Genomic DNA, 144,179 nt, shown 5'->3' with positions numbered 1-144,179 from the left:
ATCGAACTCGGGTCAGCCATGTTGGCTGCATGCAAGGCAAACACCCTACCGCTGTGCTATCGCTCCAGCCTCGCCTTGAGGTGTATTTAAACTATTCTTTCTCCTTTTGGCCAGAAAACAATCAAAAGGAAACACATAGGGAAAGAGGAAAGATGCCCCCACATACACAACTAAATATTCTCTAGACCACTTAGGAAACAGGAGTTTTTTCTATGGCCACGTTGTATACACGTTGTAGCCACAGGAAAGGGAATAGTGTAGACATAGAACGAATAGGCAGTGTTCAAAAGGAAGTCCCCTGTAGGATAACATTGATTTGTCCTTCCTGCATAGCCTCAGGTAGTTTCGGTTTATTGGGTTGCTCCCATCACAGTGCTCCCATTCCTCTGTGTTTATTTGTAACTTCTTTCTTTGTGCTCTGTTGACTTGTAAATATTGTTTTTCTCTTCTCCCTAAGTCCTTTGCATAGTTTATTCAGAGCAATGTCCTTTTTGTATTGACACAAGAAGACAGTAAATGTTATGCTTTTGTAATGTGGGAGTTTATTGACTCTCAGTGTTACTTTCCTCCTGGGCACCTGTTCTCTTGACCGAAGACTCAGCTGCCCTTATTTTCTAGCAACCCCAAAAGCAGGGTCCCAACGAGGGACTGGATAGAACCAGGGCAAGCAGTAAACTATGTGCTACCCTGGCATCAAGACGGGCCTGGCCAAAGTGCCATAATGCTTAACTATAAGTTAAGAGTGTAGTCATGGACAAATGTTGTCATGATCCAAAAATTAATAACTAGATTCGGACCCTGCTAGGGTTAGGAAAGATTAATCTGGCCTGAGCACTATAGTCTGAGTCTGTGACAAGATGTTCCCAGGAGAGCTGCCCTACAAGCCTCAATATTATCTCTTACTGTGTCCATACAAAAATAAACAGTATTAAGATGCTGATAGAGTTATTGGACTGAGGAAAGAAGAAAAAAACCTTAAGAGGTATTTTGCCCTTGGGCAGTCAGGAAGGGCTTTGGAATATCTCCTATGTGGTGTTTCCTTTGAACCTGGTGTGCCCTCAGGAAGGGCTTTCTTATGTTGATTTTGCTACCAGACTGGGTGTAGTAGCATGGGCCCAGAGGTCAAGGAGGAGTTGGAGTGACAAGTGAGCTCCAGAGAAGGAGAGAGCTGGAGAGAGTGAGAAAGAGTAGGGCAGCCTGATGGAGTTCAGAGAGATTAGCAAGGGGGAATAGAGAGAGAAGAATGTAGAATACAGGAGCAGGTACATGTAGAGAAAGAGCCCAGGTTGCAAGATGGCGCACAGAGAGACGAGTGGGAGAGACAGGAAGAAGAATGAAGGGCAATGTGAGACTAGAATGAAGGGCTCAGAGAGACTGGGGCAGGCTCATGGGGAGAATGAAATAAACGGCAACTGCTCAATCTACTGGCTTGGCCCTCATTTCCTCTGTTGTCTGCTCCATGACCCGGGCTGCCCCAGCTAGGTGAGCAGCCCAGGGCCCCCCAGAACCTAGGGAGCTAGGGGAAGGGAAGAGTCGTCGGGGCCTCCCCCTGGCTACCCCCAAAGATATTATACATGCCCCGGTAACCTTTCTATATTTGTATTGCAAACCACAATGCCCAAAGACAGACAGACAGACAGACAACTGAGACAGAGAAGAAAAGTGCCTCCCATAGAGGCAGGCTGGCGGGGGGTCAGGGAGGGGACAACACTGGTGCTGAGAAATGTATACTGGTGGAGGGATGGGTTGTTGGAACACTGTATGACTGAAACCTAATCATGAATAGCTTTGTTAAGAGTCTATTTCACAATGATTCAATTTTTAAAAATTTTTAAAGAAATAAAAATTTAAAAATTAAAATAAATAAATAAATAATTAACAAAACAAAAGGAAAGCCTCACAAGTGTGACTTTCACAAAGGTGGATGCCATAAACTAAAGAAACTAAGGACAAGAGAGCTAATTCATGTTCATAGCTAGCATGATAACCACCTTAAGAGTCAAGATGGCTTCCCAAAACTTGTGAAGGAAAATTATTAAATAAATAAATAAATAAATAAATGGAAACCAAAGAGAAAAAAGCACCAGCCTGCTCCTCCCAGAGGGTCATTATGTAAGAACTAATGGGAAAGAGGCTGAGCTGCTGGAAGCCATTGCTTATGAATACATGCATGAGAGATGGTTTTTGATCATACAGCAGACAGGGTACTTGCCTTCCACCCAGCAGCCTGACACTACATTATGGTTCTGCTTGGAATAATCCCAAAGTATAGAGCTAGGATAAAGATCTGAGCACTACTGGGTGTTGTCCAAAAACAAAATAACAACATAATAACAAAGAGGAAAAAAATCTATACTAGAAAACTAGTACTGAGTTCCTTTCTTTTCCCCAGAATAGACGTCAAAATCAGCTCTACCCAAACTGTGCACCAAGAAGGGGAAAAGGAGCATCCCTACAAGAAAAGCAGAATTCTAAAACCACCAAAAAGAACAATACTACACAGACTCAATTTAGAAACTCCTCCTCCTAACTTAATACCAATATACCCCAGACTCGTGTGTGTACAGCTTTCTCCCCCTGTGTAAAGAATTGAAGCAATTCTTTGATGGTTCTTAAATTCACATGTCAGTGTGACAGTGTATCTCCCTAAGATCCTGTTACAACATCAGAACAATTTCCACCAGACATGAAGAAAAAATGTTCTGTTAAATTTTTTAAAATAAATGAAAAGTGAAATAGAGCATCTGGAGTGATAGTACCATGGTTGTGGTGCTTGCTTTGCAAGTGGCCAACCCAGGTTTGGTTCCTGACACCTCTATATGGCATGTGAGCCCCATCACATGATACCTGAGTTCAGAGCCAGGAGAGCTAGCAGAGCCTGAACTCCAATGTGTGTGCAGAAAGGACAGGGAGAAGCAGGAAGTGAAGGGGCGGAAATGTAAGGGAAGGAAGAAAGATTAACTGGTGCAGCCACTTCTTGGGAAGCACATCCATTGGTCCTCTAACCTGTAATTACAAGTATTAGTTTCTTGAAGCTTGCATCAATAATTCAGAGCTGCCTCCATATTGGGGCCCACCATTCAAAAGTATCTCAGCCCAGGCTGACACCCCCAAATCCCCCTGTCCCCCACCCCGCTCTCCCAATCCCCCACCCCCCCACACACACAGTTATCACTTGAGAAATAGAAAGGGAAGAAGGGAGCAAGAGAGGAAAGTGGAGCAACATTGCATTATGATATTATGTAAGTTTCAAGTGTGCATCATTGAAAATTAACGTGTAAATATTACATTAAATTTCTATCCTTCGTTATACCCTCTTTTCCCTATTCCCTAGTCCTTTCATTTTCCAGTGACCACAAACTTGGATAGTTTATCATGATTTTACTGAGTTCATTCGTTTGTGCCCTCAGCATACCACCAGTATCATATATCTCAGTTTAACTATAAACTCAGATTAGACACTTTCACCATCCTTTAGCATCTGTTCTAGTATGAATAATGCCATATATCAATATAGATCCATTGAATAAGAATATTCCTTGACAAAAAGGATGAAAAGCCTGTTGTAGACTTCCAAGCTTCTTTAGAGTTGTTCGCCTCCACAAACTGGAGGAAATTCCTATCATTAGGGCCAATCAGCAGTTTCTGCAAGGTCCACAGGTCTCAGATACTTCTGATTCCCAAATCAGAAGCTCCTCCTGCTGTGAGAAAAATTCCACATGCTCTACTTCATTTTTGATGACACTAGAGCAGGAATCAGTCAACATTTCCTGTAATGGGTCTTGTAACCCATATTTTAGGTATTATAGGCCAGATGGTCTCCACTGCAGCTATTCAACTTTGCTGTTGTTGTGACATTCAGCTATAAACAATGCATTAAATGAATGTGCATGACTGAGTTCCAGTAAAACCTTATTTATGTGCATTTAATTAAATTCACATATTTTTCATGTGCCAGAAAATATTATTCTCTTTTTCTATTCTTTCGACATTTTAAAATGGAAAAATTTATTCTTAACTTGCAGGTGGCCAGATTTAGTCTGTGTTTTTTCAAAGGCCCTTTCTATAACATGACTGGAATAAGAAAAAATCATTAATCAGATTTTGGCAAATTTAAATGTTTTGACTTTAGGGTTAACTTTTTGAAAATTGATAAACAGTTGAGGTTTTAGTGGGATGATACTTAAGGGTACTAAAGTCTCAAATCAATGTCAGAGTGACAGCCTACACAAATTATGGAAGTATAGTTTTCAAGAATCAGAAGCAGAAAGACTTGATAGCAGGGAAAGCCTTTTGCAGATTTAAAAGCATTCTTGCAGTTTACTGAGTATAGGTTCTCAGTGAACATATGGTTAATCAGAATATCAGTTACATTCTCAGGCATTACTCCCAAATTAATCAACTTCCAAGTTTGTCCAGATGAGCTGTTCTGAATTCATGTAGTGACTCTGTCACCATTCAACTGTTCATTATATTCCAGACACTGGTTAACAATGGCAATGAATATTTTACTTATTTCACAAAGGAAATGGAATACATAAGAACATTTATATGCTGTTCTAAAATTTTTCTAATAGTTTCAAGAAGGATTTTGTCACTTGTATATCATTATGTCACTTAATTAACCTCCAAGATAGGCAAGTGAGTTGGGAAATATTATATAATTATGGACAGCCAATTTTGCACAAGGGAAAACAGTTAAAAAAATGAAGGAACTTGAAATTTGTAAATTATACCTACCTCTAAATATTTTCTTTCTTAGATACATATAAGTCATAAGTTGTATCTTACTGTACTTGTAAGTTGTACCTAGCTCTAGATATTTTCTTTCTGTGATACATGCTCAAAGACAGAAATTTTGTATATAAAGGCCCTTTATCATTATCAAGCATCTATAGAATGCCTGAAATTTTTAAATACACACAAAGGCAAATACAGAACAATGAAACTGCTGTCAAGAACAGAATTTTAAAATGAAAATCCTGCCTTGTGAGGCAAACAATTTTAAGAACAGAAGATAACCTTATATGTTGGACCTCTGAAAAACTCTAACAGTGGAAAAATACATTGTTCTGGAAAAATATACAAATACCTAGTTCCCTTAACGGAAATTGGCCCTAAAATAACAGTTGGTGTCATCTCTGTATCAGTTGACCAAGAATACCTGTGTTCTTACACACACATACAAACCTGCCCATATTTTTATTTTTGTTTGTTTGGATTTGGGGTCACACCCAGTGTTACTCCCAACTCAGTATTCAGAGATCCATTGCAAAAGTTCTGTGGAGATGGTGCATGAGGTGCTAGAGGTGGAACTGAGTCTTCCACATGCAAAGCACACACTCAACTATTGTATTAGCTCTCTGGGGTGCCCCCATTTCTTTCCCTTCTGTATTATTATCTTCCCTATAAAGCAAGAGGTATTTGAGGAATAGTAGCAGCCTAGAAGGATTCTCAAAACAAAGCAAACTTTGCTAAGGAACATGAAACACCCCAGATGTTTTCAGGATAGGATGAACCACTACAGTACTTAACAACCCTTGAGTCACACAACCCACTGACTTCCAGTGGGATAAATGGAATAAAGAAATTCTGACCTTCAAATACCTACATCCTATATACACATCCATAACCTTGCCTGAATACTCCATTGTTTCATTTCATTTTCACATATTTGACACTTTTAGAAGACCGTTAGCCTTAACTCACTCTTATTTCAAAGAAACAATAAGGGGCTGAGGAGATAGCACAGAGGGTAGGATACCTGCCTTACATGCGGCCGACCTGAGTTCGAGTCCCAGCATCCCATATGGTCCCCTGAGCACCACCAGGAGTAATTCCTGAATGCAGAGCCAGGAGTAATCCCTGAGCATCTCCAGGTGTGACCCAAAAAGAAAAAAAAAGGAAAAAAAAAGAAACAATAAATATATATAAATATATTCATCATCTCACCCCACTAGAATGTGAACTTTGGAGATTAAGTTTCACTTTAGTGTACTTCCACTCATTTAGTCAACTTCTATCAGAGAAGTAGCTGTTGAAATTTCTTTGTTTCTGTGGTCCCTACTTAGCCACAATTCCCAATATTCACAAACCTGTGTTTCTCTCCTCATTTAATGTCATTATCCTTAGTCAAAAAGTTCAATGACATTACACTCAGTCCCAGCAAAACCTTGAGGAAAACCCAGAACTTGTGCTTCGGAGCCATGAGAGTTCTGAGTAAATCTGTACAGTTGCTCAGGCTCAGGTATTCTGCTAAAGAGGAATTTTATCAACCCAGTGTTCCATCTTAGCACTGACCCAGCTAATTCAGACTGAATAAGCCAAGGTCATGACCATAAGAAAGATCACAGAACTCTCCAGCTGAACCTTATTTCAAAACAATAAAAAATAAACTTTTATTATTTTAAGCTACTAAATCTGATGTGTTTTTTTTTTTGGTAATCGATAAGTCTTTATTACCAAACTATCCCAGCAACAAATGTGACATTAAAATTTAAGGAGGCTGGAAAACAGTACAGAGATGAAGGTCCTTGCCTTGCACACAGCCAATCCCAGTTTTAGCCTTAATATCACAAGTGGTCTCCTGAGCACAAGGAGAGGAAAAAGCTCTAGAACCCCTGAATGTGCTCCCCCAAAATGAAAAAACAAACAAAAGTACAAACAAAAACAACTCATTGAGTGAATTGTGAAAGAGAGAGAAACTAACATTTAATAAGCTTCCCCATGGTTTTCCATGGTATTTTGAGCTGCTTCTCTGATCCCACACACTCAAGTTTTGACTCTTTGTGCTGCCTACTCTGCTGAGTGCCCGGCAAACTACCGAGAGTATCTCACCCACACAGCAAAGCCTGGAAAGCTACCCATGACGTATCCCCGATATGCCAAACACAGTAACAACAAGTCTCAGGATGGAGATGTTACTGGGCCCACTCCAGCAAATCGATGAACAATGGGAGGACAGTACTACAGTGCTACAGTGCTACTCTGCTGATACTGCCCTACTTTCCAAGTAACAATCTTATTTGAAAGACAATGACTTGTTCTCTAAGATAGTCTGTTACAAGAAGCTCCTGAGACCAGGAGACTGAACATAAGTCCAGACCCATTGATTCCTCTGTCCAACAAATTTCTAAGGGTCAATGTCCCAGGAGCATAAAAAAGTTGTGAGAGTCAGAGAGACCATGTAGGAGTTTAGACACTTGCCTTGATGCAGTCAATTCTTGCTCAATTTCCAGCCTTACATATAGTCATTCCCCTGAGCAGTGCCAGGATTGACCCCATACACAGAGCCAGGAGTAGTCCCTAAGCTCTGCCATATGTGATCCCAAAACAAAACTGTCTAAAAGCAGCTGGAAAAGTCATGTGACCCACCCAAAGCATTAAAATTCCCTAATGGTGTTGAGGTGAGGTGAGGCAGGAAAAAAAGGGGGGAAAAAAGATGTACCCCATGTCCTGTGCACCCATGGATGTGCTGTCTCTATAAACCTGAGTGTAACACTGAATATACATACAATTTTTTTAGACTGGCCCTCCCCACAACTGATGTTGATACATAAGCAGAGCTTCTGCTTGAAACCTCTGCTCTAGTCAGTAAATACAACTAATCTAGGTGGGGGAATGTTGGTTTTTACTCCTCAGAGCATGTGTCATACTAATGGTATGTGAAAGAGACATTTTTAGTTATGTGAACTATATATTATAATATCTTTATATTTTACCAGATGATAGCATCGATCATGTTCTTTATGCTAACGTTAAAAAAATTTTTTTCTTGCTTTTTGGGTCACACCTGACGATGCACAGGGGTTACTCCTGGCTAATGCACTCAGGAATTACTCCTTGCGGTGCTCAGAGGACCATATGGGATGCTGGGAATCAAACCCAAGTCATCCATGTGCAAGGCAAAAGCCCTGCCCACTGTGCTATCACTTCAGTCCATTAAAAAAATTAATCTCAAAGAAAGAAATTTTTTCTTTTTCTTTTTAAAGAAGATCTTTATTTGGGGGGGTCATACCTGGAAATGCACAGGGCTCACTCCTGGCTTTGCACCCAGGAATTACTCCTGGCGGTGCTCAAGGGACCATATGGGATGCTGGGATTCAGACCTGGGTCGGCCACATGCAAGGCAAATGCCCTATCTGCTGTGCTATCGTTCCAGCCCCTTTTTTTAAATCCCCATGATCAACCTAAAACTAGTACCATTGCCTCATAAAAATTCAAGGTAGATTTAGATTTGGTTCTTTGAACAAATACTCATGCATATTTACTATAATATTTTCATCTGCTTTAGTTTATTAGATTTAAGAATGTACACTTTGTTTGCATGCTTCTTCATTTTGTTAATTAGATGCAATATGTTGTGATTTCCAGATTAAAGAAGAATCTGGTTAACATCTTCTCATAAAGCTGTTCCTTATATTTGCACTTAAGTATCCATAAAAATATAAGATAAAGCCAGATAAATAAGTAAGTGGTTAATAATCTCTTGTAAGAATCTTAGTAGAATCAAGGAAAACCCAAGGTATTTGAAAATACTCTCATTACAAAACATATTCACTGTTCCTCATACTACATTCTCTGGTTCACTTCATAAAACAGAAGCTATTATGAGTAATGGTAGGGGTGGGGAGAATACAGGCTCAAAAGGCTTTTTTTGTTGTAAAAAAAAAATAAGGTTGACATACTTACATCAGGCAACAAAGACTTTAAATTTTGAAGTCTCTGAAGAACAGGAATGATCATTTCTCAATGATCAAGAGATCTATACATCAGAAAGAGCTCACCCTCCTACATTTATATGGGCTAATTATGGACCATCAAAATTTTTAAAACAGGGGCTGGAGCAATAGTACAACAGGTAGGGCGTTTGCCTTGCATGGGGCCAACCCGGGTTTGATTCCCAGCATCCCATATGGTCCCCTGAGCTCCGCCAGGACGGCAGAAGTAATTCCTGAGTGCATGAGCCAGGAGTAACCCCTGTGCATCACCAGGTATTACCTAAAAAGCAAATATATATATATGTAAAAAATATATATAATATATATAAAATTATATATATATATTTAAAACAACTAGTAAAAGACCCGAAGAAAGACAATAGTAGCACAATCATCATAGTAAACTACTACTCCTCTATCACAGTGGAAAATCAATTAGGCAAATCTCAACAAGGAAACACTAGCCTTAAAGGAACAAATGTACATAGGCTCCTTTATTCTCTAAACTTTGAGCACACATTCTTCTCTAGTGCACAGGTAACATTCTCCAAGATAGACTACACGGTGAATAAAAAAATATATATGCGTAGAGTCAAGAAGCTAGAAATTATATTAACTATCTGTTAAAACCATAGTGCTTTGAAAATGAAAATTATTCACAAACAAATCAGAAAAAATTTTAAACATTTCTAAATTTAAAATCAATGAATAAAAATGGATTTTTAATCAAAAATAAACCCACTGAAAAATAGAATCTCTGAAAAAAATAATAAACATAGTTAAATACCAGGCTGGAGCTATACCACAGTGGGTAAGGCATTTGCCTTGCACGTGACTGACCTGGCCAACCCAGGTTTGATTCCGCCCCTCTCGGAGAGCCCTGCAAGCTACCGAGAGTATCTTGCCTGAATGGCAAAGCCTGACAAGCTCCCTGTGACATATTTGGATATGCCAAACACAGTAACAACAAGTCTCACAATGGAGACGTTACTGGGCCTACTTGAGCAAATCGATGAACAACAGGAGGACAGTGCTACAGTGCTACAGTTAAATACCAACAAATAACCAAAGACAGTAGAACTGGAGAGTTGGTCTACATAACTGAGTTCATACTGGGTAAAGGACTAATGGGAGGGGGATGGGGAACTCTTGGAGGAGGGGGAGGGAAACAAGCACTTGGTGGTTGTAGTGTTGAAAAATTATATGCATGAAATTATCATTAACAGTTTTGTAAATCCTGATACTTCAATAAAAATGGGAGAGAAAAATAATTTTAATTGACAGGAATGTATTAAAGAACACTTTATTGAAATATACTTTAGATTCAGAAAACTCATGCATCAGCTATATAAAGCTCATTGAAATCTTACAAAGTTTTGGGTAATTAGCAATCAGATTAACAGACACAGTATCACCCACCACCCACCACTCAGGTGCCCCCAGACTCCCTCCTAACTACACCTCTTCCCTTTGGGATCACAGCTTTAAAATTCAAAAGATAGGTTCAAAATTTGTCAACAAAGTTTCAAGCTATCAACAGACATTTCTCTTCTTCCACCTTCAGCCCAAAGCACTCCACCCCAAAGCACTCAACCATCAGAGACAAAGGCCTTCTGCTCCCTTGGTGCTTCTCCTGGTCCCACGGTACCTCACCAGACTACCTTCTCTACCCTACTCCTCCAATCTCTTCATACAGGAGCCAGAAAGAAGACTAAAACCACATTTAACCACATATTCATTGCACCTTTCTTTATAATTCAAAAACTGGTTTATAACTTTTTGTTGTATAATCATCACATGGTAGAACTGTTCATCACACTGCTTAAAAGAGCAACAACGTCATCATCAGTAGCATAAGGGTATAGGTTTGTCTTCTGGTGCACTGTGAACCCTGAACCCAGAGTTCTCAGTACACACTATTGTGGGTGTATTATTGAAATCTGACTTATATGGTTTGTTTCAAGTGCTACAGTTTTGTTGCAGGGTAGGCAAGAGAAGGTGCTATATGTCACATGATACAGTAACTCTCCCATCTTCCCCTGCTGGTTAAACACTACAGTTGTCTACCAGTGCTCCATTGAAGCAGCAGGCTGTGCTCTTTTTAGAAAGTTTATGAGATCACACTGTAAATGAAGTGAGGTAACATTATGTGAAAATATAAGATGCAGCAGGTATTTATTCCTGGTGGCTTACCATTGATCTTGCAGCCCCTAGCTGCTTGTGTGAATCAACCCTTTACGGACTGCTTGCATGCTTTAACATGTGGATGATGGACAGTGATTACCAATGGAGGCCTCTTGGAATTGTTAGGCACGCGATCAACTAATAGATGGAACCTTACATCACATCCAACAGTCATCAAAGACTTTCCCATCTCAACAGATGACACTCTGGGGCTGGGTGACAAAGTAAAGACCTTTAAATGAGTGCTGCTGAGGAAGGTTTATCAGACACTGAAATCAATGACAGTGGCACAGTCATCAAATACAAACTAAATTTTTAAGTGTATTCTTTGCAACGCTGTAGCAAATCTTCTCAAGTGTAATATTTCAACTATCATGCAAAAATCAATAAAAACAAATGTGCCAACCTTTTTCTTAGATCCAAAAAAATGTTCTCTATACTGTCTATACTGTCACTGGTTGTGTGTGTGTGTCTGTGTATCTGTGTGTGTCTTTGTGTGTGTCTGGGTATCTGTGTGTGTGTCTGTGTGTGTCTGTGTCTGCGTGTCTGTGTGTGTCTGTGTGTCTCTGTGTGTGTCTGCGTGTCTCTGTGTATCTGTGTGTGTGTCTGTGTGTGTGTCTGCATGTGTGTCTGTGTATGTGTGTCTGTGTGTATATGTGTCTGTGTTTCTGTGTTTCTGTGTGTGTCTGTGTGTGTATCTGTGTGTGTGTCTGCATTTGTGTCTATGTATGTGTGTCTGCATTTGTGTCTATGTATGTGTGTCTGTGTGTGTCTGCACGTGTCTGTGTATCTTTGTGTGTCTCTGTGTATGTGTGTGTCTGTGTGTGTATGTCTGCATGTGTATCTGTGTGTGTGTGTGTGTGTGCGCACACACGCGCACACACAAATACTTCTGGCAGCCCAACCTTGTCTTTGGGGTGGGGAGAGTATTTTCATCAGTCTTGGTTACTCGTACCCCTTCCCCTGGTCTTTGCTTCGCTCAGAGAAGCCCCCCTTCTCCCCGAGGTCATCCATGACCCCTGCTGGTATTTTCTCCCTCCGAGAGTTGTTTCCAGTATTTAGTCCTTGAGGATGGAGCTGAGAGGTTATGAAGGGCTGCCCAGTGCTGAAGAGACCCGCACTTGAAAAACCAAGTTAATAGTCAACCACTGGGAGAACCTTGAGACCTTGGACTCCAGGCTTGGCGGACCCAGGGACAGAGCTTCTCTGCTTGCTCCCACCAACCACAGGTGACAAAGGGATTCTAATCCGGAGCCCCACCCTACCCTGCCCTGTCTGCTTCCATCAACCACCCAGGGATCGAATTGCGCACAGGAGACCCACTCTACCCAGATAAATACCCCACTGGCAGACTTCCACTATCCACACTACTTCCACTACCCAGCCGTCGCCACACTCCAGGACACTTTCCGGACCCGCGCGGCTGATTTGCAACACATCATAATGCACATCTTCCGGAATTGTCATACCATATTTGATAGGGTTCAAATATGGTAACACCTACAAGGGTGATTAGAGATCGCCCCAAAAGCCTCTATCCCTCTCCGAAAGACTGGCAAGCTACCGAGAGTATTCCGCCCGCACGGAAGAGCCAGGCAAGCTATCCGTTGTGTATTCGATATGCCAAAACCAGTAACTACAACTGGTCTCATTCACCTGACCCTGAAGGCTTCACCGACATGGCAGCACTGAGAAGGATGAGAAAGGAGAGGCCGAAAAAATCTCAAGGCCTACCTAGGCTACCACAACGAAGGAAGACAAAAATGATCGTCTGTACTTTCTATGCACGTACGCTAGCATCAGATGCATCCATCGAGGACCTGATGGTACAAGCGCGAATGATCAAGTACGACATCATTGGTCTGACCGAGACAAGAAGGCACGAATCTCACCATGCCGTTTTCGACACTGGAGAAGAATTGTTCCTCGGAACATGCGATAAAAGAGGTGTTGGAGGCGTCGGTGTCCTTGTCAACACAAACTTGGCCAAGAGCATTGATTCATTCGAATGCCTAACAACCCGAATCGGACGTTTACATTTGAATAGATGTGGCTCACTGCCTGAAGTTTCTATCTTCGTTGTCTATGCACCAACATCTCATTATGATGAAAGAGAAATCGAGAAGTTCTACATGGAGCTAGAGAAGTTCTATAAAGACCACACCTTCTACAAGATCATTGTGGGTGATTTTAATGCCAAGATAGGACCGAGAAGATCAGCTGAAGAACTTCACATTGGGACCCATGGCCTAGAATGGAATGAACAGGGTGAGAGACTGTCTGAGTTCATCATGTCGACCAAGACCATTCATGGTAACTCACAGTTCCAGAAGGCAGAATCTAAACGTTGGACATGGGAGTCTCCCAGTGGACGATTCCACAACGAAATAGACCACATCATATTCAATCGATGGTTTTGCCTGACTGATGTCGCTGCTGTCCCAAAATTTCGAACGGGATCGGACCACCATCTCCTTCGTGCAAAATTCTACTTCACAGAGTGGGGAGAAAGGGTTGCAAAGTTCAAAAAGAGAATTCCCAGAATGACCACCAACTGGGAACTCTTTGGTACTATTGAGGCAACATGGGAAGATGCCATTGTTGACAACATTGATGAGGAATACGATCGACTGGTTCAGTACCTCCATGAATGTGCGAGGAACGCCAAGAGAGAGATAGCCACAAAAAATCGCCTATCTTCGAAAACTCTTGAGCTAATTTGCCAGCGTGGTTTGGCACATGCCTCAGGCAACTGCAAGCTAACGTCCAAGCTCGCAAAGCAGTGCAGAGATACGATCAAGGAAGACCTCAAAGAGAGAAGACCAGAAGTACTGGTAGATGCGGCAGAAGCCGGGAAAAGTATTCGTAACACCCGCCTGTCCTCCGCCAACTACAAGACCAAGATGACTGCCCTCCGATGTCCTGATGGATCCATCACATCCTCCAGAACGGCAATGGAGAAGATTATCCATGACTTCTACTCAAATCTCTTCAATAGCCATGTCCACTTGCCGACATACCAAATTCCACAGGATGGATATGTCGTTCCCAACGTTCTCCCTTCCGAAATCCGACACGCCATTTCGTCGGTAAAGAAACAAACAGCACCCGGCCCAGACAAGGTCAGACCTGAACACCTGAAGAACCTGCCGTAAGTACTCATCAATACACTGGCTCGGCTCTTCACTCGCTACCTGTCTGAATGCAAGGTTCCATCCCAATGGAAAACCAGCAGGACCGTACTACTGTTCAAAAAGGGAGACATCCATAACATTGGCAACTATCGCCCAATATGCCTATTGTCTGTCATCTACAAGTTGTTCACTCGAGTCATCCTAGATAGGATTGGCAGAACACTAGATGAAGGACAACCATGCGAGCAAGCCAGGTTCCGCAAAGGATTCAGCACCATGGACCATATCCACACAATAACCAAGCTCATTGAGGTTTCTCGGGAGTTCAAGATGCCGCTCTGTTTAACGTTCATTGATTTAAAGAAGGCCTTTGATTCTGTTGAGACGGAAGTGGTCATTGAAGCCCTAGCCAATCAGGGCATTCAAGCCCAATACATCAGGATCCTCCATGAGCTGTATTGCGGATTCACTACCAGGATCTCACCATTCTCAAAGAAGTGATCGTTGATGTCAAGAGAGGGGTGTGGCAGGGTGATACCATTTCACCAAAACTCTTCAGTGCCACCCTCGAGAACATCATGCGACCACTGGAATGGGAAGGAATGGGAGTGAAGATAGATGGTTGGCAACTACACCACCTCCGCTTAGCTGATGACATTGTTTTAATAACACCAAACATCAGCCAAGCAGCACAAATGCTGGCCGACTTTGACCGTGAGTGTGGAAAGGTAGGACTACAGCTGAATCTTACGAAGACAATGTTTATGAGAAACAGCCTTGTTCCTGACGCCCCATTTGCTCTCAACGGAACGACCATCTCCGAATGCAACAGCTATGTGTACTTAGGTCGAGAGGTCAACATGACAAATGACCTGGCACCCGAGCTGTGCAGGAGGAAGAAAGCGGCTTGGAACACCTTCAAGAACGTCGAAAAAATAGCTAAGAGGACGAAGAACGTTGAAGAAATAGCTAAGAGGACGAAGAACCTCCGGCTCCGGGCACATCTCTTTGATTCCACTGTTCTTCCTGCATTAACATATGCCTCAGAGACCTGGGCCCTATGCAAACAAGATGGGAACGCTATTCAGGTCTCCCAAAGAAGAATAGAAAGAGCTATGCTTGGAATATCACGTTTCATTCAAATGAGAGAAAGAAGCCGGAGTTCCAACATCCGTCGACGATCAAGAATCAGGGATGCTGTCTCGTTTGCCAACGTGTCGAAAATCAGATGGGCTGGTCACATAATGAGATTTAAAGACGACCGCTGGACTAGAGCTGTTACCGACTGGATTCCATGGGATGTCAAAAGACCGCGTGGCCGCCCACCTACCAGATGGTCAGACTTCTTCGTCAAGATCATGAACTATCGGTTTGAGGCCCTTCATGTTCCCGGAGTGAACAGATGCCATTGGGCTACACTAGCACGCGACAGGGACAAATGGAGACGTTACTGGCACCCGCTCGAGCAAATCGACGACTAATGGGAAGTTAAATGATTAAGTGATTAAGTGATACTGTCACAAAGAAACAATGTGTGTCAATTTGGACTATTTTATTTTATTTATTATTTTTTGGGCAGTACTGGGAAATGAATTCAGTATCTCACATGGCCCCGACAAGTGTTCTAACATGGAGTCAAATCCCTGATGCTGGACTGTTGAATTCTAACATGCATCCACAAGTATTTCATGCATCCTAATCTTGTACCAAGACAGACTAGCAATAAATGATTTTTACACAATATCGACATACTTGAAAAAATTTTGAGGGGGCCCCAGAGATGAGAACTCAATAAGGTCACCTCTAATCCCTGGCTCCATACACCATCTCCTGAGTCCAGTGCTCAGAAATAGCCCCTGAACACCATAATGTATGACTTAAAAGAAATAAAATTTTTTAAAAAGAAAAAGTTTCAAATAACATTCATACTCCACTTTTCTACAAAACAAAAACTAACAATAATAATTGACACAAAATCTGTAACGATTATGAGATGAGATGTGATATGTAGAAGAGACGCAAGAAGGAATGATGGCAGCTGGTAGCATCTGCCATGGGAACAATGACAGGATTAAACATTTTGTGCATTATGATAGGCATCACATCACAGAATTCAGCACTAGAAAAGACAGCAAATCAGTTGAACAAAGATTTACTTAGAAATTGAAAAGAGGGCTAAAACAGTGCACTGATGGCCAAAGAGACAGTATAGCAGGTTAGGCCCTCACCTAACATGTGGCCAACTCAGTTTGATCCTCAGCATCCCATTTGGTCCACTGGGAACCACTAAGAATAATTCCTGAGTGTAGAGCCAGGACTAACCTCTGAGCATTGCCAGGAATGGCCTAAAATTTTAAAAAAAGCAAAAGTTTTTAAATGTTTTGCATCAACTTTCCCTGACATCTCTGTAAAAGAGGCCATATCAAAGTACTTTGGGGCCATATTCAAATGTCAATATATGTCTGTGAAACATTGGTGAGCAAAGAAATCAAATCTGATGACTAGCATGCAAATGGACTCATTTAACATTATTCAAGTAAAAAAAGAAAAAAGCCAACATTAGACTATGGGAGGAAATGATAAGATAAAGTAAAAGAGAATAATAAGACACCTGGGGAAAAAAAACAAATCTCAAAAAAACAAACTCTTTTCATATTCCAGAAGAAATTTTCCAAGCACTAATTATTTTTCTAAGAGCAGCATTATAGGACACAGACTCTAACAAAGAGAACTAGGACAAAAAAGGAACAGGTGAGATGAAGGGATAAAATGATGAATGATTTTAAGAAAATTAGAAACATTTGGGAACTTAGTACTGGGGGAATAGCTATGAAAACTGATTGTATATAGACATGTATGTATATGTATGCACATATATGTTTAATTTCCTTTTTGTAAGTATGATATTTACTCTAAAAAATCACATGGAGCACAACTATGCAAATTTCAGGTTAGTAATACTTATACTGCACTGAAACATGGCCAGAGATAGGCACCACTAGGATTGATCTCTAATGACAAAGCCAGGATTAACTCCTGAGCACTTTCAGGTATCATGCAAACAACCTCTCCCCCCTAAAAAATAAAAAAAAAAAATACAGAGGACAAAGAAATAGTCCAGGGGTAAGGCTCTTGTCTTGCATAGAGTAGAGCCTGGTTTGATTTCCACACCACATATGGTTCCCCAAGCATTGCCAGGGGTGATCCTTGAGCACAGAGCCAGGAATACCCAATAAGCACCATTGGGTTTAACCCAAAAACACCAACCAAAAAAGTCTAAAATAAAATTAAAGGGAAAATCAAATAAATAAAAATCAAGTAATACGACAGATACCTACTCAAGCAATATGTATAAATTAACTCACTGCATATTTACAGTAACCCTCTGAGATTAACTATCATCACAACTTCCTTCTTACTCTAATGAAAAACAAGTTCTAATTTTCCCAAGGCCATAGGAATAGGTTAACTGGCAGGTAAGATAGAAATCTTAAACCTCTCTCAGTGGAATTCTAAGTAAGCCTTCTAAACCACTGTATGGGAATAATCCCCCCACTTTTTTTTCTCATGCTCTGGATTCAGAAACAATAACAGTTTGTTCTGTAATGCTAAAAGCTAAGGAGCAACTTTTAAAGGCTATTAAATATATAAAGGAAAACTCATTTTGATACAAGAATGTTATATGTAGCCAACTTGTCTCACACTCGCTAAAGTAGTCAAATTTGTGTTTTAGAAAAACATACACACTCGTGTAAAAACACTTAAAATATTAATTTGGACACCAATGTTAACTGGCTTAGAGAATAAGACTAGAAACATGTTTAAATGAAGTTTAACATAACATGAAAGGATTCAGAGTTCTGAAAATGGCAGGGAAAAATATTTTAATATTGTAAGGATGTTGTATAATTTAAATTTTTTATTTTAAAAAGAAAACTAAAACAATGTTAAAATATTCTTGGTAGGCTGTGCCCGGTCTTCTTCCTCCCCCAGGTCAGTCAGTATTCCAACCCAGTACTTGGCTTTTGCCATGTATGTGGCCCAGGCATCCTCTAGAAACCTGGGATGCTCACCATCCCTGAGCTTCCTCCTGTTTGTCCCCAACACTGTGCCTGGTCTTCTTCCTACCCCAGGTCAGTCAGTGCTCAAACCCGGGACATGGGTTTCACCACATAGGTGCCCCAGGCGTCCTCTAGAACCCTGGGATACTCACCATCCCTGAGCCTCTTCCTGTTCATCCCCAACGCTGTGCCTGGTCTTCTTCCTCCCCCAGGTTGTACCCCCCCAAACACACTAGGTACCCGTAGGGGGACGTGGCCTCTTTAGAAGTGGGCTAGGCCTCTGTAGAAGTGGGTGTGGCCTGATTTTGGGCCTGTGGATGCTCACCCGCCCACAGGAAATTTACTCATACCCAACAATCTCGTGTAACATCTCTGTCTCTATACCTCCACACCAACATGAAGAAACAATGCATATCCCACCATGAGGGGAGGATGATGAAAAGAGTCCAGAAGCCTCAGTAGATGCTACTCACCTAAGGGACCTCTCTGAGAAAGAATTCAGATTTGAAATAATGAAAATGTTCAATGAACTCAATGAAACAGTGAGACAGATATCCAGTAAATTAAAGGAAGACATGAAAGAAACAATCGAGAAATTACAGGAAGAAATGAGAGCAGAAATTGAAAAAAAATCGGCAGATGAAATTTAAAAAAATCAGTCTGAAAAAAAAAACTCAGTCTGTGCCTGAACAGTAGAATGGTCACAGTGGAAGACAGAATCATGAGCTGGAAGATCAGCTTCACAAGCCAACAGGCAACAACAATGGCAAGAGATCTCAAAATAGTTCTAGAGCGAATCAGACTCCTAGGAGATGATTCCAAGAGGAACAACATTAGAATTATTGGAGTACCAGAAGGTCAGGGAAACAATTCCAATGAAAAAGCCATGGTTAAACAAATCATTGCTGAAAAGTTCCCAGAGCTGGACAATGCAGCCATTCAGATTCAAGGAGCCTGAAGGGTGCCAGCTAAAAGAGACCCTATTGTGGATAGAGACACAATACTGCAAGCAGCAAGGTCAAAGAAGGAAATCACATACAAAGGAGCACCCCTTAGATTCACAACAGATCTATCAGAGAAAACCCTCCAAGCCTGAAGGCAATAGTGGGATATAGTGAAAAAACTCACTGAAATGAATGCTTCACCAAGAATACTCTATCCAGCTAAACTCTCACTCAAACTCAAAGGAAAGGTACACTATTTTATGGATAAACAGCAGCTCAGGAACCTCATAGACTCAACCCAAACTTAAAACAAGGGCTAAAGGGGCTACTATAAAACAAGACAAACCTTGAAAGTACAACAGATCTTTACAGAAAGATGACACAAAACCCCATAACAATAATCTCTCTCAACGTCAATGGTCTAAATTAACCAATTAAGAGAAACAGAGTGGCAAAGTGTATTCCGAGACAGAACCCAACATTCTGCTCCCTACAAAAAACTCATCTCAACAGTCAGAGCAAACACAGACTCAACGTTAAAGGATAGAAAACAATCCTGCAAAAGCAAACAGCTCCCTCAAAATAGCTGGGGTGGCCACACTAGTATCCGACAACATAAAATTCAGGTTGAAAAAGATTAGAAGGGACAGAACAGGTCATTTTCTATTCATCAAGGGATATGTACAACAGGAAGAAATTACACTCATAAATGTATGTGCACCTAATGAGGGAACAGCTAAATATTTAAAACAACTGCTAACAGAGTTTAAGGAGGACAATTGTTAGCAATACAACAGTAGCCAGAAACTTCAACATCACCTTACCACCTCTGGATGGATCAACAAGAACAAAACTCAGCAAGGAAACATTGGCTTTGAAGAAATAAATAGAAGAAAGAGGACTTATAAACCTATATAGGGCGTTACACCCTAAAAAGAAAAAATACACATTCTTCTCCAGTGCACGTGGAATATTTTCCAAAATAGACCATGTACTAGTCCACAAAACATATCTCAATAGAATCAGGAAGATAGAAATAGTATCAGCAAAATTTTCAAACAATAATGCACTGAAGATAGAAGTGAATCCCACACAGACACGGAGATTCAAATCAAACACCTGGAAATTAAACAACTCAATGTTGAACAACGAGTAGGTAAGGAAGGAAGTTAAGGAAAAAATCAAAAGATACCTGGAAACAAATGAGAATGAAGACACGAGCTACCAGAACCTATGGGATGCAGCTAAAGCCATGTTAAGGGGGGAAAATTTATAGCTCTGCAAGCATTTCTCAGGAGGAAGAAAGGGCCCACATAAACAATTTAACTTCACAGCTCAGGATCTTAGAAGTAGACCAACAAAAGGAGCCCAAAATAGGCAGAAGGAAGAAGATCATAAAACTTAGAGCAGAAATCAATGACACAGAAACCCAAAAAAAATCTGAAAGATCAATGAAACCAAGAGCTGATTCTTTGAGAAAATAAAAAAGATAGATAAACCACTAGCAAGACTCACGAAGAAAGAGAGAGAGAGAACCCTAATAAACTTAATCAGAAATGAGAAGGGGGATATCACAACATAAACCAAAGAAATTCAAAAGACCATTTGAGACTACTTTGAAAGTCTGTATGCCATGAAACAAGAGAACCTAGAAGAAATGGATAAATTCCTGGATTCCTATAATCTCCCAAGGCTGAATCAAGAAAATCTAGAGTACCTGACTAGACCTATTAACATCAAGGAAATTGAACTGTAGTCAAAAGTCTTCCCAAAAACAAAAGCCCAGGCCCAAATGAATTCACTAGCAAATATTTCCAAACATTCCAAACAGAGGACCTACTGCCAGTTCTTCTCAAGCTTTTCCAGGAAATTGAAGAAACAGAAACTCACCCAAACCATTTCTATGAACCCCGTATATCTCTAATATCAAAAGGAAACAAAGACACCACAAGAAGAGAAATCCCTGATGAACACGGATGCAAAGATTCTCAACAAAATACTAGCAAATAGAATTCAACAACTCATAAAAAGATCATACACCATGACCAACTGGGATTCATCCCAGGGGTGCAAGGATGGTTTACCATTCAGAAATCAATCAACATAATCCATCATATCAACAAAGGAAAAGATAAAAAAAACCATACGATTATATCAATAGATGCAAAGAAAGCATTTGACAAGATCCAGCATCCGTTTATGATGAAAACCCTCGCCAAATGGGTATAGAGGGGACTTTCCTCAATATAATTAAAGCCATCTACCACAAGCCTACAGCAAGCATCATCCTCAATGGGGAAAAACTGAGAGCCTTCCCTCTAAGATCAGGGACGAGACAAGGATGCCCACTCTCTCCATTGCTGTTCAATATAGTCCTGGAAGTACTTGCAATAGCGATTAGGCAAGAAAAAGATATTAAGGGCATTCAGGTAGGAAAGGAAGAAATCAAGCTCTCACTATTCGCAGATGATATGATACTATACTTAGAGAACCCAATAACCTCCACCAAAAAACTCCTAGAAACAATAGATTCGTATAGTAAAGTTGCAGGCTATAAAATCAATACCTCAAAGTCCATGGCTTTCTTATACACAAATAGTGAGAGAGAAGAAAGTGTCATGAAAAAAACAATCCTGAAATGGAGCAAACACTCCTGAAATTAATATGGAACAATAAGCCCTCACGAATAGCTAAAGCAATTCTTGGGAAAAAGAAAATGGGAAGAATCAACCTCCCCAACCTCAAACTCTCTACAAAGCAGTAATAATTAAAACATCATGGTACTGGAACAAAGGCAGAACTGCAGACCAATGAAACAGGGTTGAATATACTGATATCTCCCCACAAATATATAATCATCTTATTTTTGACAAGGGAGCAAGAAACGTGAAGTGGAGCAAGGAAAGCCTCTTTAACAAATTGTGCTGGCAAAACTGGATGGCTACATGCAAAAAATGGGCTTAGATCTCTACCTAACATCATGTACAAAAGTAAGATCAAAATGGATTAAAGACTTCAACATCAGACCAGAATCTATAAGGTACATTGAAGAAAGGTTGTCAAAACCCTCCACAACATTGAAGCGAATAGTATCTTCAAAGATGTCATGCCACTGGCCAAGCAAGTGAAAACAGAGATAGACAAATAGGACTATCTTAAACTAAGAAGCTTCTGCACCTCAAAAGAAACAGTGACTAAAATACAAAGACAGTCTAAAGAATGGGAATGGATATTTTCCCAATACACATATGACAAGGGGTTGATATCAAGGATATACAAAAAACTGGTTGAACTCCATAAGAAGAAAACATTCAACCCCATCAAAAAATGGGGCAATAAAATGAACAGAAACTTTCTCAAAGAAGAAATCCGAATGGCAAAAAAGACACATGAGAAAATGCTCTATATCATTAATCATCAGGGAGATGCAGATCAAAACAACAATAAGATATCATCTCATGCCACAGAGACTGGCTCACATCCAAAAGAACAAAAGTAACCCATGTTGGCATGGATGTGGCGAGAAAGGGACCCTCCTTCACTGCTAGTGGGAATGCCAACTGGTTCAGCCCTTTTGGAAAACAGTATGGACAATTCTCAAAAAATTAGAAATTGAGCTCCTATTTGACCCATCTATACCACTCCTGGGAATATACCTCATAGAGGCAAAAAAGTACAGTCGAAGTGACATCTGAAATTGTCTGTTCATTGCAGCACTCTTTACAATAGCCAGAATGGAAAAAACCTGAGTGCCCGAGTAGAAATGACTGGTTAAAGAAACTTTGGTACATCTACATAGTAGTGTACTATGTAGCTGTTAGAAAAGATCAAGTCATGAAATTTACATACAAGTGGTCACAATCACGACATCTTATCATCTCATTCCTACTTTGGACAAACTGGCAGGCTATCGAATGTAACCTGCCCACACGGCAGAGTCTGGCAAACTCCCCGTGGTATACCCAATATGCCAAATACAAGTGGTACTACATGGAAAGTATCATGCTAAGCGAAATGAATCAGAAAGAGAGAGACAGACAGAAATATTGCATTCATCTGGGGAACATAAAGTAACAAAATAGGAGACTAACAACCAAGAATAGCTGAGATAAGTACCAGAAGGTTCACTCCATGGCTTGGAGGCCAGCCACACATGCTAGGGGAAAAGGTAGGGAAGGGAACACCAAATAAAGGGTGTTGGGAGGATCGTCCCAGGATGGGAGATGCATACTGAAAGTAGACTATAGACTGAACATGATTGCCACTCAATGCCTCTTTTGCAAACCGCAGCACCCAAAAGGAGAAAGAGAACAAAAGGGAATGCCCTGCCTCACAGGCAGGGTTGGATGGGGGTGATGGGTGGTGGGAGGGATACTGGGATCATTGGTGGTGGAGAATGGGCACTGATGGAGGGATGGGTACTCGATCATTGTATAATTGAAACCCAAGCACAAAAATTTGTAAGTCTATAACTGTACTTCATGTTGTTTCACTAATAAAAATTAAAAAATCACGATCACGATCACGACCATCCTGTTGTTCATCGATTGCCTCAAGCAGGCACCAGTAATGTCTCCTTCGTCATAGCCCTGAGATTCTAGAAAGTGCCACATTCAAGGCGCTTTCAGGGTTAGGAGAATGAGACCCATCATTGTTACTGGTATTTGGCATACTGGGTATGCCACAGGAGTTTACCAGACTCTGTCGTGTGGGCAGGTTACATTCAGTAGCCTGCCAGGTTGTCCAAAGCAAGAATGAGATAATATATTGCACGGCCTCAAATGTGGCTGCACGCTTCCGGGAGCTGGGTTTTATAGTCTCTGGGTCTTGGCCATTGATGGGATTACATGGCACCGGGGGGCATAGGTGGGTGTGACCCCTGCCTACTGGAAGATGGAGGATCTGGGTGGAGGATGCTCAGCCCCAATCCGAGCAGGCTTGGAGATCTCAGCCCCAGGACCCGCATGCCTAAACTTTAAAATAAATAAATAAAAATAAAAGTCAAAGAGTGAAAAACTGTGTAAACACAAAAAAAATTCTTGGCATATCTTTAATTCTTTTTTACTATAATCTAGATTTTAAAACTCTGATGACATTAACAAAACTGAGTGAGGTTAGGCAGGAGGCAGTTTAAACTGCTCTGAAATGGTCATCAAAGACAGGGTTCTTACTTGTCCGTGGTAGTGAAATGTAATTTAAAGAATGCTTTTGAAAATCAAGTGCCACTAGCAGAATTTAAATATTTCCAAAGGAAGATAAAAGCAAAGAAAATGAGATCCACAGTTCAACAATAATGGAATTGCAAAGAAATAGGAAAACAAACATGAAACAGGATGACAAGACCAAATGTATTGAACTCTAAGAGTTCTATTGAATTCTACTCTTAGAACTTAGTGTAGTCCCAACTGCTGCATTTAGGACCCTCATCTGACATAAAGTGACAGAAATAGGATTAAAGTAACAAGAAAGAGATATGTTCAAAAGACAAGGGCAAACAAAAAAGAAGCCAGGGTGAAAATACACCAAATTAAGGAGAATTTGAAGCCAAAAAAAAAGCAATACATATATTAATAAATGAGTACCAGAGAAACTGACAAATTTTTATATGCTGATTGAACTCTACTGAAACACACACAAACACAGGAAACACATTCTCAGAAATGCAAGAAGAGGGACGGGAAGTGGTGCCAGTGATTGAATAAGGTACCAGGTTTTGGGCTCCATTCACAGGACCCCAGAGAAAATCTGGATATGAGGGTCACTGCTGACCCCCTCAGCACACTGAAGTGCACAGCAACAATAAAAGAGCAACAAAAATTATTTATCCAATATCTATCAGATAAGGGGTTAATATCCACGATATCAAAGACACTGGTAGAACTTTACAAGAAAAAATCCTCCAACCCCATCAGAAAATAGGGAGAAGAAATGAACAAAATCTTCCTCATAAAAATGGTCAAAAGGCACATAAAAAAATACTCCACAGTAGAAATGACATCAGAAATCATCAGAGAGATGCAAATCAAAACAACAATGAGATATTGTCTCACACCACAGAGACTGGCACACGTCAAAAAGAAGAAGAACAACTAGTGTTGGCACAAGTGTGGGGAGAAAGGGACTCTCTTTCATTGTTAATGGGAATGCCAACTGGTCCAGTCTTTCTGGAAAACAATATGGGCATTTCTCAAAAAAAACAAATTGAGCTTCTATATGACCCAGCAATACCACTTCTGGAAATATATCCCAAAGATGTAAAAAAGCAGAGTAGAAATGACATCTGCACCTTTATGTTCATTGCAGCACTGTTCACAATAGCCAGAATTTGGAAACAACCAAAGTGCCCAAGGACAAATGACTGGTAAAGAAACTTTGGTGTATCTATACAATAGAATACTATGCAGCTGTTAAAGAGAGGGACAAACATAGAATGATTGCAATTATTTGTGGAATATAAAATAACACAGTATGAGACTAACACCAAAGGCAGTAGAGACAAAATCCAGGAGGACTCCTCCATGGGTGGAAGCCTGCCTCATGAGCTGGAGGAGAAGGCAAATGTGATATAGAAGGGACCACTAAGTGAATGATGGTTGGAGGGATCACTTGGGATGAGAGATGTGTGCTGAAAGTAGACAAAGGACCAAACATGATGGCCTCTCACTAACTGTATTTCAAACCATAATGCCCAAAAAGAGAGACAGAAAGAAGGAAATTGTCTGCCATAGAAGCAGGGGGTAGGATTGGGTGGGAATGGTGGGAAGGATACTGGGGACATTGGTGGTGGGAAAAGTACACTAGTGGAGGGATGGGTGTTCAATCACTGTATGAGTGATGCTCAATAATGAAACCTTTGTAACTATATTTCACAGTGATTTAATTTCAAATGTAGGATAACACTGTTTTGTCCTTCCTCAGGTAGCTTAGGTTTATCGGATCACACCCATCCCAGTGCTCCCAGATCACACCCATCCCAGTGCTCCCGAGTCACTCCCATTCTTTTGTTTATTTGTAACTGCTTCTCTATGCTTTCTTCACCAAACAGTTAATCAGCTTATTCCCCTAATCAGATTCTGTTAATTTGTAAGGTCAGATCTTTCTAGGACACTGAACTTGTATTATAAGTTAATATTGCCTTTCTCCTCTCCTTATGTCTTTTGAATAGTTTGCCTTAAAACAATGCCATTTCTGTATGGACACAGGAAGGCAGTTAATATCATGCTTTGTAACTTGGGAGTTGATTGGTTCCAAATAATATTTACTCCTGTGCATCTGCTTTCTTTACTCAGTTGCCCTTAGTTCCTAGCATCCCAAAAGCAGGGTCTCAATAAGGGACTGAATGGACCCAGGGCAAGCTGTGAGCTACCCTGGCATGAAAATGGGCCAGACCAAAGCACCACGATACTCAACTATAATTTGAGGGCATGATCATGGACAAATGCTGTCATGATCCAAAAGTAAGTAACGACGAGACTAGGACCCTGCTGGGACTAGGAAGACTAACCTGGCCTGAAGGACTGTGGAATATATAGTGAGATGTCGTCAGGAAGAACCAAACTGTAAGTTTATATCTCTTACTGTGCTCATACAGAATGACATTGCTAGAAATATTATAAGTAGATTTACTACAACTATTTAAGTTGATTATTAGCTGAGGAAAGAACATACCCTTGTTGGAATCCCACCCTTGAGTGGATCTCCTAGTAATCTGGAGAGATCTCTTTAGAAGAGATTTTATCCTTGAGTTAATCTTCTGGAGAAGTGTTCTTACCTCTCTTTGTTGATCTGTTGATGTTCAACCCACCTTTGTGTCACCACCCTACATTGCTATATAAACTAAGACTGTAAGATTGGAAGGGGCTTGGGCTCCAGAGATCCAGAGTCAGAGTGAGAGAGGCTCAGGCTTGAGAGAGAGAAGCAGAGGGGAGTGAAGATTGGAATAAACTACATTTGATATCGACCAGCCTGACCCTCTTTTCTTACTTCATCTGCCCTTGGCCAACAGCTGTCCTGATCCAGGCCACACACAGCAGCTCAAGAACAACGAATGCAGGCGGTGATGTAGAGCCCTCCAGAGAGCTGCAAACACACAACCTTCAGCATGCTTAGATTTTACAGATTTTGGTGGAAAATGTACACTAGTGGAGGGATGGGTGTTCAATCACTCTAAGAGTGATGCTCAATCATGAAAGCTTTGTAACTATATTTCACAGTGATTTAATTTTAAAAAGCAACAAAAATAAACACCAGGAGCTATCTTCAAAATTTTAATAGTTGTCAGGGACTTTGACACTAGGATCAGGTTAAAAATGAGCCAAATGAAAATACTACAACTAAAAGGATATGGTATCTCCTAAGAGACACTCAGAATAAATCATTCACAAGCACTTAAAATATTAAGCAAGAAAACATCAAAATTAATGAACTGAGTGCAACTGAGAAGACAATAAAGCAAGTAAGGTAAGCAGTAAATAGGAATTAATAAAAGAATATAATAATAAAGAAGGAAAATATTAAAATTGATAAACCAAAAGATGGTCCTTTGAAATACTATTAAATAGACAAATTTCTGTTGAAACTAATAAGAAAACTAAGACAGACAGGAAGTACTCATAGAGAGTCAAAAACCCAGATGGTGGAATACTTTAAAAATGAGATAAAAATTTGGTGGCCAGAGCAATGATACAGAGGGTAGGGTGGTGGCCTTGCAAGAAGACTACTCTGGTTTGATCTCCAGCATCTCATATGGTCCCCTGAGTACCACAAGGAGTAGTTCCTGAATGCAGATCCAGGAGTAACCGCCGAGCACCACTAGGTATGACCAAAATAAGACAGATTTTTTAAAAATTTTATTCTAGATAAAGAAACAAAATATGGATTCACAGCTGCTATTACAGAAAAATTCACAAAAATTTAACAAGTGTGGTGTGAGTTATGGTGGACACACTGGAGGCGTCAAGCAGATCAAAGCTGTGTTTATCTGAGCTGATTCCAGCACAGCAAATTGCACAAAGGGCATAAAAGTTCCAAGCACATGAAGGTAGCTCCTGAGCACCTTCTTTGCACTTCATGGCAGCACCCTGGAATTTCAGTCCACCAGTTCTGAGTACCACAAAATGGAAAGCTGCCTGATTTTTCTAACTCCCAGACACATTATATAATCCAGAAATAGGGGCAAAAAGAAAGAGAGTTCAGAGGTCAGGGCACATGCTTTGCCTGAAGAGGATCCTGAATCCAGTCCTCAGCACTGCTAGGTAGCACCCTACACCCACCCCCTTTCCCCCCACCAGAACCACTCCTAATGGCCCGAGATTTTGAAAAATGGATAGGGGCCAAAGAGATAGTACAGAGAGGACAGGGCACTGGGTCTATCTGGGTTGGATCCCTGGCACCACATAAGATCCTGTGTGCCCTGTTAGGATTGATCCCTGAGCACAGTAAGTTCTGATCACTGCTGAGTGCAGTCCAAAAGCAAAACAATCACACACCAAAAAGAAATAAATGTTAAAAAGATAAGTCTGCAGTATTTTGTCTTTCTGTGTTGTTCATTTCACTTAGCACACTGCCCTCTAAGTTTATGAATAAAAAAATATTCCCTCTCATGGAGAGGGTGTTGCCCCATTTGCCCTCTCTTCTCTGGAAAGAAGGATGGCGGCCACATGGGAACCTTGTGGACAGCAGGTATGAGCCGGGGGAGTGGGGGCGACTAAAACCTCATGGGAAGGGGGGCGTTCCGGTCCGCCCTTCACGCCCTACCGAGGTCACCAGTTGCCCCCTGCGAGCGGCTCTCCAGCACGGCCACGGCCCCAGAAGCACAAGGACTTAATGCAGAACCCGACAGCTTGGAGAAGAAAAATGAACGGACTATGCGTTAATCCAGGCCATCAGGTCTGTCCGGAGGGGAAAGGGTGTTGCCCCAGTCGCCTTCTCCTCTCTGGAAAGAAAGATGGCGGCCGCATGGGAGCCTTGTGGACAGCAGGTATGAGCCGGGGGACTGGGGGCGACTAAAACCTCATGGGAAGGGGGGCGTTTCGGTCCGCCCTTCACGCCCTACCGAGGTCACCAGTTGCCCCCCATGAGGGGCTCTCCAGCACGGCCACAGCCCCAGAAGCACAAGGACTTTATGCAGAACCCAGCAGCTTGGAGCAGAAAAGTGAAAGGACTATGCGTTAATTCAGGCAATCATGTCTGCCCGGAGGGGAAAGGGTGTTGGTCCCTTTCGCCCTCCTCCCTCTGGAAAGAAAGATGGTGGCCACATGGGAGCCTTGTGGACAGCAGGTATGAGCCGGGGGTGTGGGGGCGACTAAAACCTCATGGGAAGGGGGGCGTTCCAGTCCGTCCTTCACGCCTTACCGAGGTCACCAGTTGCCCCCCATGAGCGGCTCTCCAGCATGGCCACAGCCCCAGAAGCACAAGGACTTAATGCAGAACCCAGCAGCTTGTAGCAGAAAAGTGAAAGGACTATGCGTTAATCCAGGCCATCATGTCTGCCCGGAGGGGAAAGGGTGTTGGTCCCTTCCGCCCTCCTCCCTCTGGAAAGAAAGATGGTGGCCACATGGGAGCCTTGTGGACAGCAGGTATGAGCTGGGGGTGTGGGGGCGACTAAAACCTCATGGGAAGGGGGGCATTCCGGTCTGTCCTTCACGCCCTACCGAGGTCACCAGTTGCCCCTCACAAGCGGCTCTTCAGCACGGCCACGGCCCCAGAAGCACAAGGACTTAATGCAGAACCCAGCAGCTTGGAGCAGAAAAGTGAACGGACTATGCGTTAATCCAGGCCATCAGGTCTGTCCGGAGGGGAAAGGGTGTTGCCCCAGTCGCCTTCTCCTCTCTGGAAAGAAAGATGGCGGCCGCATGGGAGCCTTGCGGACAGCAGGTATGAGCCGGGGGAGTGGGGGCGACTAAAACCTCATGGGAAGGGGGGCGTTTCGGTCCGCCCTTCACGCCCTACCAAGGCCACCAGTTGCCCCCCACTAGCGGCTATCCAGCATGGCCACAACTCCAGAGCACAGAAACCAATTTCTTAACTATCTGACTTTCAGTAGAAATACTTCCAGGGTCAATAAGTAAAATAGCAGAAATCCAAAACCAACATTTAATTCTTGAACCCAGCTGTAGAAAGCAAATCACTTCACAATGCTTTTTCAGCATGTCTGATTGGGGGGGGGGGGGGGGGAGGTAAACTCTAAATAATAGCGGTGAATCTTTTATTGAAACAATGAATCTAATCAAAGCAGATAGAGTGTTAACTAGAATTCATCTGCCCCACAGGGACTGGGAGGGGTGGGGGGTGGGGTTTTATTGGGGTTCTTCATGGTAAAAAATAAGTATTGGTAAAGGGAAATGTGTTTGATATTTGCATGACTGAGACCTAAACCTGAAAGCTTTGTAACCTTTCCCACGGTGATTCAATAAATAAATAAATAAATAATAAATAAAAAAATATTCCCTCTCCTTTATAATTATCTTCCTTTGTAAGAGTGAAAAATATTCCCTCTCCATGTTTGTGTTTGTATGTGTTCCTAAGAAATCTTGTGTAAGACAAATGGAAGAAAGCAAAAAAGTAATCACTACTTATTTGCAGAAAAACACATTTGAGCACTCCCAACACTCCAGACCAGACCAAACACTCAATGGTTCAAATAACACTCATACCTAGTAAAAGCAGAAAAGACATGATTCATAGCAGATTGCAACAAATAGTTCCCAGCAAAGGAGCTCAGTGTTCTGGCTGGAGCTGCTTAAGGTTCCTTGAGATCCCTCTTACATTGTCACAAAGCAAACTAGCATCGACAGATTCTGTGTTTCGTAGTAAAAGTGGAAATCTTTCTACTTCAGTTAGTAAAAGCAGGGGCTGGAGTATATGCTTGTATAAAATTATTGTGTACAGCACAAACTTTTGAAAATCAGTGGACACTTCCTCTTCTTCCTCCTCCTATGTGTGTATGTGATTGTTGCACTTATAAACACAATGAAATACTATAGCATACAGTTACCATTTCCAAGAGGCTAGATCACCATTTAAATCTTAGCACACACACAGGCACAGACAATGGCATCTACAACAAATAGGTGATGGAAAATTTATGTAACTGACTATGGTAATCTTATCACAATATATAAAATATGTCAAAATACTAAGTTGTACACCTTAAGTGTGTACATTTTTGTATAACAAAGATATCAAAAGAAATCTGCTAGGGGTAGGGGCATTAAGACAGTGGCTAGAACATTTACCATGGATACAGTGGACCCAGGTTCTATACCCAACACCCAGTATGATCCCATAAGCCTTGCCAGGAGTGAACCCTGAGTCAAGAATAAGCCTGGAGCACGGCTGGGTGTGACCTCCCTCAAAAAAAGTTGTTAGAAATAAAGACTATATCACAAATGAATGGAGTCATCCTATATCTTCCCCTCTCCTGATCCATTTCATTCAGCATGATACTTTCCATGTCCATCCATTTATAGGCAAATTTCATGATTTCATTGTTCCTAAAAGCTGCATAGTATTCCATTGTGTAGATGTACCTTAGTTTCTTCATCCAGTTGTCTATTCTTGGGCACTCAGGTTGTTTCCAGATTGTTGCTATTGTGTATAGTGCTGCAATGAATATAGAAGTGCAGATATTGTTTCTGCTGTGTGTTTAAGAAAAGAAAAAAAAACAGTGCCAAGGCCAAGGCAAAAAGGGTCCACAAGGACTGGTCAATGGTTGGAGTCTACCACAAGTGTGGTTGGGGTGAGGGGTAGCAGAGGGTAGAAAAGATAGAGAAGGGACTAGTACGGTATTAATAGTAGGAAATTATTATGCTGGATAAAAACTGAGTGTTGAAAGTAGGGAAAGGGATATATATGATAACCTTTCATTATCTGTATTGCAAACCATAATGCCCAAAAGGAGAGATAGAGACAGAGAAGAAAAGTGCCTGCCATAGAGGCAGGCTTGTTGGGGGGTGGGGGGGGACATCGGTGCTGGGAAATGTACACTGATGGAGGGATGGGTGCTGGAATACTGTATCACTGGAACCCAATTATGAACAGTGTTGTAATGGTCTATCTCACAGTGATTCAATTTTTAAAAATAAATAAATAAATAAAGTCTAACTTTGAATTTTTTACTTAAGAGCAGTAGTTGCTGACTGCTATTGCTTCCACTCTCCCTTCCATGCATCCTTCCTTGGTCCTAAGTGACCACAAGTGTTTCCTATAACTCTCTTTGCATATTCAGCCAGCCCCCACCCTTTAAACTATTGACTATCACCATATACTGCCCTACTTAAATTTGCTGGGCTCCTCACTGCTTTTGAGATAAGATTAAACTTATTAACCAGCTTTTCCTGGCTCCTCCTGATTCAGTCAATGTTTGTTTCACCAGTTTCTTCAGTTCTCTCAGCGTTTTCATTGGTAGAAGCAGAAATGATACAACATTCTCCCAGCAATGTATACCTAGATAGAGTTTGGGTCTGGGAATGATCTAGTTCAAGGAATGACGATGGTAACGATGGTAATTACACTGTAGGAAATTATTATATTTAGAATGAAAATAAGGCAATTAGGACTGGGGTTGTGGTTCAGCTGTAGAGGAATTGACTTTCATGTGTGAGCCCCTGGGTTGGATCCCAGCACTGCAAATTAAATAAATAAAATAAAGAAACAAAAGGCCTATAAGAGAGTAAAAAGAAAGTAATAAGTGAGGGGGTAGTGACACAGGGAGATTTCAGACAGGAGATTGAGGGCTCAGCCCTCAGCCAAACATCTGAATGCTTGGTGAAGGAGATGAGTGGAGAGTGCAGGGAGGTATGAATTCCTCTACCAGGTCACACTTGAGTCTTTTTTCTGACTGGAGCTCTGTTTTAACAGCAACTGCAGAAAAAAATAAAGAGCAGTGCAGAACCCAGCCCAATTCAGATGTCAGGTGGAGGCAGGACATCATAGCGCTCCACAAATGGCTTCAGAACCCTGGGTATGGAAATACCTGGAAATCAGCACATGAATAAGAGTGCACCTAAGCTTGGTGTTTGGTGTGATGAACAGGCCCAAGACAGTGACCATACTGAGGGCTGGCATGGGAGTTTGATAGCAGTCGGACATGACTTGGTTTTCCTGCAGCATAAACACATATTATTAGATAAAAGAATGTGAAGGAATGACTGATACCCAAAGGCAAAGGCAATAGCCTTTTGGCCAGAAGCCAGTGATGACTAAATGACCCTTCCTGGACCTCAGGACCACATTCCAGCTCCATGGGAATTTTGATGATTCTCAAAAGAGCTGGGGAAAGAGTGGGGTCAGAAAAGGAGCATGGGTTCTGGAGCAAACCTCTGTGATTACAGTGCAAGTCTACCACTGAGTAGCTAAGTGATCAGGAGTAAGTTATTGATTTACCCATTCTATGTCTTAGTTTCCCGTTGGTAAAGAGGGTATAAAAAATGGTGCCTCTCAGAGGCTATGCATAGAGCAGTGCCTCTGTACTGGAAAAGTACTGGAACAGAGCAGGTGCTCAATTCATGGTACCAATTACTATTAAATGCAGTATTTGTTTGCACTTCATGATACATCTGTGTACAGTTTGATCTCTTTGGTCTGATCTGGGCTTTACTGCTTACCAACTATGCAAGCTTCTGTAAAACCCGTATGTCTATTTCTTCACCTGAAAAAGGCAGATAATAATGGGGAAGAGGGATTAATAGGGGAGAATCAGAGAGAAGTAAAGCCTCCACAGACAATGAGGACAGCCAACACATATGGGACAATGAATGCCAGACAGTGTTCAAAGCCCATTACAGTGATTTGTCATTTCATCTTCACACAGCCCTCTGGGGCTGTTCTGACTGTCTCCATTTACAGCTGAGAAAACCTAATCAGCCATCTCAGAAAATTGCCCAAAGTGATTCATCGCACAAGTAGCAAAGCAGGATATGAATACATACTGTGTCCCCAAGTCTTTGCTCCCAAATGCCATGCTCTGCACTCCTTTGGCTCTCACGGCTGTGATTAAAGTTAAACCTGACAGGTACTCTTCCCTTAAAAGGTAAAAACTCCCCCCACTTCTTGCTCCATGAAAATATACATTAGAAAGAGAGAGAAGAAAATCTATGAGTTTAAATTTTATTGAAATAACTTGGCTGGAGATCACTAATTCTCAAACTTTCATGTTTAGAAATAGCGAAACCACCACTCTAACATTTACCAAAACTGTCTCCACAAAAGAAGTTCAACAATATGATAATTCACGATAGCACAGGCATGGAACATGAGTGAGAAAATTATTGACATTAGCATCTTCCACTTAATATAATTTTCAAGCACAAGTTCCTTTGGTTAAGGTTATTGTGATATACTAAATAAAGAGTATCTCCATACTTTTAATATTTATGTCAAGACCAAAATGAAAATGAGACTAAACTATAAAATATTCTACAAGAAATTATGGATGAGAACTGTGGTCACATTGGACATGTTAGAATAAGCTGAACTCAAAAGTCACAACCTGATTTCTCTAACTGTATTAGAGTCCACAGTACTTATTTTATTTTTGGCTTGGAGGCTACATCCAGCAGTGCTCAGATGTTATTTTCGCATCTTCAGGAATTACTCCTGTCAGGGCTCAAGGGAACATATGGGATGCCAGTGGATATTGAGCTCAGGTTGGTCATGTGCAAAACAAACACCTACCTGCTATGCTATCATTCTGGCCCCCACAAGTACTTATTTTAGAAGAATTGATTTACAGGAAAAAATAAAAATTTTCACGTATCTATAATTTTCTTCACAGAACCCTGATTTTGCAAGTCTTTTTATACATGATGTGGAGGTAGTCATACTTTACAGTTTTGTCTCCTTTTCATAAACTTTTATGTTGGTGGGGGGATGGCGTTCAATGACTTCCAATAGAGGTAGGTGTTAAATTTCAAAAAACAATAAATTTCAAAAAGTAATAAAGCATGGGTGTTGATGGGAAAAACCACACAAGGAATTAGAGAAATTCTGAATTTATAGTGCAAGAGAAAGATAACATATGAGTTATGGGTTATGTAGTAACTACTGCCCTCCTGAGGGGAAAAGGTGTCAGTTCCTTTAAGGTACACTGAATACATTTATCCTGAGAATATTTCTACTCTAACCTGTTTCAATGAAATACTGTCCTTGTTATTTTTTATTATGTCATTCTTTACATTCTTTTATCATTCTCTCCATCACTCACTGAAATATTCATAATACAAAAAAACTGTAGACTAAAATGTTCACTACTTATAGAAGCTGGTTTAGCATTCTATAAGTCACAAATCACAAATCACAAATCATCCTGTTATTCTTCGATTGCCTCGAGCAGGCCCCAGTAACGTCTCTTTCATCCTAGCCCTGAGATTATATTCAAGGCTCTTTAGGAGAATGAGACCCATCATTGTTACTGGTATTTGGCATATTGGGTACGCCACGGGGAGTTTGCCAGACTCTGCCATGTGGGCAGGCTACATTCGATAGCCTGCAAGTTTGTCCAAAGTAGGAATGAGATAATAAGATGTCATAATAAGATGTCGCGCGGCCGCGAATGCGGTTCAGCATTCTATAAGTAGAAAGTAATAATAATAGGGGTCTTGGGAGTAAAAAAAAAAGTGGGGAGAAAAATAATATAGAAAAATTCAATGACACAACAGAATTAAAGAAAACAGGAAAACTTGTTTCTTGATACTTTTTAATTCTTTCTCAAATTTAATGGTAGGGCTAGAGCAATAGTACAATGTGTGGAACGCTTTCCTTGCATATGCCCAAGCTGGGATCAATCCCTGGCATCTCCACATGTTCACCCAAGCCCTCCAATAGTGATACCTGAGTTCAGAGCCAGGAGCAAACTCGGAGCTTCACTGAGTGTGTCCTCAAAACCAAACTAATAATAATAGTAATAGTTACAATTATTACTATAATAGTAATTATTTTATTTATAATCAAGTATTTTACCATTAATTTTCTAATAGCACTATAGCACTTTCGTCCCATTGTTCATTGATTTGCTTGAGTGGACACCAGTAACATCTCCATTGTGAGACTTGGTGTTACTGTTTTTGGCATATCGAATACGCCAGGGGTAGCTTGCCAGGCTCTGCCGTGCGGGCGGGATATTCTCAATAGCTTGCTGGACTCTCTGAGAGGGGACTTTTTTCTAATAATAAATAAGACTTGATCATAAATAAAATTATAACAACACGAGTCTTAGATATAAAGGACGAATATAGTCTAATGTATGAGTTACTAACACAAAATCTTTCATTGATTATTTGAAAGAAAATTAGAGTTTTGTTTCCAGAGAAGATAAATTATCAAATGCTTTATGCCTCTCTCCCTGTATATATCTGATGGGGAATTTAGGTCTATTTCTAACTTTGGAGAATCAGTAGCAGCTGATATTTTTAGCGTGAGGCACTGCTCTAAATCATTCCTATCTCTTTTCTATCAGCACTTACTGCTTATAGCCTAGACACCATTGCATATAAAGTAATTGAAAGAGACACTTCTGTGATTTTTTTTATCTACAACTACAAAGAAACACTGATGTTGCACAAATTATGCAAAAGACAAAGAAATGATTCTTATTGATAAATTACTCCTCCCCTGGCTATAAACCAACCCACAAATGATCCCCACCACCTGGAGCAAACCCAAGGAACAGAGGATAGTTGCATGCCATTCTGCAGAAAACTCTGTGATATGCCTCCCTTTCCATAAACAATAGCAGATGGATGACCTTGTTCAGTACATTACATTGGTTTATGAAGATTCGATTCACAGGAGCCAAAGTAATAGTACAGCAAGTAGGGTGTTTGCCTTGCATGTAGCAACCCCCCCATTCTATCCCCAGCACTGCATATGGTTTCTTGAGCAGTACCAGGAGTATCACTGAGCACAGAGTCAGGAGTAAGTCCTGAGTACTACCAGGTATGGAGAAAAAATAAACCAAAAAAAATTGATTCATAAGGTTTACTTGGAGCAATTTACTTTATAAGCAATTCCTGTAATTTGGAACAAAAGTCCTATAGGCACTATAGAGCTAGTGGACCAGGGACCTTGGATATTTTTAACACCATTTTCTCTTCATACACTACAGGCTGACTGACCAGAAGCATACTTGTCTCTCTCTGGTCATGTACCACCAAATGCCTGTGAGCTAGATAAGTTCGCCATCCCCGCCCCAGCATAAGAACTGTGTGTTACAGGGCAAATGATGTGAAACAAGAGTTGGGGGGGGGGAGGGGGGTTGTTAATATACAGTAGAGATAAGGGCCAGGAAAATTGCTCCACAGTTGGAAGCCTGTCTCATGAGCTGGGGAGAAGGCAACTGGGATAGAGAAGGGATTACTAATGATGGTTGGAGGGATCACTTGGGATGAGATGTGTGCTGAAAGTAGTAAGGACCAAACATGATGGCCTCTCAGTATCTGTACTGCAAACCATAATGCCCCAAAGTAGAGAGAGAGTAAGAAGAAAATTGTCTGCCATAGAAGCAAGGGTTGGGGTCAGGTGGGGATAGTGGAAGGGATACTGGAGACATTGTTGGTAGAAAACGTATACTGGTGGAAAGATGGGTGTTTGATCATTGTATGAATGAAATTCAATCATGAAAGCTCTGTAACTATCTCACAGTGATACCAATAAAAAAAGAAAAGAAAAATTTCACTACAAAAAAAAAAAAAGAGTTGTGTGGTTGGAACCCAGGAGAAAGTATCCAGCTACTGGGCAAAGATTATATCAAAGAACAGAGCTATTCCTGAAACAGACTGATTGAAAAACTAAAGGTTTCTGCTGTCTAAAACCCTAGTATTTTCATTAAACCTAGGGACGGGAAAAGGGGCTGGTTCCCTTTGCAAAACTTTGAATGCAGAAGACCCGGGTGGATTCCCAGCATCTTGGGATCTTCTTCCCAAGCACCACAGGAAAACCTCTAAGCACCAAGGTGTGAGTAGCTATGATGCCCCAAATAAAACAAACTAAATTAACACACATGTTGTAAAAGCAGAATTCACATGATGAATTGGTTCCCATGTAAAGGAGTTATTAGGGAAAGACTTTGAGATTGCCATTTTGGGTTTTCATTGCTTCTCCAACCAACTGCTGTGATACAAACGCTAAATAACAATTCTATGATAATAATTTTGATTTTAATAATAATTCTATGATAATTTTGATAATAATTTTGATTTTTATATTATGATAATAATTTTAAATTATTATTTGATAATAATTTGTCATAATAGGGAAAATGCTCTGGACTTCTTTGGCTTAGCATGACAGATACTGGGATAGAGCTTTGGTAACATCAAACCAGGATTAAAGAACCTTCAAAAATAGTGAATACTTGTATCCCTACTGACAGAGATTGTACAGTGGGGAAGGTACTTGCCTTGCACAAAGTCAACCTGGATTTAATCCTGGCACCACATATGGTGCTCCGAGCCCTGCCAGAAGTAAGCCCTAAGCATTGCCAGGTATGGCTCAAAATCCAAAAAAAGAATAAGAGACTGACAGTGGAATTTTGTTTGTATATCACGTTATATTCTTCTTGTGCCGACCCGAGTTTGATTCCTCTGCCCCTCTCAGAGAGCCCGGCAAGCTACCAAGAGTATCTTGCCTGCATGGCAAAGCCTGGCAAGTTTCCCGTGACATATTTGATATGCCAAACACAGTAACAAGTCTCACAATGGAGACATTACTGGGCCCGCTCGAGCAATTGATGAACAACGGGAGGACCGTGACCGTGATTCTTCTTGTGGAGAAGTACGTAATACATGGCTTGGACTAAGATGCCAAGATGAAGTTCCAGGAGATGGCTCAGCAGAATTTCGGAGCCCAGGTTCTACCCGCAATGTTTCTGGCTGTGGTCACATCCTCCCCCACTCCCACATACACACATAAGGATGACAGCAGTCCTTCACAGGAGTCCACTCTCATGACCCACCAACATAGTGTCTTTTCTACTCCTTGTCTCCTCTCTTATCTTTGTCCTTTCATTATAATATGGCTGCTGCTGTCTGATTTTTCCTATTGAACTTCTAGAGAAGAGTATATTAGTCTAGTTGATTACCATTATCCTTAAAGGGCAAACTTTTTCTCAGTCAATAATTACAGCAACCAGTCCATGAGCTAGATGCTGTTAGGAAATTTGATCCCATTCCTTTGTCAAAGGAAGAGCTAGCTGATTAGCTCTGCAGAGGGCACAAGCAAGCAGAGAACATGCAGTTACATTTATTCATATCATTAGTATCATATGTGGGCCTAATGATGGACATGTCTGGTAGAATGTGTTGAGCACTGGGTTTGCTTCCTTTGTCAAGGAAACAAACACTATGTTTTTAATGTTTTTACCTTTCCTTCATTTGTTACTGTTGTTTTGAGGAACTGGAGCCACACACTTGGTGATCTGAAGCTCAGCAGCTGTGCTTCCTGGAGTTGCTCACCTTGGGGGCTGCAGCTTTTGCTTCGGTGCTCACTAGGTCTACCTTCATTCAGCTGTGCTGCTTACACAAACCAGACAGGTGCCACAAGATCAGTTTGCTACAACACCAGGTGCTCCAAACAGCAGGATGCTCTGCCAAGATGCTCAATACACATGGACAGCAACACTGGGGACTGAACCCAGGGTTCATGCTGGCAAGGCAGGTGCTTGTAGCCATCCCTGCAGATATAACTTCAGATTTTATTTACAAATAAATCTTATCTATGACAGGAACAGAGCCACAGAGGACACAGAGCAGAGAACCATCATAATGAAGCATAAGAGCATAATATACTTGGGATGGTACTCTTCTTAATAAGCTCTGAACCTATTTAAACAGATCTACTTGACAATCACCACTTATTACCTATTTACTTTAAGAAATTCCTATTATCTATTTGATCATTGTATAATTGAAACCCAAGCACGAAAATTTGTTAAGTCTACAACTGTACCTCATGGTGTCTCACTAATAAAAAATTAAAAAAAAAAAAAAAGAAAAAAAGAAATCCCTATTATCAGTCACACCCATGAACCACCTCCAGCACCACACAAGCTCTTTCACCGGCCATGATCCAGAGTCTCATAAATAAATCTCAAGAGACATCAGCAAGATTAAGAGATTCTTTCAGACCCTGCATATGGCTAAGTCGTCCTGGGTGACGGGGAGAGGGGGGCAGGTGAGTCCAGTACCAGCCCAAACAGAAACCCAACAGCCAAAAACCTCCACATTCCACAATTGCTGCCATACTCCCGGCCAGACTCCACTGCTCAGTAAAAACCCAATCCAGAAATTAATCTGTTGAAAAACTGAGGTATGTGGGTTTTGTGATTGAAATATTCAGGCTTTAATGGATGGGCTGGGAATGGGCTACTTCTCCCCATCTCCCTGTACTTCCAGAAACACTGGCAGTCATGCAAACGCCCTCAAAATACCACCCGGTTAAAAATCTAATTCCAGCTGTACCACCTACTTAAAAAATCTCAACCTTCTGGAGCAACACCTCAAACTCTACAACACTGATAAACCAGGAGTAGAACACCAGATTGGATGGGATGAATGTAGAGGCATACCATTTCAATTAACAAAATATCAACAGAGAAGACAACCTGTAACAAAATCTTAGTAATCTCTTATACAAGGGCTTAATAGCTCCATGGTGAGATACAACAGTCTTCAATAACTTTCTGAGGAAATATTTCTTTGATCAATCTTTTAGCAAATTACAACAAGCAATATAAAATAAACTACTGAGGACCTTCTATGGGGGCAGGCTTAGGGGATAATTGGGAAAAACTGAAGATAATGGTGGTAGGTGCAACAGTGGTGAGATTGAATGCCTGTAACAAATCATCATGAACAACTTTGTAAACCAAGTGTTTATATAAGGTGTAAGGGAAAAATAAAAATTAAATAAAATTATTTTAAAAATTTAAAAAATAAATCCCTCTATCATCCCCTAGAGCTTGTAAGGACCCCACAGAACTCAAAAGAAATCTCTACATCACTCCATAGAATTGTGTAGGTCTTGCCAAAAGTTAGAGGGTTTTTTCCAATCCACTACTTTCCTTCATTAGATACATGCAAATTTTAAGTGTTCCCATCAGCTAATGATATCGCCCGAACCTGAAAGGTACAGATGGAGAAGCAGATGTAGCTGTCGCTCGTCTAGGCTGAGTAAGCACAGTGGGCACCAGGCACCAGGAATGCTCTTGCCAGAGAACCTGCAGTAATTAAACATTAGCTCCCTGAAACCATGCTGGACTTTAGACTCCAAATGGAAAACTAATCATTAGAGTCATTTACAATGAACCATGTCAGAAATGTGTATGGCACTCAATAAGTAAACATAATTGAAAAGGTCCAAATGAGTAGAATGCCATACAACGCACAGGCAAAACAGAAATTTACTCCAATGGTCAGATTTGTTTTTCTACCTCCATGATCCATACTTCCTTAATGCATAATATTTAACATAACAAATATGGCTACTTAAGAATATTTTATCACACCTTAGAAATCTATTGTATGCTTCTAAAATATGGAAAACAACTTCCTTAACATCACTGAACATAGGTAGGGGATGTAGTCCAAGGGTAGAGCTCCTGCTTTGTGTGTGTGAGGGTCGGGTTCAATCCCTGGCATCAAAAAATAAACCATTGGAAACAAACGTTAGTTAAGCCATCACATATTATATTGCTTGGGATCTTATTTTCTCAGCACACTAATTAAAACACAGAACCCAAAGGTCAAAGAAATTATATATAAGGTACGGTACGTGCCTTGCACATTTCCAAACCTGATTCAATCTTGGCACCACAAATCGTCCCCCAAACCCTGCCCAGCTTGATCTTTGAGCACAGAGATGGGAATAAGCCCTGAGAATTACCTGGTGTGGTGGAAAAACTGAAAAGGGAAAAAACAGGTAGAATTTCAGAAGATTTCATAAGTAATGGGATAATCCACACTGAACAAAAGACTGTCAACTCTGAGATCCCTCCCTCCCTTCCTTCCTAGCACTTGGTAAATAATGAAGCAATCTCATCTACTTCGAGGTTCAGCGGGCAAGTCCATGGCTATGGGTTCAAATCTGAATCTTCTGATTCCAGAATTTCCAATTAACCATTGGAATCCTTTCTGTGAAAGTCTGTATGATGTTGGAAACATAGTGTTTTTACTGGCCTTGCTATTATACTGTAAAAGTTTCTAGGTGTGTTGTGAAAAAAAAAATGTGAGGTTCTGAGGCTGAAATGATAGTAATCAGGTAAGATACTTACCTTGCATGAAGCCAACTCAGGTACAATTCCCAGCATCCCATGTCGTCCTCCAAACTCTGCCAGAAGTGATCCCTGAATAAGCCCTGAGCACCACTGTGGCTCAAAAAATAAAATTAAAAAAAAACTAAATTTTAAAACTGTGCTGCTCAAGCTGGAATGATAGCACAGCGGGTAGGGCATTTGCCTTGCACGCAGCCAACCCGGGTTCGATTTCCAGCATCCCATATGGTTCCCTGAGCACCGCCAGGGGTAATTCCTGAGTACAGAGCCAGGAGTAACTCCTGTGTATCACCAGGTGTAACCCCCCCCCCCCCAAAAAAAATGTGCTGCTCAGTGGCAGCACCTGAGAGCCTTTAAAAGCTGCAAAAACAACTCAGACTCAATTTCAGGACCAAACTTGTTTGGACTCAGACTCAAACAGGACCAAATTTGTTTTACCCTTATCCTATGCTTTTTTTTCATTGGGGGGAGATCACACTTGGCGTTGTTCAGAGGTTACTCCTGGCTCTGCACTCAGGAATCACTCCTGGCAGTGTTCCAGCACTCCTGGAGGACCATATGGGATGCTGGGGACCAAATCCAGGTCCACCACATGTAAGGCAAACACCCTACACCTTGTACTATCACCCTGGCCCCACACCCTATGCTTATTGAAGTTTGAGAAGCACTGCTCTGTGATTCGTTTCTAGTGAACTTTACTACAACACAAATGTTCCAAGCATACATATTACTTGACCTGTCAGCATCTCAAATATTTTAAGAAATTAATGTTTAAATTTCAGCAGATTATTTTAAAATTTTGTTGAAAACAGGAACTGTCTGCTTTAAGTCAGATGTTATCAAACTTTCCTTCTTATCCAAATCACCTGGAAAGCTTTTAAAATTATCCTAATGTGTTTCTAATTAATTCCTGATTTCTAATTAATTCCTGATTTAATAAATGAAGGCCAGATCATAACCATGATAGTAACATTGAAAATAAAAAGGCTCTGAGGTTGGGTCCCAGGTTTCCTGAGCACATGTGTCACCCAAATTTCCCCTCTTGAGATGTGCACTTTCATTATCTAATGTTGGGGTGTTACTAGGGTTTCCTCTCCATTCTGGAGAAGCCTGTGTTCTCTCCTAAGTGCACTGTTATTCATTCTCTCTCTCTCTCTCTCTCTCTCTCTCTCTCTCTCTCTCTCTCTCTCTCTCTCTCTCTGCCCCCAACCCCCAATCAAAACTTATAAATGTTATATTTGTTTAAAAAAAACTTTATATCTGTCCAGATAATTCCAATGTACAATCCATTATGAGAGCCACTGCTCAAACCATTAAATAAATCTAACTGTACCTCTTCCTTACTGGATGTACTTAATTTTTTTTATTGAGGTTCTGTGATTTACAATACTATTAATAATGGTTTCTTGTGCACATATTACAACCACCACACTTCACCAGTGTACCCGCCGCTCTCCCCCAATGCTGTTCCCTTTCAAATTCCACTCAGTATACTGTTTCATCCATTTTGCTGCAAATTGCACGATTCTGTTCTTTTATTTTTTATTTTTATTTTATTGTGTATATGTACACAACTTCTTGATTCATTCATTGGTAGTTGGGCTTTTGAATTGCTTCCATATCCTAGCTATCATACTAAGCACAATGACAAATATGGATGTGCATAAATTCTTTTGAACTATTTTTGTGTTTGGGGGAAAGATTCTAAGAAGCTGTATTGCTGTGTCATATGGGAGTTCTAGTCCTAATTTTTGGAGAGTTCCTTGCTGGAGGTACTTTCATAAGTATACTTACCAACTTCAAAATTACATCTTAAATTTGAATAATGCTACTCTTAAATAACCTTCAGGTTTTTCTTAGAAAAATTTCTAGTCTCCAGAAAAAAAAAAGTTGTTCTTATAATTTTTTTTCTATTTTTGTCAAAACAAAATGATCCCCATGATAGGTTAAAGTCATACACTTGGCTTATTCTTTGGAGGCTTCTATCAACACAGCTGAATAAGATCTTGAAACACCAATTTTTGCAGCAGAGCTTACCACTTTTTCCATAGAAAACAGTCAGCACCAGGCTCTGAAATTCATTTTTCTCTATCCAAATACTCTGGGTATAACAGATAAGGAATGCACAACTCTGCTGTAAAGTAGGTGTGTGAAACAATTCTGTTGGGAAATGGATGTGTGCACTCAGAAGCGTTTTTCTAAATTGGCAAACTTATTGCTGTTATTTTTTAAAGTGTAGTTTAGGTAATGAGCTGGATTGATAGCACAGCGGGTAAGGCGTTTGCCTTGCACGGGGCTGACCTGGCCACCTGAGTTTGATTCCTCCACCCCTCTCGGAGAGCCTGGCAAGCTACCGAGAGTACCTCGCCCGCACGACAAAGCCTGGCAAGCTACCCGTGACGTATTCGATATGCCAAACACAGTAACAACAAGTCTCATAATGGAGACGTTACTGGGCCCGCTTGAGCAAATCAATGAACAATGGGAGGACACTACTAGTGCTAGTTTAGGTATAATGGGCTGGAGCGATAGCACAGCGGGTATGGAGATTGCCTTGCACGCAGCCGACCGGCTTCGATTCCTCCGTTCCTCTGAGAATCTGGCAAGCTACTGAGAGTATCCCAGTATCTTGCATGGCAGAACCTGACAAGCTACCCATGGTGTATTCGATATGCCAAAAATAGTAACAATAAATCTCACAATAGAGACGTTATGGGTGCCTGCTCCAGCAAATCAATGAACAACGGGAGGATAGTGCTAGTGCTAGTTTAGGTAATATGTAATGTTAACCTTTATGGTTTCGATGTACAAAAACTAACTGCATCTTCACCACCACAAATCAGCAAATGCTCCCCCCCCCTTTTTTTTTTATTTTTTCAGGTCACATCTGGTGATACTCAGGTCTTATCTCTGGCTCTAAGCTCAGGTATCACCTCTGGCAGGGCTTAGGGAAGTATATGGGAACCGGGGATTGAACCCAGGTCAGCTGCATGAAAGGCAAGCATCTTACACACTATATTATAGTTTGGCCCCTTGGCAAATTGCTTTTTACAACAGTGTTTGAGAGTACCATGAAGCTCTGAAGAGAAATGGTTGTAGTATCTTAGATTGTGTGAGACAAGTCTAAATGTCTCCCAGGATTATTTTGGAATCCTTTCTCAATTTACTAGCATAGTCTTTTAAAAAATGTAAATCATTCAGAGCTTTCAATAGTGCAATGCTTAGACCACTGCTTTGGAAGCCTATGGTCACAAGTTCAAATTCCAGTGTCCTGCATGGACCTCCAGTGCCACTGAAAAGACATTGAGTACTACTAGGTGTGGCAAATCCAGATATATTTAAATATATATTAATTCATATATATGAATTATATGCATAATTCATATAAATATGAATTCATTCTCATATATACATATATACATATACATATATATGAATGAATTCTGAGACATTCTAAATCTTCTCACCACTCTAATTTAATCCATATTAATTTTTTTTTCTGGCCACTCCCAGCAATGCTCAGGCTTACTCCTGGCTCTGTATTAAGGAGATTATATGTGTTTCCAGGGAACAAACCCAGGTTGGTTAGGTGCATGGCAAGTGCCATACTTGCTGTACTCTTTCTCTAGACCCCAAACAATATTTTTTTATCTACTTTAAGTCAATTAAGAGTGTTAAATATTTCTTCCTTCAATGGTCTATATAAAAAGCTCATAAGTATTCTGGTGACTTCTTCCAAATGACAAGTTTTAAGGGTATGCGGAAATATTTGCTGACCCTTATCTGTTAAGTACAGAGATACATTAGCACCTACAGCTGTAATTGACTCAGAAGCAGAGCAGAGTTTACCATTAAGTACCAACTATCACTTCAGAGAATAAAACATTCAGTTAAAAAATAAAAACCGAATTTGGTTTAGCAATTACAACAGTCATTGTACTACAAAAACTTTCTAAGATGCATAAGGGATGTAACTTAAGATGCTGGGCCATCTGAACATTTATCTTTTATCAATTTAAACCTAACGCAAAATCACAATTTCCTATTCAAACAAAAAACTCTGCAGGGATGGGAGAGTGAGTAAATATTGGGAGGCTTTTATTTTTATTTGGGGGGGGGGCACACCCAGTTGTACTCAGAGCATACTGCTGGCTCTGTACTCAGAGATCACTCCTCATCAGCTTGGAGAACCACACGAGGTGCTGAGGTTGGAACCCAGTTGGCTGCGTGCAAAGCAAGCGCCCTACCTGATGTACTCTCACTCCAGGCCTAAGTACAATTTTTTTTTGGTACAAATAAATGCAATAATAGCAGACTTTAAATATTTAATTTTACAATAGGGTTCTCAGGCCTTCCTAGATTTCAAGATAAGCAAGCAAGGAAACAGAGAAAAAGTTTGTTTTATTGGTATTTAGACTGAGCACAGTTTCATTCAAATAAAAGAGAAATTTAACTAATCTAACTGAATATAACATATAAACATTTTTGTTTCTATTTTGTCATCATAAGATTGTGTTCATGCAAGTGCAATCATCAAAACTTTCCTTTCAATGAGCATATATCATAGCACCACCTTTTATTTGCAGTACATGATGTAAGTTTCATTGTCAAACATATCTGGCTTTAGCAATGTAAACATGTGCTACAAGTAAACTTTAAAAGGTAAAAGTTGGTATTAATAAATCAAAAAGAAAAACTGAACATCACCACATGATATAATTAAAAAAATTACTATATAATACTGTTTTAATAAGAACAACTTAATAATTTCACAAAAGAGGCAGAAACAAAAATTATTGTGTAAACTCCCAAAACAGAGTTAAAATACTGAAGAATATTAAGTAAAGTTTACCTCAGAAAAACAAGGGAAAACAACAAAATCATGTAGTGAAAACCAAATTTGTTTTAGTAGTCAAAACAGTCATTTTACTGCAAAAGCTTTCTAAAATGTATGCTGGCAAAATGATGTCTTTTCTATCTCACTTTGGGGGATAAAATATCACATTTAATCACCGAAGTTAGGTACTTTCTGAGACTTTTGCATTTACTGTCAGCTGTAGGTCTGATACCTTACAAAACTTCTCAACTTAAATTATTTCTCCAAATGGCCGAAAACATTATCTTCATGAAAATCACCATAAACTCAAAAAATTCCTAAACAAATAATCATAAAAATAAATCTGCCATAACAAAGTAAATATAGAATAAGTGTGTACATTAATGCTGAAAATCTCAAAAAAATATTCAATGAACAGAAAAAAAAAACGTTCATCTTTATCATTACAGATGATGATTTTGTTCACTTTCTGGCCAAAATTAAGAAACAAGTTTTCAAAAAGTCAGTAAGAATAATCAGTGCCACTTTGGAGTTGTCTGCAATATACAAATGAGTTGGGACTCTGCAGTGCAAGGCAGACTATTTTTACGCTTTAACATAATAAAATTTTATAGACTTCAAATTTCTAACACCAGTTATAATACTGAGGCAAGCAAAAAAAATTTGTTCTTATCGCTCTTATATCCCAGCTAAATCTACAAAAGTGAACATTTCCCCATATTTTGTCTAAAACCACACTAAGAGTCTAGAGTGATCTCCGTTGGTTTCCACAGATAAAATGAAACGAGGAAAAAAAAAAGAGAACCAAAATATTTCATCATCTTCAGTGTCCCTAATATGTTTAACACTTCAAGCAGCACTTGATACCGCAAGCTTCTTCAAGTGATCCATGAAAACTTGTAAACTAACATCATCTGTGAGAATAGGTGCTCCAGATTCCTAGAGGAACAGAAAGATATTTTCTATGAGTAATACAAAGAGGGACGATTGAAAATGTGTAAGTAATGTGGAAGCAAATATTTAAAGCACAGGAAACTTATTTACAGTAGAATACCCATGTTCCTATTGTGTAACAAGGACTCCCAACTGGCCATATCCCTAGTTCCTCAGAAGAGGAGTCTCTACCGGTAAAATTTCAGGATCTCCTGAGATCACACCTGAGCTTAGGCTGAGGTAAGTGACCCACGATGGGGGCCAGGAACCAGAAAGACTAAGGCTTTATAATACCCCAAAATAAAGCAGTCAGACTGAGTTCAATTATAGAACCAATGATTCAATCCCAAGAATCACTGCCCCAAATTCTAGACACCAAAACTCGGTAGTATTTTCTGTTTGAAAACAAGCAGAGGCACCTGAGTGGGCAGCAGGGCTAAGGGCCTCATCCCCAATGAGCACAGTCCACACTAATCCAAGTACTCAATTTCTATTGTAATTGCTGGTGTTAGAATGAGCTCAGTGGGAAGGAATTTTTCCAATAGAGACCAGACCCAGTGGATTTCCTTGTGGGCCAGGTCTACTAATGCTTGCCTGGCAATGGAGTGCCATTGAGATGCAGAGGTTCTGGCCACTAAGGCTGCACCTTAGGACCATGAGTGTCAGAGCTCAGATCAGACACAGGGCCTCTAACAAATGCTCTATCACTTGAGTTACCTCCCCTAACTCCAACTTAATTTTTTAAGGAGGAAGGGAGGAGGTGGGGGGCATGAAAGTGGGCCACACCTGGCTGTGTTAAGGACTTACATCTAGCTCTGAGCTAAGGTACCCTGGGCAAGACTTAGATACGCAGTGCCAGGGATGCCCGGGAAGCCCGGTTGGCCACATGCAAGGAAAACACCTTACCCGCTGTACTATCACTCCAGTCCCCATATTGGTATTTTTATCACTTACTAAGGAGTAGGGTTGGAGAGATAACACAGCGGGCAGGGCATTTGCCTTGCATGCGACCGACCCGGGTTCAATTCCTCCATCCCTCCCGAGAGCCCCACAAGCTACCGAGAGTATCCCACCCGCATGGCAGAGCCTGGAAAGCTCTCCCCCATGGTGTATTTGAAATGCCAAAAACAGTAACAAGTCTCACAATGCAGACATTACTGGTGCCCGGTCAAGCAAATTGATGAACAACAGGAGGACAGTGCTACAATGCTACAGTGCTACTAAGAAGTCTCCCAAGGTAAAATTATTGTTGACTACTCACTAAAGTAAAATTGCAACTGTACATATTTTAACAGAAATGCTAGTAGTGAAGAAAATTTATGTGTATATATAACATATATATTTTATATATATATATATTTTTTTTTTTTTTCTTTCCAGTAGCCAAAGAAAGCAGGTAGATTTAAGCAAAGTACACTCCATGGAGAATAGAATGTTGACAGCACAATAGGACATTGTGGTCAACCCACCTTTAGCACAAGACACTCCAGACAGCCGGAGTGGGGCAACCCTGTGAACTGCAGTCAACTGACATCACTTTTATTAAATGATGCTTAGAAATTTTCAAATCATTTTCACTGATTCCTGTAGGTTCTAAGCAATTAACGAGAATTAATAAGGGGTATTCCTAACTTCCTTTTTAAAAAGTAAAATACTTTTACTTTTGAAGCATAAGAGAAAAGAAAAAACTCAATAATAATAATAAAAAGAAGTACAAACCCCAAGCTGGGATATGGATGAATTTCAAATGTAATGCACCTAACTTATATTTTAATAAAAACTGTATTGACAGAATGACCTTGGTAATATAGTCCTCAAAACTAAGTTTTATTACATGAAGAAAAACGTTTTCTAGAACATTGTATAATCAGGTTTTAAAATCTTCACCTAATACTCAAGTTCTTATATAATCAGTAAATATAAAGAGTCTAAATCAGGGAAATTATGTAATTTTCAAGCTAGTAAATTGGTGAAAATGTGAGAAAAGCATTTATAGATCCTGCAGTTCTGTATGACATAACCAGAGGCACAGTCACCTCTCTTGAATAAAGGAAAATCCATTTTATTATGTACTTTCATGTGTTTGTTTAAAGAACTGAAAACTTTATGATAGAAAACAGCAACTGCACTATGAATGCCAAAGTTTAATGGAATCATTTTGCTTGTGCTCAAATCCTGGCTCTGCCACTCACTGCCTGTGTTACTACAAGGAGACCACTTAAGTGCTCTGTGTCTTTTCAGCTGAAAATTAAGAATAATAACTGAAACTATTTCATCTGATTGATGTAATAGTTAAATAATGTAAAACAAATAGAAAGATACCTGAGACAGGTATACAACAAACTTTAGCTTCGATTATTACCTCTTGAAAAATATGACTAATACTTTTCCATGTTCTACATCCATATTTAACACAAAGAAGCAATCTTCTCAAATATATGACAAATTAAAAATAACCTGGCAGCTCCTAAATTTTACTTTATATTACTATTCCTGACTTGCCCCACCCCATCCCACTCCCCATTTTTTTTGATTCTTCAATAATTTTATTTAATACGTAGGTACAGAAAAAATACAAATAATGATAAATGTTGGAGGAAGTGAAGCAGTGTTAATTTATTTAAATTAAAACTATTTTATATATTAATATATTTCAAGTGCAACCTCTTATAATTTCCCTCAATTTTGAGGTAGGAATGACAATATACAATATACAATTTTGGATGTATTGTTGTGAGGACCAGGGTTACTATATCAAGAAAGTCACAGAAGCTAAATTCAATTATTAGTAATACTTATTATAAAATAATTTTAAATTTTTATTAGTGAAACACCATGAGGTACAGTTGTAAACTTACAAATTTTTGTGCTTGGGTTTCAGTTATACAATGATCAAGTACCCATTCCTCCACCAGTGCCCATTCTCCACCCCCACCAATCCCAGTATCCCTCCTACCCCCCCATCCCCTCATCCCACCCTGCCTCTATGGCAGGGCATTCCCTTTTGTTCTCTCTCTCCTATTGGGTGCTGTGGTTTGCAAAAGAGACATTGGGTGGCAATCATGTTCGGTCTGTAGTTTACTTTCAGCATGCATCTCCCATCCTGGGCGGATCTTCCCAACACCTTTTATTTGGTGCTCCCTTCTCTATCTGAGCTGCCTTTACCCCTAAAGTGTGCGGGTGGGCTCCAAGCCCTGGAGTGAACCTCCTGGTATTTATGACAGCTATTCTTGGGGGTTAGTCTCCTATTCTGTTACTTTATATTCCCCAGATGAATGCAATCTTTCTATGTCTGTCCCTCTCTTTCTGGCTCATTTCGCTTAGCATGATATTTTCCATGTAGAGGCCGGCAAGCTACCAGGCTCAGTATCTCGCCTGCACGGCAAAGCCTGGAAAGCTACCTGTGACATATTCAATATGCCAAACACAGTAACAAGTCTCATGATGGAGATGTTACTGGGCCCGCTCGAGCAAATCAATGAACAACGGGAGCATTGTGACCGTGACCTCAATCCACTTAATCTCAGAGATTCATTTCCCTGGGCTATATGTGTGTGTGTGTGTGTGTGTGTGTGTGTGTGTGTATGTGTGTGTAGGAATTTTACATAATAACTCAGTGTTATCAAACATTTGCTACTGGTTTTCCCTTTTTTTGGGGGGTCATACCCAGCAATGCACAGGGGTTAACTCCTGCTCTCAGGAATTACTCCTGGAGGCGCTCAGGGGACCATATAGGATGCTGGGAGTCGAACCCGGGCCACCAGGTGCCAGGCAACCACCCTACCCACCCTACCCGCTGTGCTATCACTCCAGCCCCTAGTTTTCCCTTTAAAGCATGCTGAGGATTAGACAGAAAGATCTAAGCTTGAATCAGCCTGTGAAGTGCTTTCAGCACAGCCATAACAATAGTGTTGCACTCGTGCCCTCTTCAGGCCATCCAGAGAACACAACACCAGATACATGGATCTCTGACCAAAGAAAAACTAATGCATTTCTTAGATGCTGTCATTTTAAGTGAAATGACTTGCTAACAAAATTATCAATTTACCTTAATGACTGAAGATTTGGATTTTCAGGTCAGATTCACGTGGATAGTATGCCATGAGCAAGCTATATGATTTAAGAAAGGTTCAATTCCTCCGCCCCTCCCGGACAACCGGCAAGCAGCACTGCCTAGCAGGCCTGAGCCTTCTCAATTTTAGTTTTTGTTTGTTTGGGGGCCAAACCCAGGGATGCTTGGGGCTTGCTTCCGGCTCTGTGCTCAGGGATCACTTCTGGTGGTGTTCAGGGGGCCATATGAGATGCCAGGGATTAAAATCGGTCAGCTGTGTGCAAGACAAGCTTCGTACCTGCTGTACTATCTCTTCAACCCTCCATCCCAATTTTTTTTTTTATTCTTTTCAATCACCTACATTGTTGCGTTAATTTATTTTTATCAGCGAATCACTGTGGGGTACAGATAAAAACTTACGAACTTTTGTGTTTGCATTACAGTCATACAATGATCGTTTACCCATCCAGGGTGCATTCTCTCCCACCTTTGTTCCCTGTATCCCTCCCACCACCCCCACCCTGCCTCAGTGGCAGAGCATTCCCTTTTATTCTCTCTCCTTTTCCCACCCAATTTTTTAAAAAAGACTCTCTACTACATTTCCCCTGAGCCTCAGTCTCTACAGTCTAAATTCTGGGGGTAGGGGTGGGGAGAGAGAGAGAAAAAGAGAGGAGTGGAGAGAGAGAGAAAAAAAGAGAGGAAAGGAGGGAAGGAGAGGAAGGGAGGGAGAGAGGGAGAGACCGAGAATATCCTGTCCACACAGTAGAACCTGGCAAGCTACCTGTGATGTATTCGATATGCCAAAAACAGTAACTAGTCTCACAATGGATTTGCCCACTCGAGCAAATCGATGAAAAATGGAAGGACAGTGCTACAGTCCTACTTAACTTTTATAAAAGTCCCTATTTTTTTTTCTGGTTTTATATTTTTGTTTTATTCTATTTATAGGAGAGCCTTGAGAGCAGTGTTCAGGCGGGGCACAAAAGCAATTCTCGGTGCTACTCAGCCAGCGACACCAGCAGTGGTGCTGGAGCCTGAGGATGTAATGCTGTTTGGGCCACACCAGATGTGCTCAGGGGCCTCCAGGACCAAACCCGGAGATGCTGGAGAGATAGTGCAGTGCCAAGCATCAAACCCAAATCAGGTACAAGCTATGTCTGCACCCTCATCATTGTACTACCTCCCATTCCCCTCTACATCCTTTTTGATGTGGGTAAAAATACCCACATCAGAGAAGTGCTTTGCCAATTAAGAGTTCAGTGAACTGGAGAGATAGATCATAGGCAAAGTACAGGCTTAGCACTTGGGAGGTCCCAATTCAATGCCTGGCACTACATAGTCTCCTCTTAGTCACAAAGAGAAGACAGAGCTGGTATTAGCCCCCAAGCCCTGTTGGCTGTGACCTAAAAACAAGAGGGAAAAAAAAAGTATCATTTGTGCCAGAGTCAGAACAGTGAGTAGGGTACTTGCTTAGTATGTGGATGACTCAGGTTCAATTCCTGGCATTCCACATGATCCCCGAGTACTGCCAGAAGAGATCCCTAGGTGCAGAGCCAGGACTAAGTCCTGATCATTGCCAGGTATGGCCCAAAATGCCAAATAAAATAAAATTAAAAACTAGCATAGATCCCGAGAGATCGTATAGGAGGTAGGGTTCTTGCCTTGCACAAAGCAGACCCAAATTCAATCCCCAAGCCCCGTCAGGAGTAATCCCTACGCAAAGACAGGAGTAAACCCAACATACCACCAGTGTGGCACAAAAACAAAAACAAATCATAGATTCAGAGAAAGAACTGTTTATTATGCCTCTAACATCACTAACTCCAGCAATAATAATAATCTTCAAACTTCTGTTTTTGGACCACATCTAGCTGTTCTCAGGCTTACTCCTGGCTCTGCACTCAGGAATTATTCCTGGCAGTGCTTAGGGGACCATATGGGAACCATATGAGAAGCCGGGAATCAAACCCAGTTGGCTACATGCAAGGAAAACACCCTACCCACTGCACTTCTGCTCTAGCCCCTAATCTTCAAACTTTTAAACTTCAAATTTTTAAATAGGTTTTCTTTTCTACTTGAAATAACTTTATTTTTTTCCACTAATTTCAAGGAAAACTAATAGTACTACTGAGTACCGCAATGCATACCAAGCAAGTATATCTAAACTCTGTAATAGGAAAGAAAGCCAAAAAAAAGTGAAGTAACTTGCAGAGTCTGCATTTTTAACTGCCAGCCTAAAACAAAGTTTCTCCATTCTTAATAATTCAACAAGTTCTTTATTTTATAAGTCTACCAACAACTCAGTTTTGTAATTTAAACCCAGGAAAACCAAGGGGGTAGTCATTTTCATATTCTAGGAAACTTAGTCACAAAAAGACTAAAGCAATACTCACTCAGCTGACTAGAATTAAGAATAAAGAAGACTGACCCATGACACTCTCCATACTCCCACCTCTCACATAATATTATGCCAGGCCTTTTTGTTCCCCTAGTAAGTGAAAGAGGCTTGGTGAAAATGAAAATGATCCATTTTTTGAGCATAAGTTTTTTCTCTCACCCATGCTATGTTCCCTTTTCATAATCCTGAGTAGTTCTTTCCCTTGCTCCAGAACTCCCTCACCTTTCAGGACTTTTAGATCTTGCACCCAATTTATTTATCACAAAGGCATATTCATCCTCAACTTTTCACAGACCTCTTATACCATTTATCCCCAGTAGAACTATTATATTCAACAAAAGATGTTGAAAGATTTTGGCGAAGTCAGAAATGAAAATGGCAATAAGTTTAAGTAATTTATAAACAAATGAAAGAGGCAAAAAGAAATGAAAGCTAGGAATACGACACAAATCCAATCACTCAGCACAAAGGTTTCCTGTAGGCAGTGAATTCTGAATTCAGTGTTCAGGGATAACCAAGTTATTACAGGGGTGATGGGGACAGAGTGTCAGAGATAAAAACCTGTGTAAGTATTCAAATTGGTATAAGAAATCCAGTATGACTAAAAAGACAGAGCAAAAAAGAGAAAAATGTATTTGATTTACAGGATAAAAGATTCTCAACAGCCACATAAAGAGTTTCTAGAACTCAATAAGGAGCTGTTGCAGCAGACAAGTAGTGCGATGACTAAGAAGTGCTCAGAGGGAGACCATTTGATCAATGACAGAACGGAGGAAGAAGCTGAAGCACTGAGTCCAAGTAATTTCAACAGATCATGTAGATAGGAACAAGGCTTGTTAGAGACTGGGAAAGGAGGGAATAGTCAAACTGCTTTTGACAATTAGTGGCAGAAGACAGAAAATATAAATGACTAGAGATTAAAGACTTGGAGGTTGAGAGAGCATACAATGGGGTTCCTTGTAATGACAGGAATTTCAGGAAGAACATGATGGTACGGAAGAGCTAAGAAAAATCTGGGATATGCTGATTATAAAATGCCTACAGGAAACTCAAGGGCTATGCAGCAGTCACAGAAACTCAAATACAGGGTCAAAGAGATGGCACAGAGGTTAAGGTGCTTGCCTTGCATCCACCCAATTCAATCCCTGCCATATGATCACCCAAGCACCATTAAGAGTAATCCCTGAGCATAGGGCCAGTATTAAGTTCAAAGAACAGCTGAGAATGGCCCAAACACACACACACATACACACACACACACACACACACACACACACACCCCTCCCAAAGAAAAATTCATCTATTAACTCAGTATATAACCAAACACGGCATGGAGCCAGGAACACACACACACACACACATACACACACACCCCTCCCCCCCAAAAAAATTCATCTATTAACTCAGTATATAACCAAACATGGCATGGACCCAGGAACACACACACACACACACACACACACACACACACACACACACACACACACACCTCCAAAAGAAAAATTCATCTCTATTAACTCAGTGTTTACCTATTAACTCAGTGTATAACCAAACACAGAGGTTTGAAGATCTTCTCATTCTGTTTTTGCAAAAAATGATCTGCTTTGTTACCAATGCTTAACCACCACAGTGATTATGATGCTTCCTGAGTTCTAATATTTATCAACCCACCATTCTAGTAGTAAATGTCTCTTTTCTGTGCTGCTTTTTTGTTCATTTTGTTCATACTCTCTCCTGCTGCCACCAAGTGGATTCTTTTGTTCTTCCATTTTTATTAGTTTTGTTTCTGGGCTTTTTTGTTTTCTTTTGTCATTTTTTGTTGGTGTGGGGGGGGGGGGTGAGGGGGGCAACTAGGAGGAGACTCCAGCCTACTCCCATCTCTGCACTCAGGAATCATTACTCCTAGCAGGGTTTAGGGGATCACATGTGTGCCAAGGATCAAACCCAGATAGGTTTACATTGCAAGCTCCCTACACACTGTACAGATAGTGGGTAGCCCCCATCTTCCTCTTCTAGAACCCACTTTATATATTCCCCTAAAAGCAAACACGCCATTTGCCTGGTATTTTAATTACTTAAGTACGTATATTATCTTTAGTAGTATACTTGTAGTTCTTCAAATGCAGGTGATCACTGGGTTAAAGCACCAATACAGTAGAGTCCTACATAAGGATACTTGATAACTGTTGATATATTATACCAAGCAGTCCTAAGACTTCTAAGGAATTAAGACAAATTAATAATAACTAGGGCTACGGCAGCCGGAGACCTCCAGGACCAGCCACCACCATGCTGAGACCACTCTCCGCACACCTGAAGGTACTGGCAGAGGGACAAAGCCACGCGGGTTCCGGGGCCGAGACCTCCAAGCCTACTCGAATTGGAGTCGAGCATCTTCCACCCAGATCCTCCAAATTCCAGTAGGCGGGGGTCACACCCACCACCTGGCCCCCTGGCGCCGTGTAATCCCATCAGCGGCCAAGACTCAGAGACTATAAAATCCAGATCCCGGACGAGAGCAGTGCAGTCTCTGCCCCCGCGCCTCGGTGTTCCTTCCCGGAGTCCCTTGGAGGGGAGCGGGTTGAGCTTTCCTCCCCGCCCCGGCCAGGGCTACGGCAGCCGGAGACCTCCAGGACCAGCCACCACCATGCTGAGACCACTCTCCGCACACCTGAAGGTACTGGCAGAGGGACAAAGCCACGCGGGTTCCGGGGCCGAGACCTCCAAGCCTACTCGAATTGGAGTCGAGCATCTTCCACCCAGATCCTCCAAATTCCAGTAGGCGGGGGTCACACCCACCACCTGGCCCCCTGGCGCCGTGTAATCCCATCAGCGGCCAAGACTCAGAGACTATAAAATCCAGATCCCGGACGAGAGCAGTGCAGTCTCTGCCCCCGCGCCTCGGTGTTCCTTCCCGGAGTCCCTTGGAGGGGAGCGGGTTGAGCTTTCCTCCCCGCCCCGGCCAGGGCTACGGCAGCCGGAGACCTCCAGGACCAGCCACCACCATGCTGAGACCACTCTCCGCACACCTGAAGGTACTGGCAGAGGGACAAAGCCACGCGGGTTCCGGGGCCGAGACCTCCAAGCCTACTCGAATTGGAGTCGAGCATCTTCCACCCAGATCCTCCAAATTCCAGTAGGCGGGGGTCACACCCACCACCTGGCCCCCTGGCGCCGTGTAATCCCATCAGCGGCCAAGACTCAGAGACTATAAAATCCAGATCCCGGACGAGAGCAGTGCAGTCTCTGCCCCCGCGCCTCGGTGTTCCTTCCCGGAGTCCCTTGGAGGGGAGCGGGTTGAGCTTTCCTCCCCGCCCCGGCCAGGGCTACGGCAGCCGGAGACCTCCAGGACCAGCCACCACCATGCTGAGACCACTCTCCGCACACCTGAAGGTACTGGCAGAGGGACAAAGCCACGCGGGTTCCGGGGCCGAGACCTCCAAGCCTACTCGAATTGGAGTCGAGCATCTTCCACCCAGATCCTCCAAATTCCAGTAGGCGGGGGTCACACCCACCACCTGGCCCCCTGGCGCCGTGTAATCCCATCAGCGGCCAAGACTCAGAGACTATAAAATCCAGATCCCGGACGAGAGCAGTGCAGTCTCTGCCCCCGCGCCTCGGTGTTCCTTCCCGGAGTCCCTTGGAGGGGAGCGGGTTGAGCTTTCCTCCCCGCCCCGGCCAGGGCTACGGCAGCCGGAGACCTCCAGGACCAGCCACCACCATGCTGAGACCACTCTCCGCACACCTGAAGGTACTGGCAGAGGGACAAAGCCACGCGGGTTCCGGGGCCGAGACCTCCAAGCCTACTCGAATTGGAGTCGAGCATCTTCCACCCAGATCCTCCAAATTCCAGTAGGCGGGGGTCACACCCACCACCTGGCCCCCTGGCGCCGTGTAATCCCATCAGCGGCCAAGACTCAGAGACTATAAAATCCAGATCCCGGACGAGAGCAGTGCAGTCTCTGCCCCCGCGCCTCGGTGTTCCTTCCCGGAGTCCCTTGGAGGGGAGCGGGTTGAGCTTTCCTCCCCGCCCCGGCCAGGGCTACGGCAGCCGGAGACCTCCAGGACCAGCCACCACCATGCTGAGACCACTCTCCGCACACCTGAAGGTACTGGCAGAGGGACAAAGCCACGCGGGTTCCGGGGCCGAGACCTCCAAGCCTACTCGAATTGGAGTCGAGCATCTTCCACCCAGATCCTCCAAATTCCAGTAGGCGGGGGTCACACCCACCACCTGGCCCCCTGGCGCCGTGTAATCCCATCAGCGGCCAAGACTCAGAGACTATAAAATCCAGATCCCGGACGAGAGCAGTGCAGTCTCTGCCCCCGCGCCTCGGTGTTCCTTCCCGGAGTCCCTTGGAGGGGAGCGGGTTGAGCTTTCCTCCCCGCCCCGGCCAGGGCTACGGCAGCCGGAGACCTCCAGGACCAGCCACCACCATGCTGAGACCACTCTCCGCACACCTGAAGGTACTGGCAGAGGGACAAAGCCACGCGGGTTCCGGGGCCGAGACCTCCAAGCCTACTCGAATTGGAGTCGAGCATCTTCCACCCAGATCCTCCAAATTCCAGTAGGCGGGGGTCACACCCACCACCTGGCCCCCTGGCGCCGTGTAATCCCATCAGCGGCCAAGACTCAGAGACTATAAAATCCAGATCCCGGACGAGAGCAGTGCAGTCTCTGCCCCCGCGCCTCGGTGTTCCTTCCCGGAGTCCCTTGGAGGGGAGCGGGTTGAGCTTTCCTCCCCGCCCCGGCCAGGGCTACGGCAGCCGGAGACCTCCAGGACCAGCCACCACCATGCTGAGACCACTCTCCGCACACCTGAAGGTACTGGCAGAGGGACAAAGCCACGCGGGTTCCGGGGCCGAGACCTCCAAGCCTACTCGAATTGGAGTCGAGCATCTTCCACCCAGATCCTCCAAATTCCAGTAGGCGGGGGTCACACCCACCACCTGGCCCCCTGGCGCCGTGTAATCCCATCAGCGGCCAAGACTCAGAGACTATAAAATCCAGATCCCGGACGAGAGCAGTGCAGTCTCTGCCCCCGCGCCTCGGTGTTCCTTCCCGGAGTCCCTTGGAGGGGAGCGGGTTGAGCTTTCCTCCCCGCCCCGGCCAGGGCTACGGCAGCCGGAGACCTCCAGGACCAGCCACCACCATGCTGAGACCACTCTCCGCACACCTGAAGGTACTGGCAGAGGGACAAAGCCACGCGGGTTCCGGGGCCGAGACCTCCAAGCCTACTCGAATTGGAGTCGAGCATCTTCCACCCAGATCCTCCAAATTCCAGTAGGCGGGGGTCACACCCACCACCTGGCCCCCTGGCGCCGTGTAATCCCATCAGCGGCCAAGACTCAGAGACTATAAAATCCAGATCCCGGACGAGAGCAGTGCAGTCTCTGCCCCCGCGCCTCGGTGTTCCTTCCCGGAGTCCCTTGGAGGGGAGCGGGTTGAGCTTTCCTCCCCGCCCCGGCCAGGGCTACGGCAGCCGGAGACCTCCAGGACCAGCCACCACCATGCTGAGACCACTCTCCGCACACCTGAAGGTACTGGCAGAGGGACAAAGCCACGCGGGTTCCGGGGCCGAGACCTCCAAGCCTACTCGAATTGGAGTCGAGCATCTTCCACCCAGATCCTCCAAATTCCAGTAGGCGGGGGTCACACCCACCACCTGGCCCCCTGGCGCCGTGTAATCCCATCAGCGGCCAAGACTCAGAGACTATAAAATCCAGATCCCGGACGAGAGCAGTGCAGTCTCTGCCCCCGCGCCTCGGTGTTCCTTCCCGGAGTCCCTTGGAGGGGAGCGGGTTGAGCTTTCCTCCCCGCCCCGGCCAGGGCTACGGCAGCCGGAGACCTCCAGGACCAGCCACCACCATGCTGAGACCACTCTCCGCACACCTGAAGGTACTGGCAGAGGGACAAAGCCACGCGGGTTCCGGGGCCGAGACCTCCAAGCCTACTCGAATTGGAGTCGAGCATCTTCCACCCAGATCCTCCAAATTCCAGTAGGCGGGGGTCACACCCACCACCTGGCCCCCTGGCGCCGTGTAATCCCATCAGCGGCCAAGACTCAGAGACTATAAAATCCAGATCCCGGACGAGAGCAGTGCAGTCTCTGCCCCCGCGCCTCGGTGTTCCTTCCCGGAGTCCCTTGGAGGGGAGCGGGTTGAGCTTTCCTCCCCGCCCCGGCCAGGGCTACGGCAGCCGGAGACCTCCAGGACCAGCCACCACCATGCTGAGACCACTCTCCGCACACCTGAAGGTACTGGCAGAGGGACAAAGCCACGCGGGTTCCGGGGCCGAGACCTCCAAGCCTACTCGAATTGGAGTCGAGCATCTTCCACCCAGATCCTCCAAATTCCAGTAGGCGGGGGTCACACCCACCACCTGGCCCCCTGGCGCCGTGTAATCCCATCAGCGGCCAAGACTCAGAGACTATAAAATCCAGATCCCGGACGAGAGCAGTGCAGTCTCTGCCCCCGCGCCTCGGTGTTCCTTCCCGGAGTCCCTTGGAGGGGAGCGGGTTGAGCTTTCCTCCCCGCCCCGGCCAGGGCTACGGCAGCCGGAGACCTCCAGGACCAGCCACCACCATGCTGAGACCACTCTCCGCACACCTGAAGGTACTGGCAGAGGGACAAAGCCACGCGGGTTCCGGGGCCGAGACCTCCAAGCCTACTCGAATTGGAGTCGAGCATCTTCCACCCAGATCCTCCAAATTCCAGTAGGCGGGGGTCACACCCACCACCTGGCCCCCTGGCGCCGTGTAATCCCATCAGCGGCCAAGACTCAGAGACTATAAAATACAGATCCCGGAACCGCGCGGCCGCATTCGCGGCCGCGCGACATCTTATTATCTCATTCCTACTTTGGACAAACTTGCAGGCTGTCGAATGTAGCCTGCCCACAGGGCAGAGTCTGGCAAACTCCCCGTGGCCTACCAAATATGCCAAATACCAGTAACAATGATGGGTCTCATTCTCCTAAAGAGCCCTGAATATAATCTCAGGGCTAGGATGAAAGAGACGTTACTGGGGCCTGCTCGAGGCAATCGACGATTAACAGGATGATGAAATGAAATGAAAATGAAATAATAACTTGTAGGCTTTCAATCTGTCCTGCTCAACTATGATTCCTGATCTCTCCTGACTTATTCTGCTTTTTTATGGTTCATGACCTAGAATTAAGCCAAGATCATCTCTTTTCATCCTATATTATTTTTATTGCTTTTTTTGTCTCAGGGGTACAGGGCTAAACTTGCAATATGAAGAAGTTCAATTTGATATGAACACTAATTGCATTCACGATTCTTATTTTTCATTACTTTTACAACAGAAATTGTCACCAAATACATACTCAGTAAGAAGCTATAAACACAGAAATAATTTCCAATTCTATACTCACCTGTCCCCAGGCATACATATTATTATGAGTCTGTGAAGGGTTGACTTTTGAAAGCAGAAAACGAGCCTTTAAAATAAAGCAGAAATAACATTACACATCAAAATTAGATTTAGTTAATAATATACTCAACAAATACATTATGCCACATAAAATTATTTATTTTATCCAATATATCTTTAAATAAAGTTTGAGACATGAAGATCACTATATATTACAAATAAATGATAAACACAACTTTTCTCAAATCATCTATTTATAATAATCATTATAAGCCAAGTCAAAATATAAAATTTATGCATGAAAAAAATTAATGTATACAATGATGATGAATCATTGTGACATTTACTAAATAGTTAGTCTGATGAACCAGCAGTAAAAACCTGTAAATTCTTTTAAATAATGACTCTCAAATTTTTTAACTATAGCCTGGCTATTCCATGAGAACCTACACAAATTTTACCTCTTATCCACTATGACTTAACATGAAAATGGTAACCACAGTAAAAGAAATGGTGTTACATTTCATAAAACATTAATGTAAGAACCAGTCATAAGTTAGTTAAAAAGTAGGGTAATTACAGCTTTTGACACTTCGTACCATATAAAATGTTTCCTACTCTGTAAGCAAGCAATTTAATGTAACACCACTAGCTACAGAGCAAGAACATGGATTCAAGTCCTAATTCTTCCATATACCGTTTCCTGTTTTATTTTTTTATCTATAAAACATAAGATATAAATAGTATTAATTAGTGTTAACACTACTTTAAGTAGTGTTAAAGGACAAGGCATGGAAATTACTATAAACTTTGCAAATACATGGCAGCTCCTATACTATATACTATGAAAATAAAAACTATATAAGTATATAGACATATTTAAGTATATACTATGTAAGTATAGTGAAACCCTGAAAATGATTATCATTTCTGAGTGATAGTTACCGATAGTTACTATTAATACTCTGCAAGACACTACCGATATATCAATAGACAACATACATTTTCTGTCTTTAAGGTACAATTAAGTAAACATAACCTATAATTACTTATCATAACTCAAGAGAAGGATGATGTATACATATCTCTGTTTTAGGTTTGTTTTGGTTTTTGTCTTTCTTTGGGGACCACACACTGGAGTACTCACAGCTTACTCCTGGTTTGTGCTCAAAGATCACTCCTGGCAGTGCTCCAGGGACCATATGTGGTACTAGGGTCAAACCTGAGTCTGCTATATGCAAGGCACCTACTCAAAGTACTATCACTCCAGATCCTATATGTATAGATCTTATTTAATCCTTATTGTTCTGAAAATTCCCAAAACCGTTTTATACCATAATGATTTCCTACACAAGACTCTGTCTATAAAATTAAAATTACAAAATGAGAAAAACAGGGGGAAAAAGCATTACACAAACTTCACATTCATAAGCTCTATCAGTAAATAAAGGCTTTCAATAAAATACACCAAGTTACTTCCCAAGCTGTTCATGGCTTCTCCCTCCTAAGCTGGCATATCATGACACCACCACTCAGGCTCTTGGAAGAGCTGAAATGAAGGCAGAAGACAGCAGAAACTGCCAAATTTCAGAAACCAGTCAATAATTTTATTATTCTGCACTCAAACCATTTGCCTCGTGGAGCAGTTCATTCCAGTGAATGTCAGAAGGCACACAGAAGCAACTAATTATAAGTCTGGCAACAAATAAATACAAAAACAAATTAAAGCCCGTACCTGGCTGCCCCCATGTTCAGTGTCGATGTATCTGGGCATGGGAAACCTGGAGTGAAGAATCTCCTGTGCATCATCCACAGGGGCTTGCAGAAGGTGGCGAAAATTTTCATATTCAGGCATATCCTGGTAACCTGACTTACGCCATTGTGCTATGGTCTTATTTGAAAATAATGAAAGCAATTATTATTTTTAAGTTCTTATTTATCAAAAAATACAAAGAATTTTTACCCAAAGAAAACGGTCTAAAAATTATGGAACATGGAGCTGGAGCAATAGCACAGCGGGTAGGGCGTTTGCCTTGCACACGGCTGACCCAGGTTCTATTCCCAGCATCCCATATGGTCCCCTGAGCTCCACCAGGGGTAAGTCCTGACTGCGGAGCCAGGAGTGACCCCTGTGCATTGCCGGGTGTGACCCAAAAAGCAAAAAAATAAATAAATAAATAAAAATTATGGAACACTGCTGCATTTAATCCAGAATTTTTTAACAATACTAAGTCTAGTATTCTTAAGTAGACAGATGTATGTACTATGTAGATGTATCTGTTCTCTTTTATCTATTGAACTTACTTTTGGTATAATGGTCACACCAGGCAATGGTCAGGGACTACTCCCCCTCTCTGTTTGGGGTTGCTCCTGGCAGTGTTCAGGGGACCTTATGGGATGCCAAGAATTGAACCTGGGTCTCGCATATTAAAAGTAAATGCCCTACCTGGTGTACTATCTCTCTGACCCCCTAAAATCTTTACTAATAAAGCCATATTCAACCAATATAATATTTAAAATTAGATGGGCTGGAGCAGTAGCACAGTGGGTAGGGCATTTGCCTTGCATGAGGCCAACCTGGCCAACCCAAATTCGATTCCTTTGCCCCTCTCAGAGAGCCCAGCAAGCTATTGAGAGTATCTCGCCCACATAGCAAAGCCTGGCAAGCTACCCTTGATGTATTAAATATGCCAAGCACAGTAACAACAAGTCCCACAATGTTACTGGGCTCAATCGAGTAAATCGATGAATAACGGGGAGGACAGTGCTATAGTGCAGTGAAAAATTATAGAAACAAAATATCTATAGAAGAACACAGGAAGAACTTTTCAGTTAAATAGCTTCAAAAATTTGTGATTAAATCATTCAAAAGTTTGGTTTCTAAGGTAATAGAATCAGTCAATGTATACCTACATATCATCTTATATTTCTATATTTAATAAAAGAATAATCATCCGCATTCTTTTATTTCTCCCTCCTTAAATCATATTAGCAAGCTATCTGAATAAGTCAAAATCAGTAACACAAGAGCCTGAGTTGTGTGATATCACAGGCATCAACGTTTAAAAAACAGAAGAGCATTAAGCAAGGGATGTGGCTCAGTCACAGAGCACAGGCGCTTCACCTGTATGAGAAGGAGCTGGGTTCCAGTCACGGCACCATAAAAAAAAAAAAAAAGAACAGACACAGGGTACAGTACCTGTTCAAGTAAAAAACAACAATCAAGCTTTCAAAAGCCTGGACAATATTTTCTAAAGGATATTTTCAGTAGTGCCTTTAAGTACTACAGGGCAAATCTAAATAATTGTAGAAAAAAAAACAGTGAGTGAAAAACTCTTAACACTAAAAAAATAAATAGAAAAATAAATCTGCACAAGCTACTAGTGTCAGTCTGTGAAAAAAGAACCGCTGGGGGCCCAGGAGATAGGGCAAAGGGCTGGAACACACGCTTTGCACATAAGTTCAACCCCTAGAACCCTGCAGACAAGGCACCTCCACCCACACCCCATGTGCCCACTGCACGCTGGTGCTTGGGCAGTGAGCCTTCAGCCTGTATACCACAAGCTCGTGTTGCCAGTCCCCAGCCATGCCGGGTGGCCCAAACCAAAACAAAAGAAGTTCTGTGCCTTCCTGAGCTTTTAGAGTAGTTTTTCCATATAGAAACACTTCCAAAATAGCTGAATAAATACATGCAGAAACAGAGTTCTACTCAACATTAGATAAAAACTTAATAGCTCCTCCCATATTCCACTTTTCAATTTATCGTTCCAACTATGTGATGTTATAAATTCATCTCTCTTAATTGAGTTTTCAAGATCACGTGGAATCTTTCTGTAAGAGCTTTACACACTGGGGAGTAATCTGAACACTGCTGCTGCTGCTGGTGTTGGGCAATACCCCACAATGCTCAAGGACTGCTTCAGGCTCAGTGCTCGAGGGTCGCTCCTGGTGGTTCTGGGGAATCTGTGGTGCCAGGGATCAAACCCTGGCCTCCTGTGTATGCTCCAGCTCATGGAGTTCTCTCTCCAGTCCCCATGTGGAAAACTTTCAACGTTATTACATAAAATAAAGGAAAGTCCGCCTATTGGCTACCCTTTCCCCCCTCTCAAGATGCCTGTAGCTAAAACCCCAAAGTATGCTCTTTCTTTCAAAACACCATGCTGTGTGTCAAAATCTTTTGTACGTCTGTTTGCACAAATGAACAGAAAACCACAGCAGACTATAAGTGAAACCAAAAATCCTATAGTACAAATAAATACAGTTAATAAATGTTAGGTCCATGAAAGAAAAAGTTTGTAACAAAGAAAACAGTCATTTTCAAAAGGAGAAAGTTTCTATTTATTTAAAAATTTTTTTAAAAAAAGACTTCATCCATGTGCATGACTTTAGCTAGCATAAACTCTTACCTCTCCATGATAAATCAAAATCTGGAAGAATGTGTCCATGAGAAGAATTCGATCTGCAAGAATGCTGCTGCTGTCAAGAAGAACCGGCTAACAACACAAAAAAGAAGATTCTCGATTAGAGGAGGAAATTACTTACATAAAGCCACAAAATAAATCTCAGAATATGTTTAAATTTTGAATTTATATACTATAAATCAAAACCTTGAGGGGAGGGCATGCCTGACAGTGCTCGGAGCTTACTCCTGGCTCTAAGCTCAAAGGGTCATTTCTATTGCTGGCAGTGCTCAGGGGACCATATGTGGTGCTGGGATCAAACCCGGGTCAGCCACATGCAGGGCAAGCACCCTATCTACTATACTCTCTCCCTACCCCTTTAAAAACTCTTGATAAAAATTTTCTTTAAAATTAAAAGTTACTGTGTTTGGCATATCAAATACGTCACGGGGAGCTTGCCAGGCTCTGCCGTGCGGGCAAGATACTCTCGGTAGCTTGCCGGGCTCTCCGAGAGGGGCGGAGGAATCGAACTCGGGTCGGCCATGTTGGCTGCGTGCAAGGCAAACGCCCTACCGCTGTGCTATCGCTCCAGCCCAAAACATACGAGCAAAATTAAAAGTAAATAAAAACCAAAAAGATAGCTCAAAGAACTGGAGGTTGTGACCTTGGTTTGGTCACTGGTACTACATGATACTCCCAATATACAGCCAGGAAGGACGCTGAGTACTGCTGGGTATGGCCCTCACAAAAAATAAATAAATATATAAGAATACCTCTTGATGTTATGAACAACTTTTCTGTCTTTAGTTGTGAATAGAACTGAATAAAACTGGAGTTGTAATTATAGAAAACGTGAAATTAAAAGGTTTTGTGTAAGTGTCATTTAGGTTTCTAAATTAATGGAAATGATCCAGAAAAAGATAAAGTAATGATGCAAACAAGAAAGAATACAACTCTAAGAGCAAAGTCTTAAGAAAATAAGTCGTAAGCAAAAACTTAAGAAAATAAACTGATGGAACTGATGTGTGGATTAAATGAAAGGTTAGATTTTGACAAAAGTAGGTATCCTACTAGGGATGACAAGATGTCAGTTTCTTCTAAATATTATCCTAGTTTTTTCCAGTCATCTACAATTTACATGCATTATAACAAAATAAAAAGAAGAGGTATTCATAAAACTTTCCTGAATCCAAGATCAAATATCGTAAAAGTAATTTTCCTAAGGATCAATGTTTTATATGTGAAATCGTAAAAAAAAATAAATAAATAAAAAATACCTCATAGGAAAAAAGTTATTCTGATAACTTCTGATAATTGGAGCTATAGAAATGGAGGGTGGGCAAAGGGATATGTGGATGAAAGCATCTAAAAAAATATAAATTTCCAGTTACAAGTATGAAGGATGCAATGTAGAAATGACAAATATAATTAACTCTGCTATGTGATATATACAAAAGTTGTTAAGATAGTAAATCTTAGAGTTCTTGTACAATCACAAGGAGAAAACTTTTTTCTCTTTATTTATAGCCAAGTGAAATAAATTTTCAATTAATATATAAACAACTTAAGGTACTGCTCTCTAATTAAATTCTAATAATTGTATTTCAAGAAAAGTTAGTTGTTTTCACCTTCCTGATGGCACACATGGCAGTAACAAACCTCCTCTCTTACCTCTGGGGGTCCACTGAAAGAATATGCATAGAGAATGGGTTGAATCATGATCAAGGACTGGGTTAGATCCTGACGCATAAAATGGTGCCGATAATATGAACTCTCATCAGGACTGTTGTTAAAAACTTGCAAGAATGGAGATCTTCTTAAATGAAACATAAACTACAAGATAAAAAAATATATATGATAATTTCCGCTGATTCTAACAGTACAAGTTAATATTACAAAGAATTTGATTATAACTCTTAACAATACTAATTGTATTCCTCTGGAAAGTTCTTCCCCCTATCCCAGCCCCCTGCCTTTTAGAAAGTTCTTGGTCATGATTTTTTATAACAGGAACAATGTTCTGATTCAAACACAAATGGTAGATGGCGTATTAACCACATCGTTTGCTCTCATTACTCACTGCTCGGGGTTTCTTGAATACCCCTTACCACTATGAAATCACTATAAAAGAATATAAAAGTAGATTAACAAAACATGTTTTGTATAACTCCCCAAAACTGCACTTAGAAAAATCTTTTTCTTTTTTTCTTTTTATTTTTTCCTTTTTGGTTTTTGGGCGACACCTGGTGGTACTCAGAGATTATTCCTGGCTCTGCACTCAGGGATTACTTCTGGCAAGCTTGGTGGGCAATATGACCGGATGGGGTACCAAAGTTCAAACCTGGGTAAGCCACACTCAAGGCTTACCCACTATACTATCTCCCCAGTCATCAAGTCAGCTTTTTTTCCCCCTTTCTTCCTTAAGGAGAGGTCTGAAAGGTAGTATAGTGGTTGGGACTCATGCCTAGCCAGCCTGTTTCATCCCCAGCACCATATGGTCATCGTGGATACAGCACCAGGGAGGGGGCTCTAGAACTGCCAGGGTGGCTCAAGTATCCCCAACACTACGGGGCCCAAAGTGCATAGCATCCTTGGGCCCTTGCATTGAATTGCCAGCCCAGTTGCCTGAGAACCACTGGACCTCCTGAGCGTTGTTTCTCCTGAGCACTGCTTGGGAGGCCCCTACCGCCATAAAGGACCTAACATAAGCACAATTTCATTTAATACATAACATGTTACTTGTCCCTTAATTCCTATTCGCCACTAATAAAATACTAATTTACTAGTAAAATATAAAAATACTATATTTCGAGATTTACAAATAAACCTTGGAAGAAATCAACAAGCTGCAGAGATGCCTCCAGACCGTGTGCCAGGCTGACCCTCACAACCGGGATTACCTTGCAGTAAGGTGGGTGAGTTCCCCCATCTGCCCTAACAGAGCCCCAGCAGCTGAAAAGCTCCAAAAACCAACTGTTGCCACGTCACGAACGATCTCCACAGACTCAGACGAGCCTCATTCATGAGTGGGTCTGCTGAAAAACTCAGGTATGTGGGTTTAGTGACCAAAATATCCAGGCTCTCACAGAATCGGGGATGGGCAATGTCCCCATCCCGTTCTTCCAGGGACCTGGCAGTCATGTCCACAAACTGCCTCTGGCGCCATATAAGCTCATTAACTGGCCATGATCCAGAGACTCACAAATAAATCTCAGAAGAGATCAACAAGCTGCAGAGATATCTCAGACCCCAAAGTCACCATTCATTAAAAATTTAACTCTGGCTGTATCACCTTCTTAAAAATTTCATAATTTCCGGAATGACATCTCATACTCTATACCCCTGGTGTACCAGGAGTAGCTCACAATGGATAGTATGTAGGGTAGAAGGCAACCAATCTCAATAAAAATAAAAGTATTATTAGTACACAAGGCCCAACCTGTAACATGTTAATAATTGCTTATTTAAGAGCTAAATGGCTCCAGAGTGAGATACTCAAACTTCACAAACTTTCTTCTTAGAAAACATTTTTTATCATTTTTAGAGAATTTTTTATAACAAGCAATACAAAATAAATTGTTGAGGGCTTGCTATAGGGACATTCTTGGATGGTGGCTGGGAAAATCTGAAATAATGGCAGTGGATAAGGTGTAATGATGGTGGGATTGGTGTTGGAATACTGAATGTAATAAGCTATTGTGAACAACCTTATAAAAGTAAAATTAAATCTAAAATATTTAATACTGTAATTTTCACTGACTATTCATAGCATAATAATTTCTTAGTTATCTCAACATTTAGCTAACCAAAAGAATAATCTAACACAATACTACTCCAAAAGATGAATAATAAAAGGCAAAAATTAAAATGAGGCCCAATGTTGCTGTCTCTGTTAAGAGCATGATCCTTTTATCAACTTACCTGTGGATAAAGGGAGAAAGTTTCTGAAAATCTGAAGGAACTCGGGTCATCTTTGTGATACTCTCCAAATTTCTGACACTAAGTAAAATAAAATTGTGTTACTAGTAATGCATTTCCTTCTCAACACAGAGCCAAGACTGTCACCTATATATACTCTATCTTCTGTAGGAACCAAATACCTAATATACAATAAAACTAGAATATTATTTTAAAAATTATGAAGTGACTGATTTTAACCAAAGAAATACATTTTATTTCAGAAGCAAACAACTCATCTTAAAAGAATTTGAATTCTCTGTACCCAGAGTATCTCTGACACAAAGTTCTCTTATATAATGGCCAAACTCTCACGTGTGCCCTCTAGGGCTATACCTTAAAATGACGTCAACTGCCAGAAAAATGAAGTAAGTCAGAAGGAGAGGGGAAGACACAGAATGACTATACTCATTTGTGGGATACACACACAAACAAACAAACAAAAAAAAAAAACCCATAGTATGAGACTAACACCCAAGGACAGGAGAAACAAAAAGCTAGGAAAATGGTCCATGGTTGGAAGCCTGCCTCAAGGACAGGGGGGGAGGGGGGGGGAAGGGAACTTTGGATAAAGAAGGGACCATTATGACAATGATGGTTGGAAGGAATTGCTCTAGACTGGAGATGTGTGCTGAAAGTGGGTAAAAGACCAAACATGATGGCCTCTCAGTATATTTATTGCAAACCAAATGCCCAAATGGGGGGGGGGGGGGGGGCGGAGAGAGAGGGAGAGGGAAAGGGAGAATGAGAGCGAGAGAGAAAGAGAGAGGGAGGTGGGAGGGAGAGAGAGAGAGGGAGAGAGGGAGGGAGGGAGGGAGGGAGGGAATAGTGCCTGCAGTAGAGACGGGCTGGGGGAGGGGGGAGGGGTGGTGGCAGGAAGGATAAGGGGGATACTGGTTGTGGGAAATACACCCTGGTGAAAAGGATGGGTTTTGGAACACTGTATGACTGAAACCCATCACAAAAATTTTGTAACTGTATCTCAACATGATTCAATCAAAAATAGACAGAAAAATGCAATATTAAAATATAAAAGTGGTAACAAAAGTCTTCTCTTTCTTTTGTTTTGGGAGGAGCACACCTGGAGGTTCTCAGAACTTACTCTTGGCTCTGCACTCAAGAATCACTTCTGGTGAGATCAGTAGACCATTTGAGATGCCAGGGATCAAACCCGGGTAGGCCATGAGCAAGATAAGCACTACTTAAAAAAGGAAAGTCACACTGTTGGTAAGAAGCAAGTAATACCTCCTTAAAGTATGTATAGTAAGAAAAAGCTAGGACAAGAGATAGTCTTAGAATTTGGAAAGGTTCCCCTTTATAAGCCAAAATACTAACAATTTGTAAAATGATGTCAAAGAGACTGTGTAATAAGTTAAAAAATTAACAATTTTCTCTATTTAGATTAACAAGGTAACTGATTTCACCATATTCATATGACAATTTCTAAATGATGGTGAAACTCAAAAAAATTTTTTTGCTGTCTTAATTAAGCAAAGGTCAAAATAATGTTTTATCTTCCTGTCTGGAAACAAAGAATTCTTGTTCAATGAACTATGTTGGTATTTGTACAATAGTGACTAAGCAATGGCTGATTGAGAGGTTTTATGTCACTTGTTAAAAATGACATACTCATTTTCAAAATACTGAATGTGATCAAAGTAGAGAGAGAGTAATGTGGAAATCATCTGCCCCACAGGTAGGGGGAGGGTGCAGGATGGGGGTATACTGGGGTTTTTGGTGGTGGAGAATGGGCACTGGTGAAGGTACAGGTGTTTCACTGTATGACCAATACTTAGACCCGAAAGCTTTGCAACTGCTCTCACAGTGATTCAATAAATAAAAATTATAAAAAATGAAAAAAAAAGTAAGGTAGAGTTCATGCCCAATAATCAGCTAATCAGTGGCTGAATAAACAGCAGTACTCCTACATAAAAAAAATAAATAAAAATGACATACTCATTTTATCATAACATTGCTTTCTCCATAGGGAGGTGCTGGTATAAAGCAGTCTTGAAGATGAAATTTTTGTTTCCTAAGTTGTGAATGATGCTACAAAAATAGCTAACTTCTTTTTTTCTTAGTTTGTCCATGAATTTTTAAATCTACATGAAAATCTAGACAAAGATAACTCCTACTAGGGAAAGAATTCCCAAGGAGACAGCTTAGACTGTTTATTTCCCAATCTGATTAATTTTTTTATACACTAAGTTACAGATTTTTTATAGATTAACATGGCCATAAAAGCATGAGCTTTCATGGCCTTGATGTACGTTCACCATCACCAAAGTATTGAAGATCTTCCACCTCTGTCCTTATTTATGTCACTTCTAAGTCTGTCTCTTCCTTCTCCCTCACACTTCCCTTAATTCCCACTCCATTGCTTAATAAAATTAATTCTGCAGAGAATAATAGCTTGTCATCATTGATACTGACTTGACATTCCCTTGTTTTGAATCAAGTAACATTTCATTTATTTGGTTGGTGGGCTTTTGGGAATCACACCCAGTATTGCTAGAGATGCTTGAACTATAGAGTGAACTGAAAAAGTATTTTCTTTTTTTTTTCTTTTTTGTTTGTTTGTTTGTTGTTTGTTTGTGGGTCACACCTGGTGATCCTGAGGGTTTACTCCAGGCTCCATACTCAGAAATTACTCCTGGTGGTGCTTAGGGGCAGTATGGGATGCTAGGAATTGAACCCAAATTGACCATATGCAACGCAAGTGCCCTACCCACCACACTGTTTCTCTAGCCCCTTGAGAAAATACTTTCAGGGAAATAAGCCAGGGCATGCTAAATAGATGTGAAGCTTAAATAAAAGAACTTAAAGTACTCTAGATCAAAATGTAATTAACGGGGTCTGGAGAGACAGGTGCTTGGGCTAAGCACATGTTTTGCACATGGGAGGCCTGGATTCAATCCCCTGATCACTACCACGTGTGGCCCCCGAAAAAAACAAAATTAACAGTCCCTGACATGTTAAAAAAAAAAAACAAGAAAATCTTACAAGAAAATATTATCAATAGCTTTCTAATACAGACTGCGATAATGAAGATCCATATATCAAGAATGATTCATATTTTTCTATGTTAATTTAACTCAATTTCTCTTTAAAATTTCTATTAAAAGGCTGTGTGAAAATGCAAAGGGCTGATGTGCCTGCTTTATCTGTGCAAGGCCCAGGTTTAATCCTTTGCACCATGCATTTCCCCAAACAGGCCAGGGAGACCCCAAGCTGCGTGGTGTGACCCCCAAATCAAACAAAACAATACCTTCTATAAGAATAAAAATGGAAAACTAAAAACTGTTACAATGGAGAAAAAAATGTAAAAGTGAAAAGGAGAAAAAACAAAACAGATTTAGGATTAAATCTAGAACTATTCGGGGCTGGAGCGATAGCATAGCAGGTAGGGTGTTTGCCTTGCAAGCAGCTGACTGAGGTTCCGATTCCCAGCATTCATGTGGTCCCCCGAGCACTGCCAGGAGTAATTCCTGAGTGCAGAACCAGGAGTAACCCCTGTGCATCGCCGCGTGTGACCCAAAAGCAAACAAAAAAAACAAAAAACAAAAAAATCTAGAACTATTCAATATTAGTCAAAAAAGCTAAGAGGGCAGGAGAGATAGACTTTTCACGCAGGAAGCCCAGGTTTCATCTCCAGCACCACGTGGTTGCCTATGCATTCTAAGAGACTAATCCCAGCATTGCTAGATGTAGATTCTAAAAATCAAATGGTGGGAGGCAGGGAGGGAGGGAGGGAGGGGGAGGAGACAACTCAAAGGGCTGATTTGATTTGTCTCTACTTTTGCTGAAAGTAGACTACAGACTGAACATGATTGCCACTCAATTCCTCTTTTGCAAACCACAGCACCCAAAAGGAGAGAGAGAACAAAAGGGAGTGCCCTGACACAGAGGCAGGGCGGGATGGGGGGATGGGGGATGGGAGGGATACTGGGATTAGTCATGGAGGAGAATGGGCACTGGTGGAGGGATGGGTACTCAATCATTGTATAACTGAAACCCAAGCACAAAACTTTGTAAGTCTACAATTGTACCTCATGGTGTTTCACTAATAAAAATTTTTAAAAAATTAAAAAAATTAAAAAAAAAAGAATCCCGTGCTTCTTGGAGTCACTTAAGTTTCCTGAACACCAAGCAAGAAAGAGCCCCTGAATACTACTAGGTACATATGGCCAAAAACCAAAAATGAAAAGAAAAAGAACCGGTTACATAACTTACACTCTGTAATTCTAAGGTAAAAAGAGTTTTAGCTTACAGGAAGAGATAAAAAGGATTCTACTATTTATTACTACTTCATTATCATGCCTTTCTCAGCGAGTACCTTACATAGTATTTTAGCTATACCGTTAAGTACTTTAAAAGAGATTAATCCAAGCTGTATCTCCAGCTTTGATTCCTGGAACCACACAGTCCCAACTACTGCAAAGAGTTACCTCCCAGCACCAAGCCAGCCAGGAAGCCCCTGAGCATCACAGTGTGTAGCTCAATGGGAGGGGGTTAGGGGTGGAGGGATGAATGGAATAAGGGAGAGGGAGAAGTGGGGGAGAGGGAGAAGAGGGGGAGAGGGAGAGGGAGGGAGAGAGAGATTATCAGCAACAAAAAAATATTTACTACAAAGAAAATATAGATTTGGAAAACCACAAGTTTACTTCTTACCAATCGAATGAGTTGTCTGTCGAGCCATCTAAGCACATCTGGCCCTTCCTCAGTTTCTGCTCTATATATGGCCAGACGGGCCATAAGAATAGCAGCAGCCTCCTGGTCAAAAGACGCAGCAATGTTCTGGATTTGAGTTTGTGCATCTGCCCAGCTAAAGGTAAGGAAAAAAGCACAGAAATGCTAATTTATAGTATTTATGACAGAACAGTTGAATACTACACAGATTTGAAATTTGAGAAACAGAAAAATTCCTCCAATACTTCAAGATCCAATGTTTCTTTTAAAATAAGCAATTCTGAGGTTAAGACAAATAGTACAGCTGACAGGGCATTTGCCTTGCACAGGACCAATCTGGATTCAATCCTTGCCATCCCATATAGTTCCCCAAGTACCACCTAGAATAATGCCTGAGCACAAAGCCAGGACTTACTCCTGAGCATCGTCGGGTGAGGGTTCCCCCACCACCACCCAAAAAAAAACAATTAAGGGGCTGAGACGGGGTGGAGAGATAGTATACAACAAGTTAGGTACTTGCTTTGCATGCAGCTAACCCAGGTTCTATCCCAGGCATCCCATATGGTCCCATGAGCATCACCAGGAATGATTCCTAACCACAGAGCCAGGAATAACCACTGAGTGAATAGCCACAGGTGTGGCCCAAAAGCAGTTAAAAACAAAAAATCAATTTTTACAAATCACTGATACAGTTTATTACTTTTCAGGAATATACAACTGAACCAATAAAACCCTCCTAGGTAATATGTGGTGAGATCGCTAAACAAATTAAGATATTTGCTTGATAGGTAAAGACAACATTACGGGTGCATGCACAAACACAGATACACTCTTTATTCACACTTTAAAAAGTGTATTTCTCCAATTTGGAAAAAAAAACATAAAATTTTTTGAAAATCCCCTCCCAGCCTGAGCAATTCTCATTACTTAAACTGGGAAAGGAATAAAACATCAGAATAAATCTTCTCAGTGATCTTTAATTCAATTCTTAGTAATAAAAATTATCTGATTAAAATTACCTTATGTTCCTTTCTTCTTGTTAATAAACAAACTAAAACAATAGTAAGCAGAAAATTTAGTCTAAAAAATTAATTTAATATAAAGTGAAAAATAGCAATGTATTAAATTCACATGTTTGCAGAACTATACTGGGTACCAGGGATTATCTCTGGCCCTTCTGGAAAATATTTTAAAATTATTTGTCAAAAAAAGAACACATACAGTCCCGCAAGCTCCACCAGAAGTGATTCCTAAGCACAAAGCCAGGAGTTATTAGTCCCAAGTACTACCAAGTATGCCCCCCACAAAAATTTTAAAATGTACACATATTTTCCAGATGACATGCAACTATGAATCAGTTCTATTAGAGAAAAGAGTAAGAAAGGACAAGAGAACAAAAACTGGTCATTTTAAAGTTCTCTTTAATGCAATTTAAGCACACAAATTATACTAATAGTTGAGTTGAAATTCATTTGGGCAACCACTCCTGGTGTTACTCTGAGAAGCATGTGATTCCAAGTATTGAAGTCAGGGCTTCGAAAGCCATTTGTTTAGTTTAAAACTGTTACTTTAAATGTTACTGCAAAATTTTTTTTAAAAATTTAAAATAGTATTTTCCCAACTTGGATGACCAAGTTTACGGACTTAAACTGACACAAAAAGGTGACATTTTTCTTCTGAAAAACACGGAAGACTGGAAGTACTTGTGAATTTACTAATTAAAACTTAATTAGCCATGAATTTGAAATTAGGTTATGAAAGCAAGCTCAAAGAGCTTGCTCATATTGTAAAATCTGTCTTCTGCCAATTTGGCATACCAATACTCACTTCACAGAGATTCTTATAACTAGTCTAAAAACAAATGTTGTACATCAAAATTATGTACATGAAAAGGGGTAAATTTTTTATAATCTTCTTAGGAATCTAAGTTCTTTACTTTCACATAGTTTATTCACTTACCAAGTACACATTTCTAAGCTCATTTTTACATAACTCAAAAATAACTATTTTCTAGTAAATAAAGAAAAAGGTAAGCTCTCATTATTAAAAAATAACATACGTTAACTTGCAACAATGGGTACTTTAGTGAAAAGCAATGATACAAATGGCACTATAATATGTATCTCTCTAAATCACCTTATAAATCGTATGCAATTTTAAAATATAAAAGCCCATGAAATTTCACATAAGAAAGCTTTCTCTCACAAGAGCAACCAAATTTAACTTTCATTTTAAGGATATTTTAAACATAAAAACATATGAATAAAATAAGCTCCTAAAGCCAAGCAACTAAATTATCAATCAGTAGTATATTTGTTTTATCATTCTCCCTTCCTTCACACACTTTGTTATTTTTGCTAACTTTTTCTGCAGAGGGGGAAGGGAGGGATAAAAATGTTCAAGTCCATGCTCAGCAGTGCTCAGCGCTCAGCAATTACTCCTGGCAGGCTTGGGGAACCATACAGGATGTCGGGGATTGAATCCAGGAATAGAACCCAGGTCAGCCACATGCAAGACAAACAGCCCATCTGCTGTACTATCACTCTGGCCCCTTTCCTAATTTTTTGAGAGTAAGTTAGAGATATAAAATTCTCTCTACATGCTTCAGTGCTTTATCTCTTAAGATCAAGAAAATTGTCATATACACCTGGTTAATATTAAGGTCATGAAACTAAACACTAACATTATCTGATATAGAAACCATATTCAGATTTCTCCTATTGTCTGAAAAATATACTCCATTGCAAATTTTTTTTTTTATGACAGAAATTTATCCAAAATCACCTAGTGGTTTTTGTTGTAATGTCTCTTTAATCTCCTTTAATCTGTACTGATTACTAAAACCTTCTCTACCTTCTGGGGCTGGAGCAATAGCACAGCGGGTAGGGCGTTTGCCTTGCACGCAGCCGACCCGGGTTCGATTCCCAGCATCCCACATGGTCCCCTGAGCACCACCAGGAGTTAATTTCTGAGTTCAGAGCCAGGAGTAACCCCTGTGCATTGCCGGGTGTGACCCAAAAAGCAAAAAAAAAAATTTTTTTAAAAAGTAAATAAATAAAACCTTCTAAGACATTTTTGAAAAGTCTATCCCACAATTTGGTACTTATTTTCTTAAGTAAATGTCTTGAATGGTCAAATTAAACTGTACTACGGCTGACCCTGTTTGGATTGCTGGCATCACATACAGTTCCCTGAGCCCTGTGTCAGGAGTGCTTCCTGAACACAGAGTCATAAGTACCAAACAATGCCAAAAACAAAAACAATAAACGGCTCTTTGCCACAGAATATCTGAATGCTGCTCTATCCCACAGCGTCATATAGCTGACTAGATATGCTCAAGTCTTTATCATCCTCCACAAAACTATATCAAGTCCACAGAGCAGATGCCAATAAAGGTTTCATAAAAGAACTAAGTAACTAATGTTTGGTAAAAGTAGCTAAGAACTTCAAAATGAATTGAAAAGTAATTTATTACTGTGCTATATTATATATATTGTAGATCTACATATATTACTCTATGCGTAATATATGTTTATTAGAAAAATGTTTATTAGTTTTTCTCCTCCACTCAGAGAAATAAAGTAACAAAGTTGGCTGGTTTTTTTTTTCCCACACCAGAGATGAACTCAGGTCTCACACATTCAAAAAATGCTATTTTGAAAACTGTTCCTTTGAAGTAGACTGCTTCATAATTGCTTCATAATACCTAAGAATGACTATTATATCAAACTTTAAGGGTAGGTTACTGAAATCAATGAAATGTTGTATCAGTCATAAATGTTCATTTTCTAGTCATGAATGTCACTGAACACAGAAACCCACTTTGGGAGCACAATCCTCAACAGTTCTGACATAGATAATAGATTTCTCATAAATTTTACTTACTTCCTGGCAACAGTGGTCACCCTAATACGTCTCTGCCCACTTGAGTGCTGATACTGAGTCACAAACTGGATGGCACCACGTCCTCCTTGAGGAATTGGAGCATTATGCTTTATAAAAATAAAAAGTAAAAATCAGAAAAATCTATCACATTGTTGCCAAACATAGCCGAAGATTATGTACTTAAAATACTAAAATACATCTTGAAATCCATTAGGACACTTGAATCCAGTGCATAGAACATTCATGAGCTGTCACTTAAGAGAGTAAGTACGGGCGGGGAGGGAAGAAAATGATAAAGGATGAGAGGAGTCCAGCTTGGGCATCAATTTCAAACAAAATAATAAAACAGGTTAAGTTGGGGGTCATTTTCTATGCAAAAAATGTATGAAATGTTTATGGCCTAAATTAATAAGTAATGATCATATTCACTGACAAATATTGCAACATGGTATTTCAATATTCAAACATAAAAAGTCATACCTGGTTGACAACTTCGAAATATACAGCTAAGGTTGTAGTAGGACTGAGTCCACATATCTTCCACTGACAGGTGCCACCTGTTCCTATCTCCTGAAAAGTGAAACATACAAAACATAGTGGATCTGAAACCTAGAGAAGACAAGTTACTAACCTAAATGCTGTGTTGACCAAAGAGATGAGACTCACCCCCTGGGGGCAATAGTAGTTTTGGGTACAAACAGGGGTTACTTTGTGTTTGTTTTGTTAATTAAGGTAGATTTCCAGAGGGTGCGATGTAATTTTTTTTTCTGAAAAGAGGTGTTAAGGTAAAGGTAAAGGTAAAGGCCCTCCCGTTGATCGTCGATTTGCTTGAGCGGGCCCAGTAACGTCTCCATTGGAGACTTTGTTGTTACTGTGTCTGGCATATCCAATACTCTCGGTAGCTTGCGGGCTCTCCGAGAGGGGCGGAGGAATCGAACCCGGGTCGGTTATGTTGGCCACTTGTAAGGCGAACGCCCTACCCGCTGTGCTATCGCTCCAGAACCTCTGCAAGATGTAGTAAAGCAGGTAAAAGTATAATAGGAAAAATCTACTTTAGATTTCTAATTGATTCAATGATTTCAAATGTTAAATTTTTAGAGCTTAGAAATACATTAAAAATAATTTCTATACAATAGACTAAATATTTCAAATTCTTAAGTAAATTACAAGAATATTAATAAAAGGTCTTCATGTTTTAAAACCATATGAAATCTGGGCTGGAGCAACAGTACTGACCAGCTCATCCCCCAGCACCACAGATGATCCCCTGTACTCCACCAGGAGTGATTCCTCGTGCAGAGTCCTGAGTATTGCCAAATGTGGCCCCCCCACACACACACAAAAAAAAACTGAGTAAGTAAATAAAATTTTAAAAAGCACACATCTTCTAATGAAGTAACTACTACTAACTTTATTCAACTATTTGATTTGCATAAAAAAGATATTAATTTATGGGGCTAAGGGAAAATACAGTGGGTAAGGTGCTTGCCTTGCATGCAGCAGACTCAGGCTCAATCCCCAGCACCCATATGGTCCCCCTGAACAACCATGAGTGAGTGATCCCTGAGCACAGAGCCCAGGGTGATCCCTGAGCACAGCAAGGTGTGGCCCAAAAACAAAAGCAAAAACAAACAAAAAAAAAAAACAAAGAAATAGCCTGTCTGGCTACCAACCCAGATCTCTTTTTCTCCTGCTTTGATAACTGTATTTTCTCGTTATGAAGGAAGGTGACTTACATTTTCAGACACACATGGTCCTTTGGAATTGAGAGACACACAGGGTCCAATAGCTCCTGAAATCTTTATTTCCCTTGATGTCTGCAAAATAATGGGTTTATTCAAAGATCAACTCAAATGTCCAAAGTAAGTACAATAAAATATATAAGAAAATATCTTATTACACATTAAAAACACAAAAGTCATGGAAACAGAATTAACTGGCAGGCAGGCAGTTACTACTGTGTTAAAAAATCCAGAATTTAAAATCTAACTGAGAACCAGAGAGATAGTAAAGCGAATAGATTGCTAATTTTGCATGTGGTCAAGCTGGGTTCTAATCCCCCATGTCCGCCATCTGGTCCCCTGAGCCCCAAACATACCATGCAGTCTTCTCATGATGGGCTTATGACTAAAAGGTATTCTCTTCCATCAATTTAAATTTTGCCATCTTTAAAAACTGCTCTAAGTCATACTCTTGTACTATGTCATGAATATATTTACCTGTCTTTCCTGAATCTTTTCAGAACTTTCATAATCTACAGTTATTTCATCAATACCCCATATGTTCATCTTGTCTTTCTATGATGTCAGTATCTTTATAAGAAGACCTATGACCTTAGATATCCTGAGACCTCTCCAACTCACTAGCTTAAATAGCAAGTATTCAATATAATAGCACTGTAGCACTGTCCTCCCTTTGTTCATCAATTTGCTAGAGCGGGCACCGGTAACAAGTAACATTGTGAGACTTGTTACTGTTTTTAGCATATCAAATATATCATGGGTAGCTTGCCAGGCTTTGCTATGCGGGCGGCATACTCTTGGTAGCTTGCCGGGCTTTCCGAGAGGGGTGGAGGAATCGAACTAGATTAATAAAAATCCAAAGACTGGTAAGAAATATGTAATGAAAACTTCAACATCAATGAGCTTCTGAAAACCTTGTAACTATTATCAAGTCTTTGGTTTCTTTATGCCCAAATCTTCAATGAATGATAGAATTTAATAATATCGATAACTAACATTTTTTTTTAATTACTGGTCATTCTCAGGGCAAAAAACAAGCTTCCTTCAGTTAACCATCATGTCCAACTATTTAAAAACATCTGGCATGATTAAGGGATATGACTTGGTGAGATAGAGGTCAGGTCTTGCATGTTTAAGTCCTGGGTTTGAATAAATTTGGTACTTACAACCACAACAGAGACCCAGTGACACAGTTCAAGTGGTAGTGCAAAGGTTCAGGAGATCACCAGGATCTCATTCGCCCACCCTCCCAGCTCTTCTCATTCACTGCAACACAAGATGTAGCCCTGGTGGCCTTTGAGCTCTTTAGGCTTGAGCATATCTGGAAGTGGCTCCAGGTTGCCCAAACAAATGAGATAGATCCCACAACAACTTTAAATAGACAAAACATACTTTTTGTTAAACTTTATGCAAAGAGATAATAGTTAAGAGAAAAAACCTACATTACATCGTTTGTTAATTAGTATTCAAAAATGCCTGGGTAAAAGTTCATTGGCTATTTAGTATCTCTGATAAAATCTGTATCTCAGAGTCTTACTATGAATATAAAAACATATGTGTAAGTATAAAAAAAAGTAGTCTTCTTAAAGAATATATTGGTGTATTCTCTGTCTGCATCACAACCTGTGAGATATACTTTCTTTCTGCCCTCTCCCCTCTTTTTTTCCTCTTCTCTCTTCCCTGCTCCCTTATATTTACCAGAGCCAAGAGAGAGAATAGTGGGCAGGACACTTGCTTGCAATGCAGCCGACCTGGGTTCAATTCTTAGCATCCCGTATGGTCCCCTGAGCATGCCAGGAGTGATTCCTGAGTGCAGAGCCATGAGCACTGCTGAGTGTGGCCCCAAAACCAAAAAATAAATATGAGAAAGAAAAAACAGACTATATTAAATTTGTTTCTTTCCATGATGCCAGAGAGCCAAATGCAAGGCATCACATATGCAAGACAAGTACTCTGAGGCTTATCATCACAATCTAGGATCTGATTCTATTTTTAAATTACAATCAACCTACAAATTTTTCTCAAAGTTGGTACACATGCCAAGTTTTGGTTCTTACCTTTATTTCTAATGTACCACCGAAGCCCATTTTAAACTGTCCATGCATGTCTTTAGTAAAGACCCTTTGGAAAGTTTGCTTGAATAAGGAAGTATTGAAAGAGTCACCCATTACCATGTACCCCCTGCAAAAAAAGGACAAAAATCATAATGTGTATGACATAAGTACTGTGCTAAAACCAGTATTATTTTTCAAATAATACCAGTGGGTAGGTGAGACAGTACTGCAGGTAATGTGTTTGCTTTATATACAACTGGCACAGCTTTGATCACCAACATCTCATTTGGATCCCCAAGCCCACTAAGATTGATCCCTGAGCAGAGAGCCAGGAGTACAGCAGTGATTGACCCAAAAATACAACAAGGGCTGGAGCAATAATACAGTGGGTAGGGCACTTGCCCTGCATAGGGCCCACCAGGGGTCAATTCCCAGTACCCTGTATGGTTCCCAAGTCCTCCAGGAGTGACCCCTGAGCATAGAGACAGGACCAAGTCTTAAGCACTGCTGGGCATGTCCCTAAAACAAAACAAACTGCCCTCTCCAAAATATCAAATATCACCAGCAAATTTTACAGATATTTCTAAAAATTTACAACCCCATCACTAAATTTATTTTGTAATTCAATTATATCAGTGATATCCCTACCACACTAATCTAAATTCTAAGGGAACCTGAGAGCCCCTATCAACTGCATTTGTCTTCAGTACCTTTAAGCGTTCTTTTTTTTAAATAGGTAACATCCACATATTAGAAAACACAAATGTACCAAAAGTAAGCAATAACAAATACATCTTTTTTTCCTCAGCCACCCAGTTCTTCATACTGGTAAACATACCTGAAGTTTACTGCATATATTCTCATTCTTAAAAACAAATACATGGGACTGAAGAAAATTCAAGTGGATAAGGTGCTGGCCCGATGTAAGGCCAATGCAGGTTCAATCCCCAGCACTGTATATGGTCCCCTGAGCCCCATCAGGAGTGATCCCTGAGCACGGAGCCAGAAATCAAAGCTGAGCACCATGAATGTGGCCCACAGACCAGGGAGGAAAAAAAAACTAAATACACACACACACACACACACACACACACACACACACACACAAACACAGAATTGTGATATGTCATAATAAACTCACCAGTGTCATACACAGTGAAAAAGAATAGAGGAATACTGGGCTATATTTTCACTTTATGCATTTACATACTAATGCTTTTCCAGTAAGCACATATCTATTTTAACTATGAAGAAACATTAACTATCAACTAAAAACTATACTGAAATGCCATCTTCTTTAAGTAAGTTCCAGTCTGACAAAATGTGTGACCCTCACCTCTATCATTATCAGTTTACAATTACAAATTGCAAAAACTGAAATACATACCCAGTAAGGTTAGGACAGCATTTCATCTCCATTAGACCAGTCTGATCTAATGCACAAGCATAGATATCGATAACATGACCAGTTGTAGCAGCTCGATTAGCCAGTGCTTCAAAATGCTACAAAAGATTTTTTCAAAACAATGAGAAAATTTAAATATTTTTGTAATTTTTCCCTTATTTAGAACAAAATGATCTAAAAAACACTGAAAAATATCCCATAACATTTGTTTTATTGTTTTTAATGTAGGAGTACCACTATTTATTCAGTCACTGATAAAGCTGACTGAAGCAGATATGAACTCCACATTACTTATTACTAAATACCCATGAGACAGGCCTTTACAAAGCTGTTCATAATTGTGTTTCAGTCATACAATGATCCAACACCCATCCCTCCACCAGTGTACATTTCCCACCACCAATGTCCAGCATTTCCCAACACCCCACCCTACCCCACAGCCTGCCTCTAAGGCAGGTATTTTTCTTCTCTCTCTCTCTCTCTCTCTCTCTCTCTCTCTCTCTCTCTCTCTCTCTCTCTCTCTCTCCCCCTCTCTCCTTTTCCTTTTGTGAGTTAATCTCAGAACCATGCAAGGCTAAACAGAACAAGGTAAATCGGAGAGGGGTGGGTCAGCCTGGTTCCTACCCATGCAGAGCCCCCAGCAGGTGCTTGCTTCCACAATCCAAAATCACTACCATGTACCTGGTCAGACTCTACTGTCTCAGGACGACTCAACAAGAAATAATCTGCTGAAAAATAGGGTATGTGGGTTTTGTGACTGAAATCTCCAGGGCTGAGATGGGCTACCTCCACTCAATTCCCTGTACTTCTGGAAGACTCAGAAGTTACATTCACACCCCAAAGCTGCCACCCAGTTAAAAAGCTACTCCAGGGGCTTGGGCAATAGCACAGCAGGTAGGGTGTTTGCCTTGCATGCAACCAACCCGGGTTCGATTCCCAGTATCCCATATGGTCCCATGAGCACCACCAGGGGTAATTCCTGAGTACAGAGCCAGGGAAACCCCTGTGCATCACTGGGTGTGACCCAAGAAAGCAAATAAAGAAATAAAAAGCTACCCCACTCTTACCTTCTCAATAAAAATACTGAACACCCTAAACAAATACGATCACCTCTTACTACCTGTATTGCAAACCATAAAGCCCATAGCATTTAAATGTGAACTTCTTCAAGTAAATAAAATTATATACCAAAGCCTATAACCAACAACAAATATACCTAACAGCCAAAGAGGAAATTATTCGTTCTAATCAAAATTTTGATCGCACCCCACAAAATGATAATGACTTCTATAAGTCTGACACTGGACTGGAGATAGTTCAATGGATTGGCATATACTTGGTCTGTGGGAGGTTCAGACTCAAATCGAGCACTGCATGGTCCCCCAAGAACCAATAGGAGAGTCAAGTAGAATTGGCAGCAATCTCTGAGCCCTGTTAGGTTTGGCCCAAAAGCAAAAGTATTTTGTATATGAGTCTGAAACTATCATTTCTTTTCTTTAAAAAGTTATTCTCTCAAGGGATGGAGCAAAAGTACAGCAGGTAGGGTGCTTGCATTGCCTATAATACACCCAGGTTGTATCCCTCGTATCCTATATGGTCCCCTGAAACTGCAAGGAGTAATGCCTATGCTTCCCTGTCCCCCGAAGAAATGAAAAACAAAAACAAAAGCAAACCTTTTTGAAAAGGTTCTCCATAGTAGGGGAGAACTAAATACCAAATTAAATACTAAATACCAATGAAAAAATGTGCAGAGGGCCAGTGAGATAGTACAACAGGTAAGGCTTAGACTCAGCAGACTTGGGTATAATCCCTGGCATCCCATATGGTCCCCAGTGCCCACCAGGCAAGATCTCAGGAGAAAGCCCTGAGCACTGCCAGGAGTAGTCCAACAAAGAGCCAGAGAACTGGTCCTGGATCTATTTGTTCGTGGGTTCAGGGACTTGAGGGGAGCAGGGTGGTAAGTGGATCAGGCCCAAGTGCTGAAAGGAGGTAAAGTAACCTCTCTCCAGCCCCTCAAACAAATTTTTCTAATCAAATTGAAAGAATTGAAAGAATTCATAATTACCTTAGTTCCTTTTTTAACAAATTTTGCATTGTCTTTGTCAATATCATGCCATGATCTTATGGGTGTCTTCAGTTCATCTCCAACGACCATTCCAGGTCCCTGAGTAGCTGGACCACCAATAAACATCATGATACAAGCACCAGTGTTGGGGAAAGTACACTATTAGAAAAAGAGAAACTTGTCAAACATTTAACGAAAAATACAAGTACATACATTTCTAATCATGAATTTAATCTACTCTCCCTAGAAAACATGAAAGCAAACTTTTCCAGGAAATCAACTGTTTTAGTAAAATTCAAAGACAAGACTGTTGCTCAAATGCTTTTTAAAATCATAAACAGGGGCCAGAGTGATAGCACAGCGGGTAGGGTGTTTGCCTTGCACGCAGCCCACCTGGGTTCAATTCCCAGCATCCCATATGGTCCCCCGAGTACTGCCATGAGTAATTCCTGAGTGCAGAGCCACTAGTAACCCTTGAGCATTGCCAGGTGTGACCCAAAAAGCAAAAAGTAATTAATTAATTAATTTAATTAAATCATAAACAGTGCCTTTATAATTTCAAAATAATCTATACACCTATCACTAAAGACAAAAAGTATCCTTCCTGCTTAAATAGTCCAGACTGAGAGGAGTATCTTCTATGTTCCTGTAGTTGCTGTTTTATTATTGCATTTACTACTTAAAGCATAAGTTAGCACAGATTACATTTCGAGTTCAAGTTTAAGGTCTATGTTCTACATTCTACTCTCCTTTCCCCCAAAATACCAGTGAATTTTTTTTCCACTGGTATTTAATTTTTTTCCATTGGTATTTTTTGTCATTTGTATTTAAAAAATACAAGTAAAATTTATTTTATTTCAAAAAACAAGTAAAACCTATAAAATGAAATCACACAGACTTCTAAAATTTAAGGAAGACATTCCAAAGAGATTCAGGATGAAAAATAAATTTCCTTAAAGGAAAAAGAACAAATCAAGGGAAAGAGGAAAGGCACAGAGGAACTGAAGTGGCATAAGGACAGCGGTAGAGCGTCTTGGACCCTTTTGTATGGTAAAGATGTAGTAATCTTGTACAATAAAATCATGAAAGTTACCATTACTAAAACCATGTTACCTAAAATGAAATTTAAAAAGACTAAGTCTACTTCAAATTATAATAAACTGCCTGGTTTACAAAATACTGGAGAATAACTCAAAAATTCAGTAGAAGATTATGTGAGCCGTCCAAAGTACAAATGAAGAGGGCAAAATGAGAAAAACAGTTTTATGGCAGGGAGAGAGGGAGGAAAGAACTTGAAACTAAAATCTAAGAAAACTTTATGGAAAAAACTTAATATGTATATTGAAAGAAATCAATAGGCACTTAGAGAAAATTAAGTCACATGACATATACTACTAATTAGCATCAGATTATAAGAATCAAAAACATTCCTCCAGACTGCTAAACAAAACGAACAAATATTTTTTTTTTCTAGTTTTTGGGTCACACCTGGCGATGCATAGGGTTTACTCCTGGCCCTGCACTCAGGAGTTACTCCTGGCGGTGCTCAGGGGACCATATGGGATTCTGGGAATCGAACACGGGTCAGCCGCGTGTAAGGCAAACACCCTACCCGCTGTGCTATCTCTCCAGCCCCTGAACAAATAATTTCTAATGGCAACTGAATCAGCCTTTGGCAGGTGGGGAAAAAAAGGCACATATTTTTAAAAACACTAAGCACTTTTTTTGGTTTTTGTTTTTTATTGTTTTTATTTGACTAACCTGTCTTTCAAGTATCAAGGTCATAGAAAAAATTTAAAATATTTAATAGCTTATGAAATTAAGGAGGCTCATAAGCCTCCTTAAGAAATTTACTGGTCAAGTTCAGGGAGATAGCTTAGAGGTCTGGAGTACATGCTTTTGATGCTTTGCATTTCAAGAGCCCTGGATTAAATCCTCAGCACATGATTCTCCACCACTCCCAGTAACTCCCCAGGAGAGGCCCAGAAAAACAGCAAATAAACCATGGCACTTGGTGGGAACAACATTACTGAGCATATCTTTTTTACAATTCTTATTTGTATTATTAATGTTTCACTATATAGACACACAGATCGACAGGACAGGAATGATATTTTTTTTAAAACAAAGAGGCAAATATGCAGCAAATAAATTACCAGTCACAGCGGGGGAGGGGGTGTGTAATGTGTGTGGATTATGAATGCAGTTTACTTTTGAATACAGTATGCTTTGTCTTGTATATCCTGAGAAATTAAACAAATACTGAACTCTGAATCCTAAGCTTCCTTTTCACATATGTATACTACAAGTTCTGAAAGTACTCTCTGTGTAATCTAAGACTAAACAAATAAATATTTTTTAAAACTATGGAATAGTTTCTCATAGTCTGAAAAGGAAACACTCAGGAATCACTCCGGGAGGAGCTCAGGGCACCACCTGTGGGGCCGGGGATCAAATCCAGGTCAAATGCACGCAAAGCCAGAATCTTCTGCTGTAGTATCTCCCTGGCCCCAAGAGTGAGTCCATTTTCTCTAAAAAAATAAATATTTAGAGAGATAGTAAAGGGTCAAGTCCCCTGCCTTGCAATGATCCCAGTTCAATTCCAGCAAAGCAAATGGTCTCCTGTGCATCACCAGAAATGATCTCTGAGTACAGTTAGTAACAGGCTGGCTCTGAGCAGCACTGGGTACAGCCCCAGACCTCTTTCACAAAATTATTTTTAAAAAGCACTCAGAGAGGGGCTGGAGCGATAGAACAGCAGATAGGGCATTTGCCTTGCATGCGGTCAACCCGGGTTCAATTCCCAGCATCCCATACGGTCCCCCAAGAACTGCCAGGAGTAATTCCTGAGTGCATGAGCCAGGAGTAACCTCTGTGCATCACCAGGTGTGACCCAAAAAGCAAAAAAAGAAAAAAAAAAAAAAACCACAATCACTCAGAGGTTAAAAGCAATAGTACAATGGGCAGGATGTTCACCTTGCACAGACTGACCTGGGTTCGATCACTGCACCCCATATGGTTCTCAGCGCCTCTCAGGAGTGATCCCCAAGTACTGAGTGATCCATCAATGATCTCTGAGTGATCCCTACCTGCTAAACTACTGTATACAGAAATACAACAGATTTTAGAGTTCTGATTTTATAGCCTATTTCTTTGATGCACTAGTTTTGTTTTTAAGAGATTGTTGGTGAATTATTTAGGTGTTCCATGCACACTATTATGTCATCTACAAATAGTAAAGGTAAAGGTAAAGGCCCTCCCGTTGATCGTCGAGTTGCTCGAGCGGGCCCAGTAACGTCTCCATTGGAGACTTTGTTGTTACTGTGTCTGGCATATTGAATACTCTCGGTAGCTTGCCGGGCTCTCCGAATAGTGATTATTTAATTTCTTCTTTTCCAATTTAGATGTCTTTGACTTCTTCCTACCTGACCACTGTAGTAAGGACGTCTAAAACTAGTGACCAAAAGCAAAGAAAGTGGACATTCTTGCCTGATGCATCACGTTAGATAAAAAGCTTTCAGTTATTCACTGTTTAGTATATTATTGGTTGTGTGCTTACCGTATATGACCATTACTATTTTGAGGTATGTTTCTTTTATGCCTGTTTTGATGGAAGCTTTCATAATGAATGGATGCTGAATCTTATCAAAAGTTTCCCCTGAATCTACTAATATAGTCATATATGCATATATATTCTTTATTTTTATTTTTATTTTTTGCTACATCCAGCAGTGCTCAGGTTCTATGCTCAGAGATCACTCCTGGCGGGGCTTGGGGAACCATATGTGGTGCTGAAGTTTAAAATGAATCAGCCACTTGCAAGGTAAGTGACTTCGCACACACTGTACTATTGCTCCAGCCCAGCCATATATTTTTTATTTTGTTGGCATGGTATACGTTAATTGATTTGCATATATTGAGCCATCCTTGCATCCCTGGGATTAACCCCGCTTGTTCATGATTTATCATCCTTTTTGACATATTGTTGCATTAAATTTTTCCAAATTTTTGTTGAGTGTTTTTGTACTGATATTTGTCAGGACTTTAGTCTATCATTTTCTTTCTTAGTAATATTTATCAGCTGATATTAGCGTAATGCTATCTTCACTGATGCTGTTAGAAAGGAGTCCTAGTTATTCAATATTCTGGAAGACCTTAAGGACTTGGTTCTAAAATCTTACGTAATTTGGAAAGATCTGACATAACTGAGGCTCTTCCAGGACCACTGCTGCCATCTGCAATGCAAATGAAGTCTTTTTTCCCCCACCGTTCCTGATGCTACATGCTTGGGTCCTATGCACTCATGACCTGCCAGCACCAAGTATGCATGTGTTTTTATTCAAATGATAGACAAATAACATGTAGGCACAGATTTCCCGTCATTCTTGCTCCTGTTTAGGGTTTCACCCTCCTCCATTCTGTAGGCATGGGAGTGAGGAGGAGGGTAGGGACCAGGAGGTGGGCAGATGGAAACTGAGTTAAATGGGCGGCAGAACACAAGGCAAGACTACACAGCCCACGGTCTTGGCCAAACTACAGCTTGCCTGGTGTTCCTGCTTGAAGCTCCCCTCTCCTTTGTTCTGAGGCTTTGTTCTGGCTGGGGGAAACGTACAACTCAGCAGGTGGCTAGAGGCAGGATAAAACTGCCCCCGGCCCTCAAATCAGGCAAAACTGCGGTGTACCTAGCATTCCTGATTGGACTTTCCTCTCATTTGTCCTGGAGGTGCTAGCTGGGGGACTTGGATTACATTCTTTCAGGATCCTCTCTACATACAAAACAAAATGCTGCAAATACAATTTTAAATACATACAATCATACACGATCTGATGATCTGAATTTTTCAGTCAATATGATCTTACTCAAATTCACATATACATTCATACATGACATTCCAAGATGAAACTATCATCTCTACCTCAAGTAGTCCTACAGCTATGGAAAGTGCCACGCCAGAGGACCTCAAAGGCCTCTTTCCCTGCGGGACAGGCCAAGGATCTCGCTGCAGTTCTCCCAGAAGATCTGTGAGATTCATGTCTATTTTCTGTACTGGCTGCAAAAATCTACAAAATGAAATTAAATGAAAAGCCATTTACAAACTGTGATAGAGGAAAATAATTTAAATACATCGTAGATCTAAGGTTCTCAAAGTTTTGTATACATTACAATCAAGAAAAGAACTTATTTTCACAGAAATGTCAGTTCCAGAGCAATGTTTGAGTTGTCTGGGGTTTCCAAGAATTTTCATTTCAAACAAGCTCCCAGCAGTAAAGAGCTTGCTTTGCATGTAGCTACCCAGTTCAATCCCTGTCATTGCATATGTTTCCCCAAGCCCCACTAGTCATCCCTCAGCACAGAGCCAGGAGTAAACCTTATGCACCGCCGGATGTGGCATGCCCACCACCCACCCAAAAAAAACAACCTCCCACCATAATGTTGCGCCCACTTGTCCCAGAAAACATACTATCATACTTAGAATTCAGTTACTATAAATGTATCCCTTCAGCTCTATAGATCCTTCACTTACCAAACTTACCAAAAACTTGTGACAGCAATCTGACCAGTAAACCCTCAGATTGCTGACAAGTTCTAGGTTACTAAAATATTATAAAGATACACCAACTCACTTTTATTGCAGTAATACCTCTTTAGGAAGTCTGAAAGGAAAAAGCTACTTCTACTCTTAAGAAGAAGTAATAGAAGTAGAAGGCTTTTTTTGTTTGTTTGTTTTTTGACTTGGCTGCCTTCAGTCACAAAGTTAAGTTTCTCTGAACTTAACAGAAAATCAGAAACATATCAAAATTAAAATAACTTAACATTGTAATATATAATTCTGCCTCTACTCTTGAAAGATACATTAATACAACTTACATATATATAGTTCTTTCATTTTAAAATGTAATATCACTGAATATGTTTAAGTTAAAGGTCTGGGATGCTTAAAATAGTTGTGATTTATAAAATTTTATTTGCTATATTTAACTATTAATTACCTATTGGAAGGAGGTGGCTGCTGTACCTGAGGGCCACGTGTTGCTTGAGTAACGGGTACTTTAGAGAGCCCCAGCATTTCCTGTAAAGAGATTAATACAACAGTATTTATTCAATGATCTAATCTACCACGTGTAAGATGCTATACCAGGAATTAAAGACCCACAAATTATACCAAATAATGGTAAGTGAAAAAAAATGATAGAAACACAGAAAAGCTTTGTTCCTAATTAACTGTCAAATTACATTATTGTTTCTCAGATACCAGGTCTGGGCTGAGACTCCCAGGCAATATCGAGAGGGGGTTGCACCAGCTCCCACCCCTAACAAAGCCTCAGCAACCACTCCCACACCCCAAAACCGCCACCCTGCCTCCAAGCAGACTGCCCAGTTAAATATTCTGGATTTTCTGGACATCTCCAAACTCTACAACACTGACATCCCAGTAATAGCACAACAGATTGGATGGGATGTAAACAATCTCTACTAACAAAAACATTAACACAAAAGGCTTAACTTGCAACAACAATTTTATAAAACTCTCAGATAAGGACTTAATGTTCCCATGATGAGATACATCAATTTTCACAAACTGTCCTCTACGGAAATATTTTTTGATCATTTTGTTAGCTGGCTGGAGCGATAGCACAGCGGTAGGGCATTTGCCTTGCACGTGCCCAACCAACCGACCGATCTGGGTTCAATTCCTCAGCCCCTTTCGGAGAGCATTGCTAGCTATTGAGAGTATCTCATCCGCATGGCAAAGACTGGCAAGCTACCCTTATTCAATATGCCACACAGTAACAAGTCTCACAATGGAGACGTTACTGGGCCCATTCGAGCAAATCGATGAACAATGGGAGAACAGTGACAGTGACATTTTATTAGCCATTTAGTGGTAACAAGCAACATAAAACAAGTAATTGTGGGCCTGTTATGGGGGCATGCTTGAGGAAAAAATGGAGACAATGGTAGAGGGAAGGCGACAGTAGTGGTGGGATTGGTGTAGAGATACTGAATGCCTGTAACAAATCAGCATGAACAACTTTGTAAACCATGAGACACTTTGTAAACTATGGTGTTTAGATAAAGCGGGGAGCAAAAAATGTTGCTGTAAAAATTGAGTATGTGTATTTGTTATAGTCTGATCTAAATCCCTATTAGCAATTATTTCAAGTACCTGCTATAAGCTACAATGGGAAAAAATATAAAAAATTCTTGGGGGTTGGAGTTATAATACAGTGGGGAGGGTGCTTCCTTTGCACAAAGTCAGTATGGGCTCAATTCCCAGCTCCCCACATGGTCCCCCAAATCTCACCAGGAGTGACTGAGTGCAGAGTCAGAGGTAATTCCTGAATATCACTGGTTCTAATCCAAAAACTAAAAATTAATAAATAATTCTTGATTTACAGAAATTAAAATCATGAAATAGAAGTGTATCAAACAATTAGATCAATTAATGTAAAACTTAATTATAAAAACTGTTAGAAAGAATAAGTACATGGCTACCATAAAATGGATTTACAGGGAATTATATAAAAAGGGAGTTATTGATGTTAAAAGATTATGACTTAATACATAACCAAAATATCAATTTTGTTTTGAGTTTCAGAAGTATACACCATTTCTCTCTAGATACATGAAAACAATGTTATGTTACTAACATTTTCCTTCAAATGAAAACAGTTACAGAGTATTATATAGTATCTCTCTGATATATAAATATATATAATACTTTTACTATATGTTTTTATATATTAAATATATAATAAGGGGATGGAGCAATAGTACAGCAAGTAGGGTATTTGCCTAGCAAATGGCCAACTTTGGTTCAAATCCCCAGCATCCCACCCATATGGTCCCCCAAGCACTGCCAAGAATAATTACTGAGTGCAGAACCAGGAGTAACCTCTGAGCACTGTAGGATGTGGCCCAAAATCAAAAACAAACAAAAAAGTATGTAATAATCGAAAAGTCTAAATATTTACAAAAAAAAGTTTTGGGTGCTGCTAACAGAATAGCATTTTTTTTTAACTTTTTTATTTCTGAAGAACCAAGACGTCACAGACTTAAGGCAGTACACTACTACTGGGTACCTTCTTGGCCCAGAAGCAGCAACATGTTATTGATGACTTACTATGTGCCAAATTCTACGGTGAACTCACATTTACTAATTCTTCCCCAAACAATGAAGGGGTAGTGAGACAGTTCGAGAGGCTGCAGTGCATGCTCCACATGCAGAAAACCCAGCTCGAATCCCTGGTATAGCATGGTCCATGAGCACTCCTGATCGTGACCCCCGAATGCCAAGCCAGGAGTATGCTCTGAGAACCGGTGCGGGGAGGGGGGCAAAAACCAAAGAAACCAAAACAATAATGAAGTAGATTTCTTAATCTCTGTTATATAAATGAAAACTAACCCTCTAAAACGTTAAGTAACCTGCCTAAGATTACACAACCAGGAAGCAGCAAAACAAGATATCCAGATTCTCAACAAAGCCCTAAAAGGATTTTATGCTATAAAGAGCATTCTCATATTTTTTTAATACTGAAAATAATCTTTCAAAGTAAGTATTAAATATCCCTTTCCATAAAGGATGGAAAACACAAGAAAACAAGAAAAAGAATCAACACAAGATAACAAAATTAAGATATAAATCCAAGACTATTTGGGAAACAAAAACCAGGTTCTTTTTAAGTGATGGATTGAGAAGGAAGATAAAAACATTTTGATGGAGAAAAAAAATTAACCTTCAAGCATTCTATTTCTACTCTATAGAATACATAGCTTTTCTGTAATTTAAGGAAGTCTTATTCTGTAATCAGAACATTAAACCATTTGAAATAAATTAACACTTTTAAAAACATCATGAATCATGACCATCCTGTTATTCGTTTATTGCCTCGAGCAGGCCCCAGTAACATCACCTTCATCCTAGCCCTGAGATTTTTAAGAAAGTGCTATATTCAAGGCTCTTTAGGAGAATGAGACCCATCATTGTTACTGGTACTTGGCATATTGGGCACGCCACGGGGAGTTTGCCAGACTCTGCTGTGTGGGCAGGTTACATTCAGTAGCAAACAAAAAGGACCCCCAAAAAGGACCTTGGGAAAGGAAGTTCTGATGCATGGAGAGAAATGAAGGAACTGCTATTTGGCTGCAAAAACATAATAATGACAAAATAACCATACTACAAGGATGCTACTATTATTAGCTCCATTTTACAGATGGAAAAACAGAGAAGTTAAAACATTCCCACTTTCTTGCTTAATATACATGAGGTCCTGGATTCAATTCCCAAGAACACTCTCCTTACCCCACCACTCACAAAAATGGGGGAAAAAAAAGTAGTCATTATCTTCACAATTTCATTTAAACAGATGATTCTCCTCCTGAGGTACTCTGCTTCCAGAACTTCTGAAGGAATCCCAAACACTTCTTCTGATACCGTACTCTTCATTTCCCTGTGGCTTTTACCCACTTGAATATTTTATTCTTTTCCCCTCAGACATAGAAATACATTCAATCTGTCCTTACTTATTAACTCAGTTCTCTCTCAAACTCTTGTTCAATCTCCTTCCTTCCTTCAACAAGGAAGAAAATTTGTTCACTTGAAAGAACAAATTTGCTTCTTCCAGTCCTTTTTTGGGAAGAGGAGGGGCAGGGCAGGCAGGCACACCTGGCAGTGCCCAGGGCTTATTCCTGGCTGTGTGCTCAGGGATCACTACAGGCAGTAACCAGGGAACCATACGTGGTCCCAGGGATCCGATCCAGCTAGACCTTGTGCAAAGCAAGCTCCCTACTCACTGTATTATCTCCCGGGCTTCAATTCCTCTAATCTTATGCACTATCTCATTAACTATTATCATCTCCAACCAAATCCGCAGATTCTCTAGCATTAACTATAGCACTACCAGTCTAATCTGTCAGCTTCCAGTAAATGACAACTTCAAAATTTTTTCTTTTCCATTCTGGGTTACCTGAAAGCAACCAAGATCTGTTGTCATTTCTGATACTGATAGTTGAGTCTTAGGCATACAGTAATTCAACACCAATCCCTCCACCAGTATCAACTTCCCTCCACCAGTGTTCACTGATTCCCTCCCCATTCCAACCTCCATTCCACTCTGACCTGTCAATTTGACAGGCACATTACAAAGTTCCAGTGGTTGATGCTAAGATCTCATGTTCTCAGGTCTGTTGAGTCTGTGTTTTGGGTATATGGCTATACTCCTCAGTCATTTCACTGGTATAACTGAAGCCCTAATGCCTGACCCATTACTTCTTGTTCTCTTCTTCCTCCCACTTCCTCACATATCTTTCCAAGTAAACTTCAATTTTAAAAAAAGAAAACAAAAACCTACTTTGCTTCAGTTAAAAAAAAAAACTTATGATGTACTTATATTGGTCTCACTTAATAACTTTTTAGAAATTTATACCCAGAAAGCATGTATTACAATAATGATATAGACAGTTTAAGTCACCATTCCTTCTATTTACCTGCAGTTGTTTGGCCGTCAGATCTTTTGTTCCTCTGAAGACATAGCTTTTTGAAATGCCCTCACATCCAAGCTCATGAACCTGCACCATTCTCCCAAAAGTGATAAGTCCAACCAAAGCTGTTGGTGGTAATAGGCTTAAGGACATCTGCATAGATTCTTTCAGTGCTTGCAAATCTTCATCTTCCATGCAAGTATCAACCACGTAGAGGAATATCAAAGGCATCTGAGGACCACGCTTTATAAAACATTTATAATAAAAAAAAATGTTTTAAAGTATTGACATACACCTGAAACTAATGTTATATGTTAACTACCTCTAAATTATTCAAACAATTTTTAAAAGTAAAATAATTACACCAGTGCGATAATAGGTGTAGAATTAATTTACTGCTCATTCATTCAAGGGAATCCTAATAAATTTGAGAAAAGCAACAAGTTATATAAGCATGGAAGAAAATTCAAAACAAATGATAAAATGAAGAATCAAGTTCAGGGTTGTAGCGGAGATATTACAGCGAGTAGGGCACTTGCCTTGCATACTGTCAACCTGGAATCAATTCCAGCCCTGCATGTGGGAAAGGGATGAGTGCAGAGAAGGGGGAGGGAGGGAGGAAGGGATGGAGAGGGCCAGAGAAATAGCATATCTAAGTGCATGCTTTACATGCAGGGAACCCTGGTTTGCTCGCAAACATAACATGGTCCTTGACCACCACTGGAAGTAGTCCACAACAGGTGTAGAAAAAAATAAAGAAAAACTTTTCTTCCTCCTCCCCACTCTGTCCCTCCTTACCCCATAAAGTGGGGGAGGGGGGAGGAGGGTGAAGGAAAAAAGAAAAAGAAAGGGAAGAAAAATCATTCTCTTAACAACTACTAATGCAAAATAGTATCAAAAATCAGATTCAGGGAAAAATCATTAGGACATACTAAATATCTGTGGACAACTTTCTAACTCCAAAATAAGACTGATAAATTTTTTTTTTATTCAGTTAGCCAGGAGAATATCCCTCCCTGATCCAGGAGGCAGAGGATCCTCAGTGGATATCTGAAACAGCAGATATCACCCAATTCTGTTTAATAAGTTCATTTAACTAAGATCACTGATAGATTCCTGAAAACTAAAACTTTAGGCAAAATAAGGTCCAGTGAAAGCAGCCTGAATGCAAACTACTAAGATTGTTTTTCTCATCAACACTGTAACAAAAGGATGTTATTTGAAGCCTACTTATACTCTTTTTTTTCCTATATACACTTATCAACAATAAAGTTTAATTTAGAAATTTGAAATCAGTAAGAGACTAACCTAATTATTCATAAAATAGATTATAACGTACTGCAATGAAAGACCACTGTAATGTAGTCTCTCTCAAAATAAAAATATATATATATAACATCTTGAACCATGGTTAATTGCAGACAGAAACCACACCAAGGAAAATTGTGGGTGAGGTGGGCCCTGTGTGACTGCAAATCACACCATTACATTCAATACCTGGCAAATAACTGCAACACACAGATTACCTGTTTCAACTGACCTTGCCCATTCTTTCCTTTAAAATTCCCATTCAGGAGCCAGAGCAACAGTACAGTGGGTAAGGTGTTCAATCTCTGGCACCTAAGATGGTCTCCCAAGCTCAGCGGAGCCAGGAGTAAACCCTGAGTACAGCTGGGTATGGCCAAAATCCAACAACAACAATAGCAACAAAATACCCATTCGATGTGAAAATAAAAATGATGCCACCTCAATTTAACAATTATTTTAGTATGAACAAAATTATTCTACATTAATTTTTTTGGTAAATGATGAGCTAGCTCCTATGTGCTTACCAGAACTACATATTCAATGCTAGAGAACTGAGGTAAAAGTTCAGCAGGTTGATTCAGTTCAGATATGCCGGCATAAGTAGGTGGAAACTACAGACAGAAAAAAAAAAGTTTAAACAAATTATCTACCCAAAGAAGTATTATATTTTAAACTAAAAATAACTATATAATGATCATGAAAACATTTGTTTATCATATGAATTTACTGTATCTTTAAAAATAAGCTATTCCTGGTGTATAAAATTGTATGCCTGAAACCCTATCATGAGTAACTTTGTAATTTCACAGTAAGTTAAAAAATTAATAAAGCTTTTATGAATGGAGCAATAGTATAGCAGGTAGGGCATTTGATTTGCAACCAACCAACCCAGGTTCTATTCCTGGCATCCTATATGGTCCCCTTTACCGCCAAGAGTAATTCCTGAGAACACAGTCAGGAGTAGCTCCTGAGCACAGAGTAACCTCTGACCATCACCAGGTGTGGCCCAAAAATCAAAGCATATCAATAAAACTTTTAAATTAAAAAAATAATTTTGGGGGATCTGGAGAGACAGCACAGTGGGTAGGGTGTTTGCTCTGCACGCGGCCGGCCCAGGTTCGATTCCCAGCATCCTATATGGTCCCCTGAGCACCACCAGGAGTAACTCCTGAGTGCAGAGCCAGGAGTAATCCCTGAGCATTGCCGTGTGTGAACCAAAGAGCAAAAAAATAATAATAATAATAAATAATTTCTCTGTATATTTTTATGCATTAGCATCTATGATGGGTTTCTTACCTGATTCCTCTGATAACAAAAGTTGCAAGCCCACAGTTTTGCTCGATAATCCACTTGACTGTTTTAAGAAAGATAACAATAGTTCACAGTTTAGTTCAATTAAACAAGGATCCTAATCTTAATAAAATTAACTTCAAAAACATGAACATACTAAAAATGATAGTCAATCTTTAGTAGGTGTAATGCAATAATGCTGTAAGACGAAAATATTAATACCATTATAAATTATAATACCTCATAAGTAATCTTTAGAAACCATTTTCAGATATTGACCAACGTATTATCATACTTTTTTCACCGTATCAGAGATTGAACCTAATATCATGCATTTAAGGCAAGTACTGAGTCATATCTCCCAACCTTATAATTTATGATTTTAAAATATCCAAGTTAAAAAATTTCCCTGTAAATTGTGGTAGTGATATCAGGAATAAAAAGTTAAGGAACTTTCAACTTTAAAAAAACAAAAAAATAAAATGCAAATTAATAAGTATATAATTACTTTTAACATGAGCAAATATCAAAAAATTAAGATATTATTCATCAAATGACTTAAGCAACTTTTACTCATATCTAAAAATATTTAATCCAAAATTATATTTATTGGGCATTTAATATATACAAGTCATACTCTAGGTGCTGGTGATAAAGCATTAAATGATGAGAGAAAAGATTCCTGCTCTCATAGAAAGCTCTCTAGAAGAAAGGCAGGGCTGGAGCGATACCACAGTGGGCAAAGCACTTGTTTGCCTTATACGTAGCCAACCTGGGTTCGATGACTTGCAATCCCATGTTCCCCTGAGCATTACAAGGAGTGATTCCTGAGCACAGAGCCAGAAGTAATCCCTGAGCATTACCAGATGTGCCTCCTCCCCCCTAAAAAAAACTGAACAAAATAAACAAAAAAGAGAGGCAAACAATAAATAAGTAGATGCAAAAACGGAGATGATACCTTACATAGTAATGAAGATTTTTTTAAAAATCAAAGCAGGGGTTTAAAGAAGTAGTACAGAGGATAGGACGCGTGCCTTGTTCCCCTTATGGTCCCCCAAATACTACCAAGGGCCTAGAGCCAGAAGTAAACCCTGAGCATACTGAGTGTGGCCAAAAACACAAAACAAAACATAAAAAAAGGCTGCTTAAGTCAGAGAAAGACAAACACCATATAATTTCACTCATATAAAGTATTATACGTACTACAAAGTCAAAAAATGGATGCATTAGGCAAAATTAAAACAAACATTTAAACTATTTGACAAATTAGTGGTTACCAGAGGGGAAAGATGTAGAGGGGGTGAGTTACTCATTTATATGACAAAGCACCAAACTGGCCTCTTAGTAATGAAATTAATGTGTATATGAATGTTAATTTTAATAAAACTTTCCTGAAACATATATGTAGCACTGTCCTCCCATTGTTCACTGATTTGCTCGAGCAGGCACCAGTAATATCTCCACTGCGAGATTTGTTGTTACTGTTTTTGGCATATTGAATATGTCATGGGTAGCTTGCCAGGCTTTGCCGTGCAGGCAGGATACTCTTGGTAGCTTGCCGGGCTCTACGAGAGGGGCGGAGGAACCCAACCCGGGTCAGCTACATGCAAGGCAAACGCCCTACCCGCTGTGCTATCACTCCAGCCCGAAACATATATGTTAAGCATAAATTTTTCTTCAATTTATTATTGAAAGGTCCTCTTAAGCAATTAAAATATAATCTATGTGAGATTCAGTAATAGGAAAATCTGAGGGTAGAATAATCCAATATAACTTATTCCATAAGTTCAAAAACAGTAATAGCTGGTATATTTAAGGAATAGAGAGGAAGATACAACGATGGTGAGAAAAAAGAAATGAGTATTAGATAAGGCAGGAATATAGAAATCAGATCATGGAGGGCTGTTTAAACATCTTACTAAGGGGTATGGATTATTGAAGGACTTCTTATTTTTTCTTATGTTTGATTTTTCTAGGCTTACTCCTGGTAGTGCTTAGGAGACCATATGTGGTGCTGGAAAAACACCACATGTCACCTGTGTGAAAGTAAGTGTCATAGACTTATTTCCTAGGCCCACTCTAGGAAGATTTTTAACATCTGATATCCATTTGTAAAAATCTAGCATCTGGCTGGCAAAAAGACCAGTTAGGAGGTTAATGAGAATATCCAGAAAGGATAATACGATTTGAAATAAGACATACTAACAAATACTTTGTATCAGATAAAATAAATAATGCTCTGCTCTTGAGGAAAAATCATTCAGATCTATGAGAGATGAGAAAAGAAAAAGGAATAAAAAAAAATATTTCTGAGGCCAGAGCAATAATACAGCAAGTTGGGCAGTTACCTTGCACACAGCCATGTTCAATCCCCAGCATCCCATATGATCTCCCAAGCACTGCCAAGAGTAATTCCTGAGTGCAGAGCCAGGAGTAACCTCTGAGCATCACCAGGTGTGAATCAAAAAAAAGTAAAAATATATATATATATATTATTATTATAGGAGCTGGGCTGGAGCAATAGCACAGCAGTTAGGGCATTTGCTTTTCACGTGGCCAACACAGCTGACCCGAGTTCGATTCTTCCACTCCTCTCAGAGAGCCCGGCAAGCTACCAAGAATAATACCTGGCCCGCACAGCCAAGTCTGGCAAGCTACCTGTGACATATTCAATATGCCAAACACAGTAACAAGTCTCACAATGTTACTGGGTCCGCTCAAGCAAATCGATGAACAACGGGAGGACAGTGACAGTGACAGTGATTATAGGAGCTGGAGAAAGAGTACAGCAAGTTGGGTACTTGCCTTGCACGTGGAAGACTAGGGTTCAATCCCTGGTACCTGAATGATCCCTGGCACGCCACCAGCAGTGATCTCTGATCACAGAGCCAGGAGAAAGCCCTGAGCACTGCTGGGTGTAACCAAAAAAAAAAAAAAAAGATTCTGAGGTTTGGATTCATGTAGTGAGAAACTGGAACATTTTAAAATTATTTTAAGCTTTAATTATGACTTTTCCAGTGGCACAAGATAGGCTGATACAGAACCAACACCATATCTAGGGAATACGGATTGGCCATGGTATGGATTTCTTACATTCAATCTCTTATTAACACACTACAACTGGAATGAAGCTAAAATGTGTAGTTCTTTGGATTTATCTATCCTAACCATGGACTGGAGCAATAGCACAGCGGGTAGGGCATTTGCCTTGCACATTGCCGACCCGGGTTCAATTCCTCCGTCCCTCTCAGAGAGCCCAGCAAGCTATGGAGAGTATCCCAGCTGCATGGCAGAGCCTGGCAAGCTCCCAGTGTTGAATTTCATATGCCAAAAACAGTAACAGTAAGTCTCACAATGGAGCTGTTACTGCTGCCTGCTTGAGCAAATCGATGAACAACGGGAGGACAGTGTTACAGTGCTACAGTGCAATTGATAACCATAAACATAAGAATAAAGAAATATATTTTAAACAAATAAGCAAGAAATATCCTTAGTCACATTGTTGTGTTCATTTTTTTCCATAGATTTTAATTACCATAAAGGATTCAAAACTGCACGGCAAGTGGTCCTACTGCACAGTACAGGTTCATACTGAATAGGTGGTAAATCAGGCCTCTCCTTCAGTGGTGTAAAGAGGGATGCGACGGGAACCACCATTCTTGTTGCTTCCAGTCGGCTTGAAGGCCACACATTCCAACTAAATCGGACTCCATCTCGCTCTTCATTTTGTTGGATGAATTCCAAGTAGGTTGTCATTGTAGAGTTTGCTTCTTATCTCTGTAACCAAAATAAAGAATATTTAAGAATCCAGGAATTGCTACAGAAAAGTTAAAGTGTGTGATTTCCAACATTCAGTAACATGAACCCTTGAGAAACTACAACCAAATGAAAACACTTATCTCAGAAAAAAGTAGCAAACAACAATTAGCCCTCATTTATACCAAACCAAAGACTCTACAGAGCCCAATGCCCACTAGACCTAACAGAAATTATTTTACCCTTTTTTATTAACTTTTGAAAAAACTATGGTAAAAAGTAATAAATAGTACATATCCACCTTCCTGGCATCTCCTCCCCAAATACAAAACCATGAAAAGATATATGAACCCTTATGTTCACGGAAGCACTAAATACAATAGCCAGGAGATGAAAACAAGTCAAATGTCAAATGATGGATGAACAGATAATGAAGCTGGAATATTATGCAGCTGCAAGAAAAAAAATGACATCTTACATTTTACTGCAACTTGAATAGATCTTAATTGTAACATGTTAACATAAATCACAGGGAAAAGGACAAATACCAGATGATCTCACTCATATACAGAGAAACAAAACAAAAGAACATACAAACCCTTGGCCTTGAATTACGAAACTGATGTTTCCCAGAGTTGGGGGAGAGAGTGGGAGTGAATAATGAGGTTGACTAAACATAAGGACAGTGGTGGCAGCCCTTGAACACTTTGGTGGTGTTGAGGTACAGTAACTTTTACAGGATCAAGAAACATTTACACAATTGTCACTACATTATCAAACTATAATTTAAAAAAATAGTTAAGTGCCCAGACTAAAACCTCATGGGAAGGGGGGCGTTCCGGTCCGTCCTTCACGCCCTACCGAGGTCACCAGTTGCCCCCCACGAGCGGCTCTCCAGCACAGCCACGGCCCCAGAAGCACAAGGACTTAATGCAGAACCCAGCAGCTTGGAGCAGAAAAGTGAACGGACTATGCATTGATCCAGGCCATCAAGTCTGCCGGAGGGGAAAGGGTGTTGCCCCATTCGCCCTCTCCTCTCTGGAAAGAAAGATGGTGGCCACATGGGAGCCTTGTGGACAGCAGGTATGAGCCAGGAGTGTGGGGGCGACTAAAACCTCATGGGAAGGGGGGCGTTTCGGTCCGCCCTTCACGCCCTACCGAGGCCACCAGTTGCCCCCACGAGCGGCTCTCCAGCACGGCCACAGCCCCAGAAGCACAATGACCTAATGCAGAACCCAGCAGCTTGGAGCAGAAAAGTGAAAGGACTATGCGTTGATCCAGCCCATCAAGTCTGCCGGAGGGGAAAGGGTGTTGCCCCATTCGCCCTCTCCTCTCTGGAAAGAAAGATGGTGGCCACATGGGAGCCTTGTGGACAGCAGGTATGAGCCGGGAGTGTGGGGGCGACTAAGGCCTCATGGGAAGGGGGGCCTTTCGCTCCGCCCTTCACGCCCTACTGAGGCCACCGGTTGCCCCCCGCGAGCGGCTCTCCAGCACGGCCACGACTCCAGAACACAGAAACCAATTTCTTAACTATCTGACTTTCAGTAGAAATACTTCCAGGGTCAATAGGTAAAATAGCAGAAATCCAAAACCAACATTTAATTCTTGAACCCAGCTGTAGAAAGCAAATCACTTCACAATGCTTTTTCAGCATGTCTGATTGGGGGGTGGGGGGTTAAACTCTAAATAATAGTGGTGAATCTTTTATTGAAACAATGAATCTAATCAAAGCAGATAGAGTGTTAACTAGAATTCATCTGCCTCACAGGGACGGGGAGGGGTGGGGGGTGGGGTTTTGTTGGGGTTCTTCATGGTAGGGGATAAGTATTGGTAAGGGGAAGTGTGTTTGATATTTGCATGACTGAGACATAAACCTGAAAGCTTTGTAACCTTTCCCACAGTGATTCAATAAATAAATTTAAAAAAAAAAATAGTTAAGTGCCCAAACTTCACATGTATAAGACCCTGGGTTTGACCCCTGACACCAAAAATAGTAAATATCCTACTTATTTAAAGGTGTACAGGAAAGAAGGGCAAATAAAGGGGGGAATCCAAGTCCTACTTTCCATACCAGCCTTTAAGTTATACTATTCTAATAAACATATTGTAAAAAAATATGAAATTCTAAAATTTGTCTAGATTCCTATACAGGAAATGCGAAGTTTCCACAAAACTTGATAGAGGAGAAAAGTTAAGGATACATAGCAAAGATTTGTCTTAAGATTGGAGACTTCTGCTTTTTCATCCTCTGTTTTACCACACCTGGCAGTGCTTAGGACTTGCTCCTGGCTCTGTGCTCAAGGACCATGCCCGGCAGTCTCATAAGGACCATATGGGGTGTCAAGGATTGAAACCAGGTAGGTCGTATGTAAGGCAAACACCCTACCTGCTGTACTAGCGCTCTACCCGTATGGGTACCTCTGCTTTAAAGAAGTCATTCTTTTTATAATGAATACAAGGCATATGTGACACAATGAAATTAAATGCTTGACAGTAAGTGTCCCATAAGATTAACATATCATGTTAACCTTTTTTGATATAAGCTTTCTCACCTAAAGTACAATTACATATCATGATCTCAAAATTCAACAGTTTTAGAGAATAGTTAAAAAAAAATAGCCAAGAGATTTGTGGCAGAGACAAAGGACATTCAGTTGACAGAGTTGAAGAATACAAAGATAAAGTGCCAGAGAATTAACAGAGATGTTCAGATTGCTAAGAATAAAGATGAGGAGATTGCCAGCTAAGAGGGCAGGGATGCCTGCCATACATGTGTAGAGACCAAAGTCTAAGCTTCAGCAGCTTATGCCCTCCCCTAGCACCTCCAAGTATGGCACTGATGTCCCCCAAAACCACCAAGTCAAGCAGTTCCACACCACCAGCCTAAGGATTAATCCAGATAGCCCACAGGCTGAGAATCCTCCAGGTCTCCAGAGCACAGTCTGAGATGTACAAAGGGATGAGAAATTAATTCTAAAACATGAGGGGGGAAAAACGCATTATTTGAAAAATGCACAGTAGTTTAGGTTTAGAAAAATTTTCAAATAGCTTATTCTTTTTTGTTTGTTTGTTTGTGGTATTAGAGTCACACCGCTATGCTAAGGGCTTACTCCTAGTGGTCAGGGATCACTCCTGGCGGGGTTCAGGGAACCATATGGGTTGCCAGGGACTGAACCTGGGTTGGTCACTTGCAAGGTAAGAACCCTACCCACTGTACTGTGGCTCCATCCTCTCAAATAGTCTTTTCTAATACAGTTTATAAATATGTAGCTTAATAAATCTATCTTAAGTAACTAAACGGATAAAAAAATCACAATAATTGATTTAAGTTTTCTACAATTTTAATATTTGCTTCAAAGTTCAAAATCTAGTATGGGCATTAAGTAGCGTTACTCATTTTCCAGTGACAGGCTGACTTCAAACCTTTTTGATAAAATGTATCCCAAGTATCTAAATACTAGATAAGCAGCATTCTTAGAGAATAGAGAGGGTAACTACTTTATTGTGTAATAAAAAAAATTAACATATGAAAGAGAATTATTCAGTGAGATTATCTCCCAGATGATCAGTTCATAATGTTACAAAATTCAGAATGGGGAAATGATCCACTCAAAGTACAGGGGAGTCAAATGGGCAACAGAGTCAAAATGTAATAGAGTTTCTTTAGGTGCCAGGCAGATGGCTAAAAGGCTTGAAGCACAGGTTTTGCATGAAGAAGCCCCAGATTTAATTCCTGGCCCCACATGGTGCCTCAGCACAACCAGTAGTGGGCTCTGAGCACTGCCAATGTACCAAGTCTCCCTTCAAAAATAGTTTATTTTTCAAAAGCTTCAGACTCCACACTGCTATGATCTTACTGTTCAGTCATGACATGGTGCCAAAAAATAATAGGCACAATTAACAGAAAAGATGAATAAAATATTCCTTCTTGGGGATGAAGAGATAGTACAGCCATAGGGCAGTTGTTTGTCTTGCATGTGGTCGACCCAGGTTCAATCCCTGGCATCCTGTATCGCTCCCCACAAGCACCACCAGGAATAATTCCTATATGCAGAGAGCCCTGAGAATCACCACATTTGCCACACTTGGCGATTATATATACATATAATTATATATATATATACATCCCTGCTTTTCCCAACTTAGTTTAGATTTTCTTCATACAATTCAACTAAAACAATGTATCACGAGACTGAATGCCAAAGCAGATATGAAAATCAGCCTTTCTTCTAGTAAATCAGATTTTTTTTAATCCTCAAATAATGTTTCATGGTATGAAAAGGGGACCAGAGAGATAGCTCAAAGTCATAATGTACATCTTTTGTTTGTTCAATGTCTGGCACTGTGCTCCTTCATGGTCACCTTTTCTGGTCCCCTCCTGAATTTGCAGGGTGTACTCCCCCTGAAAAAATAAATATGAAAGGGTCCTGAGCATCTCCATTTGGGACATCAAGGGTTAATCAGAAACTCCAGTAAAGAAAAGATCTCTGTGACACATAAAGACATTTACAGGCAATGCCCAAGTTTAAGTTTCCTCATGTAACCAAGCAGGGTAACACACACACACAGACACCCTTAAAAGATAAATGAAATATCACCTGTTATTTAAGCACAACTCCCCTCCTCTTCCCTGCTTTGTGCATTCAACCTCACTGCAAGATCAGAAGATGATATTTGCTCGCTAAATCACATAACATTTCTTAAATTCTCATTTTCTAGCTGCTTTGAAAATGTCCTGCACTCATTTGCAGGATATATATATATACAGATATATATATATATCTGTATATATATATCATAGTATATATATCATATATATATCACAGATATATATATATCTGTATATATATATATCATAGTATGAGACTAATACCCAAAGACAGCAGAAACGGGGGCCAAGAGGATTGGTCTATGGCTGGAGGCCTGCCACTAGTGTAGGGTGGAGGGAACACAGAGAGGGGTAGGGGGTAACAGAGAAGGGACCCATGTGACAATAATAGTTGGAAGTGATCATTCTGGATAAGAACTGAGCGCTAGAAGGAGGTAAAGTGATATACACGATAATCTTTCAGAACCTATATTACAAACCACAAAAAGAGGTGGGTGGGTGCCATAGACTTCCCTCATTATACTAGTAGACTTAACTGAATGACTTCTCATTGTATAACTAAAAATCCAGGAGCAAAATAATATGTCACTTTAACCACTCTGTCCAATATATACCCATAGCACTCTAAAGGACTTTATCACATAGTTTTTCTATATCCTGGTTTTAAACCTTTTGGAAATAATTAAATGAAACCCATCCTACATTGCAAGCAAATTTTGAGTTCTTATAAACAAAAGTTCATTCAACAGAACTTTCTATCAGATGTTTAACAGACAATTCAACGTGCCACTCCAATTCTTGGTAGTAAAATCCTCAATTAATTTATCGACAATGTGTCTTCAACTACTTCCAATGACAAGCTTTATGACTTTGGAGAAATAATTCAACCTCTCTAATCTTCCATTTTTCATCAGCAACCTGAAGAGTCTGGTCTAAAAATTACAAAGTCCCTTTACTCAAATCCTGAGTCACTTAGAAATGGCTGAGCTTTCAAAACTGATACTAGACTAGGCATGGGAAAAGCAAAGATATATAAATGGGTACATGCATTTGTATTTAAATCTAAAGCGGAGTTTAAACAAGGTTACACTGGCTAGTTACCTACGGCTTGGGGATTGGAAGTCATGTAAATTGATGTCAAAACATGAATTCAACATACACATTCCCAGTTACTACAGAGAGTCACTGCCACTTCTTTTCCCACGCAAGGCGGGAAACGCTAGGGTCGACAGGAAATACAACAGGTCTAATTAGAAAACTGGATTCTATGCAGTCAAGGCCCAGGGCGTTATCTTTAACCGGCACTCTTCTCTTTGCCCCCTTTAACTCCCAAGGCCAAACTACGGGTGACGAAGTCGCCTCGGTTCAAAGTCTAGGACATCCGGAGCAAGCAAAGGAATCAACCAAGACGCCCCAGTGCGGGTGAGTGGCGATGGCTCGAGTGACAGGTCACCCCGCAGGCGGGGGTAGGGCGCTAAACTAGATGTCCCAATTGACCGTTTTTCACCAAGACTCCCTTCTTCCTACCCGGTCCGGGGTGGGCTGCGTGAGTAGACACGGACCCCACCCACCCGGGCACCTACCCTGGCCCTTGGAGGAAGAAGCAAGCCGGGGGAAGAGTGAGGAAGGGCGGTAGGGTCATCAGCGCCCAAGGCTGCGCAGCTCCCGGGGCATCCCCGTGCCTCGGATTCCCAGGGTAAGGCGAACACCGTCCGCAGACCCCAGCCGGCCCTCCCGCCCGCCCGCCCGCAGCCAGACCGCCGCCCCTCCCTCGCTGAGCGCCCGAAGACCCTCCCTCCCCCCCTCTCCCCGGAGCCTAGAGGCGGCGGCCCCCACGTCGACCCTTACCACAGAGCCCCCTATTAGATTCACGCCCTCGGCAAAATCAGTCCTCCAGGCCGAACTGCAGCCGCCGTGGCACCGCAATCAGGACCGGCCCCGCCCCGCCCCCGGCCTCCGCGCAGACCTAGTCGCGGCCAACATGGCTGGTCCGCCTCTGCCACGTCAAGGGGCGGGAGGGGTGGGCGGGAGGGGAAAAGGGAGGCGGGGACAGATCGGGGGCGGGGCCACCAGACGTCAAGGGGCGGGAGGGGCGGGAGGGGCAAGAAAGTGGGGACAGCACTCAGGGCGGGGCCACCAGATGTCAAAGGCGGGAGGGGAGGGAGGAGCAAGGAGGAGGGGACAGACCGGGGGCAGGGCTACCAGACGTCAAGGGGCCGGAGGGGCGGGAGGGGCAAGGAGGCGGGGACAACCCCGGAGGCGGGGCCATTCGACGTCGGGTGCGGGAGGGGCGAGGCGAGAGGGAAGGGACGGGGACATCTCTGGGGGCGGGGCGATCAGGTTCGAGGCTAGACCGCAAGGCTGCGAAACCTGGGTGGAGCCAAGCGCTCGGAGCGAGTCCCGGGAGGGAGGAGGGTAAAGGAAACGGGAGGATGGAATCCAGCCGAACAACCGAAGGAGGGAAATGAGGGAGGGGTGCCGACCTGAACAGAGCTGGAAAGTACCGCTGCTCCTGGGAGCGCCGGTGCCCTCTACCGAAGCCACCGACGATCACTCCCCGTGGGCTGCGGGCTTGGTAGAAACTTGAGTCACCGGTTCTCAGACACCTCAGCTCCCCCAGGAGGGATGGAAAAGTCCTCTAAACCATCCCTCTGGGATCCCGGTTGAATTCGAGAATCATGAATTTCATCTTCTCTGAAAAAATTACAAAGTGAGAAGTTCACTTTGTCACTGAAAAATAAGTATTTTAACGGAACATCAACTGTGTGCCCGACACAGTCCCAATGGTGGTGATATGACATAAGGAAAATATCAAAATCACCGATCTGGAAGAATTTACAAAACAATTGAATTACTCTCAGTCAATTTACAACTTTCCTCCTACCCTGCCTACAGTCCCCAACCACGCTCCCGCGCACTGCGATTTTTCATCTTGATGTTTTCTCCTGTCCAAAAAAAGAACTGAGTAAAATGAGAACAGTGGAAAAACTGATTGGCATGGCATTCAAGCTTGCAGATCTCAGAAACCCCATCATTCAGGAAAGGGTTTTCACGGAATTAATTACAGAGGTGAAAATACCTGCAAACTTTAGCCCTGCAGGCATTTCTGTAGAATATGGAAAAGTACCAAACTCTAGTTCTTCAAGGCTATATTATCCCTATACTATTTTTATACTTCATCAAATATTTTTTTAATTCTTATTTGTATAATTTGTGAAATTGCTAAAACAAAAATTGGCATTGATCATAGGTGATAATGAAAATTTCTTTCTGGTTTACTAAAAGTAAAGTGGTTTAGAGACAAAAGAGATTAGATAAAATGTGGAAAATTTCTTGAGCTCTTGAGAAAGCAAAATCAACTAGAAATTGGAGAAGGGGAAAAAATTTCTAATTTTTTCGGTTGAATTTGACTTAGACTTCCTGAACTAAAATACTTAAGACCAACATATGAATCTAAAGGATGTCTGTTAAATATTTGCCAATAAATACAAGCAATTAATTGGCTTACTCTTTAGGTCCATGTTCTTCCTTGAACAGGAATCTTGCTTGTCTATTTCTTAACTAGTCTATATAAACTGTAAAGAAGCCTGTGATCTCTCTTAAACACATACTTCTCTCTTTCTCTCCCTTCACATCTTTCAAAATAAGTTTCAATGAAAACTATCTTGCCTCATCCCTACCTAAAAAAAAAGCAACTGTCTGCTTTCATTTATAGCAATGTGTGCAGGTTCAGATGCAAAATGATTATCCCTCAATATTGATGAATGATCATAAACATTAAACTATTGTAGTTATCATTTTATGTATTGAGATTGACTTAAAAATATATAATCTGGAGCCAGAGTCCATTGTATAGAGGTTAAGGTATATGTCTTGCACTGGGGCTGGAGAGATAGAATTGCATGCTGGAGGTCCAGATTTGATCCTGCCATCACATGACCTCTCAACATAGAGCCAGAAGTAGGACCCAACATTGCCTGGTGTAATCCCCAAACAAACAAAAATATACATACACACACACTTACGCATATATGACATAATCTGGGGCCACAGATAGATCAAAGGGCTGAAGCCCTGCATTACATATGGCAACTCTGCATTGCCTAAATGCCTAAGCACCATAGGAGGTTGCCTCTAGCAAAAATAGAGAAAGACTCAGAATTGCAGCTCAGAAGCAGAGTTTGTACCTTGCATATTTGAGGTCCTGGGTTCAATGTTGGCATAGTAACAACAAAATGGTAAGAACAGAAAGGGACAGTCTGTGGTCAAATAAAGTTGGGAAACAAATTATGTAATATAAGCCTCTTGACCTGTCAAGTATTTTACTAGGTTAATATTCATGATGAATGCATTTGAGAAATATGAGTAGGATTTAAAAATATTCCCTAGGGTTAGAGAGATAGCAGAGCAGCCAGGGTGCTTGCTTGGCACTCCATATGGTCCCCCAAAACCTTCCAGGAGTGGTATCTGAATGCTGAGCCAGGGGTAAACTCTGAGCACAGCCACATATAGTCCAATCTTTTTATTTTAATTAAATGAAATTTTCCCCAAATTCATTTGACCTTGGAACTTCCTTTTCAAGGAGTATGTGTAGTAAGATAAAGGTAAAGGCCCTCCCGTTGATCGTCGATTTGCTCGAGCGGGCCCAGTAACGTCTCCATTGGAGACTTTGTTGTTACTGTGTCTGGCATATCAAATACTCTCGGTAGCTTGCCGGGCTCTCCGAGAGGGGCGGAGGAATCGAACTTGGGTCGGCCATGTTGGCTGCTTGTAAGGTGAACGCCCTACCCGCTGTGCTATCGATGTGTAGTAAGTATTCTAAACAATCTATAAGTTTTTTTAAGCCATTAGTTATCTTAAACACTAGTTAATATGCACTAGTTAATATGCAGCCCGGTATTTTCCTTCCTCTTCTGAGCCAACATGTTTTTAAACTGGAGAGTCCAATAATACACCGGTGAAGAATGTTCACGTAAATTTTTTTTAGTTTCATATGATCACCACCAGATGGAGCATTTAACTCTACTTTTTTTGTTTTTTGCTAAATTCATTGCAGTTTTCTTTCTCTCAATCTCTCTAAATAGGATTCTCTTTTATTTGTTTATAATGGTGACATTATAAGAAGCTGGCCAACTATCTTTGAATACTAAACAAATATTAAATTTCTTCCTTTACTTTTCAGCATTAAATTCATACAGTACATATTTGCATACACTTGCATAAATATGTACATATGTCTGCTTTCCTAGATGGCACATATATTAATATAATATATTGTGGCCAGGTCAGGGAGATGGTACAGCAGATAGAGCGTTTGCCTTGCAAACAGCCCAACCCGAGCTCAATTCCCAGTATTCCTATGGTTCCCTCTGCACTGCCAGATACAGTAATTTCCGAGTGCAGAACCAGGAGTGACCCCCTAAGCATCCCAAGGAGTGGCCCAAACACCAATATAGTTACACTGGATATAATAATTAGGCTAACTTATAAATTACCAATTACAAAATTTCTAAAATTGAAGACTTTAGTGATAATTTAGTCCAATTCTTGCAAAGAATAAGTGAATGCGAAGAGAGGAGAGAGAGAGAGAGAAGAGACAAGAGACAGAGGATTCTTGTAAAGGATAAGTGCATGAGAGAGAGAGAGAGAGAGAGAGAGAGAGAGAGAGAGAGAGACCTGGAGGTACCTAAGCATCACTGACAGTTGCCTGGAGACCCCAAATTTTGCCAAGGTAGCCCTGGCGGTTCCAACTAGCAGAGAGCCAGAGCAAAACTACATCTTTGGTCTTTAGCAATGAGCCGTTGGGAACCGTTGGCCTGGTTGGCTGATTATCACCAGGAGTGGACCTCTAGGCTCTCTGAGCACTGCAAGAGAAGCAAAAATATACCATGTGCGGGGGAGGGGGGCGACTAAAAGCCAGTGGTGTGCAGGGATTAACTCTGAGTTCAGAGCTTTGGAGTAGCTACTGGCTGTGCCCGGGGAACCATACGTGACCACAGGACCTTCAGCCCACGGAGCTCCTCAAAAAGAACATTTAAGGGGGAGTGTGATAGTACAGCGGGTAGGGCGCCTGTCTTGAACGCGGGTGGACCCGAGCTTGATCCCTGGCACCCTTCATGGTCCCCAGAGCCCCGCCAGGACTGATGTGAGAGAAGGAGAGGCAGAGATAGAGAGAATTTAAGAACGCCTGGCTCTAGGGGGGCTAGAGAGCTAGTACAGCGGGTAGAGCTCTTGCCTTGCACGCGGCCGACCTGGCTTCGATCTCCGGCACCCCATACGTTCCCCCGAGCACCGCCAGGAGTAATTCCCGGGGACCCAGGAGTAGCAATTCTACTCCTGGATGAGCCAGCGGCAGGAATAGGAATCCCCAACTATCTCCGGGGGTGGCCTGAAAAAAAAAAAAAAGAAGAAGAAGAAGAAGAATGCCTATTAGAAGTGTGTAAAGCTATTAACCCCGGCTCTTTACCCTAGACGTAGAAGCGAGCAGAGAAGGTAACACGCAGAAAAACCTGCCGAACACCTTTTTTTTTTTTTTTGCAAGGAACTAAACTCAAAGCCTTCGCTCCGGCACCGGAGTTTTGACTCTGCAACCAAACAGCGGGTTTGCGCGTGCGCGATGCTACGAGCCTCGAGCCCGGGTCCTGCGGATTAGCCAAAGATGTTAATTTGTGCGCCTGCGCTGTGACCTGAGTTTGGAGCATGCGCCGAGTGGGACTGGCGAGCCAGAAGACCATGGCGTGGGCTCCTGCAGGCTCTGCCGTGGAGGAGTTGATGCCCAGGCTCTTGCCTGTGGAACCGTGTGACCTGACGGAAGGTTTCGATCCTTCGGTCCCTCCGAGGACGCCCCAGGAATACTTGAGGCGGGTCCAGTGAGTGATTTGGCCCTGTGAGGATGGGCTCTGGTCCCTGAACACAGGGTCTTTCCGGTGCCCCGCTTGGCTCCTGTGCTTCTTAAAGCCCAGCCTTTGTTCCCCACTCCTGTCTCTTGCCATTCGGGTGGGATGCCCCGATTTACAACTTGACCTGGAAGGTGTGCAATTCTGTAAACGTATTTCTACTGAACCTGATCCTCCGTGTCAGGATCTGTGTTACTAGGTTGCTTTCAAACCGATAGTTTCAGAAATGCCAAATGGTTTTTATTACCTTTGCAATTCTGAAGTTTTATAAAATTATTGTTTCAGAGTGAACCGTAGGAAGGGATCGTTTACCTGAACCCAAACACAATAGTAATTGCCTTTTTTCTTTTTTAATATAGGATCGAAGCAGCTCAATGTCCAGATGTTGTTGTTGCTCAAATAGACCCAAAGAAGTTGAAAAGGAAGCAAAGTGTGAATGTTTCCGTGAGTTTTATTACCCGTCAGGGATTTTTTTTTCCTCCATCACAAACTGAAGGACCTGGGTTCTTCCAATAGTATTTGACAGTATCAGTTAGAATGTAGATAAGTTAGGCATTATTTTAGTCCCTTTCCTCCATGAAGGAAGTTGGCATTTACTACCCCCAGAAAGGTTTTCTAGTTAGGGTAGACTTCTTAAAGATTTGCGACTTGATCCTCAGTTCTGATAGTGTAAACTGGCCCTTTACCTACTTGGTTTTTTTTATTACTATCTTTATAATATTTATTAGATTGGTGTTGAGTGTAGTTTGATTGTTCAGAAATTCACAATAGTTTATTTTTAATAGAAAACCCAAATAGCATGCATTTTCTAGCTACTTTTTTTTAAGATTTTTTTTTCCTTTTTTGGGACACCCTGACAATGCTCAGGGGTTACTCCTGGCTCTACACTCAGGAATCAATCACGGCTGTGCTTAAGGAACTATATGGGATGTGGGGGATTGAACCCAGGTCAGCTGCATGCAAGGCAAACACCTACCCGCTATAAAATCGATCAGGCCCTTCTAGCTACTTTTTATTACTTTGTGAACATTTTACCTTGTGAACATCTTTATTTGCCCAGGTTCAATTCTCAGCGTCTTAAATGGGTCACCTGAGCACCTGCAGAAGTAATGCTGAGCGCAGAGCCAGGAGTAACCCCTGAACATTGCTGGGTGTGACCCAAAAGATAAATAATTGAAAATTATAATAAGTCATTTTAGTTTTTTCTAAGTAATTCTTTTGATGTTAACCCAGACACTTAACGGTTCATATCACTGTATCACTGTCATCCCGTTACTCACTGAGCACCAGTAACGTCTGCATTCGTCCTAGCCCTGAGATTTTAGCACCCTCTCTCTACTCTCTACGGTGCTGCATTGGAGGCTCTTTCCAGGTCAGAGGAATGAGGCACATCATTGTTAACTGTTTTTGGCATATCAAATATGCTATGAGAGCTTGTCAGGCTCTGCTGTGTGTGCAGGATACTCTCGGTAACTTGTCGAGTTCTCCGAGAAAGAGAACTAGACTATAACGCAGCTGGCCGCTTCAGGGAACTTTGTTTTATAGTCTCTGGATCTTGGCAGTTGATGGGATTACATGGCGCCGGGGGCAGTATGTGGTTGTGACTGCCAAACTACTGGAAAATGGGGATCTGGATGGAGGAGGCCCAGTCCTGATCTGAGGAGGCTTGAAGACCGCAGCCCCGGGACCCACACGCCTGGGTTTCTCTGCCGGTTCCTTCATGTTTGAGGCTCGTCCGAGCGTGTGGAGAGTGGTCTTAAGCATGGCTGTGGCTTATTCTGGAGGTCTTCAGCTGCCTGGGCTCTGCTCGAGGCGGGGAGGGAAACTCAACCTGCCCCCCTCTGAAGGGCCCCGGTGAAGACAACCTGGCACATGGCCAGGAGACTTTGTTCATATAATATAAAGGTTCACATAATTACATGCAATTATTTTTCAGAAGCTCTCACTTAATGGAAAATGTTTTACAAACCTAAGTAGGGTTTTTGGTTTGCTTTTTTGTTTTAGATTGGGGGGAGAGGGGAGCCCATCTGTGACTTAGGGCTTACACCTGGGGCTTACTCCTGACTCTGTTCTCAGAGATTACTTCTGGTATGAACCAAGTGACCAGGTAGAGTCAAGGATCTAACCCACGTCTGCCATATGCAAGGCAAACACTCTACTAACTGTACTCTTCAGCCCCATTTGGATTTTGGGTTTTGGTTTTGGGGTTGTTTCCTTTTTTTTGGAGAGGGGTGTTGCTGTTTGGAATTTACTTCTGACAGTTCTCAGGGAACCATATTTGGTGCAAGGGATAGATCCAAGCCTTTATTCTGCATGCAAAACATGCACTCTCACCTCCTGAGTTCTCTCCAGCACTATACCTAACTTGTAAAAGGTGACCAGAGGGCAGGATCCATCTGGGATGCCTCGGATGCTTCTTGCAAGCATCCGAGGCATCCCAGATGGTCCCATGAGCACCCTAGGAGTGATCCCTGAGCTCTGCCCTGTGTGACCCCCAAAATAAAAATAAAAAGTGATCACATTAAATTTTATTCCTTGGCAACATGATCAATAGTGAAATATGTGCTATTAGGAATCACTAGTAGGCCTTTTTGTTTGATTTTTTGCTTTTTGGGCCACACACCCATCGATGCACAGGGGTCACTTCTGGCTCTGCACTCAGGAATTACCCCTGGAGGTGCTCAGGGGACCATATGGGATGCTGGGAATCGAACCCGGGTCGGCCATGTGCTAGGCAAATACCCTACCTGCTGTGCTATCGCTCCAGCCCCACTAGTAGGCGTTTTTAAAATGAAGGGTCTTGATTATATTTTGTCATACCAAAATTATTGTAATTAAGTACCTTTTCAAACTTTTTGGTTTTCTGGAGATATAGGACTAGATCATATGTTCAGGGTTCATGTCATTTTGAATTTCCAAGAAGCTTCACAACTATGAATAATATTTTTTGCAGGGGAAGTTGGGTAGTGGTCACATCCGGTGATGCTTAGGGGTTACGCCTAGATCTGCACTCGAGAATTACTCCTTGCAGTGCTCAAGGGACCATACAGGATGCTGGGAATCAAACCTGGGTCGGCCGCATGCAAGACAAATGCCCTACCCACTCTATCACTTCAGCCCCATGAATAATTCTAGATTTTATTTACTAAATTGACTATGTAAGAATCTTTCCCTAGTGTTTTACTTATTGATTTTATTTATTACCATTTTTATTGAGGAGCTTGGATTTGCAATCCTGTTAATTATACTCTATGAATATATATATATATATATCATTCTAATACCATACCCTCACCAGAGAGCCCATTTCCATCCACCAGTACCCAAGCGTCCCTTTCTACCCATCTCTCCTACATAACTAAGTTGTGTAGAAAAAATCTCCAGTTCTGAAGCTTTGGCCATTTTTTGTTCCCTTACTTATGTTCCAGGCTTGGAGCAATAGCACAGCAGTAGGGTATTTGCCTTGCATGCGTCTGGCCAGGCCGACCCGCGTTCGAATCCTCCTCTCGTCTCGTAGAACCTGGCAAGCTACTGAGAGTATCTAGCCCACACGGCAAAGCCTCGCAAGCTACCCGTGATGTATGGTATGCCAAAACACAGTAACAATAAGTCTCACAATGGAGATGTTACTGGGCCCGCTCAAGCAAATCGATGAACAACGGGAGGACAGTGACAGTGACTTATGTTCGCTTCCTTATATCCCACACATGAGAGAGCTCTTTTTAATATGTATGAAATTGGTGGAGACACCTATACATGTACTTTGGTATATACATATATATCTATACATAGATTATTAAAGTTAAATTCTGAAATTCTAAAAAATTATATATTAGTGATAAGTTGATTTTAATTTTTTTTCAAAAACTATTATCTTTCTCTTTTTGTGGATATGTAACTTTTGTTTGTTTTAGTTTTGGGGTCCACTCAGCAGTGCTCAGGCTTACTGTGGGCTTTGCACTCAGGGATCATTTCTAATGGTACTTGAAGGACCATATGGTATTCCAGAGATCAAGCACAGGTCCTCAGCATGCAAGGCAAACACCTTACTCACTGTATTATGGCTCCAGGACTATAGATGTATAAACTTTAATAAGTAGCACTGTAGCACTGTCCTCCCGTTGTTCATCGATTTGCTCTCAAAATTTAAAAAGTAATAATATAAATAATTCTATGCCAGCACTTTTTTTGTTTGTTTTGTTTGTTTCTTTTCAGGCCACACCCAGTGATGCTCAGGGCTTACTCCTGGCTCTGCACTTAGATCACTCCTAGAAGTGCTGAGGGACCATATGGGGTCCCAGGAAACAAACCCTGAGCCAGCTGCATAGAAAGCAAACACCCTACCCACTATACTATTACTCCGGCCCCACCTACATAAATATATGTATAATACATATACACATTTATATATAGATATATATAGATATAGATATATATATATATAGTTTTTCCCCACAGCCTGGCAAGCCACCCGTGATGTATTCGATATGCCAAACACAGTAGCAACAAAATCTCCAATGGAGACGTTACTGGGCCCGCTCGAGCAAATCGATGAACAACAGGAGGGCCTTTACTTACTTACTTTATAAAGTTGTTCATAATGCATGTTACAGGCATTCAGTATCCCAACCTCAATCCAACCACCACTGTGACCTTACCCCCACCATTGTCCCATTTTCCCAGCCACCCCTCAAGTCTGCCCTTGTAGCAGGACCAAAATAATTTATTTTATATTGATTGTTATTACTAAATGGCTAATGGGATTATCAAAAAATAATTTACTGAAAGAAAATTTGTGAAAATTATTATAGCTTAATGGGGACATTTGGTCCTTGACTGAGGGTTTACTGAGCTGTTGTTGCTAGTTGAGCCTCTGTATTAAAGGTTTTGTTAAAGAGCTTAGTTGGCTTCAACGTTACGTTCCCATCTAATCTGGGATGTTAATACTGTAGAGTTTGGAGATACTATGCAGCCATAAATACAGTTATGTGCTCCAGAAAACTGAGAATATTCATCTAGGCATTGAGCTTGTATGACACCTGAAATATGTTAACATGAAATATATAACTACTCCAAATATATGGTTTAGGAATTTTTTTTCTTTTCTTTTCTTTTTTGTGGTGGTGGTTTTTGGGTCACACAGCAGTGCTCAGGGCTTCTTCCAGCTCTGCACTTGGTGATCACTCCTAGCTGGGTTTAGAGGCCCATCTGGGGTACTGAGGATTGAACCCTAGTTTTTCATATTCAAGGCAAGAGCCCTACCCCCTGTACAATCTCTCCAGCCCATCCCTTCCTAATGTTTTAAACTCAGACATACATAGAGAAATGAAATGTCTACTTTTCTGCATTGCAAAATAAAACATTTTTCTTAATGTAGTTTTTATTAATGTAGGTTATATTTTAATTTATATAAGCACAGGTATTTGTTTATAACAATAACATTGATTCTAACTTCTGTGAACTGATCTGCAGCTTTCAGGATGCCAGCCTGCGCCTGAAGGATATTCCCCTACACTTCAGTGGCAGCAGCAACAAGTGGCACACTTTTCAGCTGTTCGACAGGTAATTTGTACCATAATCATTTAACTAAATTAAATTGCTCGTTCCCAAACTTATTTATTGAAGGGATTTATTTATGTTTTGTATTTTTGTTTCTTTGTTTCTTTCTTTGTTTTTGGCTTTTTGGGTCACACGCAGTGATGCACAGGAGTTACTCCTGGCTTTGCACTCAGGAATTACTCCTGGCAGTGCTCAGGGGACCATCTGCAATGCTGGGGATCGAACCTGGGTCAGCCACATGCATGGCAAACACCCTCCCCACTGTGCTATTGCTCCAGCCCTGGATTTATTTATGTTTGAGAATATAGTTGGAAAAATAAGATCTGTGACTGGGGACAATAAGGAACAATTCCAAAAGGAAAAAAGCATTTGAGGGCCTGGAGAAATAGTAGAGCAGATAGGACACTTAGCTTGCATACAGCTCACCTGGGTTTAATATCTGACACTCCATATGTCCCCCTCTAACTCCCCAGTAGTCATTTCTGAGCATAGAGCCAAGTTCAAGACCTGAGCCCTGCCACGTGTGGCCCAAAAACCAGAAAAAAATGAAAACTAACTTGGGGTTGACTGTGTTTGTGTTATATCCAGCCCTTCTCAGAGGTTGCTCCTGGCAGTGCTTGGGAACCATGTTCTGGTATCCAGGCAAGTTTCTTAATTTATGCACTACCTCTCCATCCCAAAATCAAAATTTTCAGGGTTGAAGTGATAGTACAGTGGGTAAGGAACTTGTATTGCTTGTAGCCAACCCTTGTTTGATCCCCGACTACCACATATGGTCCCAGGCTCACCAGGATTGATCTCAGAGCACAGACCCTGGAATAAGTCCTGAGCACCACCAGGTATGGCCTAAAAACAAAAGGGGAAAAAAAGTTTGAAAGTAAAGATAAAAGCAAAAAAAGAAAAACAAGAAGATGAATTTATTAGTTTTAATTATTAGACATAATACATTTTTTCAACATGTTTAAGTTTTAGTATTGTTACACTGTGTACATTACACCTGTGTAGTGATTTGTTTTTTTCTTGCTCATTTGCTGAAGATCGCTTATTTCCTTTTTTAGAGTGTGAACAGACATAGAAGTCACTGGAAATCACAACAATTGGATAGTAACGTGACCATGGTATGTAAGTTTCTCTTTTTAAATTACATAGTGTGAATATAAATAAATAAAAATAAATACATAGTGTATACTTATTGAATGAGTTCATATTTGCTTCAAGTCTTTAAGACTCACTTAGTCTATATTACTTTTATTCTTTCCATCTGCCATTGATTGTAGTAGTTCCATTGTATTAGCTTGAAAGTTTTGTAATGCAAGTTGTTTTCATCACAGTTTTATTTGGGAGGGAGGGTTGAGCCCGACTGATTAGAACTTACTGCTAGCTCTGTGCTCAGGGATCATTTCTGGAGGTGCTGGAGCACCACATTTGCCAGGAATTGATCTGGGTTGTCCAATTTTAATCTATATCATCTTGAGAAACCTTGGATAGGTAATTCTCAGACCTCCCAAGTTTTCTGGTCTTTTAGCTTCACCTATGCTCAGGTCTTACTCCTGGCTGTACTCAGGGTATACCCCTAACTTTGCGCTCAAGTGTCACTCCTGGTGGGGCTAGGGGAAAACCATTTGTGGTGCTGGGGATCAAACCTGGATCAGCCTGTATGCAATGAAAGTGCCATAGCTGCTGTACTATTCTCTGGTCCCCTCCCATGTTGTTAAGGGTTTGTTTAGACATTTGCTTATTTGAGAGATGAAGACTTTTTTTTTTTTTTTTTTTTTTTGCTTTTTTGGGTCACACCTGGTGATGCACAGGGGTTACTCCTGGCTCTGCACTCAGGAATCATGCCTGGTGGTGTTCAGGGGACCATATGGGATGCTGGGAATCGAACCCGGGTCGGCTGCATGCAAGGCAAACGCCCTACCTGCTGTGCTATCATTCCAGCTCAAGAGAGATAAAGACCTTTTTTTTTTTTTTTGCTGGGTAGGGGGTGATGAGGGTGGGGGATGAGGGGAGGGACACCCAACAGTATTCAGAACTCGCTCTTAGCTCTGTGCTCAGGGATCACTCCTGGAGAACTTGGGGGACCACCTTGTATGCTAAGGATCAAACCTGGGTCGGCTGCATGCAAGGCAAGCGCCCTACCCACTGTACTATCATTTTGACCCAGAGATAAAGATATTTTTTAGCTTTTTGTAAAAAAAACACTTGAATAAAGAGTTTGTAGAGAGGGATTGTTTTGGTTTTTGTGCCACACAGTTTTGTGTTCAGAGACTATTTCTAGCTCAGATCTTGGGGCTTAATCCTGGCAGTGCTCAGGAGACCATGAAATGCTGAGAATAAAACCCAGGGCTGAAAAGCATGTGCTCCAGCCCTATAAGTTATCTCACTAGCCTCAAAATTGAATATTTATTGACTTTTCCTGAGGAGATAATAGTGACAATACAGTGATATTCCTAAGGAGACTGTCATGAGAAAATAGTATTTCTTAGTTTTATCGGCTTAGTTATAAAGATAATTTGGGGGGCAGGGAGGGGGAAATTGAACTCTGTTTTTATGCAAATGAAGCAAGTGTTTTGCTGCTGGGTCACACTCCCAACTATGGGGGCTATCATTTTCAGTTTTTCATATCTGAACTACTGAATAAGATGAAAAGTTGGGAAAATATGGGTACTTTGCTGCAAGTGATGGTTTGGTTTTGTTTGTATTTGGGCTGTAGGCAAAAATCACAGGTCTCTGCAGTAGGGGATCACTCCTCATTGTGGGTGGGAATCAGTAGTCCCAGAGACAGAATCCAGACCACTCCCAGAAGTGCATGCACTCAGCCATTGAGTTCTCTGGCCCGCAGAGCATATTTTTAACTTTTTTGTGATGGGGGATGCAGAAGGACATACTAAAAGTGTTCAGGAATCACACCTGACTCTGCTCAGGGCTCAGGAGACCATATGTGGTAGTAGGAATTTGAATCAGGGTTGGGCTACATGCAAGGCAGATTCAAGGCAGGTCCCTTAACTCCTGTACTACATCTCCTACCTCAAATTCTGCATCTTTATTAAAAATATACATAGAAATAAATAAAATCCTCTTTTTTCCCCTCCTTTTAGCCCAAATCTGAAGATGAAGAAGGCTGGAAAAAATTTTGTCTAGGAGAAAGGTTATTTGTTAAAGGGGCTGTTGGACCAGTTACAAATGAAAGTCCTGGAATCGATTATGTACAAGTAGGTGATATATGTAGAAACAAAATAACAAGCGTTCTGATTTTGGTTCATCAACTAGTAAAAAGATCAGCAAACTGTGGCATAGGTGAAATCTAGTCTGCAGTCTGTTTTTATGCAGCCCCTAAGCTAAGAATGATCTTTGTGTTTTTTTAAAAGGCTTAAAAGCAAACATTATTTGAATGTCAGAGACAGTGTTTGGCCTACAAAGTCTAAAATTATTTTCTAGGTAATCTAAGTTATTTACCAAATAGTTTACCTCTTTACCAGAAATTTTTGCCAACTCGTTTGTTTATTATCTCTGACTTTAAAAAAAATGGTCAGCCATTGTCAGGGATATGGCTCAGGGTAGGACAAATGCCTGTCTCATTTCAACCTTCAACACCTTAAAAACTTAAAAATAGGGTCTGGAGAGATAATATAGCAAGTAAAGTGCTTGCCTTGTGCAGAACAAACCCAGGTTTGATCCCCAGAGTCCCATATGGTTCCCCAAGTCTACAGACCCTGAGTACAGATGGATATTAACCCCAAACAAACAAAAATAATGAAAAATATTTTGTTTTTATTTGGGAGCCTTTCCCAGTAGAGCTTGGGGTTACTTCCGGCTCTGTACTTGGGATACTATGAAGTGCTGGAGATTCGACCCCAGGGCTCAACCTGTTGAGCTCTTTCTGACACCTGAAAAGGGGTTGGTTGGAGTTTTTGTTTGTTTTTTTGTTTGTTTTGTTTCTTTGTTCTTAGAGTACACCTGATGGCTTGTTCCAGGCTCTGCGCCCAGGGAACACTCCCACAGGACTTGGGCATTCATGACGTCGGGGGAGTAGAACTGGGGTCTGCTACATGCAAGCAAGAGCTTTAGTCCTGTGCTAGTATAATCCCTGAAAAGGTTTTTCACTTGAAAGGGTTTATATATTTTGGTTTGGAGATCACAGTATTCAAGCATTATACTGGCTCTGTGCCCTGGGAACATTCTCGGACCTGTTGGGCTTGAGGGACCACAAGGGATGCCAGGGATCAAACCCAGCCACATGTAAGGCAAGTACCCTATCACTCTGGCCCCGTACATGGAAGTCTTAAAAAAAAATGACAACTCTTCTAAAGTAGTATATAACTTTATGATTTAATGATAAAACATAGGTCAAATATTGAGTAATGAGTCATCAGGGACACAGGAAAACTTGACACAGAGAAATGCTGGTTAATTGCAAAGTCTGTAAATTATAGGGACAGATTTAAATTTCATATAGTTTTAGGGACTGGAGAAATAGTACAGTTAGTACAGTGGGTAGAGTGCTTGCCTTGTTCACAGCTTATCTGAATTCGATCCCCAGCATCCCATATGGTTGCATGAGCACCATTAGGAGTGATTCCTCAGTTAACCCCCGAGTATCACTGAGTATGGCTCCAAAACAGAAAAATAATTTTCATATAGTTTTATTGTAAACATAAATTATGTAGACAGTTCCTTCTTGTCCTGCAGAGTTTACTTGTCCTAATGTTTAGGGATACTCATCACCTACCTGAACTCTATGCCTGGCACTCCATATGGTTCCCAGAGCCCTGCCAGGAGTGACTCCTGAACATAGAGCCAGGAGTAAGCCCTAAGCGTCACCAGCTGTGACCCAAAAAGAGCAAAACAAAAAGTTTGGAGATAATTTTAGGGAGCCTGTTACAAACAGCAGCATTACTACTAGTTACTTATATGATAGTATCTGTTATGAATAGATGATTAGTGGTACCGCATTGTGTTCTCTCTATTTAAAACTTACTGTACTCCAAATCTAAAAGCTCCATATATCACTAGGTAGACCAAGAACAGACTGAAACATTGACTCAGGATATAGACATCTACAACTTACAGAAAGGAAATACAATCATTTTCAATAGATACCCAAATTCATTCATAACATACGTGACATAACTGAACTGAGCAGCTATTTTTTCAACTAGCATACCTGGCAACAGTAAAAGTTTGATATATTGTGTTGGCAAGTGCTGGGAAAACAGACATTGTTAAACACAGGTCTGAGAGTAAATGGCTTTGAATATCTAGCAGAGACAATTCACTGTTTCTTATACAACCTGTTGTTTGGGAGGACTTTTTTGGATAATATTCCTAATGTGTGTTACACATCAAAAATGTATTTTAACAAAAAATGTTTTTTTAGCTTTTATATTACAAAATGTATGCTTGTAAAATATTGCTAAAGAACCATTTAAGAGTTTAATGCATAGGTGTTAAGTTTCTCACAGGTGAGGACTGCTCTGTTAATCAAAGCTCCTAGCATTCAGTGTCAGTGTAATTGGGAGGGAATATTTTTGTTTTGTTTTATTTTGTTTTGGAGCCATTCCTGGCAGTGCTCAGGGGACCATATGGGATGCTGGGGATTGAACCTGGGCCAGCCGCATGCAGGGCAAGCGCCTTAACCACTGTACTATTGCTCTGGGCCCCAGTTAGATTTTTTTTTTATTTAAGGGGGTGAGGATCAGGGAGCATTGTTAGGGAGTAGAGTGGCCACTCCCAGTGATACTCATGTGCTTGGGCTAGCTATGCAGCACTGGGGACCACCAGGGCCATATCCAGTGTTGCTGGGGCAGGGAAAGATTCTCAACCACCCCTTTCTAGTGCAGTGCAAACTCAGAGCCTCGCCAATGAGCATGTACTCCTTCCCTTTGGGTCATCTCCCCAGCCCTCCAAAGTAGATTTCAAAATGAATTTGAGTAGGATTAACAAAATGAAATAGGGGGAAATTCTGAATTGGGTTCAGATGTTATCTTTAACTGAATATTTTTAAAGACATGAACCACTTTCTGCTGTCATAGTATCAGTATCATTTTTTTAAATTGATAACTTTGAGTGGACGTTTTTGGGGACCACACCCAACAGTGCTCTGTGCTCCTGCTGGTGCTTGGGACCCTTTAGTGCCAGGAATAGAATTAAGAGTTGACCACATGCAAGGCAAGTAACTCAATTCCTACACTATCTCTCCAACCCTAAATATCATATTTTCTATAACTGAAATTATTTATTTTTAAATAGACACATTTAGAATCAAAGACATTTTTTCCTTGGATGTTACCTCAATAATAATTCATAGGGAATAATTCAAAGGGAATGCCCTGCCACAGAGGCAGGGTGGGATGGGGGAGGATGGGGGGTTGGAGGGATACTGGGACCCGTGGTGATAGAAAATGGACACAGGTGGAGGGATCAGTACTTGATCATTGTATAACTGAAACCCAAGTACAAAAATTTGTAAGCCTATAACTGTACCTCATGGTGTTTCACTAATAAAATAATAATTCATAGGATGTTTCATTCTAATGAGAATTAATTCATTTTCTTTTATCCATTCGTAGTTTATCTGGTGGGAAATTCACTAATAAGAAAAAATGTACTCCCCTACCCCTTGTAAAATCATTTAATAAACTTCATTCTAATTTTTTTTTTCCCTCAGATTGGTTTTCCTCCCCTGCTTAGTATCGTTAGCAGAATGAATCAGGTAAAATCCATCTTATGTAAGAATATATGCATCTTTTCTTTGTAATGTATGTGAAAATATTTGAATACTTATAGTATGCAGGACTCTATAAGTCTTTAATATTCTTATTTAATCTTGACTGGGCTGGAGTGATAGCACAGCGGGTAGGGCGTTCGCCTTACAAGCGGCCAACATGGCCGACCCGAGTTCTATTCCTCCGCCCCTCTCGGAGAGCCCGGCAAGCTACCGAGAGTATTCGATATGCCAGACACAGTAACAACAAAGTCTCCAATGGAGACGTTACTGGGCCCGCTCGAGCAAATCGACGATCAGCGGGAGGGCCTTTACCTTTACCTTAATCTTGACTAATACCAAATGTAGGGAGTTTTTAATAGATGAGGAAGAAATTGGAGTTTAATTAATTTCCAGGGCCTTTTTCATTGTTTTAATGGTAGTGCTGGGATTCAATCCTAGGGTGATTTAATTCCAAAACTCATCAGTTTTAAGTCTTAGATTCTGGGACTTGAAGTAAACACTGAGGTTAGAGTGCTCTGTTTCCAGATGTTCCTACATATTCTGTAAGAATGAAGTACATACTTTTACTGGATCAAAAGGGAAAAGGTATTAACTGGTTCTTTTTCAGGAATAGGGACCCTGTGATATACTTCAAGAATAAATAAAATTTTTTGATTATTTTATCTATACATTATATCAGATATTCTTTGTAAATAAAAATTTTACTGATATTGTAAACCACCCCTCTCGCAGAGCCCGGCAAGCTACCGAGAGTATCTTGCCCATACGGCAAAGCCTGGCAAGCTATCTGTGATGTATTTCATATACCAAATACACTAACAAGTCTCACAATGAAGACTTTACTGGGCCCGCTTGAGCAAAATCGATGAACAACGGGGGGACAGTGACCAGTGATTGTAAACCTTACACTGATAAACAGTTTCACTTACCTGGTCATTTGCAGTAAGATACTGTAGCATTCATTTTAAATTCAGTGATTTTTATAAGTATCCAATTGTATTTGAATAAGCCAGGTAATATTTTGAAGTTTGCTATACACAGGTATCTCTCTAGCAAGTTTTCGCTTTAGATTTGTGCTTTGATTTAATTAAAATAACTTGATGATATTTATGCAAAGACTTTTGTATAGAGGAAATAGAATTTTAAAGTAGTCATAAACTAAATTAGTAGATACAAATAAAACTCTTAAGTTTTAACCCAGGATATTAATACTTAAATGTTTATAAGATTAGTCTAAAAGACCACTTCTCACTGAATCACTAATCAGATTACTAGAATCAATTTTCTCTGGAAATCTAAATATTTTATATATCAGCAATGGTTTCTAATTAAACTTACTAAAAGTCAATGTTGAGCTTTTTATTATTTCTTATGTAATTCTTATAACTATTTCTCCTCCTCCCCCACTTTGTGTTTTTTAGGCAACAGTAACTAGCGTCTTGGAATATCTGAGTAATTGGTTTGGAGAAAAAGATTTTACTCCAGAATTGGTAGTATTGCATTTTAAATTTTTCATTACATAGTTACATATGCTCATATTTGAACAATTATAGTATTTTTATAGATATGCTCCATGTTTATAAATTTAATTCAAATTATACTATTTGTAGTGAAAAAAAGCTTTAATTAGTTTATGAATCATTGTATTTCTTCCTTCATTAAGAAGTCTTGCTCTCGAAGAAAAATGGTTCAGTCATAGAGCTGATATTTTTCCTGAGATAAACTTATCTAATTGTAACAAATAAGTTTGGCATCCTGTTTTGCAGGTCTGTTTTTTGAGCAGCCCTGACACAAAAGGAGTTTGAGGTGTACTTTCTAAAATGGCCTCGGGGGCTACAAAGATAGTACACTGGGTAGGGTGCTTGCCTTATATGTTGCTGACCAAGGTTCAGTTCTCAGAACTACATATGGTCTTGTAACTAGCCAGAAGTTAAGTCCTGCACACAGCCAGGTCTGACTGAAAACTGAAAATAAATATAATGGCCTTGAAATCTAATCCACAGGGGCCAGAGAGAGTACAGAAATTAAGGCACGAAGTTGACCCAGTTTTGAATCTCTGGCATCACATACTGTCTCCTGAGCACAGAACCAGAAAGAGCCCATGAGTGCCAGATGGTATGGGCTGAACCCCACCTGACACCAAAAAAAGAAAAAAATTCCAGTCCATAAAAGAATATCAGAATCTGCAACAATGGCAAGTCTGTGAGCCAAGTCTTAGTATAAGGATTTTGTATACTATGACAAGTCCATAAACCCTCCAGTAACCTAAGAACTATTATTTCCATCTTACAGATAAAGTAGCATAGATAAGAATTCAGATGTGCTCTTAAGATCACACATCATAATTGAAAGATATGAAACTCTTGCTTGTACAATACAGCTTTACTGTGAACATACATGCTACACCTGTTTTATTGTTTTATATTCTTCTAGATTGCTTTCTAGAAATCAACAAGTTTTTAATGCCAACAGTTTAATTTTTTTCCCCTGAAGCCCTTTTTTTTTTTGTTATTTTTTATTTGGTTGGTTTTGTTCTGGGGGCTACACCCAGCGATGCTCAGGGGTTACTCCTGGCTCTGCACTCAGGAATCACTCCTGGCAGACTAGGGGGACCATTTTGGATGCCAGTGATCAAACTCAGGTCAGCTGCTGCAACCCTCCTTTAAACTGAACCATATGAAAACGGCAGTTGTCATTTTCATGTGGTTTGACCTAACATTTTATAAATTGTTTTTCAAATTTGGTAAATTTATAATAGAACTTCAAAATAAATATAATAATATAATTACATATCTTTCAGTATCAGTGAGAATTTTTTCTCTAAATATTTTCTCAATCAATAATTTCCACACATTCATTGGTATATTAGCCCAACGATTTTGTTAGAACTTTTTTCATGTTCTTTTTGTTCGTTTTGGACCACACCCAGTGATGCTCAGGAGTCACTTCTGGCTCTGTGCTTACTCCTGGTAGTGCTCAGGGAACCATATGGGATAGCAGGGATCGAACCCGATCAGCTGCCTTGCAAGACAGGCGCCTTATCCACTGTACTATCTCTCTGACCCCATAACTTTGTTCATGTTCTTGGACTACTAGTTCACTAGCATCTAGGTATTGCAATTTGGTTTTTGTCCATTCTTTCTGATAGTAAGCTTTTTATCAGTGTTACTGTCTGACTTCTTCTTTCTTTTTTTTTAAATTTTGTTTTAAGATTTGGTGGATTCTGATTTTATTTGAAAAAATATTTACAAAGTGATCCTTAGGAGACCCCAGGACTCCCCCCAGACATTGCAGTTCAATGCCAGACCTCTAAGATACCCTGCCAAGCACCCTGCAGTACCAGAGAATTTTCCCAGCACCCCCGGAAGTGCTTGGAGATTTCCAGGGTCACATCTCTGTACTCTAGGGCAGTATCTGATGCTTGTGGACCATGTGCTAGGGATTGAATTGAGTCAACCACATGCAAGGCATGTGTTAATGCCTGTAGTGCCCTGGGTTTTTTGTTTTGTTTTACTCTTTTTACTTTCTTGTTTTTGTTTTGGCACCAGACCTGGAAATACTCAGGGGCTATTCCTAGCTCTGTGTTCAGTGGTCTGTCTTGGCTGTGCTCAGGGGACCATATATGGTGCCAAAGATCAAACCAGGGTAAGCCATATATATGCAAGACAATTGTCTTAACTCTTGTACCATCGCTCTAGACTTTGGATTAATTTTAATGGCCCACAACTGGAAGTGTTAGCAGTTTTGCAGTACCAGGGATCAAACTAGGTTTTGTACATGCAAGATACTAAGCTATCTTCCTGGGCCAGTATTTCTGGTATTTCTTTCTTAATTCCAAAAATACTGTCACTGAGGAAAAGGATCGGTTTAGTTTCTCCTATTAAGTGAAAGCAAATACCAGAAAGAATAACTATATTTGCCAGAGAGACCACTAAAAAATATCTAAGCCACTAACAACTGATTTACTGAACTTTGACCTAATTAATCTCGAGTCTTTGTCTAAGTAATCTTAATCTCAAATCGGTAATGTTCTATTGCTCTATCCAAGAAACATCTGAACTCTAGTATTGATAATATTAGTGATTAAAGTTAACGGGTTAACTGATAGGTTAATTATATTAAAAGCTTATAAACTTCACAGAAAAAATATGGAAATGAAAGCATTCCATATAAAAGTCATCACATAAGTTTTTATAATTATACTCTTGAAGAGAATTGATATTTCCTAAAAATAAACTTTGTTTTGTCTTTTAAATATAGCTTGATGAGTTGAGGCAGTGGGGTAGCTAATAGCTTAAGCTCTTGCAATAATAGATTTCTTGTGTTCAGATAATTTTTTCACTGCTTCAAGGATGGTTAGCAGCTTATTTACATATGTTTCAGCTTTCCTTACTCTAAATGTGAGTAGTAACAGTAACTAGCTCAGAGGTGGCCAACCATCTCCCCCCGCAAAAATCCATTTAATAGTAGTCATATATTTGTTCTTTAGGTGGAAATTTAAGAAAAGGGGGCATGTTGTTACTATTAATTCTCTAGCATTTAATGTGAATATGAAATTAATGTCACCTATTAGAACTCCAAACTAGTGAGGTAAGTGATAAAGGTCACACATAATTACAAATGTGTTTATTAATAGCTTAGGTTTAAAGATGTGTGACCCTTTTCCTCTATCTTAATGGTTTTAAATGATTAAATCTTGTTTCTGAATGTTCTAAATTATATTTCACATTTTCTCAATAATCAAATGTTATTCTAATAAAAATAAAATATGAAAAATTCAGACATTTAAAAAAAGCTTATAAACTAGCAAAAAGATATCATCTGGTTTGTTTGTTTTTGGTTTTGGTTTTTTGGGCCACACCCAGCGATACTCAGGGGTTGCTCCTGGCTCTGCACTCAGGAATCACTCCTGTTGATGGTTGGGCAATAATATGGGGTCCCAGGGATCAAACCAGGACACTGCGTGCAAGTACCCTACCTGGTACACTATCTCTCCAGCCCCAAAGGGATATAATCTGGTTATCTGGACAATGATCAGTACAGTTGAATGTTTTATAACTTTATTCATAAAAATTTATAACATTTGTATTTTAAAAATAAGTTGAATTTATGACTTAATATTTGCTACTTATTACTTTTTCAAATTCTGTTTAGGGAAGGTGGTTTTATGCTTTATTGGCTTGTCTGGAAAAACCTTTATTGCCTGAGGCACATTCACTGATTCGACAGCTTGCAAGAAGGTGCTCCGAAGTCAGACTCTTAGTAGTAAGTTGAAACTTAATATTTCAAGTTGAAAGTACGTAATTTAAATGATGATAAAAGATTTCAATGAAATATGAATTCCAGTGAAATAAAAAAATTATAGTAATGGTACAGCAGTTAGGGCCTTTACTTTGCATGCGGCGACCTAGGTTTGATCCCCAGCATCCTATGTGGTCCCCCGAGCACCATTAGGAGTAATTCCTGAATAAAGAGCCAGGACTAACCCCTAACCCCTGAGCATCGCTGGGTGTGACCCATAAAGGAAAAAAAAAAGGAAAGAAAAGAAATAGAAATTAGAGTATTTTTCTTAGAATTAAATTTCAAAACCTGATAAAGAAGCTCAATATATCTATTGCTTAAAAACAGTAGAAATTTTGCTCAGTAGGGGAGCCAGAGTGAAAACCCGGTTCAATCCCTGGCACCCCATATGGTCCCCTGAGCCCACCAGGAGTGATGCCCCCACCTGCCTGCCCTAAAAAGGCACATGAATGAGATCTATCTAGGATGGAGTAATCGAGGTCTCTAAGTTATGCTGCATGTGGCTTCCATCCTCATATTCACTTCACTATGCAGGGTGGCCTCTGAAGCTTCAGCCATTGTATTTCATTAAAGAAGAGAAAGGGTTAACCTCCTTGCCTTCTTAGAGTTTCCACAGCACATTGATGGACTTATTAACCAGAATTTAGTCACATACCCATCGATAAGTATAGGCATTGTTCACTTTTAGTTGGGTGGCAGTCTGCCTAGCTAAATAGGAGTTTTATTTGCTTAATAGTAAAGAGAGACAGGAAATTAAAGCAGTCATCAAGCAGTCTTTGGCACAATGATTATTTTGAGTTTTTCCCGTCAGATTCTTTTGCTTGTCCCCCACCCCTTGCCACTGGAGTGGGGTGTGGTTTGAGGCCATAAACAGCAGTGCTCACCGCTTAGGAGACCATAAGTGGTGCTGGGAATCAAACCACATTTGGCCACATGCAAGGCAAGTGCCTTAATCTCTCAATCAGATCCTTTTAACTCATGCCTCCATCAGTACAGGATAATAAAAAGTAATTTGATGCCAAATTAAGTCCACTTCTGATGTTTTCCTTTCATCCGTCCCTCCCTTCTACAAAATATGTGCTTGCTTTCCATTGACTATCGCAAAGACCCTCATAGAATATCCATGATATGACCCCTACCAAGTTATATAATATGTACTCCAAGCACATTGTACCTGTTAAGTATTCCCAGTGCTTTGTTCTTTGGCTTCCATTTCCTTTACTTATGTACCTTTCCCCTGTCTTCTAACCTGCATCTACATACCGTTTGTTTTTTTAAGTACAGTTCATATTCTTTTTTATTCTTATTCATTTCTTTCTATGGTATTTTCCCTGATTCTAACTTCAAAAAAAAAAAAAAAGAATCTTTCGCCCTCTGTTGTTCTGTTATGTTTTGTATCATCTTTTTGGCACCTAATACATTTTTTTTTATTGTTAAAGCTACTGTATGAGTATTTCATGTTTTGCGCTCTTACTAATGTAATGTGTTTTATTCAGCTTTGTTCCGTATAGAACTTGGCATAAAGAGGAACTGAAAATACTGACATCATCGAAGTGTTCCCAAGTTTGAATGACTAGCAGGTTGGGGATATGGTAGAACACGCACCCATAAGGCCCTGGGTTCAATCCCACCACCACACATACACACACGCACGCACGCATGCATGCACACGTGCATGGTCTGGCTCAAAAACATTTTGAAAAAAGAAAGAAAAGTAAACTTTCCGAATTGTCGTTTTGTGTATGTCGGGGGTGGGAGGGGCAGTTTGGGCCATACCTAGCTGTGCTCAGGAATCACTTTTGCTCATGGAACTTGATGCAGTGCTGGAAATCAGACAGCTCGGCTTTATAAAAGGCAGCTTCCTTAACCCCTGTACTATATTTCCAGCTCTGGTTTTTTCTTTTTTTTTTTTTAACAGGGATCCCCCCATAGTGTGGAACTGAAGAGTTGGTGATCAGGAGTTAATGCTCAGGGCCCCCAGAGCTACACTTGGTGTTGCTGGAGGTAGAAAGGAAGGCATACAGTGCCAGAGATCAGCTCAAGGCCCTAAACATTCCAGGACTCTGTTCTCGCTTTGAGCTCTCCTCTCTATCCCCTGTGGTGACAAAGATGTCACTGCTTCTCAGTTGTAAGCTCTTTGAATTTTTTTTTCATTACTATTAGGACATGAATATTGGTGGTGTTTTGGTTGTTCTTTTGTTTTTGTTTTTGTTTTTTTGGGGGTCACACCCGGCGATGCACAGGGAATATTCCTGGCTCTGTACTCAGGAATTACTCCTGGCAGCTGCTGTACTTTGGTACCAGAGCAAAAAACTAAACAAAACCAAAAAGAAAAAAAAAATCCTCCCAGGTATGCCACCTGCTGAGAGTCTTCAACTGTAACTTTATTTCTCCATTTCAAAGCTTTCTTTAAAGGATACTAACCTTGGGGGAGGGCATCGTATTAGGTTAGGTTATGCATGAGACCCTATCATTAACAGTATTGTACATTGGAGCCAGAGTGATTGTACAGTAGGTAAGGTGCTTGCATCCAATATGGTCCCTTGAGCACTGCCAGGAGTGATCTCTTACCACAGAGCCAGGATTAACCCCTGAGCATCACAGAGTGTGGCCCAAAAACTTAAAAAAAAAAAAAAAGATAGTGTAACTGTGGTATTTAAATAAAGTTTGAAAATAATTAAATATTAACATGCCTGTATGTGTAAAGCCCTAGATTTTGTTTTTTGGTTGTTGTTTTTTTTAAGAGATCTTGAACTGCAGTTTTTCTCTTCCTGTGAACTTTTCCATTGGAAAACTAGTTTCAGAGGTATTATGAGAGGGCCAGAGTGATAGTACAGCGGGTAGAGCATTTTCCTTGCTTGAGGCCAACCCGGGTTCAATCTCTGGCATCCCATATGGTCCCCCGAACACAGCCAAGAGTAATTCCTGAGTGCAGAGCCAGGAGTAACCCCTGAGAATCACTGGGTGTGACCCAAAAAGAAAAAAAAGTTATATATATATATATGTGTGTATATATATGTATATGTATATATACATATATACACACACACACACACACATACATATATACATATATATATATATATATATAAAATAGGAGAGATGGCTGGGGAGAGATAGTATAGTCATTCCATGTTTTGCATTCACCTCACCCCAGTCTAGTGTTTGGAAATACATATTCCCTTCCCCAGCACCAGAGGTAGGTACTGGCACCTAAGGCCGAGCAGCTGACATCACACTGAAAATTGCTGGGAATAGCCCCCAGGTCCCCTGAACACCTCTTAGGAAGCCGTCCACACACAAATGTACATACAAAAATATATACACACATATACATATACGTTTATATTTTCCCTATTACATGTGCATATCTTAGGAGAAAACAGACCACATTGTAAAGCTACTTTCTTTTTTCTTTTTCTTTTCTTTTTTTTTTTTTAGGACAGCAAAGATGATGACCGAGTTCCTGCTTTAAATTTATTAATCTGCTTAGTTAGCAGGTAAGAAGTAATCTTTAGCTTCTTCCTTTATAATAGAGTTGTTAGTAGGGGTAAGAATATGGCTCTTATTATATAATAAGAAAATTATAAAAAACACATGTCACAACTCCCTAGTTTTTGTCTATAAATAATTTTACAATAAAGAGCCTTTGTATAATAGCTCTAAGGGTAAATTTTTTGAAGTAAATCAAAGGATGTGTATTTTTGATATTTGTCAGTTTGCCTTCCACAAATTTTGTACCATTCTCTCTTCCCATTAAGTTTTATGAAAGTCTCCATCTGTTAGTCCATTGGCCTTCCACCGCTGGTGGGACCAGAGACAGGTGTCAGTCCATGGGTATAAAAAGAATGAAGAATGCTATCTTAGTCAACACTTAGTAGTTTCAGTTGATTAAAAGTATTTCTACTATACTTAAGTAGAATCCCAGCCACTTTAATCATCTTACAAAATATTTATACTAGATATATTCACATGCATGTAAATGTAATAGAATAGTGTCTCAGACCAATCTGTCACTCACCTTCAACAATTGTTAATTCTTCACCAGAATGTCTCATCTATTCCATCTATCTTGTTAATATATTTTAAATTTGGGGGTGAGGCTGGTTTGGGCACTTTCCCTAGCTGTGCTCGTAAAGCCCTGCAGTGCCAGGGATTGAACCCAGGTTCCAGCCTGCAAAGTCTGCACTCCAACCCTTGTATCTTTGGCCACTGTAATTGTACTTTAAACAAATCTCAGACATGTCATTTTTCCTGTTTTATAAAATATCTGATAAGAACTTTTTAAAATATGAGAATAGGGAGGTTAGAGAGACATTAGAGCAGGTAGGCCTTGCATGCCGCCAACCCAGGTTCAGTCCCCTATATGCCAGGAGTAATCCCTGAACATAGAGCCAGGGGTAAGTCCTCAGCATAGCTGGGCTTTGGTATGGCCCAAAAACAAAAAATTATAAGAGTAGGGTCAATGAATAGAGATAGGAAGGAAATAGAAATAAAACTGTGCATTCAAATTGTTACTTTAGTTTTAATTTAAAATTGTTATTTTTCTATAATGGGCTGGAGCAGTAGCACAGCGTGTAGGGCGTTTGCCTTGCACACAGCCAGCCCACCCGAGCTGGGTTCTATTCCTCCGCCCCTCTCGGAGAGCCCGGCAAGCTACCAAGAGTATCTCGCCCGCACAGCAAAGCCTGGCAAGCTCCCCGTGATGTATTCGATATGCCAAAACACAGTAACAACAAAGTCTTGCGATGGAGACGTTACTGGGCCCACTCGAGCAAATTGATGAACAATGGGAGGACAGTGAAACAGTGATTTTTCTATAGTATTATTTATTTCTTTTGCTAAAAATTCTGTTCTTTAAAAACATTCACATAATTATTACGTTTATCCTACAATATGAATATAATAGTTTCAAAATAATACGTCAGTGTTACAATAAAACAATTGAAATCAGTTTAAGAATTTTTTGAAGTTTGGGGTCTAGACAGATAGTTCAATGATTTGAGCACATGCTTTGCATGCAGGAGGCCATATCTAATCCCTGGCACTGAGTGGTCCCTGAGCACTACTGGGAGTAGTCCCTGAGCAGAGAGCCAGGAGTAGCCCCTCAAAAAGAAAAATAGAGCCACAAAGATTGTATAGGAGGTAAGGTGCACTTGCCTTACATGTAGCCAACTTTGGTTTAAATCCTTGAACACCATAAAAAGTCCTTACTGAGCATTGTGCCAGGAATTGTCCCTGAGCACCATTATATGGTCTAAACACCTCTTTCCACGAACAAGTAAGGTAAAATAATAATTCTTTGCAGATTTGTTGTGGGGTTTTGCTTATTTTTTCTGGTTAATGTAACACCACACTGCTAAATTTTAGGTCACCTAAAATTATTCTCTTTGGTTATGCTACTTAATATAAAAAAAAATTCATTTGGCAGCAGTGATGATTGTCCTTTATTTATTTACTTTTTGGTTTCTGGCAGTACTCAGGGAACCAGGCAGTACCAGGGATTGAATCTGGGGCTCCTGTTACCAAGCATATGATCCAGCCCTTTGTGCTGTCTCCCCAGCCCATGCTTTTCTTTTTTATAATGAGATAAAATATTTATTGTTCCAGAGTTACACTTATTCTTCAGTATATAGTTTGCATAGATCCTACTTTTATCAGACTCTTCCATTCTTCAGTAATCATTTATTTATTTTTAGCTTATCCTTCCATTGTTTTTTAAATGTAAGTAAATGTATGTAAATATCTGCTCATAAAAGGTATCATTTTAAAACACTGTTCTGTTTGGTTTGTTTTATTGTTTCATTCTGGAAATCCTATCGCAGTACTGTTGTTTTCTTCATTTCTTTATTATAAAATCATCATGGTTTTCACTGTACTGTGCTTTATTAAACCCCCTTGATAATGAATCTTTGGGTTTTTGCAGTTTTTATTTTTAACTTTGAGTCACATCCAGAGGTGATCAGGGAGCACTCCTGGCAGTGCTCAGGAACCACTGTGGTTCCAGGGACCAAATCTGGATAAGCCACAGTAGAAGACTTACCCGTTATACCCTCTCCAGTCCTATTTGATATTACAAAGTAGTTACAAAGCAGTGCAGCAATTAATATTTTAAGCATATATTAATTTTTTTTTACCAGATATTTTGATCAGCGTGATTTAGCTGATGAGCCATCCTGATGTAGCTGATCTTGGGGACAAAAGACATTTGTTGATGAAGACAGTTTAGGAGAGCAGTGAGTGCCATCACTTTGCTTCCTGTCATCAGTACTATGTGAAGCGGCCTCATCTTAGCCTGTGCAACTAAAGATAATATTCAGAAGATGGACTTACTGTTTTGATTATCTGAAGTATCTTTGGAGAATTCCAGTTTCTGATAAATAATTTAAAAGGTTTTTTGTAGTTACATGCATTTAAAACAAATTGAGTGTCATTTATTGGTCAAATGTCTTTCACTAAAACTGTATGATGAAATTTTATAAATTTTTTTGATGCTGTTTCATGACTGTTTACATGTATACTCATTTTTTTTTCCTTAAGGGCAGGAGGGGAGGAGGGGGAGAGGGGAGAGCAGGCCAGAGCAGTAGCAGAGAGAGCATTTTCCTTGCACATGGCTATCCCAGGTTTGATCCCTGGCACCCCATATGGTCACCTGCAGGAGCCAGGAATAGACCCTGAGCACTAGCCAGGTGTGACCCCCCCACACACACACCTTTTTCTTTGCAGTGTTCATGGGCTACTCCCAGCTTTCTACTTAGGGGACCATATGGTGCCATAGGTCAAAACTGGACCTCCCACATTATGTTTCAGTTACTAAAATTCAAATTCATTTTACTCATCAAAGTAAGGCAATAGTTAATCATCCTTAGAGTGAAAATAATCTAGATTAAATGTCAAATTGTTCATAGCAGCAGAAGTAAATATTTAAGTATTTATGTGGTGGGAGAAGATTTGGACCATACTAGCAGTGCTCAGGGATCACTTCTGCAATGCTTAGGGGACCATTTGTGATGCTGGGGATCAAACCAGGGTAAGCCACATGCAAGGCACGCACCTTAAACCCTGTATTGTCTCTAGCCACCACCACCATCCCACCCAGATTTACTTTTGAGATTTTTAACATGGAATCCAAGAATTTGAATGGGAAAAAACTATAACACTACTTTTACTATACCTTCAGCAATGAATACAGGCAACAAATCACAGTAGTATGCACTGACATTGGTGACTTTATTACTAATGGAAGTCACAAATACTACAAAATTATAGTTGCAAATACTTCAACTCCCACTGTACTCTGAAATATGGTAGTGATTAAATACACCTCTAGATCATGTGTGATTTTAGAATTCCTCTGTATAGCTTCTGGAATGATGTACATGGCCAACAAAACTATGTAAAGGTGTGGAAGTCAATGTCAAACATATTTGTGTGCTTCGCAATGGTCATTTGATTGCTCACATTCAGTCTTCATTACATTCCAGCATTACCGATAGAGTATGCATGAAAGAAACTATGCATGAAAAGAACTTAATTAGAAGACCATCCAGAGGGACCAAAAGTGATAGTACAAGCAGTAAGGCATATACCTTGTATACAGCCAACCTGGGTTTGCTCCCCAGAATCCTATTTGGTCCCGTAAGCCTGCCAAGAGTGATTCATTTTTTTTTTAATTTTTTATTAGTGAAACACCATGAGGTACAGATATAGATTTACAAATTTTTGTGCTTGGGTTTCAATTATACAATGATCAAATACCCATCCCTCCACCAGTGCCCATTTTCCACCACCATGGATCCCAGTATCCCTCCCACACCCATCTCTCCCACCCCACCCTGCCTCTCAAGAGTGATTCTTGAGTCAGAGCCAAGGGTAAGCCCTGAGCACCACCGGGTGTGGCCCCAAAACAAAACAAAAAGACTATACATATGGAGCTAAAGAAATAGTACTACTGGTAGGACATTTGCTTTCCATGTAGCCAATCCAGGTTCAGTCCCCAGCACTCCATATGGTCCCCTGAGCACCACCAGCAGTAATCACTGAGTGCAGAGCCAGGAGTAAGCCCTAAGCACCAACAGGTATGCCACCGCCCCCCCTCAAAAAAAGACTACATTCTAGTCAAGTTAAAGAATAGCAGTTACATTGAAGTCATTATTAAAAGTACATTTAGTTTGGGGGCCACACCCTGCTGTGCTCAGGGCTTGCTCCTGACTTTGCTCAAGGATCACTCCTGATGGGCTTAGGGGACCATATGAGTACCAGGGATTGGATCCATGTTGGCCATGCAAGGCAAACACCTGCTGGGCTATCAGTCTGTCACCTAAAAATAAAATTTTAAATCTTATATACAGGTTAATAAATTTCAACAGACTACCAAATAGGAATCCACGGTCCTAAAACTGGTGAAGAAACTTCCCATGATGGGCCAACCTGGGTGTGATACATTCCTTTTGGTCCCCTGAGCCCCACCAGGAGTGATCCCTTCTACCCCGCCATCTCATCCCACCCCCCGCCAACAAAAAACCAAAGTTGCACCATAAGACCAGAGAGGTAATGTGCTTGTCTTGCATACATCCAACCTGGATTATGCTCAAAGCACTACATAAGGGCACTACCAAGTGTGATCCCTGTACTCAAAGCCAGGAGTAAGCCCTCAGTACAGCTGTGTGTCACCAAAAAAATTAAACTGAACCATAAACAAAATGCTTTCAGCACTTTGATTCCATATAAGTAGGGTGTTAGAGAAATACCCTATGTGAGTTGAAATAAATTTCAGTATTTATTGGGAACATACGTGAGTGAACATACGTGAGTTGAAATAAATTTCAACATTTATTGGGAACAATAACTGAACTGCCTCTCAAGAAGAAATTACTGATTTGTCCAAAAGGAGACATAGGTCAGTACAACTTTGGATGAGTGTAGAGTGGTATTCCATGAGATCTATAGACAATTCCTCGTTTTGTTTATTGGTTTTGGGATCACAGTGTCAGTGCACAAGACTTACTTTTAGTTCTATGCTTAGTATATAAAACTCCAGGCAGTACTCCAAGAACCATATGTGGTGGTGGAGACTGGACAGGAGTTGGCCGCATGCAAGGCAAGTACCATAATTCCCTATATTATCCCTGGCCCAGACTCCTCGTTCTGAAGAATGGATTACATCATTCCTCTACAAAAGCAGCTTGGTCTGTATTACTGACTTACCTTCTACAGAAAATAACCTCTTCTGTGTAGCACCAAGCATCTTGTACAGTCCTCTAGAAAACACACCTGAGTGCTTTTCGACTCTGCTAGGTGGCCCCAGTGACTTCATTTAATCTCAGAGCCGTATCACTATTCCAACCCAACTCTCCATTTACAAAATCCTCTGACTCCAAAAAATAGTTTTAAAATGACTGACTTTCACAGTCAGCAATAGTACAGCAGGTAGTGCTCTTGGCTTATATGCAGCCAACCCGTGTTCAATCCCAGATAGTCTCCCAAGCACTGCCAGGAGCTAACCATAGAACCAAGGATAAGCACTGAGCACAGTTGAGTATGGCCCAAAAAACTGTGTGTGTGTGTGTGTGTGTGTGTGTGTGTGTGTGTGTGTGTGTGTGTGTATTACTGGCTCATGGGTTAGAGAGATAACTCAAAGGGCTAAGCACATGTTTTGCATGCAGGAAGGCCAGATTCAATCCCTGTTATTTCAAGAGTCCCCAAGTCCATGGTCTTCCAAGCTGAACAAGCCCTGCACAGAGCCAGAAACAATACCCAAGCACCACATAATGTGATTTCAAAACAGTAGAAATAAACATTACTGCTTTTTCTTTTTTTTTTAACTCACAGAAAATTTTTTATTATGGAACTTTTTTGAGGGCTATTCCTGCAGTGCTCATAACTTACTCTTGGTGGTGCTCAAGGGACCTTATTTGGTACCAGAGATCAACCCAATTAGGCCTCATGCAAAGCAAACATTTTAACCCCTGTGCTTTCTTTCTGCTGTTTGGGGAATGATTTTTTTAATAATACAAAGGTAAAACTTAAAAAATCGTAGATCTATTGTAAAGACCACTCATAACTTTCCCATCTTAGTTTTTCCCCAGGAATATATATTGTATATGTTTAATGTATACAGTGTGATCATTTGATATTCTGGTTTTGGCATTTTGGGTGTGAGGTATTTTTTTCCTTTTTTGATTTGGTATTGGGTTTTTTTGGCGAGGGGGGGGCGGTGTAGGGCCATTCCTTGTTGTATTCAGGGGTTATACTCCTGCAGTACCCAGGGTCTCTCCTAACAGTGCTTGGGAAACCATGTGGTACCAAAAATCGATTTAGGAAATTCTAGCTTCTGAGTCATCTCCCAATGTATTATTTTACATTTTAAAAAAAGCTTTTTTTGGTATCATGGGTTTTATTTGTGGAACTCCAGGGAGTTATCTTCATACCTCTCTATATGCATGATTCTTTCCAATCTGTCCACCAAAGTTTTCAGTGCCATCTGACCATAAAATTATCTCCTCTTCATTCCTCCCTTCCCCAGTCCCCTCTCCTTCTATAACCACCTGTTTCTACAGACTCTGGCACTTGGTTTTGTTGTTTCTTGTCAGTTTGTTTGCTTTAGTTATTTACATTCCATTTTCCACACAGAAAGTAAACCATCAGATAACTGTTCAAGGGAGAACACAGGCTGGAAGAACAAGCTCCTTCCTTTCTTCCTTTCTTTGCTTTTGGGTCACAGCGGCCGTGAAGCAGCCGCACGGGTCCGTCCTGGAGTGTGGCGGCGGCTGGGTAGTGGAGGTAGTGGGGTAGTGGAGGTCTGCCAGTGAGGTATTTATCTGGTCCCGGTAGGGGTAAGGAGGGTCTTCTGTGCGCAATCCAATCCCTGGGTCTCTGGTGGTTGGTGGAAGCAGACAGAGCAGGGTAGGGTGGGGCTCCTGATTTTAATCCCTTCGTCACCTGTGGTTGGTGGGAGCAAGCAGAGAATCTCTGTCCCTGGGTCCACTGAGCCTGGAGTCCAAGGTCTCAGAGTTCCGCTTATCTTGTTTTGTGGGGCTTCAGTGGTGTGTGGGTCTCGGCTGGAGCGGCCGTGCGGGTCCGGAAAGCATCCTGGAGTGTGGCGGCGGCTGGGTAGTGGAGGTAGTGGGGTCGCGCAACACATTATAAGACACTAAATACCCATCCTCCAGAATTGCCGTACCATATTTGATAGGGTTCAAATATGGCAACAACTACAAGGGCGATTAGAGGTTGCCCCAAATGCCTCTATCCCTCTCGGAAAGCCTGGCAAGCTACCGAGAGTATTCCTCCCGCACGGCAGAGCCTCGCAAGCTATCCGTTGTGTATTCGATATGCCAAAACCAGTAATTACAATGGGTCTCATTCCCCTGACCCTGAGGCTTCACCAATATGGCAGCATTGAGAAGGATGAGAAAGGTGAGGCCGATAAAATCTCAAGGCCGAAGTAGGCTGCCGCAACGAAGGAATACAAAAATGATCGTCTGCACTTTCAATGCACGTACGCTAGCATCAGATGCATCCATCGAGGACCTGATGGTACAAGCGTGAAAGATCAGGTACACCATCATTGGTCTGACCGAGACAAGAAGGCACCAATCTCATCATGCCGTTTTCGACACTGGAGAAGAATTGTTTCTCGGAACATGCGATAAAAGAGGTGTCTGAGGCGTCGGTGTCCTTGTCGACACAAACTTGACCATGAGCATTGATTCATTCGAATGCCTAACAACCCGAATCGGACGTTTACATTTGAACAGATATGGCTCACTGCCAGCAGTATCTATCTTCGTTGTCTACGCGCCAACATCCAATCATGATAGAGAAATTAAGAAGTTCTAAATGGAGCTGGAGAAGTTCTATATAGACCACACCTTCTACAAGATCATTGTGGGTGATTTTAATGCCAAGATAGGACCGAGAAGATCAGCTGAAGAACTCCACATTGGGACCCATGGCCTAGAATGGAACGAACAGGGTGAGAGACTGTCTGTGTTCATCATGTCGACCAAGACCATCCATGGTAACTCACAGTTCCAGAAGGACAAATCTAAACGTTGGACATGGGAGTCTCCTGGTGGACGATTCCACAACGAAATAGACCACATCATATTCAATCGACGGTTTTGCC

At 40.8% G+C, this 144,179-nt stretch overlaps 2 protein-coding genes across 3 annotated transcripts; one reads left to right on the top strand and one right to left on the bottom strand.

Annotated features, from left to right (window-relative positions):
* Positions 1-46,690: 46,690 nt before the first annotated feature.
* SEC23A (SEC23 homolog A, COPII coat complex component) lies at positions 46,691-109,559 on the bottom strand. The gene is made up of 20 exons (XM_056133183.1): positions 109,415-109,559; positions 102,737-102,978; positions 99,208-99,265; positions 98,436-98,522; positions 96,610-96,846; positions 92,112-92,191; positions 91,037-91,181; positions 86,121-86,279; positions 84,038-84,153; positions 82,654-82,777; positions 80,591-80,671; positions 79,335-79,424; positions 78,855-78,961; positions 74,952-75,105; positions 70,245-70,322; positions 67,995-68,156; positions 66,330-66,416; positions 63,659-63,814; positions 61,925-61,990; positions 46,691-48,085 (listed from the first exon to the last, which is right to left on the bottom strand). The coding sequence occupies exons 2-20, from the start codon at positions 102,955-102,957 to the stop codon at positions 47,996-47,998; spliced, it is 2,298 nt and encodes a 765-aa protein (XP_055989158.1). The 5' UTR covers positions 102,958-102,978; positions 109,415-109,559; the 3' UTR covers positions 46,691-47,995.
* Positions 109,560-114,265: 4,706 nt separating this feature from the next.
* Positions 114,266-138,561, top strand: GEMIN2 (gem nuclear organelle associated protein 2). 2 transcript variants are annotated; one of them, XM_056134023.1, is made up of 10 exons: positions 114,266-114,435; positions 114,822-114,906; positions 119,935-120,024; positions 121,080-121,139; positions 123,120-123,233; positions 126,689-126,733; positions 128,170-128,238; positions 131,903-132,013; positions 135,491-135,549; positions 138,190-138,561. In XM_056134023.1, exons 1-10 carry the CDS (start codon positions 114,266-114,268, stop codon positions 138,227-138,229), a joined length of 843 nt encoding a protein of 280 aa, XP_055989998.1. In that variant the 3' UTR covers positions 138,230-138,561. The 2 variants fall into 2 exon arrangements, with proteins under 2 accessions (XP_055989998.1, XP_055989999.1); XM_056134024.1 differs by lacking the exon at positions 123,120-123,233 and having other exon boundaries at positions 114,276-114,435.
* The last annotated feature ends 5,618 nt before the right edge of the window (positions 138,562-144,179 follow it).

The sequence above is a fragment of the Sorex fumeus genome, unplaced genomic scaffold (genome assembly GCF_029834395.1).
Source record: "Sorex fumeus unplaced genomic scaffold, SorFum_2.1 ptg000098l, whole genome shotgun sequence".
NCBI lineage: Eukaryota > Metazoa > Chordata > Mammalia > Eulipotyphla > Soricidae > Sorex > Sorex fumeus.
The sequence above is the reverse complement of the archived record's forward strand: the minus strand, read 5'-3'. Positions and strand labels throughout refer to the sequence as shown.

Coding starts and splice junctions, on each gene's coding strand:
- SEC23A (XM_056133183.1), bottom strand. CDS start 102,957: ATGACAACCTACTTGGAATTCATCCAACAAAATGAAGAGCGAGATGGA. Junction 92,192..96,609: donor TGACGGCCAAACAACTGCAG/GTAAATAGAAGG, acceptor ATCTCTTTACAG/GAAATGCTGGGGCTCTCTAA. Junction 79,425..80,590: donor GACCATGTGTGTCTGAAAAT/GTAAGTCACCTT, acceptor TTCACTTTTCAG/GAGATAGGAACAGGTGGCAC.
- GEMIN2 (XM_056134023.1), top strand. CDS start 114,266: ATGCGCCGAGTGGGACTGGCGAGCCAGAAGACCATGGCGTGGGCTCCT. Junction 121,140..123,119: donor TGGATAGTAACGTGACCATG/GTATGTAAGTTT, acceptor CCCTCCTTTTAG/CCCAAATCTGAAGATGAAGA. Junction 132,014..135,490: donor CCGAAGTCAGACTCTTAGTA/GTAAGTTGAAAC, acceptor TTTTTTTTTTAG/GACAGCAAAGATGATGACCG.